Source organism: Mytilus californianus, unplaced genomic scaffold, assembly GCF_021869535.1.
Source record: "Mytilus californianus isolate M0D057914Y unplaced genomic scaffold, xbMytCali1.0.p SCAF_11, whole genome shotgun sequence".
Taxonomy (NCBI): Eukaryota; Metazoa; Mollusca; class Bivalvia; order Mytilida; family Mytilidae; genus Mytilus; species Mytilus californianus.
This window is the reverse complement of record NW_026262593.1, coordinates 536,416-674,674: the sequence shown is the minus strand read 5'-3', so window position 1 is coordinate 674,674 and position 138,259 is coordinate 536,416. Positions and strand designations below refer to the sequence as shown.

The window sequence follows — 138,259 nt, the reverse complement described above, 5'->3', positions numbered from 1 at the left end:
TATCCATATTCTAACAGTTTACCGTAGATATCTTAAATATCATATAAACAGGAATGATAAGATTACTTCACATCTGAGACTTAAATGTTGACTAAAGTTAGTCTCAGTCTCGAGGTCTCAGTGCACATTTCGAAAAGGGGGGAGTGTACTATGGAACGAATGGTAAACGATTGAATATGTCCCTATGTCGATTCACAGATGCGCCGTCATCAAATGCATCAGATATTTGTCAAATCTAATTATCTGTCAGTGAAATTATAGGGTAATGGTACATACAAAAAGGGGAGTAGGAGTTGGTGTCATCCCGAATTCCAGAAGAGATAGGTAACGTTCTTCCCGGATCCCCCAAAAAAAATCTTCAATTCCGGAGTCCCGAGTTCCCGCAAAAATAAAGACTGAATCCTGAATTCCACAAAAATAAAAGTCCAATTCCGACATCCTGAATACATGTCATAATATAGGTGTTATATTTTTGTCATAATTACACCTTATATAATAATGCCAGATTTTGATTGGTTGGAAGCCACTGTATATTTTTTGCATATTCTAATATTTTTTCCTAATTTCAAACGAATTTGCCTGTTTTTCACCACTGCCGGTGAATATTCCTCAAATACCCTGATGGTATTTGCCATTTTGGATATTCCTTTTTTACGCTCGCGAGCATATTCCCGCCAAATTTTTTCGGATATGACGTTACATAAAGAAAGCGAGCTAACGCGTTTTAGTTCATGTATAATTCCTGCGGTTCTATGATAATATCCACTTATTTATCCTCAAAATTATGCAGAAACATGTTTATGAATAACAGTAGTGGAGAAAACCAGAGTTCTGGCGACCTTTGTCTAAGGTTAACCCTATGGGGAAAAGGTAGCCTCCCGAGAGGTAGCCTCCCGATGTGAGGCTATTTCTATGACGACATTTTTAGGTATTTAGAGACTAATCAATAGGTTTTATTGATAAACGATGCACCGGTGTTTATCATTGTTAGTGTTTGTGTATGTTTGTGTGTGTATGTGTGTTTGTGTGTATCGATTCAAGGTTTAATCCATACAAATATGAGCAAGGAATTATCCAATATGATTCTCCTTTTGTGTGATTGTATTCCTATTTTATTTTCTTTTTTTTCTTTTTAAGTTTCTGCTTCTCGGTACCACACTAGTAATGATAACAACAATAATTTGTACAATATTTTTAAAATATCCCCGTCAAATCAGACAGACATGGGTCGGGGAGCCATCCACATGTTGTCTTTACAATATATATAAAGAATAAAATTATCTATAATTATTTTATACATCGAGATAAAAAGAAATAGAGAGTTGCATATCACTCAACAGTATCTCTAACCTCACGGACGGGCCAACAGTATGCTATCTTTCGTGCAGGGGTGTAAACTGTCGAGACCTGAAGTTAGTCTTTCCGGGATAGTTAACTCTCTCAAATATCAGATAAATCGCGAGCTTTAATCCAAGAGTTGAATTTCTTTGGCCAGTGTAACCATTTAACATAATTTTGCTTGTTGGGTCCTTTGCCTTTTGTTTTGAGGATGTTTTCAACTTTCCATATATCGTCTTCCCGAACATCCACTTTCTGTACTTCTGATTGCTAGAAGGTTCCTGAAATTTCTTCGTCTTGAAAATCAATAAGTCGATAAACTGGAAGCCCACCACGTAATATTCTTTGAGATATTCTAAATATCTCTCCTCTCAATTTCTCATCGTATTCCCTGGTAAAAAGATATCTTATGTATGTAATCCGAACTTTATCAACGATTTTGAAACGGAAAGGTTTTCGTACATTCTTTGTCTTAGGTTGTAATCTTTTTGGCCAATACATTTTCCACCACAGGTTTGTCTCTTTAGATAGGGTGACTTTGTCTGGTGCCATGCCAATCGTTCTATGGAAGGTCTTGTTGTAGCTGTTAGCAAAATTCTGTAAGTTATCCACATAGTCATATGACTGCTTACTGGTGATAAATCTCATAATATTTGATTTAATAGTCTTGATCACTCTTTCAACGCAATTAGCTTTGATTTCCGTATTTTGCGCAAATAGATGTTGAATATTTCTCTGTTTAAAGAGAGATTCTACTAATCGTGATCTGAATTCTTGTCCTTTATCTGTTCTTATTCTGTTTGGAGATCTTCTTTGTGATAAAACATGTTTCAAAGCATTCGCCATGGATTCACCTTTCTTTTTCTTTAAAGGTCTTAGCCATACATATTTGGAAATTATGTCAATCACCACCAATATGAAATTAAATCCACTGTTAAATTTCGAAAATTTAGACATGTCCATTAAATCAACATCCATTGGTCGTCTATTCCAAAAACGATAACTCTGTTCCGCTTAAACGACCCTTTTAAGGGTCTTTGTAAACTGTATGGTTCCTGTCGTTGTAGCCATTTTCGTATTCTATATTTACTGAGAACGAATTTTCCATCTGATCGAACAAATCTGTAAAGTTTATCAGGCCCTGCAAAACTCGCTTGGTTAGCTGGATTGTAATAAATATTTCTCAAGTACTTTTCCCAAGAGGCCATCTTTACACATGGGATGATGACTATAGAATGATATAAAGAGTAAAACGTTCTCAAATTTATATAGTTGAGCTTTCATCGTCTACATCCTCTTCATCCTCCTCTTCCCCCTCTTCCTCTCCATCATCATCAATGCTATCTTCGCTTTCAGAACCATCATCATTTGTTTCCTTATCAATAGCTATAGCTTCATCTAGATAGCTTTCCAACAAAGGTTTATATTTCCTGATGGCTAATTAAATGGCTTTCTCGTAGTCCATGTCATCGTTAATTAGTTTTGTAATCATTTTCATGACTTTGCCGTGCAATTTGCCATTTTGAAGTTGTAGTAGATACTCGACCAAACTACTATATCTGGACAAAAATTGATCCATATCCTCGTCTTTTAGTTTCTGATTGGCCTTACGTCTTGCATGGTCTTCATTCATGTTACCATCCATGTATTTATCAACTTTTTCTTCCCATATATCTTCATTTGCCTCCCTTGCTAGTTCAGCTAATTTTATAAAAGCCGTATCTTCTCCATCTTCTATATCAATTTCGTCTACAAAAGAGTTCTTTATGGGAATGTCTTCATCCTCTTTTTCCCTTTTTCTTTTCAAATCATTATTTTGCGGGCACCACCTATTCATGTGTCTAGCTAAATCAGGGACGCTTTCAAAGACTACACCACAATTATCACATGAAGGCATGATTTCTTTCTTGTCAAATACGTCTGCTCACTTTGAAGTGATTCTTCAAACTGAGGTGGTTCTAGTTCTTTTCTGTTAATATATTCTTCAGAAACACCTTCACCAATCATGTTCTTGTTTTCAAATATATTAAGTTTTAGTCTGTCGTCTTCCGGTGTATTCTGTTTCAGATCAATAAATAGACTCCCGTTTGGTCGTTGTGTCCCCTCTTTGTACTTATTCATAAATTTCTTTGGATTATTAGGATACATCTGTCTAGCAAATATGGCTAGCCCAACTTGATCACGTGGGTTTTTGAAAAGGACTATATACTGGCTATTGATACTCATGGTTCGACTCTCCTTCCCCTTCGAGAACGCATTTTGCATTATACAAGCTACACTTAGGTTCCTGTGATGGCTGCCCTCCACATTCAGTTCACAAACATCCTTACTATTGGTGGCGTTTCTCATTAAATCGTCTAGGATTATTAAACTTGGATATCTAGAGTCAATGAATGAGTCATCATTCAAATTTTCAGGTAAACCTTGAACAAACAAAATGTTTTTAATGGTTTGTTGCATTTCACTAAATAATGGCTGCCACCGTTTATAACACCATATAATCCTCTCAGGTGATGGTTTTATCATAGTCCGTGCTCGCTTCAATGATGTTTTCATCCAAAACGTCTTACCTGAACCAGTAGGTACAGCCAACATCATAGTGAATGAATGATGTAGTACCACATTCTGTGGCGGCGGCGGTGGCGGCGGCGGCGGCGGCGGAGGTGGTGGTGGCGGCGGTGAATATGCATCATTGCTCTGCGGATATGACTGACTAATTCTGTGTTTGTTTCTTTGGTGTCGCAACATAACATCTTTTCTCGAAAATTCTGTACCACAATCTGGACAAGTAGTAGACATCTTTGAGAGCTCTTAAAACACGTCCACTTCCTTCCAATGACAGACGTAGAGTGATTGAAATATGGACATAAACATCATAATTATATTCTCCAATGTCCATAGGCTAAACTTTGTATCCCATCATCTAGTAAGTATCTTTTGTCATCATAAGGTGATAAGCCAAGTTTGTTGATGGATATATTATATAACTTGTGGTCGTATGAACGGATCTGTGTCATGGTAGACATGTGGATTTCTTTGTTGAATAAACTTTGTTTATAATGTTCGTGCCTTGTGTCATGTTTGATCACACTCTTCTTTATACCCTTTGCTGTCTTCTTCTCACAGAGTTGTTTATTCTCCTCATATATCAACGAGTACATCTTCGACTTGAGACCAACGAATTCTTGTATGGGAATACCATGTGTTTCGTCCTTCATCTTTCCTAACTTTTTTATTTAAGGTGCTATAAAGCTGATGTTCAGGGTCATATTCTGACGTATCAAACAAGTGTTTGTCCTCCATCATATCTTGATATATATCATCAGTGTTGATGTTGTAGCATAGTGAGTCTGTGTCCGTAAACAAGAGTGTTACTCTATATCCATATTTATCCTTCATATAATTATAATGAAAATCGTACATAAGTGTCTTTGACAAATCGAGTATAGTGAATCCCACGTAAATGGGTCTGTTCAAGTATAATCGTTGTTTCAGCATGTGAACAGCCACCAAGTCGTCGTTAAATATTTTGAAGGCATGAAATGTTGGTTTGCTGATTAATTTTCTAGCCTTTGATTGGTCATTCAAAAGTTTTATATCTGTTCTCTTCCTTAAATTTTCCATTGTCTTTCCAAAGACTGCATTATTCATGATTTTAAAAATATCCTTCTCGAACTCGTTTTTTGCAAGCTTTCTCTTCTCTGTGTTGAAATCAATATATGTCTTTAACCAGGGTCGTTGTTCAAATGTCATGACTCTATGGATCTTTGTTGATCTCATTCCAAGTGATCAGTAGAGTTTTAAATTTCTGTAATGTACCACGTATTTTTCCTTTGGATATAAATTTGGTATCAATTTTTCTGTCGATGTTCCATTTAAGTTTAAATTGTCCAATAGTTTTTCCGCATAGGCTGATTATATATCATTTGTAACTTTCAATTTGTCGGGAGCGAGTGGATATTCGTTGTGGTCGTCGTGTAGTTCCCTTGGATATTCTAAGTCAACTTCTAATATATAACCATTTTTACTGTCATCTGCAATGTCACTTATGTTTAGGTTCTCAATTTCACAATCATTTAGCCATCTGAAACCTTCAACTGGAAGTGCCTGTGACATAGCCCATCCGTATAAGTTGTTGGCATCTAGGTACATCACGTGATTAATGGGTTGATTTGGATCGTAGTTTGGTACATGTTTATTGTTAGCTTTGGCATGACGATGGGATATCATTGATATTCCCCTTCTCAACCTTTCTCTGTAAACAAATGCATGTCTACGTCAGTTAGTAACTCCAGCTTGACACCTGTCATTTTCAAGGCAGCCTGCCATGCTAAACCAGGTGATGTATAAAAATGTGCAGCGTCCAGTCCATAGTAGTTGAGACAGATCTACCTGAAATTTTCAAAGACGTCGGCTTATGCAAGGACATCTGATAGAACGTATAAATCGTGGTACTGTCCGAGATTCTGTATGTTAAACAATTGCCATACGTGTTGTGCATGTGCATAGTCCAGTGTGGTTATACCTTCTCCCGATAGTGTACTGTAAAAAGCTTCAATCGGTGGTAGTTGAGATTCTAAAAACTTTGCGTCAGAATCAAAATACTCGTATGGGTATACTTGTTTTCGCAGAAGCAGGCGTATCTGTTCTCCTCCAAAGTTGCTTGTCATGCGTCTAAATATACTAGAACCTTCTTTTGCAAGGTTTTCCACGAGTTTTTGTAATGACGAAGACATAGATTGGAGCGAGTCTATAAAATCCATACACCCCAATGAAAAAGAAATATACTTTTCCATACTATTAGCGATAAAGTTCAGCTGTTTACCTTCAACTTTTCCAATAGCTTGCATAATCAAATGACTATCATATCCCCTAAGGTTATGAAATACCACTGGAATTCGACCTGTAAACTTGTAGTTAATATTACAGTTGTTATGAGCCGCCCCTCGAAATTTTCCGGTCACGTGACAATGATCTCGAACTCTATTGTCTGCTAGTTCTTTTTTTACATATGTGACAAAGTGTTGCCTTCTTAAACGATTGTCAATCACTCCCAGTCATGATCATGGGCTCACAATGTTTAAATCATTGTTCTATTTCTTCCTGTTCCTTTACCATACACTCCACAAATTTATCGGCAGCATCTGCACCACGATATACTACTGGTTCATTTGACGTTTCATGTGTTAGACCAACCCCTTTGTACGCAAAGCCACATGGTATGTGTTTTGTAGTCTTTTTCGTCTTTTGATCACATTCGTTGCTATCTAGGATTGGTTCTTGAAGACATTCAAAATCTGCATAAATAATGTATGGCACTTTAAGCTGTTTACGTATGTAATGTAACCACTTATTGTCTTCAGTGGGGAGTTCAATTTTCTGCGGTCCATGGGTTTGGCAGTTTGGTAAATGATTGTTCAAGAGTCCTTCTTTAGTAAATCCGTGTAAACAATAAGTACAATATAAATACCTATTGTGATCTTTATTCTGGTCACTCAATAGCCTATTTACATCTTTGATCCAGCAATAATGTGATTTTTTGCTATCTGATATCATGAGTAGATTTACATGTTGTTCATACCGATGTTTCGTAATGTGTATCGGGAATACTTCACCCTTGTCGAATCCAAAGACATTAATCGATATTTCGTTCTGTTTTTCGAACTTTGGAATGTCGGCTAATTTCACAGGAAACATTATGTTTTCAAAGTTCAAGCTGGATACGTGTTCCTTGTATTTCCAAACCCGCTCTCCGTCACGTTTCGCTGGGTACATTGCAGCTAGAATCGACCACATTTGCTGTCCTTGTTTTTCACATTAATAATGACATGCTTTGATCTGAGCTTGATCGGAAGTGGAATATAATTTGAACCTTTTAAGGGCCTGTAACGTGCCATGTGTATGGCTAGATGCAACACTTTATCCACCGTCAAATTACCTCCCTGTCGCTGATATTCAATGAAAGACGTATACATCTTTTTGATTGATTCCTTCAATCCTTCTTCTATATCCTCAAATTTCAAACTGGTCTGGCATTTTCCTCTGAAATGCGGCTCTGCAGTTTCTACATTATCTCCTTTTCGTCGGCTCATTTTCACATTCATCGACAAGTACCACTTCAATCCACCTTGTTCTTTGATTTTATGTTTGATAATATCTTGAATATCCTCAGACTGATTTTTCAGGAATGCCATCGGATCGAATTTATTCAACCCTTTTGCATCGATAGTTTGTGTTTCTACGGTTCCATTTAGTGCTTTGAAATTGCATGGGTCTAACTCTTTCTCCTTATTGTCAATAACTTTTTTACCACCACCATTTTGGACTAGTTGTTTATGGCGTTGGAAGTTATCTTTTCTTGAAAATACCACATTACAGGTGGCACAGTACCATTTCGTTCCAGTATAAGCTGATCTCTTATGGCGCAATAAACTCTCTTTATGGGAAAAAGATTTTCCGCAAACATCACATTTGAGTTCAGATTTTACCATCTTTGTTTTTTTCGACGCTGGTTCCATTTTCTGTTTTCGTTTCCCAACAAACTGAAAAAGTGATTAGCTCAACATTCTTTTATCTATTAAATAAGTTATTCACGTGATAAAGACAACCAGTAATTATTCACATCAAAGGAGTCTATCGCCTCTGGTAATCGCCCACGGGTCGGAAAAACGACTCCTCAGTCTACCGACCGTATGGGTTCCCAGTCTTGATACTGATATGAATAACGAACTGATTGATATTCAAGAATGTTTGACTAAGGCTTTCGCCAAAGCAGTCACCGCCCGTCGACATTTCCATCACTGGAAACGTAGCTGCTCTTGCAGTTAAGCAAGACTGCAAAGGTTTTAGTCGGAGAGGTCTTCCTGACTATAGCGGGGCATGTCACATGACACGTCCTCTCCGTTGTAAGCTAAATGACACTGCCCTAAGTCAGTACACCTTACCAGTGCAGGAGACTACTTCAAACTTTCGAGAACTCAAAATTGAAATATAGCCTCCTCCTTTTATTTTATTTTTTTTGCAACATTTTAAAGATAGGCATATGTCAATTCCATTTATTTATAAATGGTCGTAAAATAAGTTGGTAATTCATTTACAAAGAGAGAGAGAGAGAGAGAAAAAAAGAGCAAGAGAACTATAATTGTAATAATACAAGCCTGTAGATCGTAGATGATTATTAGGCATACCATACCTTTAAATCCTTACTACTGTGGATGTTAACTCGGATGTTAACCTTTATCATCGTCCATGAAGATGAATAGCATTTTCGGCAATTACGCCCCCTTTCGAAAACTTGGATCCGCCCCTGTTTGATATTAAATGGGAATGGGAAGGGAATGTATGAAAATGTACCTGTTGTCGATACAAAAATAATATACATTAATAATCTAAATTCATATTTTTATCTTTTGTCATAGTGTTTTTAGATACATGTAGAATTTGAATGCGGTGAGATTCTTATTCTTAAACAGTATACTTGAGAAAAATTTGGATGCCTTCTTGTTTTTATGCCCCACCTACGATAGTCCGTTCGTTCATCCGTCCGTCCGTCCGTCCGTCCGTCCGTCCGTCTGTCCCGCTTCAGGTTAAGTTTTTGATCAAGGTAGTTTTTGATGAAGTTGAAGTCCAACCAATTTGAAACTTAGTACACATGTTCCCTATGATATGATCTTTCTAATTTTAATGCCAAATTAGAGTTTTGACCCCAATTTCACGGTCCACTGAACATAGAAAATGATAGTGCGACTGGGGCATCCGTGTACTATGGACACATTCTTGTTACTTATTTTGGATGCAATTGTTTTATGTTGATGTTAATGGATTTTCTTTTGTAGAATGAAATTATCGTGAGACTTTGAGTTTTTTATGTTTGTACAAATAAAGACTTATCTAATTGACACTGACAAAACCAGTGGTTGTAGTTATAAATGGCTGGCAGCAGGTTAACAAACAAAACCAGTGGTGGTATTTATAAATGGCTGGCGGGGGGGGGGGGGGGGGGGTTAACAATCAAAACCAGTGGTTGTATCTATATAAATGGCTGGCAGCGGGTTAACAAACGAAACCAGTGGTTGTCTTTATATAAATGGCTGGCAGCGGGTTAACAATCAAAACCAGTGGTTGTATTTATATAAATGGCTGGTAGCGGGTTAACAAACGAAACCAGTGGTTGTATTTATAAATGGCTAGTGAGCGGGTTAACAATCAAAACCAGTGGTTGTATTTATAAATGGCTGGCAGCGGGTTAACAAACAGAACCAGTGGTTATATTTATCAATGGCTGTTAGTAGGTTAACAAACAAAACCAGTGGTTGTATTTATAAATAGCTGGCAGCGGGTTAACAATAATTTGTTCTATGACAACAATGAACTTCAAGTAGTTGATTCGCATGTTTACCTCGGAATATTATTGCGTTCTAATTGCATATTTCTACAAACAGAGTCTTGCTCAGCAAGGATCCATGCAAAGCCTTATCGTCACCAATAAATATTCTTATACATGTTACTGTTACTTGACTATAAGTGTTGCTCTCAACCTAATGCAATTTATTCAAAATTCTGACCAAATTGCAATTTGTTTTATACAACCAAGATCACCAAGCTCTTCAACTGGTCATAAATTTGAACAAACTGCTGCAGAAAACCACAGTCAAGTCGTGAAAGTGCAATGTGATAAAATAAAGCATACTCACAATCCCATAAGACTTTAATTCCACTTCAATGATAATTATGAAAAATCAGTCTACCAATTTTTATACAAATTTTATTGTAATTTTCATGCTAAAGGTGATAAGGTAGTAATTTTGAATTTATATAAAAATGTCAAAACTAAGCTTTCATACAATTTTTTCTTTCGAAAAGTCTTTTATATTCATAAGAATCAGACATCATTTGATTAAAACATCTTATATTTAGTAAAATATATGTGAAATTACAATACGTTGTTAGGAAGTTTCCATGGGAATATGAATATAAAATGCTATCTGATATCATGAGTAGATTTACATGTTGTTCATACCGATGTTTCGTAATGTGTATCGGGAATACTTCACCCTTGTCGAATCCAAAGACATTAATCGATATTTCGTTCTGTTTTTCGAACTTTGGAATGTCGGCTAATTTCACAGGAAACATTATGTTTTCAAAGTTCAAGCTGGATACGTGTTCCTTGTATTTCCAAACCCGCTCTCCGTCACGTTTCGCTGGGTACATTGCAGCTAGAATCGACCACAAGAAACATTTGCTTTCCTTGTTTTTCACATTAATAATGGCATGCTTTGATCTGAGCTTGATCGGAAGTGGAATATAATTTGAACCTTTTAAGGGCCTGTAACGTGCCATGTGTATGGTTAGATGCAACACTTTATCCACCGTCCAATTACCCCCTGTCGCTGATATTCAATGAAAGACGTATACATCTTTTTGATTGATTCCTTCAATCCTTCTTCTATATCCTCAAATTTCAAACTGGTCTGGCATTTTCCTCTGAAATGCAGCTCTGCAGTTTCTACATTATCTCCTTTTCGTCGGCTCATTTTCACATTCATCGACAAGTACCACTTCAATCCACCTCTTTCTTTGATTTTATGCTTGATAACATCTTGAATATCCTCAGACTGATTTTTCAGGAGTGCCATCGGATCGAATTTATTCAACCCTTTTGCATCGATAGTATGTGTTTCTACGGTTCCATTTAGTGCTTTGAAATTGCATGGGTCTAACTCTTTCTCCTTATTGTCAATAACTTTATTACCACCACCATTTTGGACTAGTTGTTTATGGCGTTGGAAGTTATCTTTTCTTGAAAATACCACATTACAGGTGGCACAGTACCATTTCGTTCCAGTATGAGCTGATCTCTTATGGCGCAATAAACTCTCTTTATGGGAAAAAGATTTTCCGCAAACATCACATTTGAGTTCAGATTTTACCATCTTTGTTTTTTTCGACGCTGGTTCCATTTTCTGTTTTCGTTTCCCAACGAACTGAAAAAGTGATTAGCTCAATACTCTTTTATCTATTGAATAAGTTATTCACGTGATAAAGACAACCAGTAATTATTCACATCAAAGGAGTCTTTCGCCTCTGGTACTCGCCCACTGGTCGGAAAAACGACTCCTCAGTCTACCGACCGTATGGGTTCCCAGTCTTGATACTGATATGAATAACGAATTGATTGATATTCAAGAATGTTTGACTAAGGCTTTCGCCAAAGCAGTCACCGCCCGTCGACATTTCCATCGCTGGAAACAGAGCTGCTCTCGCAGTTAAGCAAGACTGCAAAGGTTTTAGTCGGAGAGGTCTTCCTGACTATAGCGGGACATGTCACATGACACTTCCTCTCCGTTGTAAGCTAAATGACACTGCCCTAAGTCAGTACACCTTACCAGTGCAGGAGACTACTTCAAACTTTCGAGAACTCAAAATTGAAATATATAGCCTCCCCCTTTTATTTTTTTTTTTTGCAATAATTTAAAGATAGGCATATGTCAATTCCATTTATTTATAATTGGTCGTAAAATAAGTTGGTAGTTCATTTACAGAGAGAGAGAGAGAGAGAGAGAGAGAGAGAGAGAGAGAAAAAAAGAGCAAGAGAACTATAATTGTAATAATACAAGCCTGTAGATCGTAGATGATTATTAGGTATACCATACCTTTAAATCCTTACTACTGTGGATGTTAACTCGGACTTGTCTTCACCTTTATCATCGTCCATGAAGATGAATAGCATTTTCGGCAATTACGCCCTCTTTCGAAAACTTGGATCCGCCCCTGTTTGATATTAAATGGGAATGGGAAGGGAATGTATGAAAATGTACCTGTTGTCGATACAAAAATAATATACATTAATAATCTAAATTCATATTTTTATCTTTTGTCATAGTGTTTTTAGATACATGTAGAATTTGAATGCGGTGAGATTCTTATTCTTAAACAATATACTTAAGAAAAATTTGGATGCCTTCTTGTTTTTATGCCCCACCTACGATAGTCCGTTCGTTCATCCGTTAGTAGGTTAACAAACAAAACCAGTGGTTGCATTTATAAATAGCTGGCAGCGGGTTAACAATAATTTGTTCTATGACAACAATGAACTTCAAGTAGTTGATTCGCATGTTTACCTCGGAATATTATTGCGTTCTAACGGCATATTTCTACAAACAGAGTCTTGCTCAGCAAGGATCTATGCAAAGCCTTATCGTCACCAATAAATATTCTTATACATGTTACTGTTACTTGACTATAAGTGTTGCTCTCAACCTAATGCAATTTATTCAAAATTCTGACCAAATTGCAATTTGTTTTATACAACCAAGATCACCAAACTGTTCAACTGGTCATAAATTTGAACAAACTGCTGTAGAAAACCAGTCAAGTCGTGAAAGTGCATTGTGATAAAATAATGCATACTCACAATCCCATAAGACTTTAATTCTACTTCAATGATAATTATGAAAAATCAGTCTACCAATTTTTATACAAATTTTATTGTAATTTTCATGCTAAAGGTGATAATTAAGGTAGTAATTTTGAATTTATATAAAAATGTCAAAAGTAAGCTTTCATACAATTTTTTCTTTCGAAAAGTCTTTTATATTCATAAGAATCAGACATCATTTGATTAAAACATCTTATATTTAGTAAAATATATGTGAAATTACAATACGTTGTTACGAAGTTTCCATGGGAATATGAATATAAAAGACTTTTCGAAAGAAAAAAATGTATGAAAGCTTAGTTTTGACATTTTTATATAAATTACTACCTTATCACCTTTAGCATGAAAATAACTATAAAATTTGCATACAAATTGGTAGACTGATTTTGCATGATATAAAGTGGATTTAAAGTCTTATGGGATTGTAAGTATGCTTTATTTTATCACCTTGCACTTTCATGACTTGACTGTGGTTTTCTACAGCAGTCTGTTCAAATTTCTGACCAGTTGAACAGTTTGGTTTTATAAAATAAATTGCAATTTGGTCAGAATTTTGAATAAATTGCAATAGATGGAGAGCATCACTTACAGTCAAGTCACATGCAGTACTATATCAATTGATCAATGTTGTATTTTATTTGACAGTATGGTTGCATGGTTCCGTTCGTAGTTATGAATCAAAAATCAGATATAGAGGGTTTTCATCGCGCTCGTGATATTTAATTAATATTAAATTAATATATAATCGTTTTTGAAGATTTCTTGTTAAAGTGGGTTAAAACAAAGTACCTATTACTTTTCTATGTGGTGAACTGGCATTTTACTTTGTATATTTCAAGGGGTATTTGAATTTTAAAATATTGTTTTCATATATTTTGAAAAAACAAAGTGCTGTTTACGATGTTTACATGCTTCTGTAGAAATATGTTAATAATGGTAAAACAAATTGGGTTTCTCGTGTACGGGATTTATTATCTTATCTTGGCCTGTGTTCTGTTTTGATTGAATGTAGTTTTGATATGGTTGAAAACGTATTACTGATCAATTTTTACAAGAGTGGTCAACATCGTTATATGATTGGGATAAACTTTGTATGTATGGAAGAATCAAGATAGATTTATGTCTTAAAAATTATTTTAATTTCTGTTGTGATGTTCGTTTTACAAATCTACATAGTGGAACACTAGAATTAGATATCGAAATTGGTCGATATTTCATTACTCCGAGATAATTACGATTATATGTCTGTGCTGTTATATGAACTTTGTGGAAGACGAATATAATTATTTTTTTTAGTTTGACCTGTATACAGACCATTAAGGTCACATTATTTGAAAAAAATACTACTTTTTTGGCCCAAAATATCATTGGAAATGGCCTGACTCGTCAGATTTGCACGAAACACAAAAACAACTAATACACAAAGTAAAGATCTAAGATCGAAGAGTACTCGTAGTTACTGAAAGCTAGTTCAAAGTTCAAATCCAATAAAACAAATAAACATAAAGCATCTTCTCCAATACAAAACTGAAGTTTGTTTTTATTTGTGTACTAACAAAACTTTATATGCACGGATCTATAATTAGCCAAGAAAACTGAACAGAGGTAAAGTATGCGTAGATAATAATATATTTCTCCTGAAACATAGCGTATATTTAACACTGATGTAGTATTGAATATAAAAACATTGCTGTGGTAAATTAGACTCCTAGAGATGAGTTATACTTTTACAATAACACTGCCAGACAATGTCCATTATGAATATGAATAAAAGACAATGTGTGCTATTCGTAAATAATGAGACAAACCCAAAGAATCAGAAAAACCCTAAAAGAGAGCACCTTATTGTATCGTATATTCAGAGAGAACACTTTATTGTATCGTATATTCAGAGAGAACACTTATTCAGAGAGAACACTTTATTGTGTCGTATATTCAGAGAGAACACTTTATTATGTCGTATATTCAGATAAATAAATACACGAACTACATATAATTTCTTAAATAAATCAGTTCTTCATATAACAAATAAATAAACATACTAATCCACACTACAATATAGAACCGTATAATATAAATATACGTTGTACATTTTCTTTGAATTTATACCTTCTTATCAAACAACACACGCTTCATGGACAGCAAATTTACGAGACGCCGTTTTACTATTTATTCCTTATTTTCTGATATGAAACAATATTTCTTGATATCAAAACATTGAATTCCTGATATCAAAAATTGATATTTTGATATCAGAAAATATTTCTTGATATAAGGAATTCAATTTTTTGATATAAAAAATTCCCTTTTTTGATATCAAGAATTCGATTTCTTGAGATCAGAAATTCGGTTTTTAGATATTAAAAAATCCATTTTATTTTTTGTGAAATTAAGCCCCAGTAGTTTGTTAATTTTTTTTTTAGTTTTTTGATTCAGCCATGCTGGATCTATGTGATCACTCCGGAAATGGAGATGGTGCAAAATTCTAAGTTGAAGATATATCATGAAAATAATTATGTGTTTTTATGACTTGCAGAAACTTTATACACCATTTTAATCATCAACGGACAACTTTTGATAGGTTATTTGTCCTTAAATTAAGAAAAGGTTGGGTGAACAACTTCTTTATTTTAGATATACACTTGCATACAGTTCCTTTGTAAATCAAAATTTATATTAAATTGCCATTTATTAATTAATGTGGAAAATTTTAATTTATCAAATTTAAGCAGTTGATAAGAATAATGAAAGTGTTTTATCACAAGTTATCAATTTAAGCAGTTGATAAGAATAATGAAATTAAGTGTTTTATCAGTATCTTATGTTCCTGTAAGCCATTGAATAAAATTTGGTTCAAGATGTGTATTGATATCAGAGTTGATTCCCACACTTTTTTGAAATGCTATAGCTATTATTCCCATTCTTGCATTAGGCAAATGAGATTATTAATAAAAAACCAGTATGCCACGATTTTCAAACAATTACACTCAAAGGTGTAAGTATTAATTGGATTAAACTCCACTCAAATGCAGTCTTAATTGACCACAGCTTTATTAATATATCATGACAGTTGATAATCATACTGGTATTGAGGTCAAGAATTTGTGTATTTAATTTATTAAACATCTAACTGAATATACAACATCTTGACTTCAATAGTTGTAAATTCAGTGTCATAATCATCTGACATAAGTTAATAATTTAGGTATATTTAAGTTACAATAATTATCAGTAATTTGGTTGAAGCATTCAACACAATTGCTTAACTCTTACCTGAGCATTTTCTGCAATAAATTTATTTGTATATTCCCCATTATATTCATTAAGCCAATTATTTTTAATGGCATATAAAGAATATGCGACACATTTGAAGATTTCTTGTCAAAATCATTGAATTTCAAATGTTTCTAGATTATGGAAATGAAGATAATAAAATAATTATTGAAAGTACCGGTATTGTCAGAAACAATGTCAGACTAGCTACAAAATTGGCTGAATCACAACATCCATGATGCTTTGATTTTTCGTGGTTCATGTTGCGGATTTAGTAAGTTAGTTCTGGTTGCATGTTTTGTATTTTCAAATACTTCGTCTATTTGTCTTTTTAAGACGTTATTTGAAGGAATGCTAGTATTTCTTATGTACCTCGCCTTGAACAAATCCTTTAGATACATTTATTTTATATGAACTTTTTCTGTGAAGTATTGAAAAGATTCAGCAGGGTGGATGTTCGTTTTTATCTCTATAATATCTTCATTTTGGAAGCGTTTGTCTGTGTAAACGACTGTCAAGAAAGTTAACTTCATTTTGAGAATGTGTATGTAAAATTTAGGTTGGTATGTATCGTATTAGATAAATGAAGCGAACAGATAGTGTATCAATTTTTAATATTAGAAAATATTTTTGATTTTTTGATATCAAGAAATCGATTTCCTGATATAAAAGAAAATGACTTTTTGATATCATAAAATAGTGTTTTGATATCACAAAATATGGAATGAATAGTAAAACGGCGTCTCATATAAATTGTGGTCAGACGAATTGTCACTAGGTGTTTATCTATTTGAAAATGTCTACATAAAAGTTAAGAAATCGTCAATTTTTAACCAAAATTGAAAAGCAACAGCAAACACACAAATTAAACCTAGATGCAAATAGTAAGTTCTACATAAACTTTCTACAAGAATGGGAACACATATATGTTTTTATATACTGCTCAAAGTTACTAGGACTTCGGAAATCTTTTACATGCCTGTTACTGTAATTCACAACATGTTATTATTAGAAAAATAGTTATCTTGGAGTTCGATATTTTCGTTAATACTTTATAGAAAGAAAACAAATTTTTTAAAAGGTTTGCACGCCAGGCGAAATGACCGACGGAAACAATGCGACATTCATATTTGTGATAACATTCTTGAAAAAAAGTTGCTTAAATCCACGTCATTTGACCCTGTTGGACGGTTATCTCATTGGCAATCATCCCATATCTCCTTGTATTATAGTGGTTTAAGTGATTATATTTCACAAATAAATCTTTTCTTGTCGTAACAGTATTCATCTTGTAATTCCAGATCATTTGTAGGAAAAACAGCTCCACAGTTTGCCGTCTTATTGGGATATTGAGTATCTTCGTTGTTTGGCTGTCCTATACGCCAATAGAAGTAATCTGATGCCGTTGTCATGGAAACCCATTTCCACTCGTCTTCCGTTGATCCGTCATGTGCTCCAACATACAACTGACTGCTATGTTGATCTAAAACATTAAAATGTAGACAGTTTTTATATAATCTTACCATTTTTTTATAATCCCATAAAAAATGTTAAGATCCGTAGCAACAATATACTAAACTACTGCCCACGGAAACAACATTTCCCCTAGATAGTGTTGTCAGCACTATTATTAGACCCCCAAGACATATAGAACGAATGTTAGATATCTGGAAGGAGGTTTCTGGGAGGATTTGCCAGTTTTAATGAACTCTCCCTTTTTTAATTTGCCTCGGAGATCAGTATTTTTGTTATTCTTTTTTTTTAATCACATTATGTATATAGTAGAATAATGGAGAATTAACCAGAAGACTGACATGTCAGCAAGGGCCCCGCTTGCACATTTTTATATGAGTCACACAGATGGAAATCTAGTGTCAAAATGTTATCTCCCCTGTAAAACACTGAAAACATGTGCTTTTCAATGTTCGTTCCGTTTAAGCAAGGAACGCTATTAAGGTTCATGTGGACCTTTTGGCTAAAATGGCTGTGTTTACACCACAAAAACAAAAATGCAGGTTTTTGCATCTGCAAAATAAATAACTATAAGAATTTTAGGTTACTGATGGATGCAGATAAGGACTATTCCAAAAATGGGTTACCAGAATGGACCAGAGCTGTTCGGTCATGCATTCAAAACTACGATGTACCACGATATCACGGGTTTCTAACCCTTTCAGAAGGCCGATGTTGTGGATGCTTTTAGATTTCTTCACGACACATGTGATTTTGCTCCAGTTAAAATGCAAAACTCCTTATTTTCAATGCAAAACTGGATATCCTACATATACCCCTGAATTATTCCCGAAAGATGAAATTTTTGAAAATCACAAATCCGTCCTTCTCTGCTATTGTATTAACATAGAAAAGGACAACGCAAATCTCCTGTTTTAAACTGGATGTCAAACTTTCACAAACATTCTTATAACTACGATTAAATAGTCGGGTCGTCTAGATGCTCATTGGAACATCTTACTAATTTTCTCATTTCCATTCTCTCTACAGTAGAAGACAGCCTTCAAAATATTGTTACTGGGGTACTCAATCAGTGGTGTCAATCACATGTGGATACTTTAAAGTTATAAAGATATATTACAAAATTGGCAATCACAGTCATTACAAGTTTGCAGTAATAATCAAAACATTTATTTTGTATGCTATAAACTACTATTCCCCATGGTCAATTGAAAGATCAACTTCATTTTTCTCATTTAACAGTGCCGTTGTACAAAAAATAGAATCATAGATAGCAATTCCATATTTAAAGTAATGAAAAAATTTACTCTGGGAAGAACCACACTGATTGCAACAGCATATACACCGAAATAAATCAGTCAATATCACGAATTGGTGGACAGAAACGATGCGTCTAAATTCACTTGCGACATGTTTTCAAGTCTTAGATATAAATGCAGACAAATTAAAGAATAGAGAAAAATAGTCAAAACATATAAAGAATAGAGAATAATGGTAGAATTCTCAGAAAGGCGTGGTCCAAAGGTTTTGACCACCAAAATTATGCAAACGACTGACACAATAATTGGTATTTTGCAATTTTACAATAGAAATAATAGTTTTAACCACAAATATTTTGCAAAGTAAAGGCAACAGTAGTATACCGCTGTTCGAAATTCATAAATCGATTGCGAAAAAAACAAATCCGGGTTACAAACTAAAACTGAGGGAAACATATCAAATATAAGAGGAGAAATACGACACAACAGAAACACAACATTAAAATGTAACACACACAGAAACGAACTATAATATAACAATGGCCATTTTCCTGACTTGGTACAGGACATTTTAAGAAAAAATGGTGGGTTGCAAAGGACTGACACAATATTTGGTATTTTGCAATAGAAATATTAGTGAGAAACAGCAGGTTTTCTTCAAGGACCACCTGGGAAAAACAGATCTCAAGAACTCTGTAAAGGGGATGCTTAAATATAATAATGGCCAAAATAATAAAGAATACAGAAAAATGGCATAAAACATTAAAGTATACTGAAATGAAGATCCTCCATCCAGACCCTAATGCATATCAGGTGCCGCTTACCTAGACCCTCCATCTAGACCCTAATGCATACAAGGTGACGCTTACCTAGACCCTCCATCCAGACCATAATGCATATCAAGTGCCGCTTACCTAGACCCTCCATCCAGACCCTAATGCATATCAGGTGACGCTTACCTAGACCCTCCATCCAGACCATAATGCATATCAAGTGCCGCTTACCTAGACCATCCATCCAGACCCTCATGCATATCAAGTGCAGCCTACCTAGACCCTCCATCCAAACCCTCATGCATATCAGATGACGCTTACCTTTTGGAGTTCGTGCTACTTTCCAGATTTTGCTTTTATTATGATTTGTAAATCGATAATCTAATGTTGCCTTAAATTAATCCACTAGCAAATGTATTGTCCTAAGAGAAAGATATACATATGTTTTTAGTTTTGTTGCTTAATCTTCAATTACACCTAGCAAAATTGAATGTGGTCTTATAAGGGTAAACATACAGAAGGTTTGTAGAAACTCCATTGTGTCGTTGATTTTTTGTTCGGAATCCAAGACCAGTAAGTGACCATCTTGGTTTTCACAATATGTTCGTGCTTCATACCAGTTCAGTTTATCAGTGCTAGCCATCACACATAGCCCGTCATAATATACAAAGTCTCTGCCATCACATTCTGAGGATAAATATGAAATAATCATCAGTATTAACCGTCACACGTAACCATCCTCTTGTACTAGAGTTGACGACTCACATGATTAAATTAACAGACCATTCACTCGTTATTTCCATTTGTGTAAAGATCACTGACAAATACATCTGTTAAAGAGCGCTATAGAATAGAGAAGTGGAAGATATCAATGGGATATTCATAATTCGAAGACAAACTGAAAAACGCAAAGGAAAAAAGTAAAAACAACCAAAACACAACAAAGAAAACTAAAGTCTGGACAACATGAACCCCACCAAAACCCGGTGATGGTCTCAGATCTCACCCGGTTTTTGGTGAGGTTCGTTTTGCGCAGTCTTTAGTTTTCTATGTTGTGTTTTGTTTACTGATGTTTGACTTTTGTTCTCTTTCTTGTCATGCTATGGCGTCGTCAATTCATTTCCGACTTATGAGTTTGAAAGTCCCATTGGTATCCTTCGCCTATCTTTTGTATCAGCAAAGCTCGGTGAAAAGTCTAATTCAGTAACTTTCAAGGAAAATAGAATCTGATTGCGGTATCAACAATTCGTGTTGTCGTCCGTAAAGTTTTCCAAGGGACGACTTTAAATAATAGAAATGATCGAAAACGCAAGCTCTGGAATATCGTATCGCTGCTGGAATGTTGCTACATAGAAATGAAAAGTTCACAATTGGGAAGATGAAATCATCTTTTTTTTCGTGAAATTTTGTTTTCAACCGACCCTCATTGTCAATTTTTAGATGTAAGTCAAGACATGAGACAGGCTTAACTGTATCTGGGAAATCCTTTATCACAAGTTGACGAGTTTGGCAGTAAAAATATACCTGCCTCATTAAAACACCTGATAAATAGGTTTTGATTTCATTCATTGCATTTAGGGTAACATAGATGATGTTATTATATACAGTGGCATTTAGACAGGACTATACTTAGATAGATTTTTAAAAACTGTTATCATAGTATATGAATACCTTCCCATAAGGGAACCTGTACATATTTCGGTATAGCTGGTTGCACTTAAAACCATTTCCGATATTTTGTCATATTGGTACAAGTCTTTTAATCGATTAGGTTCGATTTTAAATACTATTCCGTCCTCTAACTTTGTGATACCACTAAGTACAATCATTAACCTTTTTTTTGTTTGTTATAATCAAAACGATGGGTGCCACTTCTGGTGCAGGAAATGTTGACATTCCACCTTGTTTTTTAGGTTGGGTACGTGTTAGCCAGTCTTTGGTTTTTGTTTACAGGGTATTGTGATATGTCATTTGTTTGTTCATATTTATTTAGACTTTCGATGTATTATTTCACCTGATTTGATTTTTACTTACATGTATATGAAAAAAAAACATTGAAATATGTATTCATATTAAAAGGGATAAGAAAAATAATGTATTTTTTTTAAACCTCACTCTCAAATATAAGATGATAAAATGTATTGTATAATCCCAAGTTCATATACATGTCATATATTCCAAATAGAGGTGAAATTAATAATGCTATAAACTCATCATAGATACCACGATTAATATTTTGTACGCCAGACGCGCTATTCGTCAACAAAAGACTCATCAGTGACGCTCGGATAAAAAAAGTTAAAAAGGCTTATTAAAGTACGAAGTTGAGGAGCATTGAAGACCAAAAATTGCGAAAGGTTTTGTCAAATACAGTTAAGGTAATAGTAAGCTATTCCTTTGGTAGAAAATCCTTAGCATTTCGAAAAATTCAAAGTTTAGTCAACAGTTATAATTATGACAATATCAATGATAATTCCTGTCAACACAGAAGTGCTGACTACTGGGTTGGTAATACCCTCGGTGAGGAAACCTCCGCCAGCAGTCGCATCGGCCCACTGGTTGTAAATAACTCATCATAGATACCAGGATTACAATTTTGTACGCAAGACGGGCGTTTCGTCTACCAAAAGACTCATCAGTGAAGCTCGAATCAAAGAAGTTAAAAAGGCTAAAGATAGTATGAAGTTGAAGTGCATTGGGGACCCAAATTTCCGAAAGATTCTGCCTACACAGCTAAGATAATATATTCCTGGGATAGAAAATCCTTAGTATTCGAAAAAAAGTTTGGTAAACAGTTAACTCATAAAAATGACCGTACCAATGATAATTCCTATCAACACAGAAGTGCCGACTACTGGTATGGTTATGCCCTCGGGGAGGAAACATCATACAGCAGTCACCGACCCAGTGGTTGTACATAAACTCACTATAGCTACCAGGATTAAAAATTTTAACGCAAGAAATGCGTTTCGTCTTTAAAAGACTCACCCGTGGCTTAATAGATAACGAAGTTGAAGAACATTGAGGACCATAATTACGAAATGATTTGCCAAATACAGCTAAGGTAATCTATTCATGGGGTAGAACATCCTTAGTATTTAAAACAATATAAAGTTTTGTAATCCGTTAATTTATAATTATGACCATATCAAAGATAATCCTGTCAACACAAAACTGCTGACTACTGGGCTGGTGATACCCTCCAGGAGGGGGAGGGGAACCTCCACCTCCACCAGCAGTAGCATCCACACACTGGTTGTAAATAAACTCATCATAGATACCAGGATTAAACGCGCGTTTCGTCTACAAGAGACTCATCAGTGACGCTCGAATAAAAAAAGTTAAAAAGGCCATTGAGGACCCAAAATTCTGAAAGGTTTTGCCAAATAAGAGGTATAAAGGTTTGAATCATGCATATCACTTTTAATATATACATGTATTGCTATGGATGCACGAATAAAAAATAGATCTATGACATCCTTCATTTGTAAAAACTAAAAACAGCCCCAGTCACAGACTATGAATATTTTTATTTGTCTATCTCTTCTCTTTTAATTCTGGTTTATCTACTCTCAAGCATGAGTGAACTTTCATTTCATTGAGTACTTGAATCTAATTTATCACAGGGAAAACGAAGTAAAATATATTGCCGAAACTATAAGTTCTGCTTCATATCTTAACATTTTTCTTTTAGTATCCTTGCTCTTTTCCTTGATTTTGACACATATGGACGACCTCAAATGAGAATTTATGACTAACGGGATGAGATGATTTCAACTTTCCAATTGTTAACTTCCCACTTCTCAGCAGTAAAATAGAGTCGGAAGATACCAAAATGAGATTCAAAACTCAGCAGTAACATACCCTTGGCCCCATCGTATGACTTGCATATTTACACTATACGGAATTCATTTACAGGGGTGTGCTCCTGCTGCAAAAGCTTCTTCGTCAGTGAAATGAGGAAGAACGACTAAAATCTATACACCACACAAATTTTACGGTTACCATTAGGAATTGGTTGACCAATACGATGTTTATGTGTCCCAACTCACTTGCGACTTGTCTTCACATTCTTAGATTTTTTGAGCGCCGCTTATATAAATGAAACGCGCTTCTGGCGTAACAGATTTTTGGTATCGTTGATGAGGTTTATAAGATTATAGAATAGTCTGATCCGTTAATTTACGGATAGTGTCCTATTCCTGTTAATTGCATTTTCAAAAAGTTTGGATTCGTATGGCGAATAATGTATGCATAGCAGGAAACGTTTGCCCTGTAAATGCATCCGGTTTCGCTTCTTTTAGAGTTCTTGCTATTCTCTCAGTTTTTTTTCTATTTATCTTGAGTTGTATCTTGTTTATGGATTCATGAGATATGAAAATAATTAAACAATTTATTTTCTCCACTGATTTAGACAAGCGTTGCGTAGACGAAAGATGTGTTCAGTTATAAGCCTTGTAACTTTTGTGTTTTGTTCACACTACTGCTGCTCGGGGGTATCAACAACGCAGATATAAGTGCTTTTATACATGTGCTTATATGAATTATTATTGATAAGGTTATTAACTGTTACTATTAAAAGGTTAAAAACATTCAAATCAAAAATGTTTTTCTACATCCGGGCACAGTTTATTGCTGATTTTGCCTTCCGAATGTTTCGATTCGAGCACTACTGATGAGTCTTATGTTGATGAAACACGTGTCTGGTATATTAAATCATACACAAAGTATCATCGATGTTTGTATTAAATCATACACCTTGTATCATCGATGAGTGTATTAAATCATACACCTTGTATCATCGATGAGTGTATTAAATCATACACCTTGTATCATGGATGTGTATTAAATCATACACCTTGTATCATCGATGAGTGTATTAAATCATACAACTTGTATCATCGATCAGTGTATTAAATCATACACCTTGTATCATGGATGTGTATTAAATCATACACCTTGTATCATCGATGAGTGTATTAAATCATACACCTTGTATCATCGATGAGTGTATTAAATCATACACCTTGTATCATGGATGTGTATTAAATCATACACCTTGTATCATCGATGTTTGTATTAAATCATACACCTTGTATCATCGATCAGTGTATTAAATCATACACCTTGTATCATCGATCAGTGTATTAAATCATACACCTTGTATCATCGATCAGTGTATTAAATCATACACCTTGTATCATCGATGAGTGTATTAAATCATACACCTTGTATCATCGATGAGTGTATTAAATCATACACCTTGTATCATCGATGAGTGTATTAAATCATACACCTTGTATCATCGATGAGTGTATTAAATCATACACCTTGTATCATCGATCAGTGTATTAAATCATACACCTTGTATCATCGATCAGTGTATTAAATCATACACCTTGTATCATCGATGAGTTTTAATATATAATGAATTGTAATCACTGATGCGTACTAAAATCTCGGCAGCAGAAGTCTACCGATGTTCTAATACATCCATAAGGAGATATTAATTATGGTAACATACAAAAACTGAGGAAATTACATCAACTCCAAAAGAAGCTAGACCTAATTGGGCAACATGATAAGCGTCTCCTGGTATACACGAAACATCCACATGCAAACCCACACGTAGTAAAAAAGTCATAATTAGGAAAAGTACACACTCGGTTAATTAACAGATTAGACGTCTATATTTGTATCTGATGATCTAATAAAAGTATGGTATAAATTTAGGCGACAATAGTTTATCGATGTTCAAATCTAGGAAAAGACAAATCAAGGTAACAAAACAAATTTCGCAGGAACTCTAACGGTTGCGACAATGGGTGTGTAACAGAGTAGGCGTCTTCTGTTATAAATGCGTAACCCGCAATGCGATTTCACACCAGTCAAAATGTAACAATCAGGAATAGGACACCTTTAAATACCATTTTAACCATAAAAACATCAACTTTTGGTAAGAACTCTTTTTAATTTACAGCTGCAGTTTTACCTAGAGATATAGTAAAAATTGTTAATTTTAGTTTGTTCAAAAAAGGTTTAAGCCATGGATTGGAAATGACTGTAAACGCACATTTGTGCTGCTTATTATTATGTTTGTTAAATATTTACCAATTTAGATCATATCTATTCACTAATTTTATCATTTATGCTATGCATTTTGTCAGTCTATTTTTGACTTATGAGATGAATGTCCCTTTGGTATCTTTCGCCTCTCTTTTACACATCGTTGTCAATATAATGGAATTTGATGCGACTGTCATTCAAGTGAGAGGTTTAGCTAGCTTTAAGACCAGGTTCAATCCACCATTTTCTACATAAGAAAATGCCTGTACCAAGTCAGGAATATGACAGTTGTTATCCATTCGTTTGATGTGTTTGAGCTTTTGATTTTGCCATTTGATTAGGGACTTTCCTTTTAGAATTTTCCTCGGAGTTCAGTATTTTTGTGATTTTACTTTTTACCATCTTTCTATTCATGCTTATAACAGTAAGAAGATGTGGTATGATTGCCCATAAAACATTCTACCAAAGACCAAATGACGTAGAAGTAAGCAAATATACGTTTACGTTTTATTTGTTTTTGCTTTATTTAACTAATTGTTTTCTTGCTTTGATATTGCCTTCTTTGTCGGCTAAAAGCTCAACAAAGTTTATGTAATGTCTCTTTTGTAAACCCTGCCGACTCTAAGTAAAGCATTTTTTATTTATTGCTCAAGTCTAAACTGAGCATGTTCTATTGTCTTGTATATCGGTCAACTTCTTTGTTGCCTATCATATGGATTTCATTCAAACAATACATACCGTAATTTGGTTGCTTAATAAATGTCCGTACTTTTGAACGCATGCTTGAATCTGGCGTCAACGATGATATCCCATAACAAACGTTCTGGTAAATAAAAACTGCTCTACAAATAGGGTTTTGTACACACATTACTGTGCATTCCTCTAACGTAGCTGATGTCTGTTGGAAAAGATAAATGGTTGTATCTGAGGAACGCCATTGTGTGGAGGGATACAGTTCTTTAAATCTCAAATCCTGAATGCATCCTGAAAAAGTTAATTAATAATAATGATAATTGAACAATTTTTGGTTGAGCAAAGAAAATGTTGTAAAGACAATGTTGTAAAGACAATATTAAATGTCAGGTTTAATGCAAACCTTTTAAACACGTATAATGCTCAACATTTCTTCCTAACATTCTGATAGATGCCTTGTATCCGATTATGGTTGATTGTCTGGTACAGTTATCACATAAATGAATGGTACTGATTAATTTGCGGCCAAGTAAGTGAGCATCATTTTTTGTTTTTTCCTGGACTGGTTTTTATTGTATAATCTATTATGTACTTTTATGTACATTTGTTATACTACTGATTGAAATATAAAACTGGTGTTACCTTGCCACATTTAAAATGATTGGACATTTTGCATAGTTGTCCAATATGGGATTCGGATATCAAATATCTGAACAAAGAATAACAAAGTCCTGCCTTCATCAATGACAAACACAAATTAAGTATGATAAAAAATCATTACAACAAGATTTTTAATCGCATAAGAGAACTCGAATAATCAACATTCGAAAGGAAACTATCTCCATCAGTTTATCTCGACTTGTGAGTTTTAAATGTCGGCATGGTACCTTCTGCCTATTTTTCTCTCCCTCTAAAATAACGGTATGATTGATGTCACCTGTACAAACAAAACATTAGGAATAAAATTGTAAGAAATACCAGGCTTAAAATTTTGTACACAAGACTCGCGTTTGGTCTACTCATCATGACAATACTGTATCAAGTAATAACGACAGTAAATGAAATCCTGTTCAAAGTTCTTGGCCTACAGATATGAAATCTCAAAATAAAAATAACTCTTTTTATCTAATTTATACCGATTTCACATCATTTAGATATAGTTTTATTTTGTTGTGATGTTTTGGCATACATTGGTATGCATTACAGCAAATGAATAAATCTACAATAAGCTGTGCACAATTAGTTCCTATCGAAAAACCAGTCCCTTGCTCTTCAACGTCGTACTTTATTTTACCATTTTAATTTTTTTATTCGAGTGTCAATGATGAGTCTTTTTATAGAGCTTCTGGTGTACTCAATTGTAATCCCGGTATCTATAATGAGTTTATTGACCTCTACTGTATCTTTTTATCTTCAAAAGAACATAAATATTTCCAAGCCAAAAATAATGACGTTTAATCATTTCCTTGCTATCTAATAGTTCTATAACTTGAACGTTTTAATATCTAAAGGAGAAACTACAAAAACTACTACAGATATAGTTATACAAAGATTTATCGACAAAACCATTTCATAAAATAGGACAGATTATATTTGAAAATATTTTGAAAAATGTTATTCGGAAAACTTGAATATTTTCATCGATTGTAAAATTCGCGATATCAAAACATAATCTTTTCGCGCGGAACTAAATTCGAGCATCGACATTGTCGCTGGCGATATGTTTGCGCTGTATTAATACTGATGACAAATATATTACGTTCAACAAAATTGGAAATGAATCAATCATCTTTAAAATAGCACACTTATGATGTTCATTCAAATCATGATACTATCGTTTCATTAAAATAAATAACTGAGAAAAAATTGACGTCCGCGCTTTTTTCAACAACTTGCCATTCCGTCTCGATAACTGTGATGCCGAAGTATTAGTATTTCACTCAGTTATCATTATATCTTCAGGTGGCACGGTAGTATTTCCTGACCCATAAGGGATAATGATAGCCTTTTTAGAATTTTCACCACTTTCTAACACTGCTAAAAATTCTACATTCACAGTAAACTGGAGTACTTTCATTTTACTATTCAGAAATGAATTTGAATATGTATCATGACCGTTTACTTTTTTTGCTATCTTTAAGAATCTAAGGCCACTAGTGCTTTTAGGTCTTTTATCGTGCAGTGAATACAAAATTTAAAAAAATTCTCAAAAATTCATTTTCATCTGTATGTAAAATTATTTCATACTTTTCTACACCTGATTCATCCCTCAGTTTGGGAAAGTATGTTCAGTTGATACTGTATTTTTTGTCCAATCATAATGTTCAGATACATTGACTTAAGTAGGGTACACAAAAGAGCAACCTAAATTCTGGAATGCAAATACTACCGTGCTACCTTAATATCCGTGCTTTCTATTAATAAAGATAATGCAAATATTCAGTAACTTAAGGTGGTACCTAACACTACAGGGAAATAACTCTTTAAAAATCAACTAAACGTTTTAATCACATTGTATTGTTAAGGAAATATTAAGCTTCTCAATGATCAAAATTAGTGTTTGTCAAACTGCTATATAACCAGTGAATTTTTAAACGAGCCAAATTAATATTAGTCAAGGTGTTGGGTACCACCTTAATACTAAAATGTATTTTTATAGAGATATGTATGTTACTTGTCAGCAGTAGCTTTTATATAAATATCATTCTATTGTATAATACGTACCGATCAAATTCCACATGATTATTACTACCAATCCTATAACTAACATTTCTTGTTTAACTTTTTTTCTTCTTATAAAATGATTTCCACACGTCCGTGTCCCGCTGGTAAAACAATAACACTTTGATCAGCTTGAGGCTAGAGAAATTTCTTTTTTTTATGAATGTATACAGAACTTGTTAGGTGCTGGAAGAAGACTACAGAAATATGAATGTGCTTGAAAGATTATCAGTATATATATATATGCAAATCAATGCAAATATATCAAGTGTCCATCACTTTTGGTCTACAAAGTAATGATGTAGGTTTTTGTTTCTTAAAGTGTTCAATCTTTTTCATGGACTTCGATTTAAAATATTTGGTTACGTTTTAACCTTTTGTGTGTCAAAACTTTTCTTAACATCATACAGTATTCTCAAACGGTGATTACGTTTATGTAAATCATTTGATAAGAAGTTTTTTGAACACTAATGCATATCCCTTTCTATATGTAATGTTTACTTTAAATTCGGATATCAGATATTGTCTGTCGTCAACCACATAGCACTGATACATTTTAAACCAACACGACACATAGTAAAGACATCAAGATATTTAACAGACTCATTACCTTATATATAGGCTATGGAACAAATTTGATTGATTGTTAATGTTTTTGCACAATGCAACATCCGTTCTATATAGAATGTTGACTTTTGAAATTGATTAGATGTAACTAGTAACAATTGTTGTCTGATAAATAAACTCATCATAGATACCTGGATTGAAATTTTGTACGTGCAGACGATATTAAGCCCAACAATGATGAATTTGCAAATTTTCATAATGAACAAAACCAAGGATTTGTATTATTAGTTACATAGTGTGCTAGTGACCTAATACGGTATATATGGGGTCAGTAAATTCCATATGGGGTGATAGCGAAGCTCGAATCCCCATATGGTATTTACTGACCCCATATATACAGTATTACGTCACTAGCACACTGTGTAACGAATTTATCTTACCGACTATCTTAACATGTGGTATTTAGACTAGTGACCTATCAAAGTGAGCAAGTCTTCAATACCGTTAGCATTAAGAAACTACTCCCATTGGTCATCCAAAAAAACAAATGCCAACAATAACATCTTGTTAGCTTGTGTTTTCTGAATTTATTTCAATCTTTCATCATCAATTTCTTCGTCTGTTGAAACCTTTATGATTTTTTCTCAGTACCGTTTTGTTTTTATAAAGGGACGTAACACCACTACTAACCGTGTATTGAAATAAGCCCAAGTATTTTGAATTGTTGTTGACCAAGTATTTTAGATTAATGTTGAACATTTGAAATGGACCAAATCATTAGGATTGGTACCGAACATTTAAAGGGGCAAAATATTTATGATTGTTGTTGGAACAATTTAACTTACCGAGAAAGCTGATGAATATTGAAATCGACTAAGTATTTTGATTGGATGCTGAACATTTTAAATTGACCAAGTATTTTGGATTGTTAATGATCATTTAAAGTGGTCAAGGAATTCTGTGTTTTTGTTGAACATTTCAACTGGACCAAGTCATTTGGATTGATGTGGAATACTTGAACTGGACCATGTATTTGGAATTGGTCAGCATTTGAACTGAACGAGGTGTTTTAGATTGGTGTTGATTATTTGAAATGGAGCAAGGAGTTTTGATTAGTGCTGAACATTTAAACGGGACAAGGTATTTTGAAATGTTACCATTACCATTTGAATTTGACCACGGATTTTGGATTGGTTTTAAACGTTTGAACTTAACGAAGTGATACTTTAGTAAGAAGAACTCGATTTATTCATTAGTTGTTATTGGTTTTGAAATGAATTTTAATTACTGCGAATACTCTAAAATCTGCACTTTTGTGTCTTTTATCTTTATGCTAGTTTTTTTTTTGGGCTTTGTGTAGTCATTGGCAATCATACCACATCTCCTTATTTTATATACAAGTATTTTGGATTGACGCTGAATATTTGAACGGGAAGTATGCTACATTGGTACTGAACGTTTAAAAAGTACCATGTATTTTGGATTTGTGCTGATCATTTGAACTACTCCAAGTATTTTGGATTGGTTAACATTTGAGCTAGACTGAGTCCTTTTGACCGATGTTGAAAATTTGATATGGACCAAGTATTAGAAACTGAAGCTGAAAATTAGAGATGTTGAACATTTAAACAGCATCCAGAATTTTGGTTAAGTGGTGGACATTTGAACTGGACTAGATTTTTTTTTTAATTTGTGCTGAACATTTTAACTTGATCTCTTATATATCTTGGTTGAGTGTTGAACTGGTGGACAATCCGTCCCAAAGAGTATCATCAGCTCAGAAGTCAGTAATTCGGTACTGACATGATTTATAACAACCCTTTCCAAATGCGTTGGTTTATAAATTTTGAAATTAAAAGGACAAGGTTTTAATGCCCTCAGGCATAGTTGACTTGGATGGATTTGACTATTTCTTTAAGTCCTTTTGATATAAAAGCTCTTCTATTATTATTGTGAAACTGCCTATTCTAGAGGTGGTGTGAATCAAATGTGGATACTCAACAATTCCAAAGATCTTTTAGAGTACATACAATCTAAAACTCACTCATCTTGCAATAGTATTAAAACATTTGACTTTTCTACACTTTATACAAGTATTCCCCATTCCAAACTAAAAGACAAATTGAAAGAGTTGGTATTACTTTGTTTCATTAAAAAGAATGGCGAACGTAGATACAAGTATCTTGTCTTGGGGAGGGATAAATCCTACTTTGTAAAGAATCACTCCGATTCAAACAAAAAATTCTCTGAAACTGACATTATCAAGATGCTTGATTTCTTGATTGACAACATATTTGTTACGTTTGGAGGACGTGTTTTTCAACAGACAGTCGGAATTCCAGTGGGAACCAATTGTGCCCCTCTTCTTGCCGACTTGTTTCTTTATTATTATGAGGCTGAAATTCATACAGGAACTTCTTAGGAAGAAAGATAAGAAGTTAGCAATGTCCTTTAACTTTACGTTCCGCCATATAGATGTTCTCTGACTAAATAATACAAAATTTGGTGACTATGTTGAACGAATCTATCCCATCGAACTAGAGATAAAGGATACTACAGATACAGTTAAGTCTGCCTCATATCTTGACTTACATCTAGAAATTGACAATGAGGGTCGGTTGAAAACAAAACTTTACGACAAGAGATGATTTCAGCTTCCCAATTGTGAACTTTCCATTTCTATGTAGCAACATTCCAGCAGCGCCTGCATACGGAGTATATATCTCCCAATTGATACGATATTCACAGGCTTGTATTTCCTATCATGATTTCCTTAATAGAGGATTGCTGCTCAAAAGGAAGCCATTAAACCAAGAGTTCCAAATGGTGAAGTTGAAATCATCCCTTCGTAAATTTTATGAACGCCATCACGAGTTGGTTGACCGTTATGGAATAACCGTTTCACAGATGATATCGGATATGTTCCTTATGTCGTAACTAAAATACCCTTCCCTTTTCACGAATGTGACCTACCGAATTAGACTATTTACCAGATTTGTAATAACATAAGCAACACGACGGGTGCCACATGTGGAGCAGGATCTGCTTACCCTTCCGTAGCACCTAAGATCACCCCTCGTTTTTGATGGGGTTCGTGTTGCTTAGTCTTTAGTTTTCCATGTTGTGTCATCTGTACTATTATTTGTCTGTTTGTCTTTTTATTTTTAGCCATGGCGTTGTCAGTTTGTTTTCGATCTATGAGTTTGACTGTCCCTCTGGTATCTTTCGTCCCTCTTTTATTTCATTTCTTATACATCCTTGCCTATTAAAATTTCGACTATGAGCTTTCCTAATGAAGGTAAATCCAGAAAAGCGCATCAGACGTATGAAATTTATAACGTGTTGTATTCATTTTTTTTAACATTGGAACTGGGCCGATTATTTTGGACTGGAGCACAATATTCCTTTTAACTTGGAACTATTATTTGGATTGGGCTAAACATCTGAAGTCAGCTGGACAAAGTATTCCGGATTGGTCCTGAACGTTGGAATTAAGCTGGACCAAGTATTATGGATGGGTCCTGAACTTTGGAATTTAGATGGACCAAGTACTTTGGAATTTACATGGACCAAGTATTCTGGATCTGAACTTAAGAATTTAATTGTAAACTGAAAGTTATTTTAACCAGTATTTTGGATTAGTGCTGAACATTGAAAGTTAATTTGAACCAAATATGTATCTACTGAGAAAGCAATTATCCTTTAGCACTGACCATGCAAGACCCTTTTGGGTAGTCAAATGCCCCCCTCCCCCCGTCATTCTCCTTTAACACAAATGTTCACTAGGCCAAAAGAATGCAAAATCATTATGTCAAGCTTCCATTACGTTTTCACATGTGAGCCAATAAAGTATAGGTAGCACAAAAACATGGGAAATAAAGTAGAAATACTTGAAAGAAACTGTAATATTTTATTAGGTCATACATCAGTGTTGCTGGTACATAGTTTTAAATCAAATAATGTATGTATATCACAAAGATGTATACACATCTAATTAAAGAGACTTGAGACTCTGTAAATTATTACTGAAGAACCCATAAAAACCATGAAATGAATAAAAATTTATTTATTTTTTCAGGTTTCAATGGGAACAATTATACTATGTTTAAAACTGCCCAACTTTCAAAGAGGATAATATGTAAATATCAATCCCAAAATAGTGACAAAATATTTCACTCCTTTCTTTCTAAGGTTAACTTTTGAATTGGCCAATCTTATTCCAAAATTTTGGGGCTAAATTTTTCATTTAATCAAAACCAAATTGTTAAAGTTGGCAAGTAGATTGAGAGAAAAAGATAGATGATTGATATTCCACAGCCTGCAATATTGGACATTTTAACATCAATGGCACTATGTATACCACTTGATCAACAAGTGTTTTTGTGCACTGATTAATGTTATAATGTGTACACAATGGGAGATTGGTTAGTATAATAGTAGTTTTCTTTCACTCCTGTAGATTTTTATTTTGTTTGTAATAACAGACATGTTGACCAGATGTATATATATAGTATCAAACTTATATAATTTCTATGCAATAAAGAAAAAGGAAAACAAAACTGAGCATATTAACACACATATTCACACATATCTATTCCATGTCCATTCATATACATTAAAATGCCTTTATAAACACTCCTTAAAGTTTGTATCACAAAACATTTTAGCAAAATAGACTGATCATGATGTATTTCTTATAAATAATTAGGCCAACAAATCGTGAGCTTTTCAGATTGGAAAATGCAGGTTATTCTTGATCTCAAATAAGAATAATTAGCCAAAAAAATGTCTTTTAAGTATGTTCGCTCCTCTTGTTTTTGAATGTTTGCCAGATTTACGGAATCCTCTGGTTTTATCCATGTAGTGCCATTAAAAATTTTGCCCACTAACCCCTATCTTTCTTTCCATAATTTTATTACATATAGTTTGAAATGTCATCTTTGAAAATCTTATAAAATCCTTGTTATTTTTTCATCGTTTTTGAAAGAAAAAAGGTGTCAATGTTAAATGTATGAAAAATCTAGAGAGAATCATTTCCCAAAAAATTTCAAAGGCTTATATCTCAAAAACAAGCACGCTAACCCATTATTTTTTTCTGCTTTTTTAGTTTCTTTATTTAAGTACTACCTATTTATAACAGTCTTTTAAAAAGCTTGTTATTTTGAAACAGAGTAGCGAACATCCTCAATATCATTGTTTATCAGTTGAGAAGAATAATGGATTCCATACCTATCCTTATCCCATACGAGAACAGTCCATGACAGAAACAACTGGTGTATGTCCAATGTCAATATTCCCTTACATAAAGATGAGATAGTCCAATCTTTTTAACAGATATTTGTAAAATGAAACATTTAAAAATCTCTATTCTTGCTCCTAGTCAATTAAGACCAAAGTCTAACAACACACATTGCCAAGAGCATGGTTTGAACTTGCAACTTCAGTGTTGACAGACTTATTAAACAAAATGTAGTAGCTATTAAAATTAATTACTTCAAAGGCTTCATACCCTTCGCTTGGAAAACTATAAATGCCCTAATCCCAGGAAAAGCATGCTTATTCTTTATTTGCACACAAAATTCTTTTGAAAGAATCAAATCTTATTAATAAGGAAACTAAACAACTACAAACCAGATTGCACATTGACACTCATAAAATGTAATTTACAAATGATATTATCTTTTGTTACTTCTTCAGGAGTCAGAGAAAAGTGAACAAACAAAAGCTAAATAAGAACGATAGCTATTTTATAGCTCTGATGTTCTCTCAAATAAATACACAACATTTACATGTCATGGAACATTTCAAAACATCAACAATCTTATTAAAATACAGATCCTGTGTCCACTTTTTGTTTACAAGGATCTGACAACACTCCTTCCTTCTTACTGTGCTTGTAATTATTACATTTTTTTAGTCAATGAAATTTCTGAAGGTGAGAATCATTATGACAAATCCAGAGGATCCCGAAAGGTTTTTTAAACAGAAAGTAGAAGTGAGCTTTATCTGATCCTTGTTAGTAAGGCATGGGATCTGTATCTAAATCAGATTGAAACATTATTTGACATCAAGAACAAAGATCATGGGACCCATAAAATATATCACACCTAAGACAAAGTACAAAAATCTTTATAACATTTGGCATGTCAGTGATTTGGTTTTTTACAGTCATCATTGACTAACTGTAATACATATAACCAACCTAAACCTATTGTACATAAAGATTCACTGTTTCTGAAGCCATTAATTTCCTTATAGACTGTTGTATATTCTAACACTTTATATTAAGACAAACATTTCAGAAGTAATAACTACTACATTCAAAGTTATGTAGATTAACCATTTTGAACTATTTTCTCTTTATGACACATCAAATGCTAAATCTTTTTCTAGTAAAATAAATGCTACCAAGTGAAATGTTTTGACATCTTATGATAAAAAGTTACTCCAACTTAAGCCTGTAGCTAAAATATTATGGTTTTAAATCCTTATTATTTTTACAGATCAGAGAAAATTGACCTGTCATACAATCCATCCACATTCACAAAAGTAAATGAATTATTTCAGCCAAGAATCATCTTTGAGATGGTCCATACAGCTGTCAGTTATGACAAAAGCATAATCTTTGAAATAGTCCATATATTTCACGGATAAATCGACAAAAGTTTTTCTGACAAACATCCATGACAGTTCATCCATTCCCATAACAAACATTTCAATCATTCTAACGTTTTGACTTCCTTTTCTCAATCTTCCATTGTTGAATTTTCTTCTTGAGATCTGTAGCTATAAATAGAGGTATATATACGGTAACTTTTAATTTTAGTTTCACATTATATATTAGATTTTCTGTACATTACAAATTCAGTTCTTCCAATAAATGTTTTGTAAATTTTTACTAGATTCTAACTTCATTATTTTAATGTTTTTAGACAGATATTGCCTTTTTAATTGTTGTTTGTTTTTAAAACATCCAGTGGCTAAAATTTCATTATTATTTATGCAGAGAATAAAGGAGTTGATTCACTTACTCATATTTTGGCCATAAAAATCTGAAAATTATTAACTGCAATAATGTATGAAAACCTGTTGAAAACATATATTAAAATGTCCAATTGTTTCAGCTAAAGAAGATTTTCAACAATTGCGTCTTTAGTTATGTATTTGTGACGCCATAAATGTTGTTGAATTTCATTAAAACCTGAATTTTTGCACAATTTGGCAAAATTTATGACTGTTTTCAGAAAAATTTACAGTGGTGCAATCTCCTCACCCATAAATTATTTTAACAGAAATGTTCTTTTTATACCATATTCTTAGTCTAATACTGGTTTTAATCATCCTCTGTGAGAGGTTGCCTATTGAATGGGTCTGTTTGTAAGGTCAATGGATTCAACTCCCTCAGGCAAAGTTGATCTTCGATGAATTTGGCTACTTTTTAAGGTCCTTTTTGGTCATATAGCTCTTCAACTGTTTAGGTTATTATACATTCATATCTTTCAAATATTCGGCTTTGAGCGTTCCTGATGAAGGTAAATCCAGAAAAACGCTTCGGACGCATGAAATTTATACAGCACTGAGTGGATACCTCTGCTGGTGGACTATCAGTCTCTGAGGGTATCATCAGCTCAGTAGTCAGTACTTCGGTACTGACATGATTTATAACATACTTTTCTAAAATGTCCATTGATAAATTTTGAAATTAAAAGAAACTAAGGTTTCAACTCTCTTAGAGAGTTAATCTTAGATAAATTTGGCTACTTTTTTAGGTCCTTTTTGGTCATATATTCCACTTTGAGCGTTCCTGATGAAAGTAAATCCAATAAAGTGCTTCAGACGTAGGATATTTATAACATGTTGTTTTCATTTTCTACAAATGGTTGTCTACTGAAGGGATATTTGTAAGGTCATATATACCTGGTTTTAATTCATCCTCTGTAAGAGGTTGTCTATTGAATGGGTCTGTTTGTGAATTTAATAAATGCCTCATTATAATGGACTTTTCCATGACTGTTCCACTAGGTAATATCACAGGGTCATCTAGTAAAGTGTCCATTAAAGGATCTGAAAATATATAGAGATATCTGTAACAAAATTGCAACTAACAAAACTGAGTGTTTATCTATATTTTCTTGAACTATCTGAAACCTAATTTGCCATACATTTCAAAAATTTCACTCCATTATGAACAGGTACTAAGTTTAAAGCTGACACAATCATTAATTCATGGTAAACTACCTTAAACCAAAACTTATCATGATGTGGGACAGACAAACAGGCTGGAAAATGTTAAACCAAAACTTATCATGATACGGGACAAACAAACAGGCTGGAAAATGTTAAACCAAAACTTATCATGATACAGGACAGACAAACAGGCTGGAAAATGTTAAACCAAAACTTATCATGATATAGGACAGACAAACAGGCTGGAAAATGTTAAATCAAAACTTATTATGATACAGGACAGACAAACAGGCTGGAAAATGTTAAACCAAAACTTATCATGATATAGGACAGACAAACAGGCTGGAAAATGTTAAACCAAAACTTATCATGATACGGGACAGACAAACAGGCTGGAAAATATAAAACCAAAACTTCTCATGATACGGGACAGACAAACAGGCTGGAAAATGTTAAACCAAAACTTCTCATGATACAGGACAGACAAACAGGCTGGAAAATGTTAAACCAAAACTTCTCATGATATGGGACAGACAAACAGGCTGGAAAATGTTAAACCAAAACTTATCATGATGTGGGATAGACAAACAGGCTGGAAAATGTTAAACCAAAACTTATCATGATGTGGAACAGACAAACAGGCTGGAAAATGTTAAACCAAAACTTATCATGATACAGGACAGACAAACAGGCTGGAAAATGTTAAACCAAAACTTATCATGATGTGGAACAGACAAACAGGCTGGAAAATGTTAAACCAAAACTTATCATGATATGGGACAGACAAACAGGCTGGAAAATGTTAAATATCATTTGTATAGAACCAAATAAAAACACACTATATTATATAAACAAATGTCCAAAGTAGATGTAACTAATAAAATGTTACCTTTGAATTCTTCAGGAATTTCCCCATAGTCTGTTTCAGCTAAGTTTTTGTCCCTGACCAAATCTTCCACTTTATCTTGTAGTTTACGGAATTTATCAATCTCTTGTTCAGTTTTAATCCTGGCTCTTCTCATTCTACCTATTGCATCATCAAACAATTCCTTTTTATAGGACCTCTACAATACAAAATATACCAAATCTATTGACATCATCCATACAGTTTATTTAATGATTTTAGTATTTTTTTAACAATCAATTTACAGAAAATCTCTAAATCAAAGATAAAGTACAGTAAATTCAGAAATTATTGTGAGGTTTTTATTAATGTGAATAATGCAACAGGGTGAGTATCGCAATAAGAAGAACTCGCAATCTGATAACTGAAACATAGACCTGTATGCAGATTTTTTCGAAATTGCAATAATTAAACTCGCATTTTTTTTCATTCTTGAAAAATCGCAATAATAAATGCACGCATTAATTTCTGAATTTACTGTATGTCATCAGTGTTGACTACTTGGCTGTTAGTCTCCTCAGGTAAGAAATGTCCAGCAGCAGTGATGTAAAAAGTCATCAAATATACCAGGCTTAAAATTTAGTATACACATATCAGTCAAACTATTTGACCTGAATTAGTTGTGCATACAAAATTCTTTTCAAGTCAATCAAGAAATCATCATTAATATATGTTCAATGATTGAAGAATAGTATAGTAAATAAAAAAAAGAGCTGCGCCATCGTCATTTTAGCTTGTCTTTATGCTTTTAATGAATTTACTGGTATATGATCAACTAGAATGCTGTAAGCACTACTCAAATAGACCCCTCCCCATCCCCCCCAAAAGACATGCAGACACAGTGGTACCCACAAAACATGAATAATTTGGCACTATTAAGGCTACTTGATGTTTAACTAAGTTTGTGGTCTCAATCTTAGAACGAATAAAATTCTATAACCGTCCAAAGTGTGTAAAATGGACAATTTGCAATAATTTTCAATGGATAAAGGTCCATAACTTTGCAATGTCTTATCAGAAATTTAAAAAAAAACAAAAGGGAGCTTATTTCGATAGACATAAACAAGTCACCAAAGTTCAAAACTGCTCAAAGCGTTTTAGAGTTATTGTCAGAAAACTGGAAAATCCCCCCTTTTTTATGAATAAAGTCCCAATACTCCAAAAATGTAAAATCAGAATTTTTTAAAAATTGATATTGAACTTATGTTAATATATATAAACAATTCACCAAAGTTTCGTGAAAATTGTTCAAAGCATTTTTGAGTTATAGTCAGAAAACTGGAAAATCCAACATTTTTTTACGAATAAAATCCCACAACTCGGAAACATAAAATCTAAAATTTAAATAAACTGTTGACACAGAGATATGTCTCTCCTGTTGGCATAAAATTCAGAAAAAGACAATCTGATGGACAGCAACATTGCTAATTAATTCAAAGTCGCTGGACCAGCTAGTGTGTAGGGCCTCGAAATGGTTGACAAACTGAGATGTACAGACAGCAATGTAACTTTATAGATAATATTGTCTATTGTCAGTAGTTCCTATCAAACTAACTTAATCAGAAAAATTAATATTGAAAATTGATTATTGATTGAAAGTCATTGGACCATGACCTAGGGGGCAGGGCCTTGAAATAATCGTCAAACTGATATGTACTGATAGCAATGCGACTTCATACAAAATATCAATGATCTATAACCAGTAGATCCTATCAAACTAACTTCAGTAGAAAACTTAACATTGAAAGTTGCTTATTAATTCAAAGTCACTGGACCATGACCTAGGGGGCAGGGCCTCAAAATAGTCATCAAACTGATATGTACTGAGAGTAATGCAACTTCATAGTAAATATCAATGATCTATAACAAGTAGTTCCTATCAAACTTAAGCAGAAAACTTAACAATTGTTGACGCCGTCCCCGTCAAAGCAATGCCTATGTCTCGCTTTCCGAGACTTTCGTTGCAGGCAAAGACAAAAATCAAAAGGGAGCTTAAGTTTATAGATATAAACATATTCACCAAAGTTTCATGAAAATTGGTGAAAGTGAATTTGAGTTATTGTCCAATATGTTGACAGCGGACAGACAGACGGACAACGGTATACCATAATATGTCCTGTAAACTGGCATTTAATGAATAAAGCATGACTAAGGGAACACAACATATTGTTTTTAATAAAAAATTCTTAAAGCTTCTGTTTTCTGTATAGTGTTTAGTTTTTGTTGTTTTTTTTTGTGATCTTTTCTTTTTTTAAAACATGGCTATCTGTTTTTATTGAACTAATGATTTGTTATTGCCCCAGGATATCTTCTTACTCTTTTAAATAAATCATTTATGTAATTAAAACCCTTAAATATGTACGAATAATCACCAGTACTATCTGTATATACAACCTGGAACAATTTAGTAAAAAAGTCATATGATTTGTGATAGATACAGATTTGTTTTTCTATTATGCTTCAAAGATCTATGAATTGTTCAATAATCACTGTGATGCATTTATATTGCTTCAAACAGATTGGCGTCTGCTAAAAACATTCTTAGTGTATAGATTATCTCCCTTGAGATTCTTTTATGTACTTAACTAGTGGTACTTTGAACTCCAAAAGTACATCAGTAAACTATTTCCCATTGTAGATTTTTATAAGAATTACTTTTTCTTTATGCATGTATTCCTATGAATATAATTTTGTATCATTTTATTACAAGAAATTGGTACTAGCCACATATGACAGATATGTCCCCTGCAAGTGTCAACAAATGAATAAATAAGAGATTTCATTCTTAATCGTTACCTCATCATTAGCTATAGTATTAGCAAAAGCATCACAGTCTAAATGTAGGTATATATCTGTTAAACTATCCAGCAGTTTTTTAGGCTCCCATCCATATTTCTCTGGGTTTTTCACTTTCAAGTTCTTACACTTTGAACCACATAGCTGTTGAAGGTTAAAGTTTAACATAGCTGCCAGTCTGTCACCTAAATGCTACAATAAGACAGGTTGTTGAAATTAAAACATCTGTCAATACTTCATCAATATACTGAGATTAGAGAGAAAGAATAGAAAGAAAGAAAGATTACAGACAATAGTTGAATAAATATATATAGCATCTAGATGCTAAAATCAGTAAAAGGATGTTAAATCTAAATAGAGTTCTGAATAATGTAATTTTTAATCTCATACTGCTATAATCTATGTTACAAGTCACAATTTCTGTGTTAATTCAACAGTACACTAAACATTGCTAAATGAGTCCTTATAGGAACCTGAAGAAGTGGAAATTAGAGGCTCCAAGTAGCCTAAATTCCCTACCTGGCAAAAAATTGTAACAATAAAATAATAAACAGCAGCGGCAGCCTTCTTTCACACTCTAAGAAAGATTGTGACAAGATTTATTATAGATTTACTCAGAGGATATCTATCAAAAAAAATGTTTGTCTTTTTAAGACAATAAACATTCGATTGACAATAACTACTACTTAATTTTGTTAGAGACCTTGTCTTATACATTTTGCTGTTTATAGTCATAGTTCAAGATAATTGCATAAAAGTCAAAATTGGCCAAAAATCATTTAGGGGCATTTATTCCCAAAAGAAAAGGCATGCAAATTCAGTTGCAAGTGTACATTCATTTTATCATATAAAATAAGGAGATGTGGTATGATTGCTTTGTATAATTTATTTATTAGCTAATAAATTTGCATTTAACAGTTTCTCTCTACCCTCTATAGTGTTTGCCATACACAATAAACCAACACAAAATAGGGCAAAAATTGTCATATATTAATAATATTAAAGTTTACAAGAAAATAGCCTAAAAACTTGCATTTTGCCCCAATGCTCTATTCTTAGCAATGTGGCCTTGTTGCTTGGCAATGTTGAACCATTTGACAAAACTATATGCTGTTAGCCATTTTGGCTGAGTTTTATTTTGATTGGCAAATTAGTTTCAGAGGAGAAAATTTTAGTAAAATTAAACCAATGACAGCTGATGATGCAAAGAGATGGAAATAGTTCACGCTGGCGCTCTCTAGGACAGGGGAGGTAAAAAAGAACAAAAAATTCTGTTAAACATAATAAAACAATACCAAATCTTCCTGTAAGAGACTTGTATAGTTCAGAAAAGGACCAATCATTTTCTGTGTAAGATAATGGGAGAATATCCACCATTCTTACGTTATATACTTACCGAGTCCAGAAAAGGACCAATAATTTTCTGTGTAAGATAATGGAAGAATATCCACCGTTCCTATGTTAAGATACTTACTGAGTCCAGAAAAGGACCAATAATTTTCTGTGTAAGATAATGGAAGAATATCCACCATTCCTACGTTAGATACTTACTGAGTCCAGAAAAGGACCAATAATTTTCTGTGTAAGATAATGGAAGAATACCCACCATTCTTACGTTATATACTTACCGAGTCCAGAAAAGGACCAATAATTTTCTGTGTAAGATAATGGAACATATCAACTGTTTCCGTGGCAAGGGTGAGGTATGATCGGCATTGTTTTTCATCCATAGCTAGTTGTCGTTGTCGTGATTGCTGCTGCTCCTGAAAATATATAAATTATAAATATTACATTCTGTACCTAGCAGTCTTGTCCCTAGTGTTTTCATGTGCATTACAGAGGTAATTAACTCACTTTTCCCCATCTAACCTTGCATAAATTCTAGCAACTGAATATTAATTTAAATATAAACCAGAAATTAGCTATACAGTAACACAAGTCCTGACTTTTATTTAAGTTTTGTTGAATTCACTGATAAATGTACAAGTTTTTCAAGGAAGACATGTGTCTTCTGCCATATCCAATTCATATATGCAAAATGTCCATGATGCTTAATGGGTAACCCCTAAAATCACTCAGATGAAAAATTTGTGGTGTGGACAATGTACCAGTGCGAACTATACAAGCCCGATTACGGTAATGAAGAATCTTGTAAGTCATAACTTTATGTGTATTTATCTCAAATTTCTCCCATTCTGAATAATATTACAACTATCTTACCCTGGATTGTTTCTCCCATTCTGAATAATATTACCACTATCTTACCCTGGATTGTTTCTCTCATTCTGAATAATAGTACTACACTCTTACCCTGGATCGTTTCTCCCATTCTGAATAATATTACCACTATCTTACCCTGGATCGTTTCTCCCATTCTGAATAATATTACCACTATCTTACCCTGGATCGTTTCTCCCATTCTGAATAATATTACCACTATCTTACCCTGGATCGTTTCTCCCATTCTGAATAATATTACTACTATCTTATCTGGATCGTTTCTCCCATTCTGAATAATATTACTACAATCTTACCCTGGATTGTTTCTCCCAATCTTAATAATATTACTAACAAGCATTCTGAGAGTATTGCATGGCAATACATAGTCCCCTACAGGTTAAAAATTCATTGTACTGGAACAAAATGCTATCTTGATCTATAACTTGTCATGGTGTAAACTATATAACAAATATCAAGTCCATATCTTCAAGCATGACGAAAATAAAGTGTGGAAACTGATTATTCAAGTGAATTTTCTAAGTTCAAGGACCATAACTCTGCACAAAATCATCAGACCGGAACAAAAGTCGAACTTGATCTGTAACTTGTCATGATAAAACAATATACCAAATATCAAATCAATATCTTCAAGCACAAAGAAAAAAAGTGTGGAAAACTGATTTGCCGGACTGACGGATGGACAGACAGACAGACAGACAGACAGAGTGCAAAACTAAAGTCCCCTTTGACTTCGTCGGTAGGGGACTAATAACTTACCCTGGATTGTTTCTCCCATTCTTCTGTATTTTCTAATGCCTCTTGAATTTCATGAATTCGTTTTAAACAGTCCAAACTTTCATCCAATAAAAATGTTGTATCATTCATTAACATATTAACAAACTTCACAAATGATTTGCCTTTCCTGGAAATAAAACATTAACATGTAAACTATGTAAAAATTTCAGTCAATGAATCGTGGTAAACAATGTAAAAAATTCAGTCAATGAATCGTTGTAAACTATGTAAAAAATTCAGTCAATGAATCGTTGTAAACTACTGTAAATTCAGAAATTATTGCGAGGTTTTTATTAACGCGAATAATGCGAGTGGATGAAGATCGCAATAATAAGAACTCGCATTCTGATACCTGATACTTATATCTGTATGCAGATTTTCCTGAAATCCCAATAATTAATCTCGCATTTTAGTCCAGTTCTTCTAAAATCGCAATAATAAATGCACGCAATAATTTCTGAATTTACAGTATGTAAAAAATTCAGTCAATGAATCGTTATGAGAAGAGGGGCAATGTAATCTCGGTTGAAAAGTGTCGTGTAAATGATAATATAACTGCATACCAAATATCATTGACCTACCAGTAGTGGTTCAACATAAACTCACTTAATCAGAAACAAATATGTTAGCGCCACTGCTGCTGGAAACAGCACGACTAAGTTTTGCTTTTTTTTACTTTGTCGACGTGAGACAAAACTTCACAAATTCATTTCTCAGCATAACTGGTTCTCTGATTTTTTACTTATTAAAAATTGTTCACTTCAATATGGCTCAGTTGCCCTAAGGAATATCGTTAACGTTTTATTTAATTAGAAAAGCTTTTTGTATTCATATTTGTCATGCAATAAAAAAATCCACAGTTCAACTGCTGTAAGAACATTTGTTTCAAGGTGAAGAATATGTTTTGAAAAATTCAATAGCCATCAAACTAGATATCATTTTCATATACATATGCACATTTATGGCTCTACAATCTGTCAATACCTGTATCTTGGCATTGCACAAGGTCATGTTTTTCTCTGACTGTTAATGACGTCTTTACTCTAAATCCATTGGACGTTGGATGTGTACTGATTGATATTTTAGTCTTAGATGCATGATATTTAGGTCTTTCCACTTTTCTGTGGAAAGACCTATTGGTTTTCTTCTGATTATTATTATTAGGTCTTTCCACTGTTCTGTGGAAAGACCTATTGGTTTTCTTCTGATTATTATTATTAGGTCTTTCCACTGTTCTGTGGAAAGACCTATTGGTTTTCTTCTGATTATTTTTTTTTTTTTTTCTTCCGCCAAATTTTGTTCTTGCGATAAATTTTTGTTTCGCAAGATGTCGCTTAGATGTTTCGTATATGATATCGAACATTTTATGCGTCTTTGAAATTGACCCTGCTTAACCGAATACTTTTCTTTGTAGGAGTTATCTCCCCGAACACTGTTTTCCTTGTGCGTGCATCTCCTCCGTAACCGTAAAAGAAAGCGACAAATTTATTTTACCAAATTGCTCGTTATATCCTCAGGATGTTTTGTCCATTTTTGACTAAAGCAATACGTAAACTCCATATGAGAGTTATTTCCCCTTCTGTATTTGACATAAGAAATATATAAATGTATAGCATGAATGGTAAGTGATAGAGACCTAAGGTATATTGATTTGAGTTCCTTGGTTCATCAAATGAAATTGAGGCCAAGGTCAAAGGTCAAGGTCATATTCTAACTTTTGACTTTTCCTTGTTATTTGATCTCCTCTATCACTTTTAAAATTACAAATTAAAGAACTAGTGCAAAATGTTTGCTTAATTGTGATTAAGATATGATATATTTGGTCTGAAACAATCCAATGATATCTTATAGAGTTATTGTCCCTGAAATGATTCAATTTAAGGTTAATTGATTATTACTCCAACTTGGTACATGATAAAGCCATAGGGTCTTTTGCAAACTGTTGGTTGACATATGACCTTGAAAAAAGTAAATCGGAAGGGACCTTGAGTGAACCGGAAGTAGTATTTTTTGCACTTATTTCATGGAAAAGTACCTAGAAACCATATATTTTTTTAATGATCATAGGTTAACCTATCATTTGAGACCGGAAGTGACATTTTATAAACCGGAAGTAGCATATTATCTTTCTTATTACAGGCATAAGTATATACAAACTATATTATTTTGGAATCAGTGTGAATAAAGCTATCATATGAGACCGGAAGTGACATTTTCTAAACCGGAAGTTGGCAATTATCTCTCTTATTTCAGGCAAAAGTATATAGAAACCATTTATTTATTGAATCAGTATGAAGAAATCTATACTTTGACGCTATTAATAACTTTGAGTAAACCAGAAGTAGCTTCCTATCAATTATTTAGAAAATTGATGTGGAAAGACCTTCAATTGTTCTTTGAACAATTGGTTTTTAATTATTATTATTTTTTTCTTCTTCCGCCACTTTTTTCTGACGGTGCTTTTTTGTTTCGCAAGATGTCGCTTAGATTTTTGGTGTATGATATCGAACAGTTATTGCGATTTTGAAACTGACCCTGTTTAGCCGAATACTTTTTATTGTAAGAGTTATCTCCCCAAACACTATTTTTCTTGTGTACGCATCTCCTTCGCAACCGTAAAAGATTATGACAAATTTATGTCTCCAATTTGTTCGTTATATCCTCAGGATCTTAAGAATAATTTTGACCGAAGCGATCCAGAAACTCCATATGAGAGTTATTTCCCCTTCTGTATATAAAATAAGTAAAATGTAATTGTAATTAGTAATCCATAAGTGATAGGGACCTAGGGTCTTTTGATTTGAGGTCCTTGGTCCAAAAAAAAGAAAATAGGGTCAAGGTCAAAGGTCAAGGTCATTTTTAAATTTGGATTTTGGCTTATTTTCACCTCTTTTCAAACACGATATAAGATATCGACAACATATTTTTACTTAATTGTAAGTTGTGACATGTCGTAACACATACATATCGGTTTAAAGGGTACGCTTACATCAAATTAGAGTTTTCTCCCCTCTTTTATTTGAAAATATGCATATGGTGATATAACTCATGAACCAAATATAATTAAGTCCTAGGGTCTTTTGATTTTAGGTCCTTGGTTGATGACCTTGAAATTGAGCTCAAGGTCATAGGTTTAATTGACGTTCTAGATTTTGACCTTTGCTTTTACCTCATATGTATACATGATAAATCCATGGGACTTTTTGCATTAGGTTTCAAGCCATTTAACCTTAGAAAAGCCAACCAGAAGTGACCTTGTGTAAACCGGAAGTAGCTTTTTTTTGTACTTAATTAATGTAAAAGTTTATAGAACCAGATATTTTTGGTATCAGTGTCAATTAAACGTTTGAATAATACCGGAAGTAACATTTTTCAAACTGGAAGTAACAAATTATCTCCCTTATTTAAAAAATATTGTATAGAAACCATATATTTTTGGAATCAGCATACAATAAGCTATCATTTGAAGCTGGAAATGACATTTTAAAACGAATTTTACTATTTTCATATTAAAATACATGTTTTTATGTGGAAAGACCTGCAATTGTTCTCTGAACAATTGGTTTTTAATTTTATTAGTTTTTATTGGCTTTGAACTAGCTGTCAGTAACTGCGAGTACTCTCAGATCTGTACTTAGTGTCTTTTTGTAGTGGGGATGTATAAGTACCCTGCCACGTCCACTCTGTGTTTTTGTTAGATGTATTTCTACTATGTATCCATCTGATGAGTTAAGCCCTTTTCAACTGATTTTTATAGATTGTTCTTATGTTGTACTGTTACACCACTGTCACAGCTTAGTTTGACCCGCCACATTCTACATGTGCATGTCCCAAGTCAGGAGCCTGTAATTCAGTGGTTGTCGTTTGTTGCTATACATCATATTTGTTTTTCGTACATTATTATGTATATAAATCAAGCCGTTAGTTTTCTTGTTTGAAGTGTTTTACATTTGTCATTTCGGGGCCTTTTATAGCTGACTATGCGGTATGGGTTTTACTCATTGTTGAAGGCTGTATGGTGACCTATAGTTGTTAATGTCTGTGTCATTTGGTCATAAACAAAATATATATAAATAATACAACAATTTAACAGTATTCGGAAAAAACAAATACTCACTTGGCTTCCTCTATCATTCTGTTCTGGTGAGCTGGTATTGTCCACATCACTTTCAGAATAATACTAAGATGATATCGTATAGCAAATTTATCATAGAATTCACTGCTAGCTCCTGTTGATTCAATATCTGAAAAATCAAAATTAAAAGTTTAAAAGAAATCCACTTCTAATCCCTGCTGATTTAATATTCGTAACAAAAAATTAAGTTGTCATAGAATTTATTATTGGATAATGCTGATTCAAAATTAGAATTCATTACTGGATAATGCTGATTCTATATTAGAATTCATAATTGGATAATGCTGATTGAATATTAAAATTCATTACTGGATAATGCTGATTCAATATTAGAATTCATTACTGGATAATGCTGATTCAATATCAGAATTCATTACTGGATAACGCTGATTCAATATTAGAATTCATTACTGGATAATGCTGATTCAATATTAGAATTCATTACTGGATAATGCTAATTCAATATTAGAATTCATTATTGGATAATGCTGATTCAATACTAGAATTCAGAGGTAGGTAGGCTTGATTTAAAAAAATTTTGGTCAAATTTTGTGTATAGGGTGTACTGTGTAGCAGAATCTTTTTGACCTATGAATTCTCCGACTGACCAAGGATTATATCTAACAAATAAATTGCTTCGCCAAGCGCAGCTGGATACGACCGCAGAGGTCCAACCCTGAACAGTTGGGGCAAAAATGGACACAATATTCCCGCTTGATACAGGTCTGAATTTGGATTGTAATTAAATATTTGACACAGAATAACTGTAGTCAAAGAACTTAGAATTGGTTTTATGATTTGAATTTATATTCAATTTCTTGCTTTTGTGCAATACACTGTGCTGTTGTGCAATACTTAGTAAATCTGTTTTCAGACGATATACAAAGAATTAGCAATTGTGACACACAATTTTTCTTTGGAAAATTGACAATTTTTTAAATCTTGAAGAAAAATTGACCCCCCCCCCCCCCCCCCAAAAAATTATTTTGTTTAGAAATAGAAAATGACATACATAATCATGGCTTAAATTAATATACCTTCATCAGCATTTAATAGTAACTTCTAAAAATAAATTGACAGCTAATCACCTCAAAACAATACAACATTTCTTTATAACAAAACCATTGTAAGGGAGGCAACTCTTAATGCTAAAAAAAACCCCCAAACAAATGATATTGATCACAAATAAACAATTCTGAATATGAAAATTTATTACCACTGAACCCTTTGATATACACTTATTATATTATATATCAGTCAGGGGACTTACTTAAATAGTGATTTTCTAAATCACTGATTCAAGTAACATTATGTCCATAAAGGTTGGAAGTAAGAGTTGTCTTTCTTTAATAATCACCTATTTAAGTAGTACAAATTAATCACTAGACTAAGTGATTTAATTTTATTGTAGCTTTAAATATAGAATACTAATGATCCAGGGACTAATTATGTTGCTAAGATTATCAGAACCAACATCTGTGTTGATAGGATGACCGGGTCATGTCAGGTGATGACCTAGTACTAAATCTAGGATAATGACATAAAAATCACTTGTTTAAGTATCATACCTCAATTTCCTTCCAAAAAATCACTTCTTTAAGTATCATTATTTTAATAACCCCCACTAATTTCAACACCCCCGAACAGTGAAATTTTGATCGCGAACAGTAGAATTTTATTACATAATCTTTAAGATGAAACCTTGAATTTTACAGGAAAAATACCCCCACTGCTGGGAAAAATCTGTTACGAAAGTATCAATTCATTATGTAAAGCCTTTTTTATAGCATTTTTTCAACTAAAATAGAATTTGCAGCTAAATGATTACATCAAAGGCATAAACCTTGCTGCATAAAAGAAGCAACAAGAACTTTTTTTTTTTCAATTTTACCAATGAAAAGATATTATCTAAACCTATGTGTTTAAAATTTTGGTAAAACTACAAAATCACAATTTGTGACAAAACTTCGAATTTGCTAGTTAAATAAGTGATTTAAAAATCACTTATTTCAATAAGTCCCCTGACTGTATATACTTCCATCACAGTATTTGATGTTTCTAGAAACAGCTAAAAAATAATTCATACTAGAACTAGCTGACAACTTTACATAATTTAAAAGCAATGTAAGGGAGGTAATTCAAATATAACATTGTAATTATTATCTTTTAATTTTATTTAATGTTTATTAAATCAAACAAAACAAATTTTATAGCCTTAGGACCAAAATTCGGACCAATTAGATTCAGTTAGATTCAGCATATGAAAATAACTGAAGAACGGTAAAAGTGACGCTACCCAAAAATTTTGTGGTAATAAGCATTGTGTGTAAGTCTCATAACATTTGGTTGAGGCTAACTAAAGTAGAGAACAGAAACTAAAAATTCAGCAAGTTTTCTATTTGTAAACACGCATAAGTCTAGAACAGTTGTGTATAAGTTTTATAACATTTGGTTGAGACAAACTAAAGTTAGAGAACGGAAACGAAAAATTCAGCAATTTTTATGTTTATAAAGGGACATAACTCAAGAATGGTAAAAGTGTCGCCACCAAATTTCGTACTTAATCTGTATTATGTAGTAATAAGCATTGTGTATAAGTTTCATAACATTTGGTTGATGCAAACTAAAGTTAGAAAACGGAAACAAAAAATTTGTACTTGATCTTAGTTTTGTGGTAATGAATATTGTGTATAGGTTTCATAATGTTTGGTTGAGGCAAACTTAAGTTACAGAATGGAAACTAAAAATTTTGCAATCTTTCGATTTATAAAGGAACATAACTCAATAATGGTTAAAGTGACACTACCCAAATTCAACTTGATCTGTGGAAGTCAAAATTAAACATTGCATTGTTAAAAGCATTGATTGTAGTTGATTCAACTATAATCATGGACAAAGGAAGATAACTCCAATTTTAAAAATAACTTGATATTTAGAAGAAAATAAAAATTTTGCAATTTTTCCATTTATAAAGGGGCATAACTCTAGAACGGTTAAAGTGAAGCCACCAAAATTCAAACTTGATCTGTGTTTTGTGGTAATAAGCATTGTGTATAAGTTTCATAACATTTTGTTGAGGCAAACTTAAATTAGAGAACGGAAACTAAACATTTTGCAATTTTTCCATTTATAAAGGGGCATAACTCTAGAACGATTAAAGTGACGCCACCAAAATTCAAACTTGATCTGTGTTTTGTGGTAATAAGCATTGTGTATAAGTTTCATAACATTTGGTTTAGGCAAAGAAAGGAAACCAATTATGGGACATACGTAAGTACGTACGTACGTACCTATGTACAGACGGACAAGGATAAAACTTAATGCCCAAACCGCTACGGTGGGGGCATAAAAATTGTAATACTAATAGCGTTAAAAATTGTAATACTTATAGCAAAAAGTCCCAACATAAAGAATCAAAGCTTTCTCAAAATCAAAATCCCCAAATATTGTTCTCTTCTATATACTATAAAATATCATGAATCAATCGAATGCTTCCTCTTATATAATGCTTAATGGTCCAATATCTATTTCATAGAGATCCAAGACCAATACTTATTGTAATTGTCCATTAACCAGGAAACCCTTGTTTTCCCCCCTTTTTTGCCCCTAATTCCTAAACGGTTTGAGCCATAACCCCCCCAAAGCCAATCCTAACCATCCCTTTGGAAACTTGTGGTATAATTTCAGAGAGATCCATACACTGTTCCACAAGTTATTGTCTGGAAACTAGAAAAATGCTTATTTGGGCCCCTTTTTGGCCCCTAATTCCTAAACTGTTCGGACCATATACCCCCAAAATCAATCCCAACCTTCCTTTTGTGGTTTTAAACCTTGTGTTTAAATTTCATAGATTTCTATTTACTTATACTAAAGTTATTGTCCGGAAATCAAATGTCTTCAGACGACGCTGATGCCGACGACATGATACCAATATATGACTGCAATTTTTTTGCGGTCGTATAAAAACAAGAATGTGTCCATAGTACACGGATGCCCCACTCGCACTATCATTTTCTATGTTCAGTGGACCATGAAATTGGGGTCAAAACTCTTAATTTGGCATTAAAATTAGAAAGATCATATCATAGGGAACATGTGTACTAAGTTTGAAGTTGATTGGACTTCAACTTCATCAAAAACTACCTTGGCCAAAAACTTTAACCTGAAGCAGGACAGACAGACGGACGAACGAACGAACGGACGCACAGACCGAAAAACATAATGCCCCTAGGTGGGGCATAAAAAAAATTACTGAAATAAAAGTCTACAGATTTACCTCTAAAGTCATGCTATAACATTGACTTTGACCTTGATTTTAACCAAAAATGAAAGACAGAAGCTTTAGAAGTCTACAATCTCAAGACATGCTGTACCGTACCCTCGACTCTAACATTGAATTAAACTAAAGATTAAAGAGCTTTAGAAGGCTACAAGCTTTACCTCTCAAGTCATGCTATAACCTAGACTTTTACCTTGAATTGAACTAAAATGAAAGAGCTTTAGCCTACAGATTTACCTCTAGTGTCATGCTTTAAAATTGACTGTAGAACTTGAATTTATCTAAGGTTTAAGCATCTGTTACCATGTAGTAGACAAAGTTTGATAAAATCAGATAGGAGACTGGAGGTCTACAGTGTCTATATAAAAGATGTTAGACCAACAGGAGGCAGAATGGACAAACATGTCACAATATTGTTTTGTTGCAAGTGAGAGTATAAACTACATACCTGTATAAAAGTTCATGAGAGCTGGAACTAAGTGTTGTAAAGCTAATGGATGCATTAAAAATTTCTCGTTGAGACTCTGACTCCTGGGTTGTACGGCAGGGTTCATCACAAAGATAACTTCTACCAGTTTGGCTATCAGGTAAGGGTTTCCAATATAATTACTGCTACACACTAATACTACCAACAAGTGTAGTATTCTGTCCATGGAGGGATCGTCTGCCACATGGGGCACATATCTATAACAGAATACAATTACTAACATCTAATAGATTAGTTATAATGTATAGGATCCTATAATAATTAATGATATACATAAATGCTGTCTCCTTACACTATAAATTGTCATAGCAACTAATATATTTTCTGCTGTTTCTGTTGTCATAGCTACTGATGTAATTACTGCTGTTTCTGTTGTCATAGTAACTGGTGTATTTACTGCTGTCTCTGTTGTCACAGTTACTACTATAACCACTGCTGTCTCAACGGAAACTGTTAATTTGATTTTAACATGTTTAAGGTAGCTGGGGTGTCTAAATGTTTAAAGATAGATTTTTCTTAAAGTTCTGTACAAGACTTCTTGGTAAATGTACTTTCACTTTCAATATAAGAAATGGGGGTCACAGACCTTGTTTTTTTGTTAAAATACATTGAAATTAAAGAAGTTAGTTATTTTATATGGGTTATATAGAGGAAACATAAAATGATAGAATTGGTTTACATTCAATGAGAGAATTGCTATTCATAAATACTTTCAAAATATCAAATTAAAATAAGGGGTCACCTTATTTTCTTGAAAAATAAAAAAAAAAACAAATTGTCCTATCAAATTTAATATAATTATCTGTCCTTGATTATAAAAGTATTTTTACTGAAAATTTTAAGACACTTAATTTTTTGGGACTTTAATCTTTTAATTTCAAGTTTTTGAAGTTTCTGTTGTGTATTGAATGATACTTAGTAAAATATTTTTAAACAAAAAAGTATTTTTGCAACATGCCCCGAAGGGATGCTCAGAAAAAGACACCTGATCTACATGTACCTTAAACTGTTTAGATATTGATACATTTGTAAAGGTTGATCTTTACTAAACTGTTTAGATATTGATACATTTGTAAAGGTTGATCTTTACCACTTACTGAAGAATGAACTGTAAGAATTCTGCTAAATCTTCTATGTAGAAATCTGGTAAAGCAGCAAACTGCATGGGTACGTCAGTTGGAAGTGGCAGAGTTACTCTAAAATAGATAAAGCTTAAATATAAACTGTAAGAATTCTGCTAAATCTTCTATGTAGAAATCTGGTAAAGCAGCAAACTGCATGGGTACGTCAGTTGGAAGTGGCAGAGTTACTCTAAAATAGATAAAGCTTAAAAATAAACTGTAAGAATTCTGCTAAATCTTCTATGTAGAAATCTGGTAAAGCAGCAAACTGCATGGGGATGTCAGTTGGAAGTGGCAGAGTTACTCTAAAATAGATAAATAAAGCTTAAATATAAACTGTAAGAATTCTGCTAAATCTTCTATGTAGAAATCTGGTAAAGCAGCAAACTGCATGGGGACATCAGTAGGAAGTGGCAGAGTTACTCTAAAAAAGATAAAGCTTAAATATAAACTGTAAGAATTCTGCTAAATCTTCTATGTAGAAATCTGGTAAAGCAGCAAACTGCATGGGGACATCAGTAGGAAGTGGCAGAGTTACTCTTAAATAGATAAATAAAGCTTAAATATAAACTGCATGGGGACATCAGTAGGAAGTGGCAGAGTTACTCTAAAATAGATAAAGCTTAAATATAAACTGCATGGGGACATCAGTAGGAAGTGGCAGAGTTACTCTAAAATAAATAAATAAAGCTTAAATATAAACTGTAAGAATTCTGCTAAATCTTCTATGTAGAAATCTGGTAAAGCAGCAAACTGCATGGGGACGTCAGTTGGAAGTGGCAGAGTTACTCTAAAATAGATAAATAAAGCTTAAATATAAACTGTAAGAATTCTGCTAAATCTTCTATGTAGAAATCTGGTAAAGCAGCAAACTGCATGGGGACGTCAGTTGGAAGTGGCAGAGTTACTCTAAAATAGATAAAGCTTAAATATAAACTGTAAGAATTCTGCTAAATCTTCTATGCAGAAATCTGGTAAAGCAGCAAACTGCATGGGGACGTCAGTTGGAAGTGGTAGAGTTACTCTAAAATAGATAAAGCTTAAATATATACTGCATGGGGATGTCAGTTGGAAGTGGCAGAGTTACTCTAAAATAGATAAAGCTTAAATATAAACTGCATGGGGACATCAGTTGGAAGTGGCAGAGTTACTCTAAAATAGATAAAGCTTAAATATATACTGCATGGGGATGTCAGTTGGAAGTGGCAGAGTTACTCTAAAATAGATAAAGCTTAAATATATACTGCATGGGGACATCAGTTGGAAGTGGCAGAGTTACTCTAAAATAGATAAAGCTTAAATATATACTGTAAGAATTCTGCTAAATCTTCTATGTAGAAATCTGGTAAAGCAGCAAACTGCATGGGGACGTCAGTTGGAAGTGGCAGAGTTACTCTAAAATAGATAAAGCTTAAATATAAACTGTAAGAATTCTGCTAAATCTTCTATGTAGAAATCTGGTAAAGCAGCAAACTGCATGGGGACGTCAGTTGGAAGTGGTAGAGTTACTCTAAAATAGATAAAGCTTAAATATATACTGCATGGGGACGTCAGTTGGAAGTGGCAGAGTTACTCTAAAATAGATAAAGCTTAAATATATACTGCATGGGGACATCAGTTGGAAGTGGCAGAGTTACTCTAAAATAGATAAAGCTTAAATATATACTGTAAGAATTCTGCTAAATCTTCTATGTAGAAATCTGGTAAAGCAGCAAACTGCATGGGGACGTCAGTTGGAAGTGGCAGAGTTACTCTAAAATAGATAAAGCTTAAATATAAACTGTAAGAATTCTGCTAAATCTTCTATGTAGAAATCTGGTAAAGCAGCAAACTGCATGGGGACGTCAGTTGGAAGTGGCAGAGTTACTCTAAAATAGATAAAGCTTAAATGTAAACTGCATGTGTACGTCAGTTGGGAGTGGCAGAGTTACTCTAAAATAGATAAATAAAGCTTAAATATAAACTGCATGTGTACGTCAGTTGGGAGTGGCAGAGTTACTCTAAAATAGATAAAGCTTAAATATAAACTGCATGTGTACGTCAGAGGGTAATTGCAGAGTTACTCTAAAATAGATAAAGCTTAAATATAAACTGCATGTGTACGTCAGAGAGAAATGGCAGAGTTACTCTAAAATAGATAAATAAAGCTTAAATATAAACTGCATGTGTACGTCAGAGGGTAATTGCAGAGTTACTCTAAAATAGATAAAGCTTAAATATAAACTGCATGTGTACGTCAGAGAGAAATGGCAGAGTTACTCTAAAATAGATAAATAAAGCTTAAATATAAACTGCATGTGTAAGTCAGAGGGTAATGGCAGAGTTACTCTAAAATAGATAAATAAAGCTTAAATATAAACTGCATGTGTAAGTCAGAGGGTAATGGCAGAGTTACTCTAAAATAGATAAATAAAGCTTAAATATAAACTGCATGTGTAAGTCAGAGGGTAATGGCAGAGTTACTCTAAAATAGGGGGATTAGTACAAGACAGATCAACCGAAAGTAATAATTCACATTGACTGATAATATTGGGGCTAATACAGCAACAACAGAAATAATAGATAAATGTTAGATTTGTAATTAACTTGATGACTACATGGAGTATGCATTTATTAATAACATACTTCATCATAAAGGATTCTTTGTTTATAACAAATATTTAGTCTACATAAAACTTTTATTTACCCTGAACTTTTAGGATCAGCTACTTTTAACATGTAATCAGAATGGACTTCATAGAATTGTAAGCATCTTCGTAACAGAGATTCATCTAACACAGCAGCATCAGCACAAAGTTTACTTTTATTTAGTCTCTGGAAATAAATAAAATGAAAATAAACATAACCATCTGAAATCATTATAACCTTGTCAAATGTTCACGTCAAGTAAAAATTTCAGGATAAAAGGTCTACTGGGATAAAAGTTAACACAAACAACCAACTATGGGGTCTACATCCAATGACAATGAGGGTAACATGAACATTTAAGCACCCTATACCTGGACCTGAGATTTCCATTTCTTTAGAAGTTCTTTATACAATTTGTATCAAGATAAAAAGACCCCATACCTGGACCTGAGATTTTCATTTCTTTAGAAGTTCTTTATTTTTATCGAGATAAAAAGACCCCATACCTGAACCTGAGATTTCCATTTCTTTAGAAATTCTTTATTTCTATCAAGGTAAAAAGACCCCCATACCTGGACCTGAGATTTCCATTTTTTTAAGAAGTTCTTTATTTCTATCAGAGTTAAAAAGACCCCATACCTGGACCTGAGATTTCCATTTCTTTAGAAGTTCTTTATTTCTAGCAGCATTAGGAAGTTTACTCCATATTGGTTCTGTATTCTCCAGTTCATCGACCATACGACTGACATCCCTGATGGCCTTCAACCTTTGTTGGTAACGTCGTGTGGCAGGCACAATAGACAGATGATGGCAGTGTAACGTCACAAAGAAGCACTCCGTAGGAAATTTAGGATCCTGCCATGGGGGCTTCTTCTCAGATTCTGAAAAAAACAACCCAACATGTTTATATATTTTTAAATGAAATAAAACAAAATTTTGAAAAAAAATTATTGCTGAAAAGGTTAGTCTTTATTCTAAAATGAACTTTATTGGTTGTTCTTTAGATTGAATGCTCCAAATGTTTTTGTGGAATAGATTCCCTATTGACTTCTCTTATGGTCACCATGTTGATTCAGAGAAGGTTGTAGGTCATTAAACTTATTTTATATATTGAGAGAAAAATTCTTCTGGTGTTTAGGTGTAATACCACCAAATCATAGTACGTCACATCCGGTTGCATACGAAAATAGGTCAAAAAAAAATATTCCCTTGAATTTGTCTGTTGTAGGTAATTGATCCTACATTTCATTGCAGTAAAACATTTCTGAGTCATAAACATATATCTTGGGTATTTCAAAGCACCATTATTTCTTTATTTGGGGTTTCTATAGAATATTTTGGAAACTTGAGGTTACATGGTTACTAAAGCTTGTACACAGGTTAAAAAAGGGGGAAAATTTGATTGGTTAACTTCCAGTGATGGTTATTTTCTTATATGCAATGAAATGTTATGTGAAATTTTTTCTATAGTACTGGACAGGATAAATCTTTACTCATGCCAAGTATTTCTTTATTTGAAACAAAGATAATTTCTGTACAATTTTTTGAAAAGTGCAAATTTAACAAAGACTAATTGGGGAAAATCAATGGTGGTATTACACCTAATATGGGAAGCTGTACATGCACCTTTGACCTTGTGAGTACTCTCATGTGTTAAATTTTTTTGCTATTTAAGTGAAATATTACAAATAATGAAATATTCTGAGTGGATTGAGTCTCCAAAATACATTTTATGAGAAAATTTCCTTGAAATAGGACTTTACCATGAATATTAGTTGACAGAACAAGCCATACTTAGAGTTTTGGGGAGCTTTTTCTCCTTATTTCTTATATTCTGCTATACTAGAAAATTTTTCCTAAGAAATACTTTAATAAATATATAGTTTTAAGTAAATGAAATTATTTTTAAAGCAGTAACAACAAATTATTCACCAAAAAAAGAAGTTTTTTATGTCCCTCTCTGGAACGCGGCGTAAATTTAAGTTTTACGTAAGGACTTATTGAAACCTCCTTGGAGACAGTAAACTTTTATACGGATAGTTCATTCAGCTTGAATACTTCAATTAATCATTTATAATAACATTTCTATCATAAATGAGTGAAAGTTACCCCAAAATTTTTATTTATTGGCCTAAAAAGTAGAAATTTTGAGGAAATGAGAGGTATAAATGGACCAAAAGAGACCTTATAAGGAAGACAAAGAGATCCATTAGTAGTATTTATCACCCTAAAGTCATCTTTTGTATCATATTCAACTGTTTGTAGGCAGATGAGATAAATATTTGATCATTTATTGGTCCGCACTATATTCTATCATGATGCGGCTTGGTTTTGGATTTTTCGAAGAAATTTTGCTCGAATCGCTGTAGATGTCGTCTTACATTATAATAGATTTTTCTCAAACTATTGAACTTATTATGACAAAACTTGACAGGAATGCTTGAAATAACCAGTATTACAAAGGAAAATAGTCACATTCAGTTTATTTAACAAAAAAGTCTTCTTTAGGTGTAATACCACCAAATCATAGTACATCACATCCGGTTGCATACGAAAATAGGTCGAAAAAAAATATTCCCTTGAATTTGCCTGTTGTAGGTAATTGATCCTACATTTCATTGCAGTAAAACATTTCTGAGTCATAAACATATATCTTGGGTATTTCAAAGCACCATTATTTCTTTATTTGGGGTTTCTATAGAATATTTTGGAAACTTGAGGTTACATGGTTACTAAAGCTTGTACACAGGTTAAAAAAGGGGGAAAATTTGATTGGTTAACTTTCAGTGATGGCTATTTTCTTATATGCAATGAAATGTTATGTGAAATTTTTTCTCTAGTACTGGACAGGATAAATCTTTACTCATGCCAAGTATTTCTTTATTTGAAACAAAGATAATTTCTGTATAATTTTTTGAAAAGTGCAAATTTAACAAAGACTAATAGGGGAAAATCAATGGTGGTATTACACCTTAAGATTGCTTTCAATCAAGAACAACCAATATTTAATTCTTCATTATTATAAGCACATTATGCTTATCAGTACAAGAATAAATACAAAACATATTTATAACATAAAATGGCATAATACATGAGAAGCATATAAACATCAATTATTGTCCACTAACAGTTCAGTCCTATGATTAAGTGCATTAAATAAGAATTTGCACAAATCATGCAAATCTTTGTCATTCTCAGTGCTGAGAAGTTGAACTAGTTTTATAATAACATTTCTCTAATTCTTTGACAATTTAATCCTTTCTGGACCCATTGTTTAAAAAGATCTAATCAACATGTGGTTGCCAATGATCTCAGTTAAAAGGTCAGAACCTTTATCAGCTCTCTGGATGAATCAACATCTGCTAACAGGTGTTAGAGAAATTGACAACTTTATATTTGTATGACGTAGAAATTAGGAATGTGGAAGGAACTCGTAGGGGATTTCCATTTATCAAAAATTAAAATTTATTTGATAATCATAAAGGAAAAACAGATTCTTACATAGTTACTCGTGGATAATCATATTTATCCAATCTCAAGAGCTAAATTATCGAATTTAAAGTCCCCATTAAGGCTCTGATTTTAAATTTGATAATTTAACTATCTGGATTTGATACATTTGATAATCCACTGGTACCAATGTAAGAATCTATATATATGCTTTGTAAATAGTGACTACATACACACTGCTGATTAAAACTTGAAAACTTTGATTGATTGATTGATTGTTGCTTGTTTAACATCTAGAAGCAATTAGAAAGCATGGATGACCTAAATTTGATTCAATGTTTCAAACAAGTCTATACATGAAAAATGAAGTTTCAATTGGAGAAACCCAAATATGAATTAGACAGCTTGTTATTGTTTGGGTTTGTGTTGTTCAATCTTTAGCATAAAATAATCCTCAATATAAACTGCATTATTTAACTTCTTTAATAACAGATTTTTCAGAAAAATTGATTTATTTCAACTACTGAAATTTGCCAATTAATGACTCCTTAATAGGATAGGAATAAATGGATTACACTTACTGAGTTTTTCTGTCCACTTGTCACAATCATTAGGCAGAGCTCGGAGTCGTGTTTCTGACTTAATGCTGACACGGGAATTAGGATGAAATGGATAATAAGGATCTACCTATAAATAGATTACATCAATATAATGAATATGTCACATTCAAACCATGTTTATTAATTTACAAATTTAAATTGAGAACAGTAAACTTTGCCTTCACTTTATAAATACTATAGGGGGAGGGTAGAGATCTCACAAAACATGTTTAATCCTGCCGCATTTTTGGGCCTGTCCCAAGTCAGGAACCTCTGGCCTTTCTTAGTTTTGTATGTTTTTTTAATTTTGGTTCATCTTTATGTTTCGGAGTTTAGTGTGACGTCTATTTTCTCTGAACTAGTACCCATTCTTGTTTAGGGGCCAGCTGAAGCCCGATCGGGTGCGAATTTTCTGTGTGTTGAAGACCCATTGGTGGCCTTGGGCTGTTTTCTGCACTTTGGTCTGGTTGTTGTCTCTTTGACACATTCCCTGTTTCCATTCTCAATTTTATAAAAACTTAAAAAGTTGAAACTAAGCAGCCAAAATAAGAAAAATTATTTTAGGCAAATAAAGCAAATCAAAATAATGTTAAAAGACACTTTTTCCATATGTTATTCCTTTATCTCTGGGTCATTAGAATAAAAACTACCCAAAACATACTGGTTTAGATCAGTCAATAATCAAGAAACAAAAATGTTAAAAATACTTTCTTCAGAACTCAAATATACAGAAAACTCTAAGGAGCAGCCCCTTCAAACACTTTATTGGGAAATACCAAAAACAAAATTTATTATTTTGCATAATATGGTGTTAAAATCTAAACTAGAGGCTCTCAAGAGCCTGTTTCGCTCACCTGTATTTACTGATGCTTTGGAAATCATGTAAAATAAGGTTAAAATCATAATTAATAGTATTAGATATTAGATATTATAATGATATCTAAGATAATAACAAAAAACTGCAAATTTTTTGTAAAATTACTAACTCAGGGGCAGCAACCCAACAACGGGTTGTCGGATTCGTCTGAAAATTTCAGGGCAGATAAATCTAAATCTGATGAACATTTTTGCTACCTGTCAGATTTGCTCTAAATGCTTTAGTTTCAGAGATATAAACCAAAAACTGCATTTTACCCCTATGTTCTATTTTTAACCAAGTCGGCCATGAAGGTTGGATGGTGGGGTCATCGGACAAATTTTTTAAACTAGATACCCTAATAATGATTATGGCCAAGTATGGTTAAATTTGTCTCTGTAGTTTCAGAGAAGAAGATTTTTGTAAAAGATTACAAAAATTTACAAAAAATTGTTAAAAATTGACTATTAAGGGCAATAACTCCTAAAGGGGTCGACTGACAATTTTGGTCATGACAACTTATTTGTAGATCTTACTTTGCTGAACATTATGATGTTTACAGTTTATCTCTATCTATAATAATATTCAAAATAATAACCAAAAACTGCAAAATTTTCTTAAAATTACCAATTTAGTGACAGCAACCCAACAACAGGTTCTCCGATTCATCTGAAAATTTCAGGGCAGATAGATCTTGACCTGATAAACAATTTTACCCCCATGTCAGATTTGCTCTAAATGCTTTGGTTTCAGAGATATAAGCCAAAATCTACATTTTACCCCTATGTTCTATTTTTAGCCATGGCGGCCATCTTGGTTGGTTGACCGGATCACCCGACACATTTTTTAAAACTAGATACCCCAATGATGATTGTGACCAAGTTTGTTTAAATTTGACCCAGTAGTTTCAGAGGAGAAGATTTTTGTAAAAGTTAACAGACGCCGCCGGACGACGACGACGACGGACGCAAAGTGATGAGAAAAGCTCACTTGGCCCTTCGGGCCAGGTGAGCTAAAAAGGTTTTGTCAAACAGTACTTTCATTATCACTGGGGGAACCGCAGAAAAAATCTAAATTTTATAGTTACTAAGGTGAATAACTCTCTGTTAATGTCAAAATTATCTAATCCAACCTTGACCTGTATTTTATAATCCATGACATTGTGTTCAAATCTCTAATTTCAAAAGATCTTGTTCAGTGGTATTATCACCTGGAAACCAAAGAAACCCAACTTTTTAAGTAACAAAGGGAAATAAATATTGAATGAAACTATCAAAATAGATTATGATCTGTAATTTATGGTTCATTACATTGTTTCAATACTCCACAAGATTTTGTCAAGTGGTACTTAATTTTATCTGGATACAATACTTGTGAATGACAGGCAACAGGAAAAAACATGTGCAGCACTACATTTCCCACTCCTCTGGAGTAGTCGGTATAAAAATGCTTGCTTGGTTGATATAAACCCCTATTTGGCCAAACCCTTGAAAAATATTTAGGCATGGATTCCCCTGTTCCTGGCTAGGAACTGATTCTTAGATGCACATACCAATTATGACAATTCCCTAAAACTGAAAAGCCTTTCTAGCTATAGTAACAAGCATATTAACAAGTAAATCCAAACTTTTTAAAATCAAAGGCTTATTTTCATCAAAATGAACATTTAAATTTAAATGAATTTCAAAAAATGTCTTTTTAAAATAAATTTATTAAATTGATGTTAAACCAGATGGACTATCTCCTTTATTAAAAGAATAACTTGTACTACTTTATACTTAATTTGAGTATGCTACTGACCTTTTCTAAACTTATTTTATTAACAGTTAACATCTGTAAAACTGATAACAAATTTAACATAAAGCCGTCTCCTGCAACATATCGCTCATCTACCTGTAAAATAAATTATACCATGGAAATATACATTGTAACATACCGTAAAAATAAATAATACCATGGAAATATACATCGTAACATACCGTAAATAAGGTACAAACAAATAAAATATACATCTCACTAATCATAAAGGACAAGTCACCTAAAAGGTTTTTGTGCACTGTCCATAAGAAACATGGGCAACTATCTTGGAAATCTGTTTGGACATAATACAAACATTGCTGGAAATAGTTGTTTAAGATAAAACTTACCTGTATTTGAGACTTTTTAGAGTTTCTCTCCAAAGATGTGGCTATGAAAGACAAGGCTGCATCTCTGCTATCAGAGTTGACTAGAATATTATGTGTTATCTTATATAATTCATTCTGAAACAGATAAAAACCAGATTTTTATAACATTTTATAACATGCTGGCATGAAAATTAAATGTATGACAATATATTGGTAAACAAACAACATACAAACCTTGCATTAATATAAATAAAAAGTACATCCAACTAAATTTACATAAAAAAATTTTTACTTGTGAAACCTGCAAACTGGAATAAGTTGGTGAAACAGAAACCAAATTTAACATCAGGCTAAATAATCACTGGTCATTTTATACCAAAGGAAAAAACTGCTCAATCAACACACCTTTTGAAAACAGGACATTCTTTTGAAAATATCATTTTCAAATAATGGAGGCTAACCAAAATTGGGACACACAAGGCAGGAAACAGAGAGAGATTTTGGATGCATTAGCTACATACTCTTGAACCCGATGGACTGAATGATACAGATGAAAAACTGTTTTATCATACATAAACCAAAGGAATAAATCTTTAACTTCATACATATTAAATAATACAATTAGATCTGTTATACGAAATGTACAAGCAGCAAAAATTTCTTATCAGAATCTGATTTCACCTGGATGGTAGCACACACAGAATGAAGCTAGTTTGTCTATTGAAATATATATTAATATGTTATTGAACTAAAGGCATGTTAAAAGTACATTCTACAGATGTAAGTCATAACTTCAATCTGCATCACATGTGTAAAAGTGTGTGTGTACTTACTCGTACAAATTCTAAGCCATGTTGTAATGACTGTTGAGTAATCCTGATATTGTCCGGTGTTAACTGGTGGCCAGAAAAATATTTCTCTACCACTCTAGTCTGAAAAATAAATTGTTTAATACCATATCACATACATCAAATACAAATGAAAAACAAATTATATTAATTAACATATATTTGACAGTATACAGATTTTTGTGTCATTAGTTTTACTGATGTATTGTATGACTACTGATCTTCATTGTTTGACTCTGTGATATGATACATGTGTCATGAGTTTTCATTGATGTATTGTAATACTTCTGATCTTCATTGTTTGACTCTGTGATATGATGCATGTGTCATGAGTTTTCATTGATGTATTGTAATACTTCTGATCTTCATTGTTTGACTCTGTGATATGATACATGTATCATGAGTTTTCATTGATGTATTGTATGACTACTGATCTTCATTGTCTGACTTTGTGATATGATACATGTGTCATGAGTTTTCATTGATGCATTGTATGCCTTCTGATCTTCATTGTCTGACTCTGTGATATGATACATGTGTCATGAGTTTTCATTGATGTATTGTAATACTTCTGATCTTCATTGTCTGACTCTGTGATATGATACATGTGTCATGAGTTTTCATTGATGTATTGTATGACTACTGATCTTCATTGTCTGACTCTGTGATATGATACATGTGTCATGAGTTTTCATTGATGTATTGTAATACTTCTGATCTTCATTGTCTGACTCTGTGATATGATACATGTGTCATGAGTTTTCATTGATGTACTGTATGACTACTGATCTTCACTGTCACACTCTGTGATATGATACATGTGTCATGAGTTTTCATTGATGTATTGTAATACTTCTGATCTTCACTGTCACACTCTGTGATATGATACATGTGTCATGAGTTTTCATTGATGTATTGTATGACTACTGATCTTCACTGTCACACTCTGTGATATGATACATGTGTAATGAGTGTTCATTGATATATTGTATGACTACTGATCTTCATTGTCTGACTCTGTGATATGATACATCTAGGAATATGGTTGATTGTTGAACTAATACTTTCTCCTTTGATTTTTATGTAGTTTCAGCTACTGTCTTTTTGAAGTATACCCAAGATCTCTTTTAATTCATATCTATCAGATTGAAAAACATTGGTTACACCGTAAGACATAAAACTACAATGATTGCTAAATTAACCTCCAAAAGCAAATAAATGGCTGTATAAGGTCATCACATTAGCCACTCTGAAGTGTAACCTTAACATAAGATCAAAATTAATGCTTACTGCATGTTGTACTTTGAATATTTTTCCATTTCTTGTAGATTGAATTTAATATTATCAGACAACTATTGTATTATATTTGATATGATAAAATGCAGATAAAAACCATCTACTGTGAAATTTACTATGACTTTGTGTAGGTTTTCTAAAATAGATTAAGCATATATAGAATTGTCCATGTCTTTTATATGAAAATACAGTAAAGTAAGTATTTTGTCATCTTTAAGATATCTTCTTGTAACTCAGACCTGATTAAAGACTACAGCTTTTATTACAATTCATTGAATGATTTTCTTGTATTTCAATGGATCAATTCAATTTTTCTGTAACATTTTACTTTGTCACTTCTTATTGAAAACCAACTCACATTATCTTCAGCAAACAATGATAAACCAAGAAATGGTCCTAACACAGACAACTTCTCTAACTCTATCCCTGCAGCTTGTGTTAAAGAATCTGGTAACCAGTTACTCTGTTTTACTATCTATAAAAACAATAAGAAAGAATCATTTAAAGGAATAAAACTCAGCTATGCCACACTCAGGATCTATACAAAAGACAGAACATTGATATGACACGACACATAATTGTGTATTGAAGGATTTTTTTTAATATACGTATGATTTATGAAAATGTCTCCTGTTATAACATAATATAGACAAAGGCTTCTAAGTCAGGAGCCTCTAGCCTTTGTTAGTCTTGTATTATTTTTAATTTTAGTTTCTTGTGTACAATTTGGAGTTTAGTATGGCGTTCATTATCACTGAACTAGTATATATATTTGTTTAGGGGCCAGCTGAAGGACGCCTCCGGGTGCGGGAATTTCTCGCTGCATTGAAGACCTGTTGGTGGCCTTCTGCTGTTGTCTGTTCTGTGGTCGGGTTGTTGTCTCTTTGACACATTCCCCATTTCCATTCTCAATTTTATTCTAGTTAATTGTACTTTTAAAGCAATTTCCATTCAAAATTTCAAAATGTGATGCAATCAGTTAAAATAAATTTGATCTGAGTTTGGTGATAATAAGCATTTATCAACTGATTTTTATAGTTTGTTCTTATGTTGTGCTGTTACACCACTGTCCCAGGTTAGGGGAGGGTTGAGTGCTCACAAACATGTTTAACCTCGCCACATTCTTTATGTGCCTGTCCAAAGTCAGGAACCTGTAGTTCAGTGGTTGTCGTTGGTTCATGTCTGTCATATTTGTTTTGTTATAAATTAGGCAGTTAGTTTTCTCAATTGAATTCTTTCATATTTTTCATGATGGGGCCTTTTATAGCCGACTATACCGTATGGGTTTTTTCTCATTGTTGAACCACATCTCCTTATTTTTATATTATGTATATATAAGTTTCATTACATTTGGTTGAGGCAAACTAAGATTAGAGTAAAACTAATTTTGAGACGTACTGACAGGCATACAGACGTACAGGGGGAAAACTAATGCCCCCTCCGCTGGGGTGGGGGCATACGAAACATGTATTGAAGAAGTTTTAAAAAATAATATATGTATGAATTATTATAATGTGTCCTGTTATAACAAAGATACAGATAAAGGCTTTTGGTATTAAATGCACTTTTAAAGCAATTTCCATTCAAAATTTTATGCAATCAGTTAATACAATAATATTAATCCCGTTTATGTAGCATACTCATTTTGACTGCAGAGGGTGGGCTTGATCACTGACCTGATCGAACAAAACAAAAAGATATAAATTCTGTATTTGCTGCTTTCCCACATAAAGACTGATTGGCTCAGTGAACTAGCATGTTTAAAGTTCAGCTCAGAGAATCAGTCGAGAACAAAGCAAGCTTCATATTGATATAACGTGAATAAGTTCTCATCTTGAAATGCATGACATGAATGATTTACCATGAAGAAACGAAGAGCGCATGACTCAAGGAACGAAATATTCAAGTTAAGATAAGAAAATTTTTACCAAGAACATATTGTGCTGGGATGTACTGGGGCCTTACCAAAACTAATCCTTGTGTATTAAAGTGACAACAATGATTTGTACATACCAGTGAGCAGACTGGCCTTGTATTGCCACTTTTTATTTCACACAACTCTGTCAACACACAAAGAGGGTCCTTATACTCATCACTGTCTAGAGACAGAGGATGAATCATCCGTGTTAAACTGTGGAGAACTGGTTCAAATATCTACAATGAAAACATAGAGGGTCATTATAATCATATTGTGTAAACCAATGAGGGAACCAGACTTTTACCACTGCAGGAAATACAATGTAACTTAAAGAAATCTTTTCACAAGTTATTTGAATTCTATTAAAAACCACAGAAAAGATGATTATTTGTAAAAAGAGCTGTTAATTTATCATACATTCATATGTAAAATTGGTTTACCCAACATTGTTCCCCGTACCAAGTCGGGGTATCTGAACTATGTATTTGTTGGTTGTTGTTTGTACTTTCTTGTTCGTCTCATTTTTCACCAGAGAAGATGGGTGATGGTAATTGGTGTGTTACAATTACTGTGCAACATATTTTGTTTATTCTTTTTTTCTGTACTATTTGTATCATACCTGAGCGAATGTTTCTTTTTCAAAATAACAAATCATGTACAAGTTTTGGTAAACATCCTGGAGGACTTTTTGTTACTTACCTTACAGAATGTATCTTTATCAGGACAGATTTTCTGTACAATTTCTGGTAAACATCCTGGAGGACCTTTGTAACTTACATTACAGAATGTATCTTTATCAGAACAGATTGTGTGTACAAGTTCTGGTGAACATCCTGGAGGACTTTTGTAACTTACCTTACAGAATGTATTGTTATCAGGACAGATTGTACAAGTTCTGGTGAACATCCTGGAGGACTTTTGTAACTTACCTTACAGAATGTATCTCTATCAGAACAGATTGTATGTACAAGTTCTGGTGAATATCCTGGAGGACTTGTGTAACTAACCTTACAGAATGTATCTCTATCAGGACAGATTGTGTGTACAAGTTCTGGTGAACATCCTGGAGGACTTTTGTAACTTACCTTACAGAATGTATCTCTATCAGAACAGATTGTGTGTACAAGTTCTGGTGAATATCCTGGAGGACTTGTGTAACTTACCTTACAGAATGTATCTCTATCAGGACAGATTGTCTGTATAAGTTCTGGTAAACATCCTGGAGGAACTTTGTGACTTACCTTACAGAATGTATCTCTATCAGGACAGATTGTCTGTACAAGTTCTGGTAGAAATCCTCGAGGAAGATTGTGAGACAATAAATAAGGTAATAATAAGGACATTCCAGATCTGTAAAACAAATAAAATATCAATTATGTACAAATATCACACATCCCATGTTCTAACACACAAAATATCGAAAACTATATATCACATGTTCTAAAACACCACAGACAAAAAACTATTTATCATATACTTATTGAAAACAATGGTATTATTGTACCCCTTGATAAAACTAATTTGTACATAAAACGAGAATGTGTCCATAGTACACTATCATTTTCTATGTTCAATGGACTATGAAATTGGAGTCAAAACTCTAGTTTGGCATCAAAATTGGAAAGATCATATCATAGGGAACATGTGTACAAAGTTTCAAGTTGATTGGACTTCAACTTCATCAAAAACTACCTTGACCAAAAATTGTAACATAAAGCGGGACAGACGGACGAACGAACGGACGCACATACCGAAAAACATAATGTCCCTAGGTGGGGCTTAAAAATTATATTTATTCATTAAATCTGAAGATTTGTCTTAGCCGTGTGATATGACTTTCGTTATCAACTGCTTCCAGTTATTTTTGCATGCCAAAATTAGAGGCTCTAAAGAAAGAGCCTGTGTCGCTCATCTTGGTCTATTTGCATATTCAACATAGGAAACTCTCCAACATAGAAGAGGTGTAATACCACCATTAATTTTCCCCTATTAGCAGTCAGGGGCATTACTTAAACAAGTAACTTTTAAAATTACTTATATAAGTAACTTTTCTAAATATTATTTTTATATGTGTCCTATTATACAGATTTCACTAGTTTTAACAAATTTTTACAGTCATCTGGTTATTTTTCCCATGAAATATAAAATCTAATCCTTCTGAAAATTTAATTGCCTTTCTGACGCACTTATCTTTCATATCGACGCTTCTGGGTCAAAGATTGGTCTCTATGGACTATCAAAATATCATTTTCCTTGAAAATCTTGAAGGTAGACATATATAAATAGATAGAAACTTGTGAATTAATTAAGACTTAAAGTTATTTATAATGTGTAACCCAAAACAATTACATATGCTCCTTAAATAAGAGTTATTACTAATTATTTCAAAGATGTATAAAATAACTTATTCAAGTAACATTTTTGTCATTATTTTTAAAGTAACCCTTTATGTCTATACTCCTTTCAAATCTAATAAGTTCTTAATTTTATGATATAAAATGATGTAAAATTCATGAAAACTTCATTTAGTCCATGCTTCTATTGAAATTTAAAATAACTCTATTGAGTAATTTTATATTTTTTAAAAACAAAAATTACCTATATAAGTAACTAAAAAAAGTTACTTGTTTAAGTAACGCCCCTGACTGATTAGTCTTTGTTAAATTTGCACTTTTCAAAAAATTGTGCAGAATTTATCTTTGTTTCAAATAAAGAAATACTTGGCATGAGTAAATTTTTATCCTGTCCAGTACTATGGACAAAATTTCACATAACATTTCATTGCATATAAGAAAATAACCATCACTGGAAATTAACCAATCATATTTCAACCCTTTTTTTCCTTTGTACAAGCTTTAGTAACCATGTAACCTCAAGTTTCCAAAATATTCTATAGAAACAGCAAATAAAAATCAAAGTGCTTGTAAGCACTGAAGGGTAAAGGTTGCTTTAATTTATTAGTGGAAAGTAAAATTAAACATTGCATTGTCAAAACATTGGTTGTAGTTGATTCAACTACAAATATATATGGACAAAGAAAGATAACTTCAATTTTAAGATTACTTGAACAATGACATCATTGATATTTTTAGAACAGATATAAGATTAATGCACCTTGCACAAGTTATGTAATTTTCTTGACAAGTATAACATTATTTTGTAACTTGAATATCTGAGAATATTTTTCATTGATAAATTTCTGGAAAAGTTCATGGACAGGATGTTTACAATGATATATATGATCAATGCACTATATTATGTGTACCTCAAAAGTAGTAATATACATTGGAAGATTTAGATATCAAGTAAGAACCATAGGGTTTTGATTGTATTTCATGCAATCTTTACCCAAAAAATGGTGCTTTGAAGCACCCAAGATATATGTTCATGTATATGAATTTTTTTAATGCAATGAAATGTAGGATTAATTTCCCACAACTGTCAAATTCAAGTGAGTATTTTTTTCAACCCTTGTATACAACCGGATGTGACATACTATGATTTGATGGTATTACACCTAGACGAGAATAGAATTCATGACAAAAATCTGTTTTGTTAATCTTGTATTGCTGATCATTTAGACTGTTCACTTTCTGAGTGAAGTTGAAGTTTCTCTGTATCTTCTTTAGTTTTTGCACAAAACAGGGTAAAAAAAAAAACTCATTTAAGGACAATCACTCCTACAAAAGTGACAATCTACTAACTATATTGGCAAAATTTGACTTGTGAAAAGATCTTGCCTTGCCTATCATTTTTGTGATTTAAAGTGTCTATTTATCTATTATAATTTTTATTATATTAGGCAAAACATAAAAAAATTGGTAAAAATCGAGTTGTCAGTTGATTTCCTCCGTATTGTAATAATTGCAGATTTGTCTTGCTGATAATTTTTGTTTATTTAAGTTTCTATCTATCTATTATGATTTTTAAGATATACAGCAAAAACGTAAAAGATTGGTAAAAATCATCATCAAAGGGCTTTAACTCTAATAAATAGTCGTCTGAAGATTTCTACAATGTGAATTTACTTCTAGAACTTGTCTTGCTGATCCTATTTGCAATGTAATGTTTCTCTGTATCTATTATAATTTCAAAATAATAGGCAAAAATTAGAAAAAAATGATTAAATTTGTCATTGAAGTGCAATAACTCCTATAAGAAGTCGTTTGACAATTTAGACGTATAAGGACAATTGGTACAGCTGAAAATTCTGAACATTTTTGCTTCAGTCAGATTTTTTCTTTTCATAACGGTTTTCAAAATAATAGACAAAACTTGCATTTTTACCCTATGTTCTATTTTTAGCAATGGCAGCCATGTCGGTTGGCAGGCGGGGTCATCGGACACATTTTTAAACTAGATACCCCAATATTGATTGTGGCCAAGTTTGGTTAAATTTGGCCTAGTAATTTCAAAGGAGAAGATTTTTGTAAAAGTTAACGGACGACAACGATGACAACAGACTCCAAAGTGATGAGAAAAGCTCACTTGGCCCATTTGGCCAGGTGAGCTAAAAAGTACTTTTTTATTAGTAGTGCTAGATATTTAGTTGGTACTTTATGACAAGAGGGCTAATATAATTGTGCAACTAGACATGATAAACTTTGAAACTGAAATGTTGCTTTAATTGTATACCCAGGTATGAATTAAACAAAATAAAAAAAAAAGATACATATGGCCCTTTATGTTATAGTAAAATCCAAACATTGTAGCGCCCCGAGAGAACGACCACTTCTCTTTCAATTCTCACCACTTCTCCCTATGATTCTGAAGAAGTGTGAGCCCTGTATGACATATTCACCCTCATACAAACCTACCTTGGTCTAGTAAAAACTCCTTGTAAAACCATTGCTGTATGACATACACACTGGTTCCTGGCTGAAGATAACATTGTACTCATAGGTGGCATACTTGCTCTCTGTAACATTGATGCAAATAAGTAAATAGTGAATTTCACCTTCAAATTGCTTTTAAACCAATGCAAAATAATGTCTCAATATTTTGACTGTGTGAGATGGCTCAGGACTGTTATATAATTCTGATACAGATAATGGCCTCTCACTTAAAGAGTCATTGTTGGTTCATTATGTAGATATCTATCCAATTTAACTTAAAAAATAAAGGATATTACTAATGCAGTGAGGTTACACCTTACATCTAGGATTTGATAGATTGATGGCTGTTTGCTTAATTCCATGTAGCAATTATATTTATGCATATTCAGGACGAACGTAGAAATTGTTAGTGCGAGTCATTTCACTTTATCATATATGAGATGGCAGTGATTATAGTATACCAATATTGATAAAGAAACCATTGCTTTTCATATAGTTTATAAATTTTTGCAGACTTCCTATATACCTTAGGAGCTGTTCTTTCTTCAATAGCCACTCTATCATAGCTGTCCAGTAAATAGTTTATCAAATCTGTATCCTTACATTTCTCTGGTTCATACTTAAATTCTCGTCGTAATTGTAAACTGGGGGCTAAAGATCTAAATAAATAAATACAATATAACATTAATGTCTCTGCTTCATACTTAAATTCTCATCGTATTTGTAAACTAGGGGCTAAAGATCTAAATAAATAAATACAACATTACATTAATGTTCTGGTCCATAATTAATCTGTTAACATTACTGTTATCTTTCACAACTAAGAAATGAAAGAAGTTAATGTATGGAATCCGATTCTCATTGACAAATTATCCTTGATACTAATCAACAGAAGTAGTCCACCACTATAAAACCATCAAACATGTAATAATGTTGGTGTTGTAAGGTAGAATTAGTGACGAAATAATTCTGATTTTCCTGATAGCATATTGAAGATACTAGCTATAGTTAAAGTGTTTCTTTTAAGAATCAAAGCACTGTAAGCGCTGTAGGCAGTTAACTAAGGCAAACGTAATTATGAAAACTGTGGCAGTTTTGCTTCATTTTTTTTAAAAATTTGAAAGAACTAACATTAAACATTCGTATATTGTACATTTATGTTTATTTAATGAATTGATTATTAAGGCAAATTAATTAATATTTCATCAAGGTTTTCAAAAGCAACGCATATATCAATGTAAACGACCCCCATCTTCACCCCAAGTCCATGATGTCACTCCATACCAAGTTTGGTATAAAATGACAGGTGATTATAAAACAGTTGTTGGTCAATCAATCTTGGGCTTTACACTGCTTGAAAGATTTATATGTTTTCTTTAAAATGAGCCATAAATGATAATTATAGGCCCAGAAATAAAACAATTAAAGTAAATTCAATTAACCTAGACTCATTTTTTGCATCAATAAAATTTAAAAATAAATAAGAAATAATTGTAACAGGATGCCGTTACGAAGTCTCCCAAACAAAGCTCCCATAATTCGTCATTCCCATGGTCGCCTGACATTGGGCAAAGTCCAGTACATATTGGTTTCAGGTCTAGTAAAGTGATATGCATATATATGTGACCCTGTATGTCATTCAAATCTTTTTGAAACGACGAACAGGTATAAATATAGTTGAGGAGTGGGTATCTCAACCGTTTACAAGTTCTCAAACAGGAGGGAGTGGGTCAACCCCAGGGACTCCCCATATATTTCATTCGATTTGTTATATTGTCCCATTCATGAATATATATGATTTAGGGGTGGGGATCTCAACTGTTTACAAGTTCTCAAACAGGAAGGGGTATGGTGACCCCAGGGACTCCCCATATATTTCATTTGATTTGTTATATTGTCCCATACATGAATATATATGGTTTAGGGGTGGGGATCTCGACCGTTTACAAGTTCTTAAACAGGAAGGGGTATGGTGACCCCAGGGACTCCCCCTATATTTCATTTGATTTGTTTTGTTGTCTTATACATGAATACATATGGTTTAGGGGTGGGATCTCAACCATTTCCAAGTTTTCAAACAGGAGGGGGTGGGGTGACCCCAGGGACTCCCCATGTATTTCATTTGATTTGTTATATTGTCCCATACATGAATATATATGGTTTAGGGGTGGGGATGTCGACCATTTCACAGTTCTGAAACAGGAGGGGTGGGGTGACCTAAGGGACTCCCCCATTTATTTCATTTGATTTGTTATATTGTCCCATACATGAATATATATGGTTAAGGGGTGGGGATCTCGACCATTAACAAGTTCTTAAACAGAAGGGGATGGGGTGACACTGGGGACTCCCCCAAATTATTTTCATTTGATTTGTTTTATTGTCCCATACAAGTATATATATGGTTTAAGGGTGAGGATCATGACCGTTTTCAAGATAAAAGCACATTTTCAAATTGAAGGGGGTTGGGACGATCCCCAGGGACTCATCCTATATTTTATTTTATTTGTTTTATTGTCCTGTTCTTATTACTGAAGACCACGTGTGTCTATCACTTACTGTTTTCGAGAAATAGACATTTGAAAATTTAAAATAATAAAATCCCATAGGGTTCTTCAGTAAACCCCTCCCTTCTTTAGGCCCCTAAAAATACCCCTAAATAGACCCCAATGCACAAACAAAAGATTATGGCTCCGCTAGACATGTTAGTCTTACATTTTATGAAACCCTAAGAAAATCTGAAAAGCTGTCCGATTTGTCTTCTTAGACGGTTCGAGTGGATTCGGTCCGACTTGTCTCGGCGACGAGTTGTCCACATAACTTAAAACATCCCATCAACGTCGATTTCCAGATCTGTTTCATGACCTCGTTTCATTCATAAAATAACAACAACCTTATTTGGCAAGATAAGTTAAAATTACTGCCAACTTAAATATATAACTATATTTCCTCTATCATAGAGATTTGTTGTACATGAACAATATTCATGCGCATTTTGCCATTTGTTAAATATAAACAACTTGTAATTACTGATTTTCATTGATGAAATATTTCATACAATTGTTCTTTGACATCTTAGCCAAAAGCACAGGGGATAATAAACTACATACAGATTTCTATTGAGCACTACTTCCTATATATGTGCAACTTCAAAACTTTGGGTGGTTCGACGATCATTTAAGGTTTTTCTGGTCATATTTTTTGTAATCCAGAATTAAAAGTATGAAAAAAATGTTCAATTAGTTATAAATAACATAATAGCCAGCAAGATAATAACAATGGCATGTATTTCAGCATTTATTGGGTAGAACATAAATCTAGGGTGCTCGCATAATGCAGCTTAACTGCCTAAAAATGTATACAAAGATTAATGACAATCAGGGAATTTTTCCTTTTCTTGTTTATGAAATACCTGTTGTACAGTACATTTTGTTATTGAGTGTACATTTTGTTATAATTTTTCAGTGTTTTACATACGACTTATTTCCAATGAAATTCAATTGTTTGGGGTGGAGACTTACGTTTTTGGGGACAGGAGCCTGGTTTCCTTGGTGATACAATTGTTTTGGTTAGAGACTTACGTTTTTGGACTGGAGCTTGGTTTCCTTGGTGATACAATTGTTTGGGGTGGAGACTTACGTTTTTGGACTGGAGCCTGGTTTCCTTGGTGATACAGTTCTAAGTTTCAGGATAGGATTATCAGAGCTTTCTCTTATCTTCAACAAAACTTCCATTACTGTCTCATTTACCAAATCTTTATAATCTATACAACCTGTACAAAATATTGATAACAGTCTTTTAAGTGACATTTTTTTTTATGGAGATGAAGTGCTTTTATACAGTATTCAAACTTGGCCACCACCAGTCAAAGCTTTTAAAATTTTCATCAGGCCTATAAAAATTTCTACTTTGGCAAAAATAGAATCTTTTCAATATTTTCTGAAAAATGAGCAGCCGACGTGTGGCTTCAAAATTTTTACCATGAAGACCTTGTTATTGAATTTATAAAATGTTAATTAACTCAAAGTGGTTGTCCAATATCAGGGAGCATGCAAACATGTCTACATAAGACTTGCACACTCAACACTTTTTGACGCTTTGTTTTTTCTCTATATTAATCATTGTATGCCTATGGACTATCTTCATTGTCTCCACATGCCTGTTCCAGAATTTGTTTTGCCAATGAGCACTGATGAAATTAACCTATAGTCTAACATACATAACCTTTTAACCTACAATACTAACCTTGGTCAACTGAGTCGCTCAGTTGTGGTAAATGAAGCGTATCAGATGAACTTTCCTTCCAGGACACCAGGAATATCGACCTTATTGCACTTAACATTTGTTCTTCATTAGCTTCAGCACCGACCTCCTGAAATATCACATGATTATTTAGTTTATATTAATAGTCAAACTAATAGAAAATATTTGTATTTCACAATACATTTAGTGGTTACTTAACCTCGTTATCTTTTATAAAAATTTGCATGTTTCTGTTATTTCTTATTAAGTGTTCTCTGACATGTCTTGTCAGCATTTTATCTGTCACAACAAGTATAACAATAGAGGTGGGATATATATCAATGAGAAATACAAAATGAACCAAAAGATGTGTCTTTACATTTGGAGGACAACCATTAATCTACATTGCCTTAAAATTAACCCTACAGTACCTATATTTTACTTTGCCTTAAGTCTATCAAACAAACATCTTATTTCTCCTCTGCCACAAGCAGATTCCCTAAACTAACTTTGTCAATAATTTTCTAATTGATAATTGTAAACTAAATCCATGTATGTTTTGTATATTAGTTAAATTCAAACATCATATTCAGTCTCTGGTGTGTTGATGGTTTCTTTATAAGCATGTTTCAATTTCCATTCTCAATTTTGTTATACTTATGTTTGTATTTACCTGTCGATGTTTCACATCATATTTAGTGTCTGTTTATATGTTTGTTTGTATTTACCCGTCGACATTTCACATCATATTAAGTCTCTGTTTATATGTTTGTTTGTATTTACCTGTCGATGTTTCACATCATATTTTACAGCCTTCACGCTTAACTTTTGAGTCCACAAGCCAGAAGCTCAGTTTTTTTTAAATTTTAGTTGGATTCTGTTGGCTTGTAGAGAAGAATTTTACAAGTCCGAAAGCAATTTTACAAGCCAATGCCGTAGGACTTGTGGTTAAGCGTGAAGACTGTATTTAGTCTCTATTTATATGTTTGTTTATATTTACCCGTCGACATTTCACATCATATTTAGTCTCTGTTTATATGTTTGTTTGTATTTACCCGTCAACGTTTCACATCATATTTAGTCTCTGTTTATATGTTTGTTTGTATTTACCCATCGACGCTTCACATCATATTTAGTCTCTGTTTATATGTTTGTTTGTATTTACCCGTCGACGTTTCACATCATATTAAGTCTCTGTTTATATGTTTGTTTGTATTTACCCGTCCACGTTTCACATCATATTTAGTCTCTGTTTATATGTTTGTTTGTATTTACCCGTCCACGTTTCACACCATATTTAGTTTCTGTTTATATGTTTGTTTGTATTTCCCCATCGACGTTTCACATCATATTTAGTCTCTGTTTATATGTTTGTTTGTATTTCCCCATCGACGTTTCACATCATATTTAGTCTCTGTTTATATGTTTGTTTGTATTTACCCGTCAACGTTTCACATCATATTTAGCCTCTGTTTATATGTTTGTTTGTATTTCCCCATCGACGTTTCACATCATATTTAGTCTCTGTTTATATGTTTGTTTGTATTTCCCCATCGACGTTTCACATCATATTTAGTCTCTGTTTATATGTTTGTTTGTATTTACCCGTCGACGTTTCACATCATATTTAGCCTCTGTTTATATGTTTGTTTGTATTTCCCCATCAACGTTTCACATCATATTTAGCCTCTGTTTATATGTTTGTTTGTATTTCCCCATCAACGTTTCACATCATATTTAGTCTCTGTTTATATGTTTGTTTGTATTTACCCGTCGACGTTTCACATCATATTTAGCCTCTGTTTATATGTTTGTTTGTATTTCCCCATCAACGTTTCACATCATATTTAGCCTCTGTTTATATGTTTGTTTGTATTTCCCCATCAACGTTTCACATCATATTTAGCCTCTGTTTATATGTTTGTTTGTATTTACCCATCGACGTTTCACATCATATTTAGCCTCTGTTTATATGTTTGTTTGTATTTCCCCATCAACGTTTCACATCTTATTTAGTCTCTGTTTATATGTTTGTTTGTATTTCCCCATCGACGTTTCACATCATATTTAGCCTCTGTTTATATGTTTGTTTGTATTTACCCATCGACGTTTCACATCATATTTAGCCTCTGTTTATATGTTTGTTTGTATTTCCCCATCAACGTTTCACATCATATTTAGTTTCTGTTTATATGTTTGTCTGTATTTCCCCATCAACGTTTCACATCATATTTAGTCTCTGTTTATATGTTTGTTTGTATTTCCCCATCAACGTTTCACATCATATTTAGTCTCTGTTTATATGTTTGTTTGTATTTCCCCATCGACGTTTCACATCATATTTAGCCTCTGTTTATATGTTTGTTTGTATTTACCCATCGACGTTTCACATCATATTTAGCCTCTGTTTATATGTTTGTTTGTATTTCCCCATCAACGTTTCACATCATATTTAGTTTCTGTTTATATGTTTGTCTGTATTTCCCCATCAACGTTTCACATCATATTTAGTCTCTGTTTATATGTTTGTCTGTATTTCCCCATCAACGTTTCACATCATATTTAGTTTCTGTTTATATGTTTGTCTGTATTTACCCGTCCACGTTTCACACCATATTTAGTTTCTGTTTATATGTTTGTCTGTATTTCCCCATCGACGTTTCACATCATATTTAGCCTCTGTTTATATGTTTGTTTATATTTCCCCATCAACGTTTCACATCTTATTTAGTCTCTGTTTATATGTTTGTTTGTATTTACCCGTCGACATTTCACATCATATTTAGTCTCTGTTTATATGTTTGTTTGTATTTCCCCATCGACGTTTCACATCATATTTAGCCTCTGTTTATATGTTTGTTTATATTTCCCCATCAACGTTTCACATCTTATTTAGTCTCTGTTTATATGTTTGTTTGTATTTACCCGTCGACATTTCACATCATATTTAGTCTCTGTTTATATGTTTGTTTGTATTTACCCGTCCACGTTTCACATCATATTTAGTCTCTGTTTATATGTTTGTTTGTATTTACCCGTCAACGTTTCACATCATATTTAGCCTCTGTTTATATGTTTGTTTGTATTTCCCCATCGACGTTTCACATCATATTTAGTCTCTGTTTATATGTTTGTTTGTATTTCTCCATCGACGTTTCACATCATATTTAGCCTCTGTTTATATGTTTGTTTGTATTTCCCCATCGACGTTTCACATCATATATAGCCTCTGTTTATATGTTTGTTTGTATTCACCTGTCGACGTTTCACATCATATTTAGCCTCTGTTTATATGTTTGTTTATATTTCCCCATCAACGTTTCACATCTTATTTAGTCTCTGTTTATATGTTTGTTTGTATTTCCCCATCGACGTTTCACATCATATTTAGCCTCTGTTTATATGTTTGTTTGTATTTCCCCATCGACGTTTCACATCATATATAGCCTCTGTTTATATGTTTGTTTGTATTTACCCATCAACGTTTCACATCATATATAGCCTCTGTTTATATGTTTGTTTGTATTTACCCATCGACGTTTCACATCTTATTTAGTCTCTGTTTATATGTTTGTTTGTATTTCCCCATCGACGTTTCACATCTTATTTAGTGTCTGTTTATATGTTTGTTTGTATTTACCCGTCCACGTTTCACATCATATTTAGCCTCTGTTTATATGTTTGTTTGTATTTCCCCATCAACGTTTCACATCATATTTAGCCTCTGTTTATATGTTTGTTTGTATTTCCCCATCAACGTTTCACATCATATTCAGCCTCTGTTTATATGTTTGTTTGTATTCACCTGTCGACGTTTCACATCATATTTAGACTTTATTTATATGTATTTCCCCACCGACGCTTCACATCATATTTAGCCTCTGTTTATATGTTTGTTTATATTTCCCCATCAACGTTTCACATCTTATTTAGTCTCTGTTTATATGTTTGTTTGTATTTACCCATCGACGTTTCACATCATATTTAGTCTCTGTTTATATGTTTGTTTGTATTTCCCCATCGACGTTTCACATCATATTTAGCCTCTGTTTATATGTTTGTTTATATTTCCCCATCAACATTTCACATCATATTTAGTCTCTGTTTATATGTTTGTATGTATTTCCCCATCAACGTTTCACATCATATTTAGTGTCTGTTTATATGTTTGTTTGTATTTCCCCATCGACGTTTCACATCATATTTAGTCTCTGTTTATATGTTTGTTTGTATTTCCCCATCGACGTTTCACATCATATTTAGCCTCTGTTTATATGTTTGTTTGTATTTCCCCATCAACGTTTCACATCATATTTAGCCTCTGTTTATATGTTTGTTTGTATTTACCCATCAACGTTTCACATCATATTTAGTCTCTGTTTATATGTTTGTTTGTATTTACCCGTCGACGTTTCACATCATATTTAGTGTCTGTTTATATGTTTGTTTGTATTTCCCCATCGACGTTTCACATCATATTTAGTCTCTGTTTATATGTTTGTTTGTATTTCCCCATCGACGTTTCACATCATATTTAGTCTCTGTTTATATGTTTGTATGTATTTACCCATCAACGTTTCACATCATATTTAGCCTCTGTTTATATGTTTGTTTGTATTTACCCGTCGACGTTTCACATCATATTTAGCCTCTGTTTATATGTTTGTTTGTATTTCCCCATCAACGTTTCACATCATATTTAGCCTCTGTTTATATGTTTGTTTGTATTTACCCATCAACGTTTCACATCATATTTAGCCTCTGTTTATATGTTTGTTTGTATTTCCCCGTCGACGTTTCACATCATATTTAGACTCTGTTTATATGTTTGTTTGTATTTACCCGTTGACCTTTCACATTATATTTAGTGTCTGTTTATATGTTTGTTTGTATTTCCCCATCGACGTTTCACATCATATTTAGCCTCTGTTTATATGTTTGTTTATATTTCCCCATCAACGTTTCACATCTTATTTAGTCTCTGTTTATATGTTTGTTTGTATTTACCCGTCAACGTTTCACATCATATTTAGCCTCTGTTTATATGTTTGTTTGTATTTCCCCATCGACGTTTCACATCATATATAGCCTCTGTTTATATGTTTGTTTGTATTTACCCATCGACGTTTCACATCATATTTAGCCTCTGTTTATATGTTTGTTTGTATTTCCCCATCAACGTTTCACATCATATTTAGTCTCTGTTTATATGTTTGTTTGTATTTACCCGTCAACGTTTCACATCATATTTAGCCTCTGTTTATATGTTTGTTTGTATTTCCCCATCGACGTTTCACATCATATATAGCCTCTGTTTATATGTTTGTTTGTATTTACCCATCGACGTTTCACATCATATTTAGCCTCTGTTTATATGTTTGTTTGTATTTCCCCATCGACGTTTCACATCATATATAGCCTCTGTTTATATGTTTGTTTGTATTTCCCCATCGACGTTTCACATCATATTTAGTCTCTGTTTATATGTTTGTTTGTATTTCCCCATCGACGTTTCACATCATATTTAGTCTCTGTTTATATGTTTGTTTGTATTTCCCCATCGACGTTTCACATCATATATAGCCTCTGTTTATATGTTTGTTTGTATTTACCCATCAACGTTTCACATCATATTTAGCCTCTGTTTATATGTTTGTTTGTATTTCCCCATCAACGTTTCACATCATATTTGGTGTCTGTTTATATGTTTGTTTGTATTTACCCGTCCACGTTTCACATCATATTTAGTCTCTGTTTATATGTTTGTTTGTATTTACCCGTCCACGTTTCACATCATATTTAGCCTCTGTTTATATGTTTGTTTGTATTTCCCCATCGACGTTTCACATCATATTTAGCCTCTGTTTATATGTTTGTTTGTATTTCCCCATCGACGTTTCACATCATATTTAGCCTCTGTTTATATGTTTGTTTGTATTTCCCCATCGACGTTTCACATCATATTTAGTCTCTGTTTATATGTTTGTATGTATTTCCCCATCGACGTTTCACATCATATTTAGTCTCTGTTTATATGTTTGTTTGTATTTACCCGTCAACGTTTCACATCATATTTAGTCTCTGTTTATATGTTTGTTTGTATTTCCCCATCAACGTTTCACATCATATTTAGCCTCTGTTTATATGTTTGTTTGTATTTCCCCATCGACGTTTCACATCATATTTAGCCTCTGTTTATATGTTTGTTTGTATTTCCCCGTCCACGTTTCACATCATATTTAGTCTCTGTTTATATGTTTGTTTGTATTTCCCCATCAACGTTTCACATCATATTTAGCCTCTGTTTATATGTTTGTTTGTATTTCCCCATCGACGTTTCACATCATATTTAGTCTCTGTTTATATGTTTGTTTGTATTTCCCCATCAACGTTTCACATCATATTTAGCCTCTGTTTATATGTTTGTTTGTATTTCCCCATCAACGTTTCACATCATATTCAGCCTCTGTTTATATGTTTGTATGTATTTACCCATCAACGTTTCACATCATATTTAGCCTCTGTTTATATGTTTGTTTGTATTTCCCCATCAACGTTTCACATCTTATTTAGTCTCTGTTTATATGTTTGTTTGTATTTCCCCATCAACGTTTCACATCTTATTTAGTCTCTGTTTATATGTTTGTTTGTATTTACCCGTCGACGTTTCACATCATATTTAGTGTCTGTTTATATGTTTGTTTGTATTTCACCATCGACGTTTCACATCATATTTAGCCTCTGTTTATATGTTTGTTTGTATTTCCCCGTCGACGTTTCACATCATATTTAGTCTCTGTTTATATGTTTGTTTGTATTTACCATTCGACGTATCACATCATATTTAGCCTCTGTTTATATGTTTGTTTGTATTTCCCCGTCGACGTTTCACATCATATTTAGTCTCTGTTTATATGTTTGTTTGTATTTACCATTCGACGTTTCACATCATATTTAGTCTCTGTTTATATGTTTGTTTGTATTTACCCGTCGACGTTTCACATCATATTTAGTCTCTGTTTATATGTTTGTTTGTATTTCCCCGTCAACGTTTCACATCATATTTAGTGTCTGTTTATATGTTTGTTTGTATTTACCCCGTCAACGTTTCACATCATATTTAGTCTCTGTTTATATGTTTGTTTGTATTTACCCGTCCACGTTTCACATCATATTTAGTGTCTGTTTATATGTTTGTTTTTATTTCCCCATCGATGTTTCACATCATATTTAGCCTCTGTTTATATGTTTGTTTGTATTTCCCCATCGACGTTTCACATCATATTTAGCCTCTGTTTATATGTTTGTTTGTATTTACCCATCAACGTTTCACATCATATTTAGCCTCTGTTTATATGTTTGTTTGTATTTCCCCATCGACGTTTCACATCATATTTAGTCTCTGTTTATATGTTTGTTTGTATTCACCTGTCGACGTTTCACATCATATTTAGCCTCTGTTTATATGTTTGTTTGTATTTCCCCATCGACGTTTCACACCATATTTAGTTTCTGTTTATATGTTTGTTTGTATTTCCCCATCGACGTTTCACATCATATTTAGTCTCTGTTTATATGTTTGTTTGTATTTCCCCATCGACGTTTCACATCATATTTAGACTCTGTTTATATGTTTGTTTGTATTTACCCGTCAACGTTTCACATCATATTTAGCCTCTGTTTATATGTTTGTTTGTATTTACCCATCGACGTTTCACATCATATTTAGCCTCTGTTTATATGTTTGTTTGTATTTCCCCATCGACGTTTCACATCATATTTAGACTCTGTTTATATGTTTGTTTGTATTTACCCGTTGACCTTTCACATTATATTTAGCCTCTGTTTATATGTTTGTTTGTATTTACCCGTCCACGTTTCACATCATATTTAGTCTCTGTTTATATGTTTGTTTGTATTTACCCGTCAACGTTTCACATCATATTTAGCCTCTGTTTATATGTTTGTTTGTATTTCCCCGTCGACGTTTCACATCATATTTAGACTCTGTTTATATGTTTGTTTGTATTTACCCGTTGACCTTTCACATTATATTAAGTGTCTGTTTATATGTTTGTTTGTATTTACCCGTCAACGTTTCACATCATATTTGGTGTCTGTTTATATGTTTGTTTGTATTTACCCGTCCACGTTTCACATCATATTTAGTCTCTGTTTATATGTTTGTTTGTATTTCCCCATCGACGTTTCACATCATATTTAGTCTCTGTTTATATGTTTGTTTGTATTTCCCCATCGACGTTTCACATCATATTTAGTCTCTGTTTATATGTTTGTTTGTATTCACCTGTCGACGTTTCACATCATATATAGCCTCTGTTTATATGTTTGTTTGTATTTCCCCATCGACGTTTCACATCATATTTAGTCTCTGTTTATATGTTTGTTTGTATTTCCCCATCGACGTTTCACATCATATTTAGTCTCTGTTTATATGTTTGTTTGTATTTCCCCATCGACGTTTCACATCTTATTTAGTCTCTGTTTATATGTTTGTTTGTATTTCCCCATCGACGTTTCACATCATATTTAGCCTCTGTTTATATGTTTGTTTGTATTTCCCCATCAACGTTTCACATCATATTTAGCCTCTGTTTATATGTTTGTTTGTATTCACCTGTCGACGTTTCACATCATATTTAGCCTCTGTTTATATGTTTGTTTGTATTTCCCCATCGACGTTTCACATCTTATTTAGTCTCTGTTTATATGTTTGTTTGTATTTCCCCATCGACGTTTCACATCATATTTAGTCTCTGTTTATATGTTTGTTTGTATTTACCCGTCGACGTTTCACATCATATTTAGCCTCTGTTTATATGTTTGTTTGTATTTCCCCATCAACGTTTCACATCATATTTAGCCTCTGTTTATATGTTTGTTTGTATTTCCCCGTCGACGTTTCACATCATATTTAGACTCTGTTTATATGTTTGTTTGTATTTACCCGTTGACCTTTCACATTATATTTAGTGTCTGTTTATATGTTTGTTTGTATTTACCCGTCAACGTTTCACATCATATTTGGTGTCTGTTTATATGTTTGTTTGTATTTACCCGTCCACGTTTCACATCATATTTAGTCTCTGTTTATATGTTTGTTTGTATTTCCCCATCGACGTTTCACATCATATTTAGTCTCTGTTTATATGTTTGTTTGTATTTCCCCATCGACGTTTCACATCATATTTAGTCTCTGTTTATATGTTTGTTTGTATTTACCCGTCAACGTTTCACATCATATTTAGCCTCTGTTTATATGTTTGTTTGTATTTACCCATCGACGTTTCACATCATATTTAGCCTCTGTTTATATGTTTGTTTGTATTTCCCCATCGACGTTTCACATCATATTTAGCCTCTGTTTATATGTTTGTTTGTATTTACCCGTCGACATTTCACATCATATTTAGCCTCTGTTTATATGTTTGTTTGTATTTCCCCGTCGACGTTTCACATCATATTTAGTATCTGTTTATATGTTTGTTTGTATTTACCGGTCAATGTTTCACATCATATTTAGTCTCTGTTTATATGTTTGTTTGTATTTACCTGTTGACGTTTCACATCATATTTAGACTCTATTTATATTGTTTCCCCACCGACGCTTCACATCATATTTAGTATCTGTTTATATGTTTGTGTGTATTTACCTGTTGACGTTTCACATCATATTTAGTGTCTGTTTATATGTTTTTTTGTATTCACCCGTCGACGTTTCAATCATATTTAGTCTCTGTTTATATGTTTGTTTGTATTTACCCGTCGACGTTTCACATCATATTTAGTCTCTGTTTATATGTTTGTATGTATTTACCCATTGACGCTTCAAATCATATTTAGTCTCTTTTATTTATTTGTTTGTATTTACCCGTCGACGCTTCACATCATATTTAGTCTCTGTTTCATCAACTTCCATGGTTTCTATTCCAGAATCAACATCCATCTGAGACTGGAATCTAAAAATAAAGCATACTCTTACAAGGGGTCTCTAGAAAAAATCACTATTCAATAAATATTTCTGGACAAGCAACATGATTGGAGACTGTTAAGTAAGTAACATACTGATTCTGTCAACACAAAGTAACTTTACTGTGGTGAAGGGTCTGTAGTTAGTTCTCCATTACCCTAGCTATTAGTCAGAGATTATGTCAACACAAAGTAACTTTACTGTGGTGAAGGGTCTGTAGTTAGTTCTCCATTATCCTAGCTATTAGTCAGAGATTATGTCAACACAAAGTGACTTTACTGTGGTAAAGGGTCTGTAGTTAGTTCTCCATTATCCTAGCTATTAGTCAGAGATTATGTCAACACAAAGTAACTTTACTGTGGTGAAGGGTCTGCAGTAAGTTCTCCATTACCCTAGCTATTGGTCAGAGATTATGTCAACACAAAGTAACTTTACTGTGGTGAAGGGTCTGCAGTAAGTTCTCCATTACCCTAGCTATTGGTCAGAGATTATGTCAACACAAAGTAACTTTACTGTGGTAAAGGGTCTGTAGTTAGTTCTCCATTATCCTATTAGTCAGAGATTATGTCAACACAAAGTAACTTTACTGTGATGAAGGGTCTGTAGTTAGTTCTCCATTATCCTATTAGTCAGAGATTATGTCCACACAAAGTAACTTTACTGTGGTGAAGGGTCTGCAGTAAGTTCTCCATTACCCTAGCTATTAGTCAGAGATTATGTCAACACAAAGAAACTTTACTGTGGTGAAGGGTCTGTAGTTAGTTCTCCATTATCCTATTAGTCAGAGATTATGTCAACACAAAGTAACTTTACTGTGGTGAAGGGTCTGCAGTAAGTTCTCCATTATCCTATTAGTCACAAATTATGTCAACACAAAGTAACTTTACTGTGGTAAAGGGTCTGTAGCTAGTTCTCCATTACCCTAGCTATTAGTCAGAGATTATGTCAACACAAAGTAACTTTACTGTGGTGAAGGGTCTGCAGTAAGTTCTCCATTACCCTAGCTATTAGTCAGAGATTATGTCAACACAAAGTAACTTTACTGTGGTAAAGGGTCTGTAGTTAGTTCTTCATTATCCTATTAGTCAGAGAGTATGTCAACACAAAGTAACTTTACTGTGGTGAAGGGTCTGCAGTAAGTTCTCCATTACCCTAGCTATTAGTCAGAGATTATGTCAACACAAAGTAACTTTACTGTGGTAAAGGGTCTGTAGTTAGTTCTCCATTATCCTATTAGTCAGAGATTATGTCAACACAAAGTAACTTTACTGTGGTGAAGGGTCTGTAGTTAGTTCTCCATTATCCTATTAGTCAGAGATTATGTCAACACAAAGTAACTTTACTGTGGTGAAGGGTCTGCAGTAAGTTCTCCATTATCCTATTAGTCACAAATTATGTCAACACAAAGTAACTTTACTGTGGTAAAGGGTCTGTAGCTAGTTCTCCATTACCCTAGCTATTAGTCAGAGATTATGTCAACACAAAGTAACTTTACTGTGGTAAAGGGTCTGTAGTTAGTTCTCCATTATCCTATTAGTCAGAGATTATGTCAACACAAAGTAACTTTACTGTGGTAAAGGGTCTGTAGTTAGTTCTCCATTATCCTATTAGTCAGAGATTATGTCAACACAAAGTAACTTTACTGTGGTGAAGGGTCTGCAGTAAGTTCTCCATTACCCTAGCTATTAGTCAGAGATTATGTCAACACAAAGTAACTTTACTGTGGTAAAGGGTCTGTAGTTAGTTCTCCATTATCCTATTAGTCAGAGATTATGTCAACACAAAGTAACTTTACTGTGGTGAAGGGTCTGTAGTTAGTTCTCCATTATCCTATTAGTCAGAGATTATGTCAACACAAAGTAACTTTACTGTGGTGAAGGGTCTGCAGTAAGTTCTCCATTACCCTAGCTATTAGTCAGAGATTATGTCAACACAAAGTAACTTTACTGTGGTGAAGGGTCTGTAGTTAGTTCTCCATTACCCTAGCTATTAGTCAGAGATTATGTCAACACAAAGTAACTTTACTGTGGTGAAGGGTCTGCAGTAAGTTCTCCATTATCCTATTAGTCAGAGATTATGTCAACACAAAGTAACTTTACTGTGGTAAAGGGTCTGTAGTTAGTTCTCCATTACCCTAGCTATTAGTCAGAGATTATGTCCACACAAAGTAACTTTACTGTGGTGAAGGGTCTGCAGTAAGTTCTCCATTACCCTAGCTATTAGTCAGAGATTATGTCAACACAAAGTAACTTTACTGTGGTAAAGGGTCTGTAGTTAGTTCTCCATTATCCTATTAGTCAGAGATTATGTCAACACAAAGTAACTTTACTGTGGTGAAGGGTCTGCAGTTAGTTCTCCATTATCCTATTAGTCACAAATTATGTCAACACAAAGTAACTTTACTGTGGTAAAGGGTCTGTAGTTAGTTCTCCATTACCCTATTAGTCACAAATTATGTCAACACAAAGTAACTTTACTGTGGTGAAGGGTCTGTAGTTAGTTCTCCATTACCCTATTAGTCAGAGATTATGTCAACACAAAGTTACTTTACTGTGGTAAAGGGTCTGTAGTTAGTTCTCCATTACCCTAGCTATTAGTCAGAGATTATGTCAACACAAAGTTACTTTACTGTGGTGAAGGGTCTGTAGTTAGTTCTCCATTACCCTAGCTATTAGTCAGAGATTATGTCAACACAAAGTAACTTTACTGTGGTGAAGGGTCTGTAGTTAGTTCTCCATTACCCTAGCTATTGGCAGAGATTATGTCAACACAAAGTGACTTTACTGTGGTGAAGGGTCTGTAGTTAGTTCTCCATTACCCTATTAGTCAGAGATTATGTCAACACAAAGTTACTTTACTGTGGTAAAGGGTCTGTAGTTAGTTCTCCATTACCCTATTAGTCAGAGATTATGTCAACACAAAGTTACTTTACTGTGGTAAAGGGTCTGTAGTTAGTTCTCCATTACCCTAGCTATTAGTCAGAGATTATGTCAACACAAAGTAACTTTACTGTGGTGAAGGGTCTGTAGTTAGTTCTCCATTACCCTAGCTATTAGTCAGAGATTATGTCAACACAAAGTAACTTTACTGTGGTGAAGGGTCTGTAGTTAGTTCTCCATTACCCTAGCTATTGGCAGAGATTATGTCAACACAAAGTAACTTTACTGTGGTGAAGGGTCTGTAGTTAGTTCTCCATTATCCTATTAGTCAGAGATTATATCAACACAAAGTAACTTTACTGTGGTAAAGGGTCTGTAGTTAGTTCTCCATTACCCTAGCTATTGGCAGAGATTATGTCAACACAAAGTAACTTTACTGTGGTGAAGGGTCTGTAGTTAGTTCTCCATTATCCTATTAGTCAGAGATTATATCAACACAAAGTAACTTTACTGTGGTAAAGGGTCTGTAGTTAGTTCTCCATTACCCTAGCTATTAGTCAGAGATTATGTGAACACAAAGTAACTTTACTGTGGTGAAGGGTCTGTAGTTAGTTCTCCATTATCCTATTAGTCAGAGATTATGTCAACACAAAGTAACTTTACTGTGGTGAAGGGTCTGCAGTAAGTTCTCCATTATCCTATTAGTCACAAATTATGTCAACACAAAGTAACTTTACTGTGGTAAAGGGTCTGTAGCTAGTTCTCCATTACCCTAGCTATTAGTCAGAGATTATGTCAACACAAAGTAACTTTACTGTGGTAAAGGGTCTGTAGTTAGTTCTCCATTGTCCTATTAGTCAGAGATTATGTCAACACAAAGTAACTTTACTGTGGTGAAGGGTCTGCAGTAAGTTCTCCATTACCCTAGCTATTAGTCAGAGATTATGTCAACACAAAGTAACTTTACTGTGGTAAAGGGTCTGTAGTTAGTTCTCCATTATCCTATTAGTCAGAGATTATGTCAACACAAAGTAACTTTACTGTGGTGAAGGGTCTGTAGTTAGTTCTCCATTATCCTATTAGTCAGAGATTATGTCAACACAAAGTAACTTTACTGTGGTGAAGGGTCTGCAGTAAGTTCTCCATTACCCTAGCTATTAGTCAGAGATTATGTCAACACAAAGTAACTTTACTGTGGTGAAGGGTCTGTAGTTAGTTCTCCATTACCCTAGCTATTGGCAGAGATTATGTCAACACAAAGTGACTTTACTGTGGTGAAGGGTCTGTAGTTAGTTCTCCATTACCCTATTAGTCAGAGATTATGTCAACACAAAGTTACTTTACTGTGGTAAAGGGTCTGTAGTTAGTTCTCCATTACCCTATTAGTCAGAGATTATGTCAACACAAAGTTACTTTACTGTGGTAAAGGGTCTGTAGTTAGTTCTCCATTACCCTAGCTATTAGTCAGAGATTATGTCAACACAAAGTAACTTTACTGTGGTGAAGGGTCTGTAGTTAGTTCTCCATTACCCTAGCTATTAGTCAGAGATTATGTCAACACAAAGTAACTTTACTGTGGTGAAGGGTCTGTAGTTAGTTCTCCATTACCCTAGCTATTGGCAGAGATTATGTCAACACAAAGTAACTTTACTGTGGTGAAGGGTCTGTAGTTAGTTCTCCATTATCCTATTAGTCAGAGATTATATCAACACAAAGTAACTTTACTGTGGTAAAGGGTCTGTAGTTAGTTCTCCATTACCCTAGCTATTGGCAGAGATTATGTCAACACAAAGTAACTTTACTGTGGTGAAGGGTCTGTAGTTAGTTCTCCATTATCCTATTAGTCAGAGATTATATCAACACAAAGTAACTTTACTGTGGTAAAGGGTCTGTAGTTAGTTCTCCATTACCCTAGCTATTAGTCAGAGATTATGTCAACACAAAGTAACTTTACTGTGGTGAAGGGTCTGTAGTTAGTTCTCCATTATCCTATTAGTCAGAGATTATGTCAACACAAAGTAACTTTACTGTGGTGAAGGGTCTGCAGTAAGTTCTCCATTATCCTATTAGTCACAAATTATGTCAACACAAAGTAACTTTACTGTGGTAAAGGGTCTGTAGCTAGTTCTCCATTACCCTAGCTATTAGTCAGAGATTATGTCAACACAAAGTAACTTTACTGTGGTAAAGGGTCTGTAGTTAGTTCTCCATTATCCTATTAGTCAGAGATTATGTCCACACAAAGTAACTTTACTGTGGTGAAGGGTCTGCAGTAAGTTCTCCATTACCCTAGCTATTAGTCAGAGATTATGTCAACACAAAGTAACTTTACTGTGGTGAAGGGTCTGTAGTTAGTTCTCCATTATCCTATTAGTCAGAGATTATATCAACACAAAGTAACTTTACTGTGGTAAAGGGTCTGTAGTTAGTTCTCCATTACCCTAGCTATTAGTCAGAGATTATGTCAACACAAAGTAACTTTACTGTGGTGAAGGGTCTGTAGTTAGTTCTCCATTATCCTATTAGTCAGAGATTATGTCAACACAAAGTAACTTTACTGTGGTGAAGGGTCTGCAGTAAGTTCTCCATTATCCTATTAGTCACAAATTATGTCAACACAAAGTAACTTTACTGTGGTAAAGGGTCTGTAGCTAGTTCTCCATTACCCTAGCTATTAGTCAGAGATTATGTCAACACAAAGTAACTTTACTGTGGTAAAGGGTCTGTAGTTAGTTCTCCATTATCCTATTAGTCAGAGATTATGTCCACACAAAGTAACTTTACTGTGGTGAAGGGTCTGCAGTAAGTTCTCCATTACCCTAGCTATTAGTCAGAGATTATGTCAACACAAAGTAACTTTACTGTGGTGAAGGGTCTGTAGTTAGTTCTCCATTATCCTATTAGTCAGAGATTATGTCAACACAAAGTAACTTTACTGTGGTGAAGGGTCTGCAGTAAGTTCTCCATTATCCTATTAGTCACAAATTATGTCAACACAAAGTAACTTTACTGTGGTAAAGGGTCTGTAGCTAGTTCTCCATTACCCTAGCTATTAGTCAGAGATTATGTCAACACAAAGTAACTTTACTGTGGTAAAGGGTCTGTAGTTAGTTCTCCATTGTCCTATTAGTCAGAGATTATGTCCACACAAAGTAACTTTACTGTGGTGAAGGGTCTGCAGTAAGTTCTCCATTACCCTAGCTATTAGTCAGAGATTATGTCAACACAAAGTAACTTTACTGTGGTGAAGGGTCTGTAGTTAGTTCTCCATTATCCTATTAGTCAGAGATTATATCAACACAAAGTAACTTTACTGTGGAAAAGGGTCTGTAGTTAGTTCTCCATTACCCTAGCTATTAGTCAGAGATTATGTCAACACAAAGTAACTTTACTGTGGTGAAGGGTCTGTAGTTAGTTCTCCATTATCCTATTAGTCAGAGATTATGTCAACACAAAGTAACTTTACTGTGGTGAAGGGTCTGCAGTAAGTTCTCCATTATCCTATTAGTCACAAATTATGTCAACACAAAGTAACTTTACTGTGGTAAAGGGTCTGTAGCTAGTTCTCCATTACCCTAGCTATTAGTCAGAGATTATGTCAACACAAAGTAACTTTACTGTGGTAAAGGGTCTGTAGTTAGTTCTCCATTATCCTATTAGTCAGAGATTATGTCCACACAAAGTAACTTTACTGTGGTGAAGGGTCTGCAGTAAGTTCTCCATTACCCTAGCTATTAGTCAGAGATTATGTCAACACAAAGTAACTTTACTGTGGTGAAGGGTCTGTAGTTAGTTCTCCATTATCCTATTAGTCAGAGATTATGTCAACACAAAGTAACTTTACTGTGGTGAAGGGTCTGCAGTAAGTTCTCCATTATCCTATTAGTCACAAATTATGTCAACACAAAGTAACTTTACTGTGGTAAAGGGTCTGTAGCTAGTTCTCCATTACCCTAGCTATTAGTCAGAGATTATGTCAACACAAAGTAACTTTACTGTGGTAAAGGGTCTGTAGTTAGTTCTCCATTGTCCTATTAGTCAGAGATTATGTCAACACAAAGTAACTTTACTGTGGTGAAGGGTCTGCAGTAAGTTCTCCATTACCCTAGCTATTAGTCAGAGATTATGTCAACACAAAGTAACTTTACTGTGGTAAAGGGTCTGTAGTTAGTTCTCCATTATCCTATTAGTCAGAGATTATGTCAACACAAAGTAACTTTACTGTGGTGAAGGGTCTGTAGTTAGTTCTCCATTATCCTATTAGTCAGAGATTATGTCAACACAAAGTAACTTTACTGTGGTGAAGGGTCTGCAGTAAGTTCTCCATTACCCTAGCTATTAGTCAGAGATTATGTCAACACAAAGTAACTTTACTGTGGTGAAGGGTCTGCAGTAAGTTCTCCATTACCCTAGCTATTAGTCAGAGATTATGTCAACACAAAGTAACTTTACTGTGGTGAAGGGTCTGCAGTAAGTTCTCCATTATCCTATTAGTCAGAGATTATGTCAACACAAAGTACCTTTACTGTGGTAAAGGGTCTGTAGTTAGTTCTCCATTACCCTAGCTATTAGTCAGAGATTATGTCCACACAAAGTAACTTTACTGTGGTGAAGGGTCTGCAGTAAGTTCTCCATTACCCTAGCTATTATTCAGAGATTATGTCAACACAAAGTAACTTTACTGTGGTAAAGGGTCTGTAGTTAGTTCTCCATTATCCTATTAGTCAGAGATTATGTCAACACAAAGTAACTTTACTGTGGTGAAGGGTCTGCAGTTAGTTCTCCATTATCCTATTAGTCACAAATTATGTCAACACAAAGTAACTTTACTGTGGTGAAGGGTCTGTAGTTAGTTCTCCATTATCCTAGCTATTAGTCAGAGATTATGTCAACACAAAGTAACTTTACTGTGGTAAAGGGTCTGTAGTTAGTTCTCCATTATCCTATTAGTCAGAGATTATGTCAACACAAAGTAACTTTACTGTGGTGAAGGGTCTGTAGTTAGTTCTCCATTACCCTAGCTATTAGTCAGAGATTATGTCAACACAAAGTAACTTTACTGTGGTAAAGGGTCTGTAGTTAGTTCTCCATTACCCTAGCTATTAGTCAGAGATTATGTCAACACAAAGTAACTTTACTGTGGTAAAGGGTCTGTAGTTAGTTCTCCATTATCCTATTAGTCACAAATTATGTCAACACAAAGTAACTTTACTGTGGTGAAGGGTCTGTAGTTAGTTCTCCATTACCCTATTAGTCAGAGATTATGTCAACACAAAGTTACTTTACTGTGGTAAAGGGTCTGTAGTTAGTTCTCCATTACCCTAGCTATTAGTCAGAGATTATGTCAACACAAAGTTACTTTACTGTGGTGAAGGGTCTGTAGTTAGTTCTCCATTACCCTAGCTATTAGTCAGAGATTATGTCAACACAAAGTAACTTTACTGTGGTGAAGGGTCTGTAGTTAGTTCTCCATTACCCTAGCTATTGGCAGAGATTATGTCAACACAAAGTAACTTTACTGTGGTGAAGGGTCTGTAGTTAGTTCTCCATTACCCTAGCTATTAGTCAGAGATTATGTCAACACAAAGTAACTTTACTGTGATGAAGGGTCTGTAGTTAGTTCTCCATTATCCTATTAGTCAGAGATTATGTCAACACAAAGTAACTTTACTGTGGTGAAGGGTCTGCAGTAAGTTCTCCATTACCGTAGCTATTAGTCAGAGATTATGTCAACACAAAGTAACTTTACTGTGGTGAAGGGTCTGTAGTTAGTTCTCCATTACCCTAGCTATATGTCAGAGATTATGTCAACACAAAGGAACTTTACTGTGGTGAAGGGTCTGTAGTTAGTTCTCCATTATCCTATTAGTCAGAGATTATGTCAACACAAAGTAACTTTACTGTGGTAAAGGGTCTGCAGTAAGTTCTCCATTATCCTATTAATCAGAGATTATGTCAACACAAAGTTACTTTACTGTGGTAAAGGGTCTGTTGTTAGTTCTCCATTACCCTAGCTATTAGTCAGAGATTATGTCCACACAAAGTAACTTTACTGTGGTAAAGGGCCTGTAGGTAGTTCTCCATTATCCTATTAGTCAGAGATTATGTCAACACAAAGTAACTTTACTGTGGTGAAGGGTCTGCAGTAAGATCTCCATTACCGTAGCTATTAGTCAGAGATTATGTCAACACAAAGTAACTTTACTGTGGTAAAGGGTCTGTAGTTAGTTCTCCATTATCCTATTAGTCAGAGATTATGTCAACACAAAGTAACTTTACTGTGGTGAAGGGTCTGTAGTTAGTTCTCAATTATCCTATTAGTCAGAGATTATGTCAACACAAAGTAACTTTACTGTGGTGAAGGGTCTGCAGTAAGTTCTCCGTTACCCTAGCTATTAGTCAGAGATTATGTCAACACAAAGTAACTTTACTGTGGTGAAGGGTCTGCAGTAAGTTCTCCATTACCCTAGCTATTAGTCAGAGATTATGTCAACACAAAGTAACTTTACTGTGGTGAAGGGTCTGCAGTAAGTTCTCCATTATCCTATTAGTCAGAGATTATGTCAACACAAAGTAACTTTAATGTGGTAAAGGGTCTGTAGTTAGTTCTCCATTACCCTAGCTATTAGTCAGAGATTATGTCCACACAAAGTAACTTTACTGTGGTGAAGGGTCTGCAGTAAGTTCTCCATTACCCTAGCTATTAGTCAGAGATTATGTCAACACAAAGTAACTTTACTGTGGTAAAGGGTCTGTAGTTAGTTCTCCATTATCCTATTAGTCAGAGATTATGTCAACACAAAGTAACTTTACTGTGGTGAAGGGTCTGCAGTTAGTTCTCCATTATCCTATTAGTCACAAATTATGTCAACACAAAGTAACTTTACTGTGGTAAAGGGTCTGTAGTTAGTTCTCCATTACCCTATTAGTCACAAATTATGTCAACACAAAGTTACTTTACTGTGGTGAAGGGTCTGTAGTTAGTTCTCCATTACCCTAGCTATTAGTCAGAGATTATGTCAACACAAAGTAACTTTACTGTGGTGAAGGGTCTGTAGTTAGTTCTCCATTACCCTAGCTATTGGCAGAGATTATGTCAACACAAAGTGACTTTACTGTGGTGAAGGGTCTGTAGTTAGTTCTCCATTACCCTATTAGTCAGAGATTATGTCAACACAAAGTTACTTTACTGTGGTAAAGGGTCTGTAGTTAGTTCTCCATTACCCTATTAGTCAGAGATTATGTCAACACAAAGTTACTTTACTGTGGTAAAGGGTCTGTAGTTAGTTCTCCATTACCCTAGCTATTAGTCAGAGATTATGTCAACACAAAGTAACTTTACTGTGGTGAAGGGTCTGTAGTTAGTTCTCCATTACCCTAGCTATTAGTCAGAGATTATGTCAACACAAAGTAACTTTACTGTGGTGAAGGGTCTGTAGTTAGTTCTCCATTACCCTAGCTATTGGCAGAGATTATGTCAACACAAAGTAACTTTACTGTGGTGAAGGGTCTGTAGTTAGTTCTCCATTATCCTATTAGTCAGAGATTATATCAACACAAAGTAACTTTACTGTGGTAAAGGGTCTGTAGTTAGTTCTCCATTACCCTAGCTATTGGCAGAGATTATGTCAACACAAAGTAACTTTACTGTGGTGAAGGGTCTGTAGTTAGTTCTCCATTATCCTATTAGTCAGAGATTATATCAACACAAAGTAACTTTACTGTGGTAAAGGGTCTGTAGTTAGTTCTCCATTACCCTAGCTATTAGTCAGAGATTATGTCAACACAAAGTAACTTTACTGTGGTGAAGGGTCTGTAGTTAGTTCTCCATTATCCTATTAGTCAGAGATTATGTCAACACAAAGTAACTTTACTGTGGTGAAGGGTCTGCAGTAAGTTCTCCATTATCCTATTAGTCACAAATTATGTCAACACAAAGTAACTTTACTGTGGTAAAGGGTCTGTAGCTAGTTCTCCATTACCCTAGCTATTAGTCAGAGATTATGTCAACACAAAGTAACTTTACTGTGGTAAAGGGTCTGTAGTTAGTTCTCCATTATCCTATTAGTCAGAGATTATGTCAACACAAAGTAACTTTACTGTGGTAAAGGGTCTGTAGTTAGTTCTCCATTATCCTATTAGTCACAAATTATGTCAACACAAAGTAACTTTACTGTGGTGAAGGGTCTGTAGTTAGTTCTCCATTACCCTATTAGTCAGAGATTATGTCAACACAAAGTTACTTTACTGTGGTAAAGGGTCTGTAGTTAGTTCTCCATTACCCTAGCTATAAGTCAGAGATTATGTCAACACAAAGTTACTTTACTGTGGTGAAGGGTCTGTAGTTAGTTCTCCATTACCCTAGCTATTAGTCAGAGATTATGTCAACACAAAGTAACTTTACTGTGGTGAAGGGTCTGTAGTTAGTTCTCCATTACCCTAGCTATTGGCAGAGATTATGTCAACACAAAGTGACTTTACTGTGGTGAAGGGTCTGTAGTTAGTTCTCCATTATCCTATTAGTCAGAGATTATGTCAACACAAAGTAACTTTAATGTGGTAAAGGGTCTGTAGTTAGTTCTCCATTACCCTAGCTATTAGTCAGAGATTATGTCCACACAAAGTAACTTTACTGTGGTGAAGGGTCTGCAGTAAGTTCTCCATTACCCTAGCTATTAGTCAGAGATTATGTCAACACAAAGTAACTTTACTGTGGTAAAGGGTCTGTAGTTAGTTCTCCATTATCCTATTAGTCAGAGATTATGTCAACACAAAGTAACTTTACTGTGGTGAAGGGTCTGCAGTTAGTTCTCCATTATCCTATTAGTCACAAATTATGTCAACACAAAGTAACTTTACTGTGGTAAAGGGTCTGTAGTTAGTTCTCCATTACCCTATTAGTCACAAATTATGTCAACACAAAGTAACTTTACTGTGGTGAAGGGTCTGTAGTTAGTTCTCCATTACCCTATTAGTCAGAGATTATGTCAACACAAAGTTACTTTACTGTGGTAAAGGGTCTGTAGTTAGTTCTCCATTACCCTAGCTATTAGTCAGAGATTATGTCAACACAAAGTTACTTTACTGTGGTGAAGGGTCTGTAGTTAGTTCTCCATTACCCTAGCTATTAGTCAGAGATTATGTCAACACAAAGTAACTTTACTGTGGTGAAGGGTCTGTAGTTAGTTCTCCATTACCCTAGCTATTGGCAGAGATTATGTCAACACAAAGTGACTTTACTGTGGTGAAGGGTCTGTAGTTAGTTCTCCATTACCCTATTAGTCAGAGATTATGTCAACACAAAGTTACTTTACTGTGGTAAAGGGTCTGTAGTTAATTCTCCATTACCCTATTAGTCAGAGATTATGTCAACACAAAGTTACTTTACTGTGGTAAAGGGTCTGTAGTTAGTTCTCCATTACCCTAGCTATTAGTCAGAGATTATGTCAACACAAAGTTACTTTACTGTGGTGAAGGGTCTGTAGTTAGTTCTCCATTACCCTAGCTATTAGTCAGAGATTATGTCAACACAAAGTAACTTTACTGTGGTGAAGGGTCTGTAGTTAGTTCTCCATTACCCTAGCTATTGGCAGAGATTATGTCAACACAAAGTAACTTTACTGTGGTGAAGGGTCTGTAGTTAGTTCTCCATTATCCTATTAGTCAGAGATTATATCAACACAAAGTAACTTTACTGTGGTAAAGGGTCTGTAGTTAGTTCTCCATTACCCTAGCTATTGGCAGAGATTATGTCAACACAAAGTAACTTTACTGTGGTGAAGGGTCTGTAGTTAGTTCTCCATTATCCTATTAGTCAGAGATTATATCAACACAAAGTAACTTTACTGTGGTAAAGGGTCTGTAGTTAGTTCTCCATTACCCTAGCTATTAGTCAGAGATTATGTCAACACAAAGTAACTTTACTGTGGTGAAGGGTCTGTAGTTAGTTCTCCATTATCCTATTAGTCAGAGATTATGTCAACACAAAGTAACTTTACTGTGGTGAAGGGTCTGCAGTAAGTTCTCCATTATCCTATTAGTCACAAATTATGTCAACACAAAGTAACTTTACTGTGGTAAAGGGTCTGTAGCTAGTTCTCCATTACCCTAGCTATTAGTCAGAGATTATGTCAACACAAAGTAACTTTACTGTGGTAAAGGGTCTGTAGTTAGTTCTCCATTATCCTATTAGTCAGAGATTATGTCAACACAAAGTAACTTTACTGTGGTAAAGGGTCTGTAGTTAGTTCTCCATTATCCTATTAGTCACAAATTATGTCAACACAAAGTAACTTTACTGTGGTGAAGGGTCTGTAGTTAGTTCTCCATTACCCTATTAGTCAGAGATTATGTCAACACAAAGTTACTTTACTGTGGTAAAGGGTCTGTAGTTAGTTCTCCATTACCCTAGCTATAAGTCAGAGATTATGTCAACACAAAGTTACTTTACTGTGGTGAAGGGTCTGTAGTTAGTTCTCCATTACCCTAGCTATTAGTCAGAGATTATGTCAACACAAAGTAACTTTACTGTGGTGAAGGGTCTGTAGTTAGTTCTCCATTACCCTAGCTATTGGCAGAGATTATGTCAACACAAAGTGACTTTACTGTGGTGAAGGGTCTGTAGTTAGTTCTCCATTACCCTATTAGTCAGAGATTATGTCAACACAAAGTTACTTTACTGTGGTAAAGGGTCTGTAGTTAGTTCTCCATTACCCTATTAGTCAGAGATTATGTCAACACAAAGTTACTTTACTGTGGTAAAGGGTCTGTAGTTAGTTCTCCATTACCCTAGCTATTAGTCAGAGATTATGTCAACACAAAGTAACTTTACTGTGGTGAAGGGTCTGTAGGTAGTTCTCCATTACCCTAGCTATTAGTCAGAGATTATGTCAACACAAAGTAACTTTACTGTGGTGAAGGGTCTGTAGTTAGTTCTCCATTACCCTAGCTATTGGCAGAGATTATGTCAACACAAAGTAACTTTACTGTGGTGAAGGGTCTGTAGTTAGTTCTCCATTATCCTATTAGTCAGAGATTATATCAACACAAAGTAACTTTACTGTGGTAAAGGGTCTGTAGTTAGTTCTCCATTACCCTAGCTATTGGCAGAGATTATGTCAACACAAAGTAACTTTACTGTGGTGAAGGGTCTGTAGTTAGTTCTCCATTATCCTATTAGTCAGAGATTATATCAACACAAAGTAACTTTACTGTGGTAAAGGGTCTGTAGTTAGTTCTCCATTACCCTAGCTATTAGTCAGAGATTATGTCAACTCAAAGTAACTTTACTGTGGTGAAGGGTCTGTAGTTAGTTCTCCATTACCCTAGCTATTAGTCAGAGATTATGTCAACACAAAGTAACTTTACTGTGATGAAGGGTCTGTAGTTAGTTCTCCATTATCCTATTAGTCAGAGATTATGTCAACACAAAGTAACTTTACTGTGGTGAAGGGTCTGCAGTAAGTTCTCCATTACCGTAGCTATTAGTCAGAGATTATGTCAACACAAAGTAACTTTACTGTGGTGAAGGGTCTGTAGTTAGTTCTCCATTATCCTATTAGTCAGAGATTATGTCAACACAAAGTAACTTTACTGTGGTGAAGGGTCTGCAGTAAGTTCTCCATTACCGTAGCTATTAGTCAGAGATTATGTCAACACAAAGTAACTTTACTGTGGTGAAGGGTCTGTAGTTAGTTCTCCATTACCCTAGCTATATGTCAGAGATTATGTCAACACAAAGGAACTTTACTGTGGTGAAGGGTCTGCAGTAAGTTCTCAATTACCCTAGCTATTAGTCAGAGATTATGTCAACACAAAGTAACTTTACTGTGGTGAAGGGTCTGTAGTTAGTTCTCCATTATCCTATTAGTCAGAGATTATGTCAACACAAAGTAACTTTACTGTGGTGAAGGGTCTGCAGTAAGTTCTCCATTATCCTATTAGTCACAAATTATGTCAACACAAAGTAACTTTACTGTGGTAAAGGGTCTGTAGCTAGTTCTCCATTACCCTAGCTATTAGTCAGAGATTATGTCAACACAAAGTAACTTTACTGTGGTAAAGGGTCTGTAGTTAGTTCTCCATTATCCTATTAGTCAGAGATTATGTCAACACAAAGTAACTTTACTGTGGTGAAGGGTCTGCAGTAAGTTCTCCATTACCCTAGCTATTAGTCAGAGATTATGTCAACACAAAGTAACTTTACTGTGGTAAAGGGTCTGTAGTTAGTTCTCCATTATCCTATTAGTCAGAGATTATGTCAACACAAAGTAACTTTACTGTGGTGAAGGGTCTGTAGTTAGTTCTCCATTATCCTATTAGTCAGAGATTATGTCAACACAAAGTAACTTTACTGTGGTGAAGGGTCTGCAGTTAGTTCTCCATTATCCTATTAGTCAGAGATTATGTCAACACAAAGTAACTTTACTGTGGTAAAGGGTCTGTAGTTAGTTCTCCATTACCCTAGCTATTAGTCAGAGATTATGTCAACACAAAGTAACTTTAATGTGGTAAAGGGTCTGTAGTTAGTTCTCCATTACCCTAGCTATTAGTCAGAGATTATGTCCACACAAAGTAACTTTACTGTGGTGAAGGGTCTGCAGTAAGTTCTCCATTACCCTAGCTATTAGTCAGAGATTATGTCAACACAAAGTAACTTTACTGTGGTAAAGGGTCTGTAGTTAGTTCTCCATTATCCTATAAGTCAGAGATTATGTCAACACAAAGTAACTTTACTGTGGTGAAGGGTCTGCAGTTAGTTCTCCATTATCCTATTAGTCACAAATTATGTCAACACAAAGTAACTTTACTGTGGTGAAGGGTCTGTAGTTAGTTCTCCATTATCCTAGCTATTAGTCAGAGATTATGTCAACACAAAGTAACTTTACTGTGGTAAAGGGTCTGTAGTTAGTTCTCCATTACCCTAGCTATTAGTCAGAGATTATGTCAACACAAAGTAACTTTACTGTGGTAAAGGGTCTGTAGTTAGTTCTCCATTACCCTAGCTATTAGTCAGAGATTATGTCAACACAAAGTAACTTTACTGTGGTAAAGGGTCTGTAGTTAGTTCTCCATTATCCTATTAGTCACAAATTATGTCAACACAAAGTAACTTTACTGTGGTGAAGGGTCTGTAGTTAGTTCTCCATTACCCTATTAGTCAGAGATTATGTCAACACAAAGTTACTTTATTGTGGTAAAGGGTCTGTAGTTAGTTCTCCATTACCCTAGCTATTAGTCAGAGATTATGTCAACACAAAGTTACTTTACTGTGGTGAAGGGTCTGTAGTTAGTTCTCCATTACCCTAGCTATTAGTCAGAGATTATGTCAACACAAAGTAACTTTACTGTGGTGAAGGGTCTGTAGTTAGTTCTCCATTACCCTAGCTATTGGCAGAGATTATGTCAACACAAAGTGACTTTACTGTGGTGAAGGGTCTGTAGTTAGTTCTCCATTACCCTATTAGTCAGAGATTATGTCAACACAAAGTTACTTTACTGTGGTAAAGGGTCTGTAGTTAGTTCTCCATTACCCTATTAGTCAGAGATTATGTCAACACAAAGTTACTTTACTGTGGTAAAGGGTCTGTAGTTAGTTCTCCATTACCCTAGCTATTAGTCAGAGATTATGTCAACACAAAGTAACTTTACTGTGGTGAAGGGTCTGTAGTTAGTTCTCCATTACCCTAGCTATTAGTCAGAGATTATGTCAACACAAAGTAACTTTACTGTGGTGAAGGGTCTGTAGTTAGTTCTCCATTACCCTAGCTATTGGCAGAGATTATGTCAACACAAAGTAACTTTACTGTGGGGAAGGGTCTGTAGTTAGTTCTCCATTATCCTATTAGTCAGAGATTATATCAACACAAAGTAACTTTACTGTGGTAAAGGGTCTGTAGTTAGTTCTCCATTACCCTAGCTATTGGCAGAGATTATGTCAACACAAAGTAACTTTACTGTGGTGAAGGGTCTGTAGTTAGTTCTCCATTATCCTATTAGTCAGAGATTATATCAACACAAAGTAACTTTACTGTGGTAAAGGGTCTGTAGTTAGTTCTCCATTACCCTAGCTATTAGTCAGAGATTATGTCAACACAAAGTAACTTTACTGTGGTGAAGGGTCTGTAGTTAGTTCTCCATTACCCTAGCTATTAGTCAGAGATTATGTCAACACAAAGTAACTTTACTGTGATGAAGGGTCTGTAGTTAGTTCTCCATTATCCTATTAGTCAGAGATTATGTCAACACAAAGTAACTTTACTGTGGTGAAGGGTCTGCAGTAAGTTCTCCATTACCGTAGCTATTAGTCAGAGATTATGTCAACACAAAGTAACTTTACTGTGGTGAAGGGTCTGTAGTTAGTTCTCCATTACCCTAGCTATATGTCAGAGATTATGTCAACACAAAGGAACTTTACTGTGGTGAAGGGTCTGTAGTTAGTTCTCCATTATCCTATTAGTCAGAGATTATGTCAACACAAAGTAACTTTACTGTGGTAAAGGGTCTGCAGTAAGTTCTCCATTATCCTATTAATCAGAGATTATGTCAACACAAAGTTACTTTACTGTGGTAAAGGGTCTGTTGTTAGTTCTCCATTACCCTAGCTATTAGTCAGAGATTATGTCCACACAAAGTAACTTTACTGTGGTAAAGGGCCTGTAGGTAGTTCTCCATTATCCTATTAGTCAGAGATTATGTCAACACAAAGTAACTTTACTGTGGTAAAGGGTCTGTAGTTAGTTCTCCATTACCCTAGCTATTAGTCAGAGATTATGTCAACACAAAGTTACTTTACTGTGGTAAAGGGTCTGTAGTTAGTTCTCCATTATCCTATTAGTCAGAGATTATGTCAACACAAAGTAACTTTACTGTGGTAAAGGGTCTGTAGCTAGTTCTCCATTACCCTAGCTATTAGTCAGAGATTATGTCAACACAAAGTAACTTTACTGTGGTGAAGGGTCTGTAGTTAGTTCTCCATTACCCTAGCTATTGGCAGAGATTATGTCAACACAAAGTAACTTTACTGTGGTGAAGGGTCTGTAGTTAGTTCTCCATTATCCTATTAGTCAGAGATTATGTCAACACAAAGTAACTTTACTGTGGTAAAGGGTCTGTAGTTAGTTCTCCATTATCCTATTAGTCACAAATTATGTCAACACAAAGTAACTTTACTGTGGTGAAGGGTCTGTAGTTAGTTCTCCATTACCCTATTAGTCAGAGATTATGTCAACACAAAGTTACTTTATTGTGGTAAAGGGTCTGTAGTTAGTTCTCCATTACCCTAGCTATTAGTCAGAGATTATGTCAACACAAAGTTACTTTACTGTGGTGAAGGGTCTGTAGTTAGTTCTCCATTACCCTAGCTATTAGTCAGAGATTATGTCAACACAAAGTAACTTTACTGTGGTGAAGGGTCTGTAGTTAGTTCTCCATTACCCTAGCTATTGGCAGAGATTATGTCAACACAAAGTGACTTTACTGTGGTGAAGGGTCTGTAGTTAGTTCTCCATTACCCTATTAGTCAGAGATTATGTCAACACAAAGTTACTTTACTGTGGTAAAGGGTCTGTAGTTAGTTCTCCATTACCCTATTAGTCAGAGATTATGTCAACACAAAGTTACTTTACTGTGGTAAAGGGTCTGTAGTTAGTTCTCCATTACCCTAGCTATTAGTCAGAGATTATGTCAACACAAAGTAACTTTACTGTGGTGAAGGGTCTGTAGTTAGTTCTCCATTACCCTAGCTATTAGTCAGAGATTATGTCAACACAAAGTAACTTTACTGTGGTGAAGGGTCTGTAGTTAGTTCTCCATTACCCTAGCTATTGGCAGAGATTATGTCAACACAAAGTAACTTTACTGTGGGGAAGGGTCTGTAGTTAGTTCTCCATTATCCTATTAGTCAGAGATTATATCAACACAAAGTAACTTTACTGTGGTAAAGGGTCTGTAGTTAGTTCTCCATTACCCTAGCTATTGGCAGAGATTATGTCAACACAAAGTAACTTTACTGTGGTGAAGGGTCTGTAGTTAGTTCTCCATTATCCTATTAGTCAGAGATTATATCAACACAAAGTAACTTTACTGTGGTAAAGGGTCTGTAGTTAGTTCTCCATTACCCTAGCTATTAGTCAGAGATTATGTCAACACAAAGTAACTTTACTGTGGTGAAGGGTCTGTAGTTAGTTCTCCATTACCCTAGCTATTAGTCAGAGATTATGTCAACACAAAGTAACTTTACTGTGATGAAGGGTCTGTAGTTAGTTCTCCATTATCCTATTAGTCAGAGATTATGTCAACACAAAGTAACTTTACTGTGGTGAAGGGTCTGCAGTAAGTTCTCCATTACCGTAGCTATTAGTCAGAGATTATGTCAACACAAAGTAACTTTACTGTGGTGAAGGGTCTGTAGTTAGTTCTCCATTACCCTAGCTATATGTCAGAGATTATGTCAACACAAAGGAACTTTACTGTGGTGAAGGGTCTGTAGTTAGTTCTCCATTATCCTATTAGTCAGAGATTATGTCAACACAAAGTAACTTTACTGTGGTAAAGGGTCTGCAGTAAGTTCTCCATTATCCTATTAATCAGAGATTATGTCAACACAAAGTTACTTTACTGTGGTAAAGGGTCTGTTGTTAGTTCTCCATTACCCTAGCTATTAGTCAGAGATTATGTCCACACAAAGTAACTTTACTGTGGTAAAGGGCCTGTAGGTAGTTCTCCATTATCCTATTAGTCAGAGATTATGTCAACACAAAGTAACTTTACTGTGGTAAAGGGTCTGTAGTTAGTTCTCCATTACCCTAGCTATTAGTCAGAGATTATGTCAACACAAAGTTACTTTACTGTGGTAAAGGGTCTGTAGTTAGTTCTCCATTATCCTATTAGTCAGAGATTATGTCAACACAAAGTAACTTTACTGTGGTAAAGGGTCTGTAGCTAGTTCTCCATTACCCTAGCTATTAGTCAGAGATTATGTCAACACAAAGTAACTTTACTGTGGTGAAGGGTCTGTAGCTAGTTCTCCATTACCCTAGCTATTAGTCAGAGATTATGTCAACACAAAGTAACTTTACTGTGGTAAAGGGTCTGTAGTTAGTTCTCCATTATCCTATAAGTCAGAGATTATGTCAACACAAAGTAACTTGACTGTGGTAAAGGGTCTGTAGTTAGTTCTCCATTACCCTAGCTATTAATCAGAGATTATGTCAACACAAAGTTACTTTACTGTGGTAAAGGGTCTGTAGCTAGTTCTCCATTACCCTAGCTATTAATCAGAGATTATGTCAACACAAAGTTACTTTACTGTGGTAAAGGGTCTGTAGTTAGTTCTCCATTACCCTAGCTATTAGTCAGAGATTATGTCAACACAAAGTAACTTTACTGTGGCAAAGGGTCTGTAGTTAGTTCTCCATTATCCTAATAGTCAGAGATTATGTCAACACAAAGTAACTTTACTGTGGTGAAGGGTCTGCAGTAAGTTCTCCATTACCCTAGCTATTAGTCAGAGATTATGTCAACACAAAGTAACTTTACTGTGGTAAAGGGTCTGTAGTTAGTTCTCCATTATCCTAGCTATTAGTCAGAGATTATGTCAACACAAAGTAACTTTACTGTGGCAAAGGGTCTGTAGTTAGTTCTCCATTATCCTATTAGTCAGAGATTATGTCAACACAAAGTAACTTTACTGTGGTAAATGGTCTGTAGTTAGTTCTCCATTATCCTATTAGTCAGAGATTATGTCAACACAAAGTAACTTTACTGTGGTAAAGGGTCTGTAGCTAGTTCTCCATTACCCTAGCTATTAGTCAGAGATTATGTCAACACAAAGTAACTTTACTGTGGTAAAGGGTCTGCAGTAAGTTCTCCATTATCCTATTAATCAGAGATTATGTCAACACAAAGTTACTTTACTGTGGTAAAGGGTCTGTTGTTAGTTCTCCATTACACTAGCTATTAGTCAGAGATTATGTCCACACAAAGTAACTTTACTGTGGTAAAGGGTCTGTAGGTAGTTCTCCATTATCCTATTAGTCAGAGATTATGTCAACACAAAGTAACTTTACTGTGGTGAAGGGTCTGTAGTTAGTTCTCCATTATCCTAGCTATTAGTCAGAGATTATGTCAACACAAAGTAACTTTACTGTGGTGAAGGGTCTGTAGTTAGTTCTCCATTATCCTATTAGTCAGAGATTATGTCAACACAAAGTAACTTTACTGTGGTGAAGGGTCTGTAGTTAGTTCTCCATTACCCTAGCTATTAGTCAGAGATTATGTCAACACAAAGTAACTTTACTGTGGTAAAGGGTCTGTAGTTAGTTCTCCATTACCCTAGCTATTAGTCAGAGATTATGTCAACACAAAGTAACTTTACTGTGGTAAAGGGTCTGTAGTTAGTTCTCCATTATCCTATTAGTCAGAGATTATGTCAACACAAAGTAACTTTACTGTGGTGAAGGGTGTGTAGTTAGTTCTCCATTACCCTATTAGTCAGAGATTATGTCAACACAAAGTTACTTTACTGTGGTAAAGGGTCTGTAGTTAGTTCTCCATTACCTTAGCTATTAGTCAGAGATTATGTCATCACAAAGTAACTTTACTGTGGCAAAGGGTCTGTAGTTAGTTCTCCATTATCCTATTAGTCAGAGATTATGTCAACACAAAGTAACTTTACTGTGGTGAAGGGTCTGTAGTTAGTTCTCCATTACCCTAGCTATTAGTCAGAGATTATGTCAACACAAAGTAACTTTACTGTGGTAAAGGGTCTGTAGTTAGTTCTCCATTACCCTAGCTATTAGTCAGAGATTATGTCAACACAAAGTAACTTTACTGTGGTAAAGGGTCTGTAGTTAGTTCTCCATTATCCTATTAGTCAGAGATTGTGTCAACACAAAGTAACTTTACTGTGGTGAAGGGTCTGTAGTTAGTTCTCCATTACCCTATTAGTCAGAGATTATGTCAACACAAAGTTACTTTACTGTGGTAAAGGGTCTGTAGTTAGTTCTCCATTACCCTAGCTATTAGTCAGAGATTATGTCAACACAAAGTAACTTTACTGTGGCAAAGGGTCTGTAGTTAGTTCTCCATTATCCTATTAGTCAGAGATTATGTCAACACAAAGTAACTTTACTGTGGTGAAGGGTCTGTAGTTAGTTCTCCATTATCCTATTAGTCAGAGATTATGTCAACACAAAGTAACTTTACTGTGGTGAAGGGTCTGTAGCTAGTTCTCCATTACCCTAGCTATTAGTCAGAGATTATGTCAACACAAAGTAACTTTACTGTGGTAAAGGGTCTGCAGTAAGTTCTCCATTATCCTATTAATCAGAGATTATGTCAACACAAAGTTACTTTACTGTGGTAAAGGGTCTGTTGTTAGTTCTCCATTACCCTAGCTATTAGTCAGAGATTATGTCAACACAAAGTAACTTTACTGTGGTAAAGGGTCTGTAGGTAGTTCTCCATTATCCTATTAGTCAGAGATTATGTCAACACAAAGTAACTTTACTGTGGCAAAGGGTCTGTAGTTAGTTCTCCATTATCCTAGCTATTAGTCAGAGATTATGTCAACACAAAGTAACTTTACTGTGGTGAAGGGTCTGTAGTTAGTTCTCCATTATCCTATTAGTCAGAGATTATGTCAACACAAAGTAACTTTACTGTGGTAAAGGGTCTGCAGTAAGTTCTCCATTATCCTATTAATCAGAGATTATGTCAACACAAAGTTACTTTACTGTGGTAAAGGGTCTGTTGTTAGTTCTCCATTACCCTAGCTATTAGTCAGAGATTATGTCCACACAAAGTAACTTTACTGTGGTAAAGGGTCTGTAGGTAGTTCTCCATTATCCTATTAGTCAGAGATTATGTCAACACAAAGTAACTTTACTGTGGTGAAGGGTCTGTAGTTAGTTCTCCATTATCCTAGCTATTAGTCAGAGATTATGTCAACACAAAGTAACTTTACTGTGGTAAAGGGTCTGTAGTTAGTTCTCCATTACCCTAGCTATTAGTCAGAGATTATGTCAACACAAAGTAACTTTACTGTGGTAAAGGTTCTGTAGTTAGTTCTCCATTACCCTAGCTATTAGTCAGAGATTATGTCAACACAAAGTAACTTTACTGTGGTAAAGGGTCTGCAGTAAGTTCTCCATTATCCTATTAGTCACAAATTATGTCAACACAAAGTAACTTTACTGTGGTAAAGGGTCTGTAGTTAGTTCTCCATTACCCTAGCTATTAGTCAGAGATTATGTCAACACAAAGTAACTTTACTGTGGTAAAGGGTCTGCAGTAAGTTCTCCATTATCCTATTAGTCACAAATTATGTCAACACAAAGTAACTTTACTGTGGTGAAGGGTCTGCAGTAAGTTCTCCATTATCCTATTAGTCACAAATTATGTCAACACAAAGTAACTTTACTCTGGTAAAGGGTCTGCAGTAAGTTCTCCATTACCCTAGCTATTAGTCAGAGATTATGTCAACACAAAGCAACTTTACTGTGATGATTCAAAATTAAGTCTTCGTCAACAGTCACAGATGTCAGCAATGTCACAACAAACTTACTGTTTTTCTGAGCATTCTGAATCCACTTCCATACTTCTCTGTGAGTCTGGTGTGATTGGGTCTACACTTAAAGTACCTGAAAAACAAATCATTGCAAATAAAAACATTTCTCTAAAACCAATGTTCTAACTAGAAACTGAGGGTAGAGAGGCATAGTCTTAGAAAAGGGCACTTTTGTAAAGCATTCTTTTTTTAAAGAGATTTTTTCTTTTACATTGACAAATATGAATTAACTTTTTGTTCTGTTTTTTTTTCCCCAAAATCACCTTCCTTCTTGCAGAGGTGTGCAACTTTCCTTTCCCTTATTAAAAAAGAAAATCTTTACACTATCAAGGGTCATTTAATGTCCAGATGCTGTCATTTACACTTTTATATATAGATGTCTAGCATGTTAAATTATTGTAAGTTAGTTGGGGGTATCTATCTCTCTACACAGCAATTTCTTGCACTAAATCTTACTGCTCTGAGTAATTTGTATAAGCAGTCATAGTATAACTGGACATCATAGTTTGTTTATGAATGGGAAATAATAGACTACTAGTACAGTCATAGTCCCATAACCGACCCATTTATACAGGTTTTACTGTAATCTTACTGCGCCGAGTTAGCAGTCATAGTATAACTGGACTTAATAGTTTGTTGATGAATGGGAAATAATAGACTACTAGTACAGTCATAGTTCCATAGCCGACCCATTTATAAAGGTTTTACTGTGACTTTTTTTTCAATCAAAAGTATTTTTAAAGAGTCTGCTGTGATTGGGTCTTAACATATAAAGTAACTGAAAAAATCATTGAAAGTTATATGTTTTCCATTAAACAACCTGAAACTATAGTGATAGAGAAAATGTTATTCAAATTACTTTACTCATTTTATTTATTTTGAACTTTAAATGAAAATAAAAGGGCAAACATTAACTGAATTGCCAAAATTAAATATAGTCACTACCCGAGTAAGAGGTTGAAGAGAAAGTGAACTATTTTCAACAAATTCAATTGCTTTATTCTGTTTGACTGATGTGATGCATTGATGTTTGTCATTTTTGTAAGATTTTTAGATTTCTTGCATTTACTAGGTGTATCATATATTGTGTTGCAATGTTATCATGGTTATTGTGAATATTTGTTTTAGTCTTTACCTACCATTCAATTACAAATGTACCTTGGAACTGAAGTATTGAAATATTTTTTTAAATTTCTACTCTGTGTAGTATCTACTGATGACTTACTTGGAAGAGTTCTTCTCTGTGTAGTATCTACAGATGACTTACTTGGAAGGGTTCTTCTCTGTGTAGTATCTACAGATGACTTACTTGGAAGAGTTCGTCTTTGTTTAGTATCTACTAATGACTTACTTGGAAGAGTTCTTCTCTGTGTAGTATCTACAGATGACTTACTTGGAAGAGTTCGTCTTTGTTTAGTATCTACTAATTACTTACTTGGAAGAGTTCTTCTCTGTGTAGTATCTACTAATGACTTACTTGGAAGAGTTCTTCTCTGTGTAGTATCTACTGATGACTTACTTGGAAGAGTTCTTCTCTGTGTAGTATCTACTAATGACTTACTTGGAAGAGTTCTTCTCTGTGTAGTATCTACTGATGACTTACTTGGAAGAGTTCTTCTCTGTGTAGTATCTACAGATGACTTACTTGGAAGAGTTCGTCTTTGTTTAGTATCTACTGATGACTTACTTGGAAGAGTTCTTCTCTGTGTAGTATCTACAGATGACTTACTTGGAAGAGTTCTACTCTGTGTAGTATCTACAGATGACTTACTTGGAAGAGTTCATCTTTGTTTAGTATCTACTGATGACTTACTTGGAAGAGTTCTTCTCTGTGTAGTATCTACGGATGACTTACTTGGAAGAGTTCTTCTCTGTGTAGTATCTACTCATGACTTACTTGGAAGAGTTCTTCTCTGTGTAGTATCTACTAATGACTTACTTGGAAGAGTTCTTCTCTGTGTAGTATCTACTGATGACTTACTTCGAAGAGTTCTTCTCTGTGTAGTATCTACAGATGACTTACTTGGAAAAGTTCGTCTTTGTTTAGTATCTACTGATGACTTACTTGGAAGAGTTCTTCTCTGTGTAGTATCTACAGATGACTTACTTGGAAGAGTTCTACTCTGTGTAGTATCTACAGATGACTTACTTGGAAGAGTTCGTCTTTGTTTAGTATCTACTGATGACTTACTTGGAAGAGTTCTTCTCTGTGTAGTATCTACTGATGACTTACTTGGAAGAGTTCTTCTCTGTGTAGTATCTACTGATGACTTACTTGGAAGAGTTCGTCTTTGTGTAGTATCTACTGATGACTTACTTGGAAGAGTTCTTCTCTGTGTAGTATCTACTGATGACTTACTTGGAAGAGTTCTTCTCTGTGTAGTATCTACAGATGACTTACTTGGAAGAGTTCTTCTTTGTGTAGTATCTACAGATGACTTACTTGGAAGAGTTCGTCTTTGTTTAGTGTCTACTAATGACTTACTTGGAAGAGTTCTACTCTGTGTAGTATCTACAGATGACTTACTTGGAAGAGTTCTTCTCTGTGTAGTATCTACAGATGACTTACTTGGAAGAGTTCGTCTTTGTTTAGTATCTACTAATGACTTACTTGGAAGAGTTCTTCTTTGTGTAGTATCTACAGATGACTTACTTGGAAGAGTTCGTCTTTGTTTAGTATCTACAGATGACTTACTTGGAAGAGTTCTTCTCTGTGTAGTATCTACTGATGACTTACTTGGAAGAGTTCTTCTCTGTGTAGTATCTACTAATGACTTACTTGGAAGAGTTCTTCTCTGTGTAGTATCTACAGATGACTTACTTGGAAGAGTTCGTCTTTGTGTAGTATCTACAGATGACTTACTTTGAAGAGTTCTTCTCTGTGTAGTATCTACAGATGACTTACTTGGAAGAGTTCTTCTCTGTGTAGTATCTACTCATGACTTACTTGGAAGAGTTCGTCTTTGTGTAGTATCTACAGATGACTTACTTGGAAGAGTTCTTCTCTGTGTAGTATCTACAGATGACTTACTTGGAAGAGTTCTTCTCTGTGTAGTATCTACAGATGACTTACTTGGAAGAGTTCGCCTTTGTGTAGTATCTACTGATGATTGACTTGGTGTTGACTGACTTGATTGTCTTTCTGAAGACTGACTAGAAGGTGTAGACTGGGTTCCTGTTGACCTGTCTCCATCTGGAGGGGTAGTCTGGTTTCCTGCTAACCTGGCCAGACGTCTTCTTCTTATCTGTTATAATCAATTGAAAATGAAATCTCAAACCAGATATTAGTTTGTTGATAATCATGATAATGTGATTTCTATTTTCATTATTCCAAAAAAAAACTTGTTCGATCGGTCATTTGTGTCTTTAGTTCTTTTTGAGCTACATGTAGCTGTTTTTTTGTGCTTTGTGTCAATCTGATGAGGCAAGCCCTTTTCAAATGATTTTTACAGTTTGTGTTCTTATGTTGCGCTATTTGGTCTCTGGTGGCCAGTTCTCATAGGCAATCATACCCAGGATTTGACACAAACAGTAGTCAGATAATACAGCACCTACTTCATGTACTTGAGGACTACATGGAGTTCTGAAATTAGAAGTCATTTGGACTACCCGACATTTTGTCAGTAGTTACCGTAAACATTACTATAAGGCATGTACACACATCCGAAACACATAATTTTCCATATCAGAAACCTGTGCATCAGTGGGTAGCACCCTTGTTTAACTAGCTGAGTCGTATTTTAATTGATAATAACGTTATGTAACACATACAGTTAACTGTTATTAAGAGGATCAGTCATAATTTGACACATTTGGTAGAAGGAGAAAAAGTTGAAATTGAAACTTGAAATGAATTTTGAAACTAAAAACAAATTTCAATATCTTTTAATCATTACTTGTACATTTCAATTGTTTATATTTTGTGCATTTGTCATTGAGATAAAACTATGGAAATTGATAAACATGATAAAATCAAATGCATTTTTCAACAGTTGCATTCAAGTACATTTGCTAAGTTAACATGGTTAAGGTGATATGGTATGAGTTGTTTGCCATGTAAAAACCTAAGGAAAAGGAAGTATTCTACCATGACTATGGGTCATTGCATGGCCATCCACAATGACAAAAACTCATACTGTACCTGTTTTGAATAGGAGGAATACACAGATTTTCTTTTGCAATGTACGTGTGCTTTCTCTACTTTTAGTTTGTGTGCATGATCGTGTTTATGATGTATATGTTTGTATGCATTTAGTTAAAAGCTCTCCAGATCTTATGTTCTGTAGCTAATATAAACTATACCGAATCTAAATAAAGCTTTCCTAGACGTATATAACTGTTTCTCTAATTCTTCGTCAATTAATCCCTTTTTTCACCAATTGTATAACAAAATTTAATCAACGTGTGGTTCGTTTGATCTCAGTTCTTCATTGGTTTAAATCCGATTATGACGTCGAATTTACGATTGTGACGGCATGAAAAAAGGCAACCATCATGACCATGCCTGATGTCATATAGAAAAAACACATCTTTTTGCAGATCATTCGAAAAGACGGAATAAGTTTGCCAGCATATTGTTTGAAAATCATTAGAGAAACAGATTCCACCACCAAATCTCGTGTAATACGGTATTTATTTACTCTCAACAGTTAAGTTTTAAATATTTAAAACGCTCGTCGAGCCTCGCGTTTTAAATTTGAAAATTTAACTGTCTGGAGTGGATAAATATCGTATCACACTCGATGCAGTGGTAGAATCTATGTGTAAAGTAATAATGTATATATGTTAAGAACAATACGAAAAAGTGTGGCAGAATCAACTACAGCCAAAAAAACAATGATTGAACTGGAACTTTGGCTGCAACAACCTGTGGCAGAACTGTTTGTGTGGCCAAAACATCTTGAAAGCCCTTATATGCAAAAGATTATGTCAAACCCTGATACCACATTGTCTTATTTTTGTATCATGTCAAAAATGTATGTACAAAAAAAAAACCCAATATTTCTGCTAAGGCCCTGATGCAAATAATTAATACTTCTGCAAAAAAGCAATATATGTATTTTGGAAACGTCGACGAACAACAATCTTTTTTTTATAAATTTGGTCTCTAACAGTCTAAACACTGAAAATAGGATGACAAATCGTTATTGTTGGCTTATGGGTTTAGCTTCAATAATCTACCTCGTCTGGAGTGAGTTCACTCATTTCTTCACTAATTAGGTATTTGACTCGAATTTTTCTACCATAAAGTTCCTTATTTTTTTAAAATCAAGGTAAAAGTGTCTTTGTGTTTTCTTCTTTTCCAAGATGTGACGTCACATTTTAACCCGGAAGTGTTCACTGTTCTTCACAGCTTTCGACCAAGCCCGAAAATGAAGAAGCCAACAACGTACACAAAACACATTTTACTCAAGTACTCGGATGTGTATTATTTGCGCGTAATAAAAGCATTAGTTATATGGTATTTTAATTTTCAATTGTTTAGATTATGGTTGTAGGTAAACTCGTATCTTCGGTATCTCGTTCCTCACCAACTTATCACTTAAAATAGATACTGATCATATAGTTTGCCTGAGTCTTCTAGTACAAGTACAACTCCTTTTTTTTGCTAAGTAATACTCGAGCTATAGTAAGTGTTTTGAGGAATTTAACAGAATACCGATTAAAGGTCAATATAAAAATAATAGCTAAAAATGTGCCTGTGCAGTAAAATAATTTATCATTTATCTTTTATTAGATGTTAAAAGTTTCACAAAGTTGCTTATCATGGTGATAGGTCTGAAATTTTCTTGATCAAATTTATCCCCTTTATTTTTAAACATTGGAATTATATCGCTCCATAGCCATTCTTCGGGTACGATACCTGTATCAAAAGTTACATTAAATAGTTTTACATAAATATCAGACATAACACTAAATGAATGCTTAAGATATTCATTAACAATTATATCATTAGAGCTCTAATGCTTTATTATTCTTCAGACCCTTTAAAGCATTTTCAACTTCATCACGAGTGATTACAGAGTTTATATATACATTCAAACTATCTATATCAACATGGTTTTCTGTAGGAATTTCGTTCTCTACATTTTCTCCGTTATTTAAATCTTTAAAAAAATCAAACAAAACAGTAATTGGGATATCTGGAGTTTTTGATTTTTTGTTGTTATTAAAAATTCTCCAGTATTCCTTTGGATTTTTCGATTTTAAATTACTAATTTTGTTCCTAATTTTCTTGCGGTGTTTTTGGATACCTTTACTATAGTTCTTTTGTATTGCTTTTCTAGAGATTTTGTCTCATTGGAAAGATCTGGTGAAAAGTTACGTTTCAGTTTTCTCTTAGATTTTTTGAAATTTTTTCTTGCAGTCTTGCAATCTTCGTCAAACCAAGGCTTAGATGTAGTTACTTTACCATTAGTATGTTTATTATGTTTCATATATGTACCAAAAGTAGTCTTAGCAGCATCAACAAGTACATCACAAGTTCTTTTAACTATACTATTTACACAATTATGATTTACATCTTCTATATTTACAGACTCAAGCTCAGTTAGTATGAATTTTATCTATATTTTCAATAAAGGTATCCACATTTTTGTTGTCCCCTTTTTCAACTTCGTCAGTTGGTGGGCAGTTTTTTTTTAAATGATTTCTTTTCTCATTTTCATATATACACATCGAAAGTGACAATGGAGTGTGAACATCGGAAAATAGTTTTGATGTTTCAAGAATAGAAAAGTTTTGAAGAAGTGTAAGAAAATGTGCAGAGCCAATAACATAATCTACCACACTGATATTTTTGCATGTAAACTGGCCTTTGTCTTTGTCATCCCGATTCTTCCATTACAGATAAATAAATTGTTAGCTCTACATAGCTGTAGGAAAATGTTACTAAAATTATTTTTCATTTTATCCATACTTTTTCTTGAAATATGAATATTGGAGTTTGTTAACGTGTTTAAAGATACATCATTTAAATCAAACATTCCTGAAAATTCATCATAAGTTACTTCTGTGAAATCTAGGTCTTCGCCTGTTCTGGCATTAAAATCTCCAAGAAGGCATATATAACTGTGATCTGAACTAAACATATAAAGTTCATGTTCAATTTATTTAAAAGGTCACCTATACAATATGATGAATTTTCTGGTGGAATGTATACAATACCAAAAATAATATCTTGACATAGATGAAACATTTTTTTTATAAATTTTGAACCAAAAATATATATTTACTATCTGTTTCAATAGGATGAATGTGCTCAGATAAATTAGATTTATAAGCAAGGATTATTCCCCCTGATTTAACGCTTGCATATTTACAGCGATTTTTTTATTTTCACAGTATACCCTGGTATGTTTATTTCATCTATATCGTTGGTCTTTGTTTCAACAAAACATAAGATATCATATTGTTGAATAAGTTCATTAAATTCTGTAATAGTTATACACTGAGGGATAGGTGTGTCTGGATAAGAAACCCCGACGGCCGGAGGCCGGAGGGGTTTCTTATCCAGACATGCCGTATCCCGAAGTGTAGAACTAACTTACACCCGATACTAAACCCTATATTTGTTTACATTGAATATTAAATGAAAAAGAACGGATAACATTTTTTTTGACACTTTCAAACCACGATTAATAAGAAAAAAAAAATTTTTTTTTAGATGAAACCCCACTAGTAACCTTCCTTTGACGATCTTCATTCAAACTTTGACAAGTGAGTAGATTTTACAAATGTCAAAGTTGCCGTTTTGCATATTCCCGTTAAATCCATGTGCTAATATGGATCAGCAGGACAAGGTTGGCCGTATCGAAAATTACAAAAAAAAACCCCATCATGCTCCTTTTATGCAGTTGTCAATATGGACGGGTACATAAGACGGACGACATTTTGAGTCAGGCATTGGATTTGACAGAAGAGACTGAAGATAACGCAATGTTTATAACCCAATGTTTTACATGTATCAGTTTAATGAAGGTAATCATAAATGTATTTTACATGTTACTGTTTTATCAAAAAAGCCCCCCACCCCCTTCTTCTCAACATTAAACAAACATTCATATTCGAACACACTGGGGGATAGGTGTCTGGATTAGAAACCCGACGACCGGACACGCTTAACATACAAAAATACAGATTGCATATGTAGGAACCCCTCTTTTTTGGGGCTATCCAAAAGGGGAAAAGGGGGGGGGGTCTGGGGTTGGAACCTCCATTTTTTTTACGATCAATGTTTTAGAATGGGGTCATATGGCTGGAACCCCCTTTTATCCTGGGTTGGCACCCCCTTTTAGAAATTTGCTTGATCCGCCCCTGGGTGTCATCATTAGTCTTAAGACTTAGTCAAAATGAAAACCATATGTTTTTAATGTATAATTGAAATAAAAGTTCTTTACATGTATGTTCTTTAAGACATTGCCATATGGGATTAAATTTTTAGCTTCAAGCAAAGGAGTATTTAAATGTTAATTTTTAAATTCAAAATAGAAGCTAGATATTTTTTCGCTATTGGAATTTCCTGAAATATGTTTTTAATATGTCTTGAAACAACTTGTATTGAACACTATAAGTAATCTTGTATGTTCATGCTATAAAAAAAAAACAATTTCTATTGTTATGAATAACAATGGACTGTGTTTTCGGAATGTAGAATTCCAGAAACACCGCTCGTCACACCCTGTGGTCAAAATCCATTGTTATTCGTAACAATAGATCTATTAAATTTACACTTGTTTCAGAAATTGAAACTATGAAGTAAAACAATAGAACTGTGGTGTAAGGATACTGAATTCGTCTATTTAAACCACATACATTCAATGTGAGTATATTTACATTGTTTATAATGTTAGACAATGAATTGTTTTTATCTTTAATATTATTTACACCTTCAGAGTAATTGTTATAATGTTCTGTAATAGTTATACACCGAAGGATAGGTGTGTCTGGATAAGAAACCCCGACGGCCGGAGATCGGAGGGGTTTCTTATCCAGACACACCGTATCCCGAGGTGTATAACTTACTTACACCCAATGCTATACCTTATATTTGTTAACAATGATTATTAAATGAAAAAGAACGGATAGTATATTTATTGACATAATCAAACCATGATTTATAAGAAAAACATTTTGTTTTACACGAAACCCCACTAGTAACCTTACTTTGGCTATGTTCGTTCCAACCTTGACAAGTGAGTAGATTTTACAAATGTCAAAGTTGCTGTTTTGCATATTCCCGTTAAATCCTAGTGCTAATATGGATCAGCAGTTCAAGGTTGACCGTTTCGTGCATTCTTATTACAAAAAAAAAAAATACATCATGCTCCTTGTATGCAGTTGTCAATATGGACGGGTATAAGACTGACGACTTTTTGAGTCAAGAGTTAGATTTGGTAGAATAGACTAAAGATAAAGGCAATATTATAACCCAAAGTACTTACCTGTATCAGTTTAATGAAGGTAATCATAAATATATTTTTTATGTAACGGTTTTATATAAAAAAAGAAAGAAACCCCTCCCCCCCTCTTCTCGAGAATAAACAAACATTCATATTCGGACATACTGAGGGATAGGTGTGTCTGGATTAAGAAACCCGACGACCGGACACGCTCAACATACAAAAATAGAGATTGAATATTTAGGAACTCCCTTTTTGGGGGCAATCCAGGGGGGGGGGGGGGGGGGGGTCCGGGAGTTAGAATCCCGTTTTTTTTTTTTAAAGATTAATGCTGTAGAATAGAGACATATGACTTGGATCAAAAATTTTACCATCAAGTAAAGGAGTATTAAAGAAACAACCATTTTAACTTCAAGGGGGTGGGGGTTATGGTTTTTTGTCGGAGTCAGAATTTTTTTTTCTCGAAATTCGAGGACAATTTTATTTAGTTTTTCAACGCTATCAATCAAATGATTTGTTTTTATTCAAAATAGATGCTTAATATTTTTTTCGGTATTGGAATTTCCTAAAATGTGTTTTTTTTTAATATCTTGAAACAACTTGTAGTGAACACTATTAGTAATTTTTGATGTTCATGCTATTTAAAAAAACAATCAATTTCTATTGTAATGAATAACTGTTACAATGGACTGTGTTTTCGGGATGTAGAAGTAGGGGTTTCCAGAAACCCCGCTCGTCACACCCTGTGGTCAAAATCCATTGTTATTCGTAACAATAGATCTATTCAATTTACACTTGTTTCAGAAATTGAAACTATGAAGTAAAACAATAGAACTGGGGTGTAACTAGGGTAATCCTATCTGTGATCACGCGTGTATTCTCTCTCTGGTGTAGAATGTACCCTTGAGGTTTTTGTGGCCTTGAATTTGATTGACGAGGATCTGCAGGCTTACTCTCCGACTCGTATACTTTAGGATTTACTAGTTCATCATTTACGTATAACCTATCTCGGATAAGCACAACCTTTGCTCGTTTTCTCCTCTCCTGCTTCATAATTGGATATAAACGTCTCCGTTTTTGTTCTATTTCAGGTGGAAATTGTTCATTTACACCGTAGTTTGTTCCTTTAAAGTTTCTTCCTGCTTTCTTAACCATTTTTAAGTCTGAGAAATATAGAAACTTGGCAACAATAGGTCTTGTTCCGATCTCCGTCCAAAACGATGCACATTGCCCAAATTCAATACGTTGATCAATTTTAATCTCATGGTATAGGAAACTTCTTAGTTTGTCTTCTACATTTTCGTTTCTGTGTTCTGTTAACCCTGTGAAAACCAGGTTGTACTTCATCGCTCGACACTGAATGTCAGTAAGTTTCGTTTTCAGGTCATCATTTTGTCTTTCTAATTTGATGAAATCTTCACCTATCCTACATCTACTGGTATCTAATCTCTGGTGGTCATCTTTTATTTTGTCAAAACCCTTATCCAAACTTATCCTTGTTAAAGTTAGTGTTATTGACCAATTTAAAAAAAGTTGGCACTCAATCATAATAGAATCGCCAAAAGCAATTAATTATCTTCTTTTCAAAGACAATGCTGAAAGGGAAAACTATTTCAAAATCCTAGATGATAAAAATATTATAACTTTTTGTAGATTCAGGATCCTCAGTCATAAACTTCCTATCGAAACTTGGAGGTGGAAAATGTACCTAGAGAAAACCGATATTGTACACTTTGCAATTCAGAAGATATTGGGGATGAATTTTACTATATTTTTAAATGTTCGAAATTTAATGATGAAAGAGAAAAATTTTTGAAACCTTATTATCGAAATAGACCAAACATATTGAAATTTCATGATTTAATGAATGCTAGAAACATGTGCAAATTTATCAGACTGATTAACAAACGGCTGGACTCTTAGGGGTAACATTGATTAATAACGTTTATATCATATTGTATACATACATAATGTGTATTTATATAAGCTGGAATTTTTTTTCTTTTACTAGTTGTAGATCATACATTTGTATTAATCCTGACTATTTGTTATATCATTAATGTTTATAATATCTCTGTACCATGGATTTTGGTTTATGAGAATAAAGATATATATATAAATAGACCAAACATATTGAAATTTCATGATTAAATGAATACTAGAAACATCAGTATGCTGAACCATTGGTACGAATTTTTCAGACTGATTTACAAACGGCTGGACTCTTAGGGGTAACATTGTTTAATAATATTTATATCATATTGTATACATACATAATGTTTTTTTTTTGTTTTTTCTATATAAGCTGAAGTTTCTTTCTTTTTTCCACAGTTGTAGATCATACATTTGTATTAATTCTAACTATTTGTTATATTATTAATGTTTATAATATATATGTGTACCATGAATTTTGGTTCATAAGAATAAAGATATATATGTTTCAAAAAGTCAGCCAAAATAAAATATCAATAAACCAATTAAAAGATTACTTGAGTTGTAAATATGTGCTACATTGGATAGTCTATGAAAAGGTATATGCTATGAAATAAGTGCTCGGCAATCCCCTCTCTCTAAATTTCATAGTACATATCTTTTCATAGACTAACTGATACTTGGTTATCGAAATCAGTCACTTTTACAACTGTATGTGGTAGCATATTTTTGTCTATGTTTGAATATTGATTTTTGATTGACTAGTTAATTTCACTCATGACACCTTTGAAAGGTGTGATGAGTGAAACTAACTTATTCTGTCTTCAAGAACTTAATACTGGGTTCAACAGGTCACCAAGCTGTGCAGTATAACTAGCATAAACCGATTTGCTCGGTCTATAAAAAATGAAAAAAAAAACATGAGGGTATCATCAGCTCATTAGTCAGTACTTCGGTAATGACATGATTTATAACAAACCTTTCTAAAATTGTCCGTTAATAAATTTTGAAATTATAAAGAAACTAAGGTTTCAACTTCCTCATGCAAATATATACTTGGCTTTCAAATATTCGGCTTTCAGCGTTCCTAATGAAGGTAAATCCAGAAAAAGCGCTTCGGACGCTTGAAATTTATAACATGTTGTTTTTAATTTTTTATGAACTGTATGCGTTCGAAACGCTTATTTGGACTTCCCTTCATAAAGGAACACTCAAAGCCAAATATTTGACAGACAAGAATGTATTAGTACCGAAACACGTGAATAGCTAAAAATAATAGCCATAACCATCTAAGGTCAATAAAATGTCATCAATTTACATGAACGTTTTAGAGATACTTCTTTCCAAAGAAACATAATTTTATATGCGGACGATATTGTCAGTCCACGGCTCCTGGGAAAGCTCTTTATTATATATGTGGAAAAGGATTGTTTGTTATTACATTAAAAAGGTTTTATTCTTTTTAAGGCATTCTCAGTACTGTAATGTTATTTTGAGAATTACATTTAAATTGGAGATCTTTGATTATTTCTGTTAGATTTATTTACAATTTACATATAGCTATGGGACGACCTAGACTCGGTCTTTAGTTTTCTGTTGTTTATCATTTGGTAGGTATTCGTTTTATTGCCATGGCATTGTTAGTTGGTTTTCGACTTATGAGTTGAATACCCCTCAGGTATATTTCGCCTCTCTCTTAGAACTTGACATATTGTGTAGACATCTGTCTATTGTTGAACACTGTATGTTGACGACTTAATCTAGGTGTCCTTTGTTTTTGTTGTTGGGTTGCTGTCAACTTGAGGCTGTGAAAAACAGTAATATCTAGATTCGGCTGATCAATAACCACACTAGGTGTATCTTCAGCCAAATTCAGATATTCCTGTTTTCACAGCCGTCAGAGAGGACGTAGAAGGACGAACAAGGAACGTCATCAGGATAATTGCTACCTGTCGGGTATATCAGAGAAGAAGCTTCAACTCTAATACCACGACCAGTTCCCAAACCAAGGACAAAACTACAGAGGACAACAGCTGAACACCGAAATACCTCAAATCAAGCCAATAATGAGTCTTCTGATGATTCAGTGGATTATTTTGATGTAGACTATGTTCCGGAGAGGACAGTGGACAGTGAACCTACATTTATTAAAGAACAAGCTGTGGATGAGATAGAACCAGTATAAGATGCCGCCATTTCATCTTGAGACGCTCAGCTTGAGGAGAACCTTTGGCCGGACATTAAGACAGCTGAAGGAAGCACTTCCGACATTGATGAGGATGCCAATCCACAGGAGGATACACCTGTAGAAGAGGAAGAGCAACCTAAGGAGCCAGATATGTCACCGGTACCAGTCAGACGATCAGGGAGAGACCATAGACCACCAGCACATGGATTTCTTCTGGTCTGTACGACATACATCGCAGATATTGGAACTACCATTGCTCATTCGAAGCCAACATCTGAGTGGCTACAGAAGGCTGAATACATTTCATCTCTAGCTAGGACACCTATGTTCTCAGGATTAAAGCGAGAAGCAGCCTTAGCCCTTCTAGATATAGTTAACTACCATTAGTTTGATGATTTAGCTGGGGGCAATGTGTAGAAGAGCATTATTTTTATGTTTTACATTAAGGTTTTATGTTATTATTATATACTTAATATATTCTATTTACAGTTATTATAATTTGTAGCTGCTAGTTTATTCAGGTAGAACATTACCTATTGATTAATACGTTTTCTATTGATCAGTAAAATTTAGGCGAAAATCTTTTGTTTAACTTTTCTTTGTTTTAGCAGTTGGCTAGAAGTCTTTGTCTTTAGTAATAGCCATTTCTGTACTGATTGGAAATTGTGATATTTGGTATAATATAATTAGAAATTGTCTAGGACCATCATACTCTTATTTGAGGTGCTATATTGATATTAAAGAAATGTAAACTGGTTACTTACCAATCATTTGATGTAGCAAGACCTTTGCACTACATGTGAGGGTCGTTTTCATTTTGAATAACTATATCAATTGTGATGAAATAAAGAATCTTAGACCCATACAACGTATTTGTGTTTATTAACTAGGGAAACACGACTACATAAGAAATTACATTACCTAGCTTCGGGATTGATTTAGAGTTTACATTGTACAAAACAAAAAAAAAATGTTTCCAGTTTTAATAATAAGCTTTTCGCCAGTCCGTAACACTTTTATAACCTTTATTTTAATTCATATTTTGATACGATGAAGTTTGTACACAGTTGTTACTGTGGATTCATTTATTTTCGTGGGTACCAATTTTCGTGGATTGAGGAAAACTTGCATATTTGATTTCGTGGTTTTTCCAAAGTCTGCATATAAAACTATAGGAATTTTGTTATTCGTTGAACATTTAATTTCTTGGTTCACCTGTAACAACGAAATCCACGAAAATCGGTATTCCACGAAAAATAATGAATCCACAGTAATTGTTAACTATGTCGTAATTGTAAGACTAGAGCTCAATAGAACTGTGTGGTATATATTAGGTAGTCAATGCACATCTTATCTTTGCATTATACAAGAGATTTTGCCTATGTCATGTGTTAACATCTGTTATAAGCGGTCATCTCAGTACCAGAATCTTTGACAAACGAGAAGATTTTAATTTTGAAATCATAAATCCCCCCTTTTTAGCAGCAATGTACCAACTTGACCTACATATGGGATATACATTTCCAAACTCATTCGGTATTCAAGAGCTTGCAGCTGTTACTCGGACTTTGTAAAACGTCAACAGTGTCTGAGCAGAAAGTTGATGAACCAGGGTTATGTCAAAGAACGTCTCGTCCTTTTTCTAAAAAAGTTCGTCGGAAGATACCAAGACCTTGTTGATAAATATCCCATATCAACTTCACAAATAATACATGATGGTCTTGAAGTATAGATTCGTGGTACTGACGTTGTTTATCATCTTAATTACGTGAAATAGTGTTCTTTTTATTTGTCTTTGTATATTTTTAACCTTTACCGTTTAGTCCATTTTTGGTAATATCCTTTTGGCGTGGCTCGGTATTTATACATCCCGCCACTGTGTTATATTATTGTGCTATGGTCATTTTTTGTATTCTTGTTTTTCATTTTTGCTTATGTGCTTTGTCTTTATAGTGTCTACATGCTATTTTGTTTTTCTTTGTTGACATAGTTGTTTGTTTTTATAGTGATTAAGATTAGGCCACACCAATTCTTTGGATTTTCCCGCTCCTGTTTTGGAGAGATTGACTTTCAATAAAAATGTTTTTACCGCTTCCTCAAATTGTGGTCCGCATGACGCTCCAAAGTTAGACCTGTTCTAGGATGCAAAAATTAAAAAGCATTCGTTAGATTACCACAAACACATATATTTGTAAGAACCATTGTCATCCCCGATCCTACTTTCAACAGGCATATACATATCTGTCTTCGATGAAATTAATTGTAAATTCCCATGAACTTTTTCAAAAATCACAGAAGTATTTGATTTTGATGAAACCTCATATCCCCCTGTTATTCTTTTGACATGCAAGTAGAACTCTTCTTTTGTCATGGAGAATTTAAAGAGTACCAACGAGACCAAGGTGATGGTATTGTGATTGGCCTGTTCATCATAATTCTAGTCAAACTGAAGAGTTTTAAATGAATTGCTGCTTTTAGGAGCAAATGGAAAGAGTATCTTGCTCTGTCAGACTGATAATGTATCAGAATAGGGTGACAGTCATTGTAAGGGAACATTTTAATACCATGGATTCTACATATATAATGAAAACAACTTCTACTAAATGGGGCATTTGATAGAAGTTGTTCATATCCCCCTGTTAGTCTTTTGCCATGCAAGTAGAACTCTTCTTTTGTCATGGAGAATTTAAAGAGTACCAACGAGACCATGGTGATGGTATTGTGATTGGCCTGCTCATCATAATTAAGGGTGTATAATTGGTTCAACCTGAGACATAATATATCATAATAGTCCCAGGTTCAACCACTTCTAGTCAAGCTGAAGAGTTTTAAATGAATTGCTGCTTTTAGGAGCAAATGGAAAGAATATCTTGCCCTGTCAGAATGTATCAGAATAGGGTGACAGTCATTGTAAGGGAACATTTTAATACCTTGGAATCTACATATATAATGAAAACAACTTCTATCAAATGGGGCATTTGTTTGGGTACATACACATATTTTTAATTTTATTTATATGTGTCATTGACCCAACTAGCATAATTCCTCTTGCAAAACCCTTGAATCTATTTTATTAAACCTTTACCATAAAGAAGAGTACATTTTGTACCATAAACAGATATGCATGACACAAATGTATTATTAGATAAAAAAATTATATATATATGGTTTTAAACGAAAATTCACGCCGACAAAGCTTACTTGAAGAAAATAACCAACATTAACCAAACCACAGTGAGACAAGACAGTCTAGTAAGGTACAGGAACCAATAATTCAAACTATATACTAACAATGACCACTGCCCTTTCCTCGATCTTGATATCTATATCATTAACGGAAAGCTTAATACTAAAATATATGATAAAAGAGATGATTTTTCATTTCCTATCGTTAATTATCCATTTTTAGATGGTGACGTTCCCTTGTCACCATCTTACGGTGTTTATATATCTCAACTTGTACGATTCGCTCGTGTATGTAACAATGTTTTAGATTTTAACGAGAGAAATGTATGTATTACTGAAAAATTATTACACCAGGGTTTTCGATATCACAAACTAGTCAAAACATTTACTAAATTTTATCATCGGTATAAGGACATCATTCGTAAATATAGCTCAACATGCAGACTTCTTATACGTTCAGGTATTTCACATCCAATTTTTTATGGAAATATTCTTTATAAAGCACAAAAATGTCAGTATTCACCTCTGAAACTAACAAAACCTTTAAATAGACTTATTAAGAAGGGATATAGTTACGATACTGTTGTCAGGTCATTAAAGATTGCATATTTTGGCGTTGATATTGATTCACTTATAGGGTCTTTGCATCTGCACTAAACACATTTATTTAAAAACCAGTTGTTGGCATGACACGGGTTATGTTCTTCTCATATATGTTATGATGGTATGATACTAAACCCCTAACGGGAAGGATTGTGCCTGATATTCATATGATGAAGACATAATCTTTCAATCAGTTTAATTGAAGTCTGGAGCTGGCATGTCAGTTAACTGCTAGTAGTCTGTTGTTATTTATGTATTATTGTCATTTTGTTTATTTTCTTTGGTTACATCTTCTGACATCAGACTCGGACTTCTCTTGAACTGAATTTTAATGTGCGTATTGTTATGCGTTTACTTTTCTACATTGGCTAGAGGTATAGGGGGAGGGTTGAGATCTCATAAACATGTTTAACCCCGCCGCATTTTTGCGCCTGTCCCAAGTCAGGAGCCTCTAGCCTTTGTTAGTCTTGTATTATTTTTAATTTTAGTTTCTTGTGTACAATTTGGAGTTTAGTATGGCGTTCATTATCACTGAACTAGTATATATATTTGTTTAGGGGCCAGATGAAGGACGCCTCCGGGTGCGGGAATTTCTCGCTGCATTGAAGACCTGTTGGTGGCCTTCTGCTGTTGTCTGTTCTGTGGTCGGGTTGTTGTCTCTTTGACACATTCCCCATTTCCATTCTCAATTTTATATGCATTACAGCATCTGTTGTCCTCCTCGTTTTTCGAAGAAGTAACCCAGTTATAACATGCACATAAATTGTACGACTTCTAAATCGCACAATTAAAAAAAAAACCAATTATACCGCTCGCTTCATTTGTAGAGCACTCGCCTAAAAAAAAACCCTCATTTTCAAGAAAAAAAATAAAAACAAAGAAATTCCTCGCCCCATATTTTTTTGAAGCAGTTATCCGAAGAACTAGACATCAAATTGGTGTGGCCTTCTAACACAATGTTTACTGCTGTACCTCAATTTTTGACGTTTTTACCTATTATCATGTGAATAGATATAGGAAGATGTTATGTCTGTTTGTTTTGCTCACACATTGTTGTCAATATAATGGAATTTTATGCGACTGTCATACAAGTGAGAGGTTTAGCTAGCTACAAAACCAGGCTTAATACACCATTTTCTACATAAGGAAATGCCTGTACCAAGTTAGGAATAGGACAGTTGTTTTTCCATTCGTTTGATGTGTTTGAGCTTTTGATTTTGCCATTTGTTAAGGGTGACTTTCCGTTTTGAATTTTCCTTGGAGTTCGGAATTTTTGTTATTTTACTTTTTACAGTAAACGTTAAAAAACTTCATTGGTCCTTTTCAGCTCTACTTGTTCTTTATTTAGCCTTTTTTCGGTCATTAGCTTAACTCTTGCATATTTGATATCCAATGAGAAAGTATAAGCAAAGAATCATTTTTAAAATATCTAAGATAAGCAAAATAATTTTGAAGCAAGTGACTACCGAAACGTTATATTAAATGGGTCACTGTTATGCGCCTTAATATAATATGAATTATCTAGTTCTTTGTCCTGTTTTACTCCAATACATATGTTCTTAAATTTACCTGTGTTGTGACATTTATCGTAGTAAGCGTCTGTATTTAATGATCAAATTTATTTTATTACATTGCTGTTTTTTTCTCTTTTACTTTTACAAAGTACTTAGGGATATCATAGATGTTTCTTTGAAGAAATGTTCTGCTGAATAGTTGACAACTGGAAAATCATGGGAGCTGTAAAATAGTATAAGGGGGAAGGAAGGAAAAGCTGTGAAAGAGAAGAACATAATAAGAGGCAGTTGTTATCTATGAAAGATGACAAAGTTCTGAATATGTGAACAGGTGAAAACTATGTTGCTACCGATTAGAAAGATTATTCAAATAATTGCTTAATTTCTTTTCTTCATAAATTTCTTCGCAACAGACATGACAGAGCACACATGTCAATAATTTGAAAACCTGATATTTTGAATATTAAATTAGTTCTTTTGGTAAATAATTGATATATGACTTTTAGAAATGTGTGGAAAAAAATGAAAACAACACTTTATACATTTCATGCGTGCGAAGCGCTTTTCTTAATTTACCTTCATCAGGAACGCCTAAACCCAAATATTTGAAGTCCAATAACAAATGAATAATGTGTAAGAACCGAAACAGTTGGAGATCTAAGTGGAAAGAACACCTCTCTGCCGAACTCTATGTTTTATAGGGTTTAAAAAAGAATGATGTGATTATTCCATTTTTACATTTTGAATAACTTTCATGATGTCTAATTGGAAATCACAATATAATGTTTCTAGTAAAAATCATTTGGTGTACAACATCAAAGGACTTTTGACTGACAACGGTGGCTAAGTATACGTCTTTCTTTTGTTGGTTTGAATGTAGTATGCATTCAGAATCTCTCAGAGCAGCAACGATTAGAGATAGTCCTTTTGGAAAGCCAAATTGAAAATCTGCCTGGTTAACATTTTGGTCAGGCATTTTTCCAATAATGCGTATGTAAATTCCCCCTAAACAGAATTGAATGTAATTCCTCTGCAGTTTGAAGTTAATGTTTTATTTTTTTTTTATTTTGGAAGATTGAATGCTTTTAGTCAAGGTAAATCATGATGTTGTTGACTAATCTTTGACTATCCAGATGCTATTCTTTGTGGACATTTTTTCTTAATTCTCTTTTGCAGTTCTTCATTTCAGAATGTTCTATGCTCGCTTGATGTTTTGTCTTTCATTTTGCTCCCGTTATCAATAGAATTTTTACTTTTTGACATTAGTTATTTTACCTTCTCAAAGGCTTTCCATATATCCCTCTAGGTAGTCTATTTTTTCTTGATACTTGCATTACTGGCTTTCGATAAGGTGTCAATGATGTTAGATGCCGTTTGTGTATGTCTGTAATTATTTGTGTGTCGTAAATCTGCTTCCGAAGTGTTTCTATTGTTTTCTGAAAGGTGGATACGTTGGTATATTCTCATGTCAGTATGTTTTTTTTTCACTTATTCAATTTGATCTGATTTTTTCAGGATATAGAAATTTGTGAGCTTCATTTTCCATTATGGTGGTAAAAGGTAGATTATAGAATGTTTTTGAAATGTATTTGTCAGATGATGTTTTCTACAGAACTTTTAAGTTTAATATTATGGTCGTTTTTCCTATTTGATATCCAATGTAACCGTAAAAATTATAAAACCTGTGGTATACTTATATCTGATACCTACTTTTAAAGTAACTTGACCACCAAAAGTTACAATACACATAGTCATCAGGATTTAAATGGTACTGCTTCCAATATTGTGTACGTATTGAATGTGCTCTTTGTGGACTGATCTATGTCTGGAAAACTCGACAAAGACTCAATTTACGAATAAATGACCATCGATCTAATGTTAATGATCCTAATAACAACAAATTTCTCTATAAACATTTTAATCAGTCTGACCATTCTATTGTTTCGATGAAAGTCCGGGTTATAGAGAAAATTTATCATTCAACAATGGATGCAATAACAAAATTGATGGTATAGGTATTTTGTCTAGTCCCAGGTGTAGTACTGTCAACAAATTACAAGTATTTAACACTTCTGCTCGACAAAATAGAAGTCCCGGTCACAGAAATTATACACCACCTGCTGTTCACACCTTGACAATTGATAGTCTGTTATCGTCAGTTCAAAAACATTTGGGAATTCACCATATCAGAACTAAATAATACTCCATTCCATTATCTAAACTTTATTTACTATTTCAAGAGGCCTAAAATACTTCCGTTATTGATTCTAATTCTAATATCAATATTAGCAATATTTTCCACCAGAAATCTGTACTAAAAACTATCCCTGATTACTTCAAAAATAAAGCTACACCTGTAATTTCATATACTTACACCAAGCCCAGTGCATCCAAGATTTTCAACCACAAGAGGGTTTTAGAGGCCTTTAACCTCAAAGATGTGAAATCCAAACCTCCGGATTTCTCATGTGCATCGTCAAAATACAATTATAGTCCAGCTGGTCGTGTTATTACTGGCGACCTTGGCATCGTAGTCAATGAACAAATAAAAGAGTTGTTAGCCAAGGAACCAAAATATAGAGTTCCCCAGCCCATCAACTGGAAAAAGATTTTCAGGTTACTGATGAATGCAGTTGAGGACTATTTTTTCTTAAAATGTCCTGTACCAAGTCAGGAATATGGCAGTTGTTATCAAACAGTCCATTTCTATGTTTCTTGGTGTTTGCTTTTATTGTAGTTCAGTGTTTCTGTTGTTCCATCGTTTTCCTCTTATAGTTGATGTGTTTCCCTTGGTATTAGTTTGTTACCCGGATTTGATTTTGATGAATCAAATTATGACTATTGAACAGAGGTATACTACTGTTGCCTTTATTTAAACCAACTTCACCTGCATATGGGATATACATTTCCCTACTCACTCGGTATTCAAGAGTTTGCAGCTGCTACTCAGACTTTATAAAAAGTCACTAGTGTCTGAGCAGAAAGTTGATGAACCAGGATTATGTCAAAGAACGTCTGGGCTTTTTTCAAAAAAAAAAATTTCATCGGAAGATACCAAAACATTGTTGATAAATATTCCATATCAACTTCACAAATAATACATTATGGTCTTGAAGTATAGATTCTAGGTAATGACGTTGATTATCATCTTAATTACGTGTTATAGCGTTCTTTTTATTTGTCTTTGTATATTGATAACCTTTACTGTTTTCCATTTCTGAAAAAAAAAGTTTTCCGTGGTTCGGTATTTATTAGTGTTGTCAACGGTTAATCGGTTAACCGGTTAACCGTCGGAAGGACCAAAAATCGAATATCAGAATCGCTAACCGGTTAACCGGTCCTTTTTTCAATACTTCTAGATTTGATATAAATGTGTATTGAAATCTTAAATAAATTCTTGCAATGATAGTCTTGCTAATTAATTTGACAGATCAACTGTCAAGTATATTGATTCCTATTGTTAACCTTGAAAACACTCAAATTTTACAAATTAATTAACACAAAAACAACTTTTCTATCAGCTCCTGGCAATATCTTAAGTAAACATAATTAGCGTAAAATTGAGAATGGAAATAGGAAATGTGTCAAAGAGACAACAACCCGACCAAAGAGCAGAAAACAGCAGAATGCCACCAATGGATCTTCAACACAGCGAGAAAATCCCGCCCCTAAACAAAAATGTGTACTAGTTCAGTGAAACTGGACGTCATTCTAAACTCCAAAACATATAAATGAACTAAAATTAAAAATCATACAAGACTAACAAAGGCCAAAGGCTCATGACTTGGGACAGGCGCAAAAAATGCGGCGGGGTTAAACATGTTTAGTGAGATCTCAATCCTCCCCCTATACCTGTAGCCAATGAAGAAAAAACAAACATGTATTTTGAACAGTTGTAACTGATTACATTTTACGAATTACTCCATTATTTTATTTTACGAATTACTCCATTATTTTATTTTACCTGCATGTTAATGCCACCTCCATCTTCTAAGGCTTTGTCCTACTTTAAACGAAATACTGAAAAAAAGTGGTAAAATGCAAATTATGTGAATGGAATTAATGTATAATACTGTGTGGTATGAATGACACGCTTACTCGTCTCAAATTGAAACACTCCACAGAATTTTCTGAGACACAAGAGAAACTAAAACAATCATCGGTTATACACTTTTGTCAATTCGCCGAGATCAAGACGATTTTCAACTTCTCAATCTTAAGTTATTGCAAATGCCATAGTAGAAATGGCAGTATTGGATTATTATTACTTCACCAGGACAAACCGTGCATTTGTAGAGAATTGAAGACCTTAAAACATCAACTTAAGTAGCGGTTAGCCGGTTATTTGGCCGAAAAATTTCCCGAGTAACCGGTTAGTAAAAACTATTCAATTTGACAACAGTAGTACTTATACATCCCGTCATTGTGTTATTGTGATATGGTAATTTTTTGTATTCTTGTCTTTCATTTCTGCTTATGTGCTTTGTCTATAGAGTGTCTATAGAGTGTCTATATGCCATTTTGTTTATCTTTGTTGACAAAGTTATTTGTTTTTATAGTGATTAAGATTAAAACTTAATGTTGACTGCTGTACCCCAATTTTTGACATTTTTACCAATTATGTCTGTTTATTTTTTGCACCATTTTCTACACAAGGAAATGCCTGTATCAGGTTAGGAATATGACAGTTGTTTTCCATTCGTTTGATGTGTGTGAGCTTTTGATTTTGCTGTTTGAGTTTCTAAGACTACATACGTTTATTTAAAGGATCGATAAATTTACACGTAATATATCTAGATTTACGAGCGGCTCTATAAACGACACCGTAAACAGGATGTGAAATTCCGGTTTAAGCTATAAAACCAGGTTTAATCCACCATTTTCTACATAAGGAAATGCCTGTATCAAGTCATGAATATGACAGTTATTTTCCTTTCGTTTGATGTGTTTGAGTTTTTGATTTTCATTTGATAAGGATATTTCCGTTTTGAATTTTCCTTGGAGCTCGGTATTTTTGTTTTTTTTTACTTTTTTGTAATTTGTTTTCTACTTTCAAACCATTCTAGTCATACAGTTACAACATCCCCCTTTCCTCTTCTATTGTAATTTTCGATTTCAATAATATTATCATCAAACATGAAATGTGGTAGTCATAATCGGGGACAATTTTATGCAGTATGTATACTTATATTCATGTCAATTTTCTTGTAGACATAGGCTATTTGTATTGGTCTGTAATTCTTGAAAATATGGGATTTGATCCTTTGATCCAATCGATATTAAAGGAGACTATCTCTAACATTGTCTGTTGATACTTTGTTTTTCGATTTTCTTCTTGATTTATATCTGGAGGTATTTAAGTCTGTCTCCTCTAAAAATGAAATAAATATTTTATAGATGAATGCTATTTTTCATATTGTTTTCATCTGGTGTGGTAGATTTTCTTTCTGTTGTTGTGGTATGGCTTGCTTACTTTCGTAAGCTGAAACCAAGTTAAAGAGAATTAGTTTAGTATTGTTCTCATTAATTATAGAAGTGTTTATGGAATCTGGCTGCCTGGTATATTTCTGATGTCACTTGCAGCTTCTGTATTTGCTCTGAGTTGCAGTTGCCAGATGTTTATATTTTGTTGTACCGAACTTTGGATGAGGTGATTTTACTAGTTGCTGTTTATATTGGCTGGACGATTTCTCATCTGCTGGATGGTACTTGATATTTTTCTGTCTTGTTTTAATTAATGTTGATTTTGAAAATGATTGAATGATACATTCGGTTTTTAATGCTCATGGCATTCTGAGTCTGATGGTCTGGTATCTTATGTATCTCTCTATCTTTATTCAATTGCTTGAAGCTTAAGGTTGGTCGATGTGGCTGGTAACATGTTTGTTGCTATGTGATTTAGCTTTTCAAAGAATTTGATGCTGGGTTTTATGTACTTTGTGCATATTATCGGTATTTGAAATATAATGAAATTTATATATGAAATTAACACTTTATTAATTTCGTGGGTCTGAAAGGCTTTTCTGGATTTACGTAGTTTCTTAATAGCTTCTTAATATATCAACTGAGAATTTTGTTACATCATGTCAGTACCGAATCACTGCCTACTGGATATACCATCGGGACTAACAGTCGACCAGCAGTGGTATCGACAGCTAGTAAATTAAATCGGCATTTTAATAATTTCGTGCGTCAAAAGTACTTTTCTGGATTTACCTTCAGTCGGACGGCTCAAACCCAAACATTTGAAAGACATGGATGTTTAAGATCTTAATACTAGTATACCAAGATCTAAATGATAAACAGGAACCTTAAAGAGTAATATGTTTGGCCGTGAGACTTTCCTTGTTATCTTGGTGGTAACTGATTAAATTGTATCTCTTTTGGCTGGGAGAATTTCCGTGGTAACTGTTTAAATTGTATCTCTTTTGGCTGGGAGACTTTCCTTGTTATCTTGGTGGTAACTGTTTAAATTGTTTCTCTTCTTGTGGTTTTGATGTACTTGATCACTTGTTTGCCTTGGAAAAGTTGTTTCATTATTTATATTGTCTAACCATCCTGTACTACTGCAGTAATAATACGTTAATGAAAAATGTTTTTGCTGTTGCGTTTGATGTTATTACTATTATTAATGGAAAACATAGCTAACTATTTGTGTTGTAGTAGACCTATTCTGCTGGAGTTATAGTCAGTATTTCGAATATATGTGCAATAAGTTAACATTTCCGGCTGAGTGACTTCCATATTGATCTCGGTGGTAATTGTTCAGATAATTTTTCTGTACAGGTGTTTTCGATGTACTTAGTCACTTGTATGCCTTGGGAATACACTCATCATAGATACCAGGATTAAAGTCTTGTTCGCCAGACGCGCGTTTTGTTTACAAAGACTAATAAGTGACCCTGGGAAAGATAGTTAATTATTTATGTTGTCTAAAAATTCTTTTCAACTGGAGTTAAACTCTGATTAAGGAAAACGTTTTTGTGATCCCGTCTGATGCGTTTTTCGCATCTGATGCAACTGATTAGTTGGATATTCCTCTCTTATACTATGGCAGTAGACCCCATATCATGTAGATGTAAAAACCTAGATACAGGACAAATTGAAAGAAAAAATGAGAACATCCATTGCCGTATTTCTTTCCTGTTCAGCTGCTTGTTTGTTTTGCAGGTGCTCTATTTTTTCTTTAAAGGAAATCAATAATCCGGTTTTGTTGCTTGATATCTATTTTCAGAGAGGTTATAAAGACTTTTTTTATCGTTCTTCATTGATTTTTTTATTTTAAACTTTTGATTATTTTCTTTGGGCAGTCCTTTAAGTTTGCTTATTATTACAACTACTTGATATTTTTATTTCCATGTTCTAATGTCATCCTTTTTAAATGGGTTCATCATAGATTTATTGACAGTGTGTTGGTTAAACTGCATATTTTGTTCTTGTGTACTTTTAGTAAATAATGGAAACAACACTTTATAAAATGCACCCAAAGCGCTTTACTGGTTTAATCTTCATCAGGAACGCCAAAGCCGAATATTTGAACCGAAGAGTTAAAGAGAGATATGACTAAAAAGGACCTGAAAATAATAGCCAATTCAATTTTTATGTCCGTGTAAGGATTTTTTTTTATCCTCATTGTTTTGTACATGATTCTTCAATAAGAATCGTTGTACTTTTACTCTATGGATTTTGTATTTGAGTATTTGCAGGCTTCTGTATATAACTTGACCATTGTTAAAAAAATCACATACATATATCTATCTGGATCTATTCGATTTACTTCACTTGAACTTGACTAATCTTTTGAGCACTTGCGTTTTAATCAGTTCTGTGCATACTTTTTTTAATATATCATATGCTACCTATTTTTATCATCTTCATTGTTTCCACCACACCTGTCTTTACTTCATCTAATAAACTAGATATTCTGTTGATATATTCTTGTATGCTAGGTAGTATAAGCTGTAGGAACATTTTTATCTCGGATCCATTAATTAGTAATTTACTTTTAGTTATATATAATATGATTTGATTGTACATTTTATGATTTTCCCTGTAGTCCCATCTGCTTTTTCTTGTATATTTTGTAGGTGTATTAAGAAGTGAGTTGAGAATTGTTGAATTAAACCTACATTTCTACCCTGAAACGTTCATATGCTGCAAAGCTGTTTCTTCTACTTTTTTATGCAGTTGTCTTGGCTTTGAATGGCTGGTGGGCACGTTAATAACTTGCGATGTAGTTGTCTTAGCTAAGTATTATTGTGTGGAAACTTTATCCTTGCTATGCAGTTCTCTTTCCTGAATATGATATTTGAGCAAGGTTTAGCCTTGCCATACAGTCGTTTTTGCGGAGTATGACTAGGGGGCATACTATGTTTTGTGTAGCAGAATATGTCACACTGGATTTGAGCCCTTATTGTAGAGTGATGTTTGGCCTTGGTAAATATAATGGATTAACCGGATGAAACCTTTTATATGATAGATTGAATCAGGTTTGCAAGCACACTAGGTTTTGCTATGCCGATGCTGTTGTATAAAATGTTATGTTTGTAGACAGATCCGCGAGTAAGCTTTAACTTGCTATCCAAAGGTTCTTTGCGCAGTATAATGATTAACACATGTTTTAACTCTAAGAGTTGGACGAGTTGTCACTTCGAGCTAGGTATTTTTCTGT

The 138,259-nt window shown here is 33.9% G+C and overlaps 1 protein-coding gene across 2 annotated transcripts; it reads right to left on the bottom strand.

The window, feature by feature from the left end:
- Positions 1 to 33,499: 33,499 nt before the first annotated feature.
- On the bottom strand, positions 33,500 to 116,091 carry LOC127719322 (ubiquitin conjugation factor E4 B-like). 2 transcript variants are annotated; one of them, XM_052225378.1, is made up of 26 exons: positions 115,946 to 116,091; positions 113,838 to 114,009; positions 110,762 to 110,837; positions 87,218 to 87,305; positions 77,329 to 77,455; positions 76,723 to 76,855; positions 73,610 to 73,742; positions 73,066 to 73,166; positions 69,490 to 69,598; positions 68,344 to 68,484; positions 66,689 to 66,805; positions 65,020 to 65,118; positions 64,208 to 64,321; positions 63,861 to 63,953; positions 61,187 to 61,292; positions 57,795 to 58,036; positions 57,214 to 57,341; positions 54,504 to 54,602; positions 53,368 to 53,603; positions 48,623 to 48,749; positions 44,488 to 44,632; positions 43,119 to 43,253; positions 41,491 to 41,682; positions 38,680 to 38,854; positions 37,521 to 37,667; positions 33,500 to 36,389 (listed from the first exon to the last, which is right to left on the bottom strand). In XM_052225378.1, exons 1-26 carry the CDS (start codon positions 115,967 to 115,969, stop codon positions 36,328 to 36,330), a joined length of 3,321 nt encoding a protein of 1,106 aa, XP_052081338.1. In that variant the 5' UTR covers positions 115,970 to 116,091; the 3' UTR covers positions 33,500 to 36,327. The 2 variants fall into 2 exon arrangements, with proteins under 2 accessions (XP_052081338.1, XP_052081339.1); XM_052225379.1 differs by lacking the exons at positions 87,218 to 87,305; positions 110,762 to 110,837; positions 113,838 to 114,009; positions 115,946 to 116,091 and adding an exon at positions 84,313 to 84,361.
- Positions 116,092 to 138,259: the final 22,168 nt, after the last annotated feature.

Bases quoted from the DNA above. Each gene is read 5' to 3' on its own strand.
- LOC127719322 (XM_052225378.1), bottom strand. From the start codon at position 115,969: ATGAGTGAACTCACTCCAGACGAG. The intron at 114,010-115,945 runs GTAGATTATTGA...TGATTATAACAG, and splicing joins GTGAACTCACTCCAGACGAG to ATAAGAAGAAGACGTCTGGC. The intron at 41,683-43,118 runs GTAAGTATATAA...GTCTTATTGTAG, and splicing joins TTGGTCCTTTTCTGGACTCG to CATTTAGGTGACAGACTGGC.